The following is a 144,179-nucleotide window of genomic DNA, read 5'->3' as shown; positions in this document are numbered from 1 at the left end:
GCAAACACGTCACCCAAACTCAAGCAAATAAGAAAAATCTAGCAGTGCCATCTTGGATGACCAAATATTACATGCATTTGTCTGCTGTTATGCTAGAGACAATTGTGTGTGGATCAATACTACCACATTGCTACTAGCGACTAAATGGTTAGCGCTCAACATTGAGACAATATCAAGAAACAATTCAAAAGCTTAAATTTACGGAGCATTTAGAACAAAAACTAGCCATCTCCATAAAAGTGAATCGATAAAGGAATATAGATGTCAGTCATCATAACTGTGATACATGCCAAGACAAGTTGCATCCAGCATTATTGTAGCAAAGCTCTGTCCCGTCCGTCCAGTCTATGTATGTAATCAGTGAATAATGTAAAGAATGTTCATAACATATGAGATGAACTACCCGTGTCCCAAAACTAACCTATAATGCATGGCTTCATGAAGGTAATAAAATGTTGGCTTTTCGTTACAGCCCTAGTGAACGTAAAGGTATTTATGGACTTCTGGTTATTTATATCTTTTTGACAGGAAAAGGCTCCATGATACAGATGTCTTTTATGCGGTAAGAAAACAGGTTCAATGAATTGCGTATGGGATTTACTGTTCTAATACATTTCATAGTGGTAATGGTTGGCTTTGTCCTTCACGTTGGCAGGCAATGTAAGGAAGGATTTTCATCAAGAAGGTATGTGCAGTTTCATTTGCAATATGTGTACCCATAGCACTAATAAGAATTGGATGGCTAGATGTTTGTTCCTGTCTTTTATTTCAGTAATCGTCACATTACTGGTTCGTCTGGATTAAGGAAAGCATGTTGATTTAATCAGTTTCGTGTCATGTGAGTACCACATAGGATAATATAGGCTTGAGACTTGGTCACCAAATTTATAAACAAGAGACACGGTGGACTGGTTTACTGTTTTTTTAATGACTTGTCACCTAAAGACACTTCTCTAAGAGAGGGTCACTCTCACAGGGAAGATTGTGTTACTGTTTCATTGGGCAAGAATTGAATTGAAGATGTTATGTGGGCTATCGATCTATGATTGGACATGTAAATATGATTCTTTTGTTTTTACAGATGTGCCCCTGACGAAGGGACGCCAGTCCCGGAAATGCATTGGGCTGATGTTATTTTTGTATGACATGAAAACTCAGTTGTTTGTTAAATAAAGTTAGGCTGATACATTTATAGTATTATGAAACAATGTAAAGCAAAGTGAAGCAACAATTCTGTGATTGAAATCAAGGAGGATTGTATTAAAATCATCTGAGAAATGCAAATTCATGTTATTGTTAAGTTGTGTTAAATGTTCGTATATCAATAAAGTAGTGTGCACCTTTGTCCAGGAAGCCAGTTGGCTTCTGGCCCCTATTTTTCTTGTATCACTGTGGAATAGGTAAACACAAAGAAAGGCGCAGCACACAGATCAAAAAACTGTATTGAACACTGGTTCCAGGATTATTAACTAGGTGTGCACGGTCTACATCAATTTCTAGCTTCTAGTTTGTTCATTTACCTAACCTAGACCGTAGCACCCAATGTAAAAATGTCCTTTGAGTCTATATCAACAATCACGGATAATCATGCCACAACCAAAGCATACACTTCAGAACAGGCCACTGAAATCTATGGGCTAATACAAGAGGCCAAATAATTTAATGTACACAGTGGGTCGATAACCCAGCAACTAAAACAGCTGGAGTTTATCACAGAGACTACAAGCATCGACTACAAGCAGAGACTACAAGCATCGACCTTGATCAAATACCACAAGGTCAAAAGGATCCCCCGTGGGTTGAGGTTAGCCATTAAACCTATGCTATATCATTTACAACATAACACCCAATTCATGGAAAAATGGTATACAATATTTAATAAATGTTCACTGGATTTGATCTTACTTCTGGTTAAAGAACTTGCCAAAACCGTACATGAACTTAAAGAGGAGATCGCGAGTATACGCATGGATCTATGCAGTAAAATGCCAGAAGACGAATGGAAACAATGTTTGGAAGATCTGAACAGGAAACTTCATTCATATGGCAAAGAACTGCAGGAGACTAAACTTAGGAAATGTAAGCGAGATACAATAGACTACAAGCTCAATGAGGCATACATCTGGGGAGAGGTTTATGCCCAACACATATTCACTTGTAGGACAACTACATCATCGGAGGAAAGCGGTGTGACAGACAAAGATACGGACACAGCAAGAGTCCTAGTGAAGCTAACACAACTCAACTTGGAAGGGACAGTTGATACCTCAAGAGATCAAGGGGGATTATCATCTGCGCAGTCGGTCTCTTTTTTGTCTCAGGCTCCGGACATGGGACAACCACCAGACTTGAGCATGGACAAAGGAAGCGGAACAACAAAAAAATCAGGCAAAGACAAAGAAAAAGAAAAAAGGAAGAAAGGATTGAGGAGCCAGAGCAGGACTTATTGATAAAGATATCATCGAAGGCACTTACCGCTCAGGAAGTAGTAGTACTCAACAAAGGCATTTCCTTTGTTCCAACGTATACAGGTTTGCAGCTTTGGAAAATGACACTGCTTTGTACAAATTCATGAGAGTACTAAGATTGAGGAACTTTTTTGAGAACATAAATCCTTCATAAGAACCTAAAGAGACTACCATGCATGAATTCAGACCCAAACGTACTTTCGAAGTCCCAATAGCTCATAAAACACTGGATATCTTCAAATCACTAGTCACGAAGGATTTCAACAAATTAGAGTATAAAAAAAAGAGGAATTCCAGACAAAATTTCAATAGCACTGAAACGAGTATTCTTTGGCAACTTGCTAAAAATCCGGGAATTAAATTTCAAAAGACTGACAAGGGCTGCACCCTAGTCATGATGGATACTCTATTCTATGAAAATAAAGTCGGGGAACATGTCAGAGATACTTCAGTATATATGCTACTGGACACAGATCCTGCGGTGGAAATACTAATTTGCTGCAAAAAATCCTTGACAAAGCTTGCAACATGGACTGGATTCATGAGAATACTAAAGGATATCTTATGACGCAATTTCCGCGCAGACCCAGACTATATATGCTTCCTAAAATCCATAAGTTCAAATGCAATTCACCATTCCGACCGATTGTGTTGGGGTGTGGATCAGTGTTTGAACCTGCCAGCAGATTCATTGATGCATTTTCGCAACCGTTTGTCCAATCGTGGCCCACGTACATCCAAGACACCATGGACTTTTTAACGAAGGTTGAAAAACTGGCTGAGAAGGAGACGAAAGATTGGGTACAGTGCACCATCAATGTTGTTTCATTGTACACCTCAATAGTCAATTCGAAGTGTCTGGAGGCTATAGAGTGGTCATTACTTCAACAAGATTCTATTGGTACCAGCAAGATCTTTCTCCTTGAATTACTACACTTTTGCCTCCATCATAGTTACTTTGAGTGGAATAAAGAATTCTATTTGTAGTTGAGTGGAACTTCCATGGGGTTTGCGGGAGCCCCAACGTACACAAACATCTTCATGGCCAAATTTGAAGAGGAACATATTTTTGAGCTCAACAAAAGGCGTACTCTTTTTTTGCCGTTATATTGACAATTTTTTTTTTATTTGAGCTGGTTCGAAAGCAGCTCTAGAGGATAATATCCAACATCTTAATTCCAAATACCCAAGGATACAATTTACTCATGCCATTAGTAAAAGAGTGGTTTCTTTCCTGGATGTATGAATTGAGATCACTAACAATGGCTTACAAACAAGTCTGTATAAAAATCCTACAGACAGGAACAGTGCACTATCATTTCAGAGTTTTCATCCATCAACTCTGATAAGGGATCTACCTTAATCACAGTTTCTGAGAGTCAGGAGACTTATTTCTGACACTAAAGTATGTGAAGCAACCATTCTGGATTTCAAAGAGAACTACATACGTAGACCTACTTGAGTCATTAGCACAAAGGGCACTATTCCATGACAGCAGCAAATTACTTCAAAAGAAACCTAAAAAAGAGACACAGAGAATGGTATTTGTATCTAAATTTTCCACATCTAAAACAATCCACAGCATCATCGTAAAAAGATGGGAACTCCTCCAACAGGAACCTGATATTAAAAACCTATTTCTTTCCAGACCGTTATTCGCATACACAAGATCTAGAAACATCAAAGAACTGTTGTCTGCAAAATTTACACACAAAAAAAGATCAAATCCAGGGATGCAGAAATGTCAAAATTGCATCCATTGCAATAATGTGATCACAGGATGCATACTAACACATCCACATACAGGACAAAATATCAAATTGCTCTACAACGGTGATTGTAATTCGAGTAACTTAAGTTATTCCATCAAATGCCCATAGGCATGCTTTATGTTGGCAAAACAGAAAGGAAGCTTAAAGTCAGAATATCCGAACATTAGAGCAGAATACGAAATAAGAGCACCACTTCATGCTTGGCAACACACTGGGAGGAATGCCGACACACTATAGCTCAAATTAAATTCCAGATCATTGAGCTAATGACTCATAGCCCAGGAGCAGACATCAACAAACATTTGTTGCAAAGGGAAACGTATTGGATTAAATGCCTTGACATTTGTGAGAAGTTGGCCTGGCATATGCTGTTCCTAGTTATAGAGACACCTTGCACCAGTCCAATTCGACTCCTATTGATGATAGGTTTAAGACAACCTTTAAAGAAAGCTATCCTAGTGGTAGCTGTGGAGAGCAGCCTTCAGGCTAAGTCTTGAAGGAGTGTTAAGCTTATTGTTTTACCATAATAACCTCTTGAATAACCAAATGAAAGAGTAGCCCACACAGGTATATATATAAAATATATGTATTTATTCTAGACAGAATCCCACAGTCACTTTATGTGGCTAGTGGCAAAGTTACAATTCAAACAAGCATTTCTAAACACAATAAATAGCACAGAAATCAATGGGCCCCAGTGGGGGACCAAACCATATACTAAAATAGTGGTATAAGAACCACGACAATTCTACAGGCAATGCCTAGGGCATTCAGGATCGCTTGCCCCTTCAGAATCCACCCACAGTTAAGAGGAAGGGGACCCACGGGAGACGCGTGCAGTGCAAAGAGCTGCTATCGGGATCGCAATGTTAGCCTATGGAGAATGTCGCGGTTGAATATTTAAAGTTTAAGGACACTTCTAGCAACAGTACAAAGTTAAGGCTTGAGACTTAAGGCTTTGGAGAGCCCACCACCACTGGAGTACCGAAGTACCACTGTTACCTGCCCCAGGGAAGCCAGGTGCATAGGTCGATTCTGGTGTCGGGTCGCGGGCTGATTTTCTATGGAAAAGTAGTCCAAACTGCTGCTAGCTGAAAGCGTCGTTGAAGTCGTGAAGATTAAAGTTGAAGAGAAGATAAAGATGAACCGGAAAGCAGAGGGGACAGAGTCTGGGTCACAGCAAAGTGACCAGGGAGCTCACAGCAAGGAGCTCGTGGAAGTCGGGTGCTTCAGGTGTAGAAGGTACAGCTGGGCTCTGTAGTCACGGGCTCTGGGAGGCTTCAAGGAAGGCCAGCTTCTGGAGGGCGACTGTCCCACGTCGGCTGAGGGTCGCTGCGGTGTTAGTGTCCTGATTGGATCCACTAAGCATTGGCAACCGCAACCCACACAAGATGAACAAAGCAGCTGCTGGTGCAGACCCACGAGGTCTGAGGGTGCTCACCTTTGCAGGGAGCGCAGAGCAGGCCTGGAGCAACCAGGGGAACTCTTGGAAAGATAGGTTTTCCTCTGTCAAGGCCCACAAGTCGAGAGACAAGGGACCGCGGAAGGCAGCAAAATGGAGTGCGTAAAAGGGCTCCCACGGGCCACCGGAGCGGACTACGGAGCTGAGCTTTGGCACGGATGCTGCTTGAAGGTTGGCTCAGAAATGGGCCAAAGCACAACTTCCCCACTGGTCGGAGTCGTGTGCTATGCAAGAGGTGACCGGGGTCTCGGGGTATGCAGGGATCTCGGCACCCACGTGGTCCACGGTGCTCAGACTTGCTGGGCACGCTCACAGGACTCTCGGATGCACTGGAGACCCACCTCAAGGTTGATGGAAGGCGTTGAAGTTCGTGAGAGCAGCGAAGTTCCAACCGGGTATCTTGCAGTCTTTTAGGTGCCTGCCAAGCAGGGGGATAACTCCTTTATCCCAAGGGAGATTTCTTCAGTCAGCTGGGCAGCAGCTCGTCGAAGGTCAGTTCTGTGAAGTTCTGTACGAATCTAAGGCTCTAGGGCAAAGTTATTCCCATATATCCCCAAGATTAGGGGATGGTCCAAAATAGAGCCTACCAATCAGAGTAGAGGCGGGAAAGGGTGGCTACACCCACTCCCCTTTGTGTGTTTCCCGCCTGGGCGAGGGGCAGGATGCCCCTGAACCGGTTCCAGGCGGTGTTTGCAGAATTGGGGCTCTGCAGCTGCCTACGTGCAACTCTGAAAGGACATTTGGTGCACCCACCCTGTTCCAATCCACATATCCTGTCTGGGAAGGTGCTGGCACCTCCCTGCCACAGGAGCCCTATTGTCCAGATGGCGAGGCTGGGGTTTTCCCCAGCAACAGCCAGCCAGAGTCGTGTAGGTGGCGGACAGTAGCCATTTTGTGGTACATGTGCACTTTTAAATTGGTGTCTAAATTCTACTGCTTTTCCCATATCACCCTCCTAGCAAGGGGGAATCGTGCCCCCATGCCCATGGCTGGACTGGGGGTATGATTCCTTCATGTTTGACACCAAACACGATATGGTTCTGTGTCGCCATTCTCAAGTTATCGCGATGACGCGATTCACTTATAATGCGGTTAAGAGTATATGGTATGGCTACACTACAAACAACCCAGTAACGGTTTTACGAAGGTTGCAGAGAGGTCCTACTCACGTAGGTGTCCCCCCTCACACATACCTCAGCACCCAGCCCTGTAGGATTACCAGGGCCTGCCATAGGGGTGACCTATGAGAGTATATGTGTTGTAATGGTATGGGACATAGGGTACCTACATCCCTGTAAGGGGTGCTAGCACCACCTTACCCAGACTACAGTAGTGGTCTGGTGGTGTCAGTTTGGGTGGCTGTCCCAGGGTGGCACAATAAGTGCTGCAGCCCGGGTAGGCCTACTGGGGGACCCATGCCCTGGGTACCTAGGGTACCATCTACAAGGGACTGGTAGGGCATGCCCAGCATCCAATTATGTTTGTACCTAGAGTACTCACAACAGTTTTAGGGAGAAAGCAGATAGGCTGGGGTCCTGGATAGCAGGATCCCAGCCAGACTAGTCAAAAACCACTCAAATACCAGGCAAAAAGTTGGGGGCAACCATTAGTCAGATTCCACTCTCCTACATAACCCCCCCCCCCCCAAACGAAAGGAGATAAGGCTAACCTTGTCCAGATAAGCCTTTATTTCCTGAGTGGCCATATAAGGAAGAACCTGTACTAACATGGTTGCTCCCTGTGTCATGGTCCACTTGGGAAATCCTACCCCAAGGGGTTCTAGAGTTTCTCCAAAGTCTAGGGAAATTACCTGTATTGGTTTTTGGGTCAGAGGTGGGCTGGTGGGGTGTCTGAGTCTGGAAGTGAGGCCCTACTTGGGTTGGTCTCAACCTCCTCAGATCACTGGCCACTATGGAAGCCTTTCTGCCCATGACGGTGTCATATCTGGCCCTAAGGGTCAACCTCTGGCTGCCTACAGCTGGGGGTCGAATCCCTTTGGCTGGAATAGTGGAGGGCACTGGGAGGTTTGGAGCAGCTAGGCCCCAGGTTTCCCTGTGCTCAACAACATCCATTTGAGGGGTGCCTATACCTAGGGGTAAGGGGGATCCCTCAGTTTGTAGAGGAATATTCACCTGGCTGAAACTACTCTGCTGGGTGTCCCTAATCTGCTGATGAGGGGGTTCCTCTGGACAGGGGCCCATTAAGGGTCCACTGACCCCCTTGACCTCTGCAGCCCTGGGCTGACTGAGGCAGGGTAGAGAGGGGCAGGATACCTGCTCCAGACTGGGTACCACCTTGGAAGGGTCTCCTGCCATCAGAGAGGTGGGCAGGCCAGGCCTGTCCACTTCTGGGGCAGTTACTTCACAAGGGGCAGGATCAGTTCCCTGAGACACTTGACCCTGACCTGTAGTCTGTTGGGGGGAGGACTGTTCCTCTTCCCCTATGCTCTCTGTTTGGGTAGAGTGATCCATAGTTTCAGGCTTCACTCTTTCTATTTCCTCCTGGGGTGGAGGTGAGGCCCTCAGGGTCTCATCCACTCTCTCAGGGATTCCTACCATTTTCAAATGGGCCTTGTGGTCAACCTCAGCCCAGGCTGAGATTTCCAGATCATTCCCCAGTAGACAATCTACAGGCAAGTTTGGGGACACTGCCACTCTCTTGGGGCCAGTGACCCCTCCCCAGCTGAGATTTATCACTGCCATGGGATGATCTGTCCTGATTCCATCTATATTGGTCACCTGGTAGCTAAACCCAGGTAAAAGCTGATCTAGGGGCACTAGCCTCTTGGTCACCATGGTGACACTGGCCCCTGTGTCCTTATAGTCCACAGCCTTCTGACCATTGATCATGGGCTCTTGTCTGTACCTGCCCAGGATACTGGGGCTCATGGTAAAGTTGGCAAACCCCATGCCACCATCACAGACTAGAGTTGCTAATGCAGGGGACCTGGCTAGGCCAGAGTCCACTGGTGTTCCCAAAGAGAACCCAACTAAGTTTTTGGGTGCACTCCCACCACCTGGGGGATTACTACCGGTAGTAACAGGAGGTGTTGAAGCTGGTTTTGGAGGAACATTTTCTTTATTGCCATTCTTTGGACAGCTGGAGTCAGTTTTCCAGTGGCCAGGTTGCTTACACACATGGCAATATGGTTTCTTGTTATTAGAGGAAGTATTTTGGGACCCACCCCCAGCACTGGGTTTTTGGGGCCCTTCAGAAGACTTTTCTTGTTTATCATCCCCACCTTTCTCTTTGGGCTTAGTGGAATCCTTCTTCTGGTCACCAACTTGGTTCTTAGGCCTAATCCTGGTTCTGACCCATTTGTCTGCCTTCTTTCCCAATTCTTGGGGAGAGGTCAGATCAGAGTCCACCAGGTGCTGGTGTAAAAGTTGGTTTTGACAATTATTAAGAATCTGCTCCCTCCTTATGAGATTATACAATCCTTGATAATCATTAACTTTACTGCCATTTAACCAACCTTCCAGTGCCTTGGTTGCACAATCCACAAAGTCTACCCAATCTTGATTCTGTGCTTTCTGGGTGTCTCTGAACTTAAGTCTGTACTGATCAGTGGTTAAGCCAAACCCATCTATTAAAGCCGCTTTCAAGATATAATAATCATCAGCATCTTCTTCTCTTACAGAGAGGAGCTTGTCTCTACCTTTATCTGAAAAGGAGAGCCACAGGATTGCTGCCCACTGCTCTACTGGGACCCTTTGTACTCTACAGGCCCTCTCAAGAGCAGATATCCATTTGTGGATATCATCCCCATTCTGATAGGGGGGCACAATCTTGTGGAGGTTCCTATTGTCAGGGACTTTCTCTCTAACTCTAGGGGTTTCATCACTGCCACCAGGGATCTCTAGACCCCACTTTCTTGAAGCTTTCTGAAGCTCCAGGGCTTCCCTGTCCAATGCTAACTGTTCTCTTTTAAGCTGAAGCTTAGCCTGCTCAAATTTGATCAGTCTGCATTTCCTCTCATGAGAGGATTCTCTTCTCTGAGAAGAGGCAGAGGACCCTTTGGATCTCCCAGAATGGTTGGATCCCACTGAGGGGGATCTGTTCCTTCTTGGATCCACCACTCTCCTTTTAAGGGTAGAGGGAGTGCCTCTTGAGCCATCACCTCCATGTTGTGAGTGGTTTGTTTCTTCCAGGTCAGGACTTTCATCCTCTTCCTGGTCCTCATCAGAGTCCACTCTGGGAGTGTCCTCTTCTGAAGGATGCCCACCCACTCTGTCTACCCCACTGGACCCTATGGACTCCATAAAGTCTGCTATGAGCAGGATTTCCCTGAGACGTTGTGTGTTGGCACCTTTGTTTGTCTTCAGTTTTCTAAGGGTGCACATCTCCCTGAGCTCAGCAAAAGAGAGATGATCATACTTATCGACTGGGACCCTTTGGGGTCCTTCCAGAGCCTTAGTGGCACCTGCACCTGAAGACATGATTAGTGTAGTGATAGTGGTGTATCTACCTACACTAAGTGTGGCCTACTGAACCCTCTCTTGAGTTGTAGTCAAGGTGTGCTAAACCCTCTACACACAACTCTAAGTTCAGTAGAACTTATTGTATTCTAGCTTGAATTTATATGTACCTTTGGTACCAAGTGGCTTTCACTTTAGAAATTCAATTTGTTATCTGGTAAAACAATGGCAAGCTTGAATCCAACCGCTGCACACCAATGTGAAAAGTTGGCTTGGCATATGCTGTTCCTAGTTATAGGGACACCTTGCACCAGTCCAATTCGACTCCTATTGATGATAGGTTTAAGACAACCTTTAAAGAAAGCTATCCTAGTGGTAGCTGTGGAGAGCAGCCTTCAGGCTAAGTCTTGCAGGAGTGTTAAGCTTATTGTTTTACCATAATAACCTCTTGAATAACCAAATGAAAGAGTAGCCCACACAGGTATATATATAAAATATATGTATTTATTCTAGACAGAATCCCACAGTCACTTTATGTGGCTAGTGGCAAAGTTACAATTCCAACAAGCATTTATAAACACAATAAATAGCACAGAAATCAATGGGCCCCAGGGGGGGACCAAACCATATACTAAAATAGTGGTATAAGAACCACGACAATTCTACAGGCAATGCCTAGGGCATTCAGGATCGCTTGCCCCTTCAGAATCCACCCACAGTTAAGAGGAAGGGGACCCACGGGAGACGCGTGCAGTGCAAAGAGCTGCTATCGGGATCGCAATGTTAGCCTATGGAGAATGTCGCGGTTGAATATTTAAAGTTTAAGGACACTTCTAGCAACAGTACAAAGTTAAGGCTTGAGACTTAAGGCTTTGGAGAGCCCACCACCACTGGAGTACCGAAGTACCACTGTTACCTGCCCCAGGGAAGCCGGGTGCATAGGTCGATTCTGGTGTCGGGTCGCGGGCTGATTTTCTATGGAAAAGTAGCCCAAACTGCTGCTAGCTGAAAGCGTCGTTGAAGTCGTGAAGATTAAAGTTGAAGAGAAGATAAAGATGAACCTGAAAGCAGAGGGGACAGAGTCTGGGTCACAGCAAAGTGACCAGGGAGCTCACAGCAAGGAGCTCGTGGAAGTCGGGTGCTTCAGGTGTAGAAGGTACAGCTGGGCTCTGCAGTCACGGGCTCTGGGAGGCTTCAAGGAAGGCCAGCTTCTGGAGGGCGACTGTCCCACGTCGGCTGAGGGTCGCTGCGGTGTTAGTGTCCTGATTGGATCCACTAAGCATTGGCAACCGCAACCCATGCAAGATGAACAAAGCAGCTGCTGGTGCAGACCCACGAGGTCTGAGGGTGCTCACCTTTGCAGGGAGCGCAGAGCAGGCCTGGAGCAACCAGAAGAACTCTTGGAAAGATAGGTTTTCCTCCGTCAAGGCCCACAAGTCGAGAGACAAGGGACTGCGGAAGGCAACAAAATGGAGTGCGTAAAAGGGCTCCCACGGGCCACCGGAGCGGACTAGGGAGCTGAGCTTTGGCACGGATGCTGCTTGAAAGTTGGCTCAGAAATGGGCCAAAGCACAACTTCCCCACTGGTCAGAGTCATGTGCTATGCAAGAGGTGGCTGGGGTCTCGGGGTATGCAGGGATCTCGGCACCCACGTGGTCCACGGTGCTCAGACTTGCTGGGCACGCTCACAGGACTCTCGGATGCACTGGAGACCCACCTCAAGGTTGATGGAAGGCGTCGAAGTTCGTGAGAGCAGCGAAGTTCCAACCGGGTATCTTGCAGTCTTTTAGGTGCCTGCCAAGCAGGGGGATAACTCCTTTGTCCCAAGGGAGATTTCTTCAGTCAGCTGGGCAGCAGCTCGTCGAAGGTCAGTTCTGTGAAGTTCTGGACGAATCTAAGGCTCTAGGGCAAAGTTATTCCCATATATCCCCAAGATTAGGGGATGGTCCAAAATAGAGCCTACCAATCAGAGTAGAGGCGGGAAAGGGTGGCTACACCCACTCCCCTTTGTGTGTTTCCCGCCTGGGCGAGGGGCAGGATGCCCCTGAACCGGTTCCAGGCGGTGTATGCAGAATTGGGGCTCTGCAGCTGCCTACGTGCAACTCTGAAAGGACATTTGGTGCACCCACCCTGTTCCAATCCACATATCCTGTCTGGGAAGGTGCTGGCACCTCCCTGCCACAGGAGCCCTATTGTCCAGATGGCGAGGCTGGGGTTTTCCCCAGCAACAGCCAGCCAGAGTCGTGTAGGTGGCGGACAGTAGCCATTTTGTGGTACATGTGCACTTTTAAATTGGTGTCTAAATTCTACCGCTTTTCCCATATCACCCTCCTAGCAAGGGGGAATCGTGCCCCCATGCCCATGGCTGGACTGGGGGTATGATTCCTTCATGTTTGACACCAAACACGATATGGTTCTGTGTAGCCATTCTCAAGTTATCGCGATGACGCGATTCACTTATAATGCGGTTAAGAGTATATGGTATGGCTACACTACAAACAACCCAGTAACGGTTTTACGAAGGTTGCAGAGAGGTCCTACTCACGTAGGTGTCCCCCCTCACACATACCTCAGCACCCAGCCCTGTAGGATTACCAGGGCCTGCCACAGGGGTGACCTATGAGAGTATATGTGTTGTAATGGTATGGGACATAGGGTACCTACATCCCTGTAAGGGGTGCTAGCACCACCTTACCCAGACTACAGTAGTGGTCTGGTGGTGTCAGTTTGGGTGGCTGTCCCAGGGTGGCACAATAAGTGCTGCAGCCCGGGTAGGCCTACTGGGGGACCCATGCCCTGGGTACCTAGGGTACCATCTACAAGGGACTGGTAGGGCATGCCCAGCATCCAATTATGTTTGTACCTAGAGTACTCACAACAGTTTTAGGGAGAAAGCAGATAGGCTGGGGTCCTGGATAGCAGGATCCCAGCCAGACTAGTCAAAAACCACTCAAATACCAGGCAAAAAGTTGGGGGCAACCATTAGTCAGATTCCACTCTCCTACAACATTTTAAAACCCAGGGAACTCAACGATAAATTAGAAATGAGCTGTTTTCTATACACCACCCAGCATTTTCTTTCTCGGTAGGAACATTCAGATAAGCGCAATGATGGTCGCATCTTTCCATGAGCATTTCGTCTCTTCTGTATCACCTGGGAGTCCGGCTTGCACATTACAACATTTTATTACCTTCATGAGGTCATGCATTATAGGTTAGTTTTGGGACACTGGTAGTTCATCTCATAGGTTATGAACATTCTTTACGTTATTCACTGATTACATACAAACACTGGATGGGCGGGACAGAGCTTTGCCACAGTAATTCTGGATGCAACTTGTCTTGACATGTATCACAGTTGTGATGACTGGCATCTATATTCCTTTATCAATTCACTTTTATGGAGATGGCTAGTTTTTTGTTCTAAATGCTCCGTAAATTTAAGCTTTTTAATTATTTCTTGATATTGACTCAATGTTGAGCGCTAACCATTTGGTAGCTAGTAGTAATGTGGTAGTATCGATTCACACACAATTGTCTCTAGCATAACAGCGGACAAATGCATGTAACATTGGGTCATCCAAGATGGCACAACTGGATTTTTCTTATTTGCTTGAGTTTGGGTGACATGTTTGCCATTAGTCTTACTATGCTAATTAGTACAGACACACTTGTGGGTCACACTTTCTTCAATAGGGTATCACACGCATTTGCTTTATATGGGGCAATAGAGTTTTCGTAAAGAACGCTATCACACTTAATCCAAGGTGGACGTAGTGAATTGGTTGGTAACACTGCGCCGCACAATGGATTTTATTCATTTGTTTAATCGGGCATTGAGCAGTTTGATTCAGTTTTAACATGGAGTGAAATATTTCTTAGTAATCACGGGACCTGTTTGATACTCTCTCACAGCCGCATACGTTTTTCTATTTTGAGAAACATTTTAAGATGCCGCTGATTTTTGCGATCGGGTTTGTTGGTGTAAACCTGATCATGTCAGTAGGTCACATGACGGGGGTAATGGGATTTGAATCGCGATGGCGTCTGCATGGAATCGAGCATGTCCTTTTTGGGGGAGACAAGTGTTATGCTTTACCACAGTAAGAGAGTTTGTTTGTGTTTGGCTTTTCGTTACAGCCCTAGTGAACGTAGAGGTATTTATGGACTTCTGTTATTTATATCTTTTTGACAGGAGAAGGCTTCACGAGACTGACGTCTTTTATGCGGTAAGAACACAGGTTCAATTAATTGCATATGGGATTCACTGTTCTAATACATTACTTAGTGGTAATGGTTGGCTTTGTCTTTAATGTTGCCAGGCATACTTGGTCCATGTATCTTTCCTGTTCTCAATGGGATGATTCAGATCTGTAGTGTTACCATCAATTAGCAACTGCAGTTCCATTTGGCTCACTTTGACTGCACACTATAGCTGTGCACAATTTTTGCTACAGCTAAGTAGCTCCCATAAAATCAAACACATTTTGAGTTCGGGTACTACCCGAAATCTACCTATTTTTGCAAGCTATACGTGTGTGGAAAAAACGTACCATTTTGCAATATAGGATGTCATTAAGCGAGGCGTCCTGGAGAAGGAATTGAAAAGGAGAAACTTATGCAGTTGGAGCCTCTCACTATCACAATACATGTTGGGGTGGACAGCCATGACATTGGTGGCCAGTAGTGGAGAGACTTAGGTGGGAAGAACCAGTGCCAAGCACAACGGTTAGCTGGCATTGGGTGTGGACCGCAGAGAGTGATGGGCTGGAGCTGGCCATCAATTATTGTTCTCGGGTACATTTGGCAGGTTTTGGGGAAGGAGTCTGCTACTGACTATTCTGTTTGGCATTCTCAGAGCTGTCAAATTGGCTGAGGCGGTCAGCTGCTACGGGACACCTGTACCCCTAACTAACCCTTGCCCTGAGCAGCTTTCAAATATTATGTTTTACATTATGGAAGATATTCTCTTTGTTTAGCTTCAATGCTTTAGCAAACATGGGAAATTATGAGATTTTTAGGCTAAGCAACTTTGACATCCCTTAGTGCACCCCTATCAACCCAGCAATTTCTGGGTCACCCTTCAAAGGAAACACATACTACCACCACCCTGCTTCTGAAATTTGTTGAAGGGCCTCTAAAATGGCTGCGGATAGAAGCAAGAGGGCCTGAACCTCATCCGGGAGGTTACCAGGGAAGAGGGTCATCCAGAAATATCCTTAGATTTATGGGTGCTAAGATACCCAGCTGGCAAAGAATGAGTACCTGGCCATCCCAAAGGATATCAGTAGGTAGTGCACTGCAGTGGGGGTGTTGCAAGCAGTAGGCAGACCTCTGCCGCTATGCCCTGGTCAAGGACCACCATATCTTTTTGATGGTCCACCTAGATGGGCACAAGAGAATAACATTACAGAAGGGGCAGTCTCCAGCAATGGTGAGAGGACCCAGAGAGGGCCCTGCAACCCTCTTGTTCACCCTATTCCTACCCACACTGCCTGTCCCTGAATGTTTATCAGCACTGCCCATTCAACTCACCCAAGGTGTCCCGGTACTTATAATGTATTAGGTCTTGGCCCCACCAACCACCATCCCCTCACCATTAGAGGTGGTAGAGGTGACCCTCACTTCTGACATAGGTGAGGGTCATGAGCTCCAGCCCTTCACTCAGTACTCAGACAATAAGGCTTGATCTAAGTTGGAGAATTGAGTTTATCTTTGATTTGAACACATGTATACTTGTGTGTTGCACTGATTTTGATTTGGGACATTTTAACGTAGTTTGAGACTTTTCATTTGGACTTTTGACTTTTACTTCTAAAATGTTTCCATTTGGACTGTATATAGACTTTTTGGGATGCTTGTCTCACTTTTCCCACCCCATACCCTTGAAGTTCATTTACAGATTAAGGAACTGTTTTAGTTAGTTATTCCCTTCTCATGGACAGCTTTCATCCTAACCATACCACCAGTCATCAGACACCATGGCCCAACATTTCACATTTAAAAAAAAATGTATATGAAAAATATATTTTATAGAACTAACTTGAGTCAGCTTTAAATGTATGCAAACTATGTGAGAATGTCTGTTGCTGGATGTTTTTGATGATCAGATTGAATTTAGCAACTTACTAGGTTTGGTCCGCACATTGCATTTGTAATATGCTCCCATCTATAGATGCAGGAACTCATGTGATAAAATGCAGAAGATAGGTAGCTGCAAAACGTGTTTAATTTTCAATTATCTACACAAATTTACAATGGTGAGAAGCATTGGTACATTTATAGGATGCTGACTGTTGAAGATGGGTGGGTGAATGGTGATTTCAGTGCATATGGAGGTGTTGGCTGCTGTCTACACCCAAAGGAGGGCTGTCCACATCCCCAGCAATGCAAAGGTTGGTCACATTTGGTTGAGAATCAAGTTGGCACTGCAAGCAGATACATTGGTGGAGGTGGTGACCCTGCAGGTATTTGGTGACCACCAGTTGTCAGAGGCATCTGACTTGGCCCTGCTGCTTGAGTGGGGCCATGAGAGTGATGGTCTGTGAACTACATGACCTTGGGATGAGATCTTGAATCCTCCTCCTGCAACACCTGGAGATGTACCCAGTGCTACTTATTGAGATCCTGGAGGCGAATATAGCACGTTACAACGCATGCTTTTACAAAGCAGTAGTTTACAACGTGGCCGGTACAATGACCGCGTTGTTACCACGCGTGTCATTACATCGCAAGTCGTTTCAACGACTTGCTCTATGGGGCGCACTGGACTTAGGAATAGTATTAATTCCTATTCCTACTCCAGTTTAAAACCCAACACATTCCCTGGTGTTGCACGCCCCCTAGAGCAAGTCGTTGAAACAACTTACGTTCTAATGACACGTGTTGTAAAGTACCGCGTTGTGTCAGTTGCATGGTAAACGTAGTTTCCTCCTGGAGGCTTTTTGTGTAGGTTCTGCAAGACCTCTATCAGTATTGGGTAGTCTTGCAGGTTGGTTGCTGGCAATGTTACATAGGGGGTTGTAAATATTGTGGACAGGCCTGTCCCTTTTGATGGTTCTCACACCACACAAAGTCCTTTTGTTCAAAGAAATCATTATCCCAGAGTGCATCTCCACCCATGCAAAGGCACCTGAGCCAACCACCTTGTTATCCTCCACGTTGAGGGTTGACACATGTGAGTATGTGTGTGGAGGTTGTTCAGTGGGTGAGAACTCTGCCTCACTGGGGTGTTTTCTCCGTGATGAGAAGAACAGAGGAACAGATTTGCACCTGGGTGAAAGGGTAGAAAATGACAACTGAGATAACTGCAGGCCAGGGGCGTAGGTGGAGGTAAGGCCTTGTATAGCATGTACTAGTATCAGTGGCCATTTTCTTGCACTTCGGGACTAGAAAACCTGTAGTCTATTTGTTGAGGAAGACTACCATTGACATCGGAAAGGAGATCGCTCATAAAGTATTAACCTACATCAGGCTAACAATTTCCTCTTCCTCATTAGTGTTGGAGAGTGTTAAAATGGCAGCCTACAAGCATGGGGTTTTCTACCAGGATTGCATACCATGTGTCGCTCTAGAAAGGAATGGCATCATTGTCAGGCTGATGGTCCCCAGGTACTCTAATGTAAGAGAGATAAAGGTTTCAAATGGGTGAAGAGGTAAACTGTCTAAAACAGCAAAACATATTGCACTTTAACTTAAAGGGCAGAAGGCACTTCAGCATAGACAGGTGAGACATAATACTGGTATGTGGACAAGTGTCCATTAATGCAGCAGCTGCAGGAAAGAACAATGAGAAAGCTTTCTGACAGTGTAACAGAGGACAAGAATGATAGATGTGACAACTTCAGTAAATGGACAGACAATTGTTTGAGAAGAGATTTGGGGGAAAAAAGTGATGCAAAGGGATGTACATAGTAATATGAATGAACTAGGCCCACGGACTTACCTAATACAGGAATTCCAGAGGGCTGATTTACTGCCTAAAGGACGTATGGATGTACCCATGATGTGGGCTAATGGGTGTGTACCGTAGGGGGCATTGTATCACTGCAACTGTGGAAAGAGACACCTACCAAGTATACAAGTATCGCAGAAAAACAGTATGTGGATGTGAGAACATGTTAGTGTTAGGCAGTAATTAAAAATCCACAGAGACATTTCCTGGGCGACACCAACTGTGATAATGGAGTGAGTTAGAAGCAGACAATGATAGGACTTGAGACATTGGTAGGTACTGTGACAAAGGACTTGTCACTCTATGATTGCCTGTAATGAGGCCATGGGTGGATTGAGTGGATGACAGGAGACATATACATATAATTACAAATTAAGTAGAAAACTTTCAGGGTTTATGTTGTGCACTAAGAATGCAGACATCAGGTTTGATACTTCAACCATTACTACTGTTGGTGAGATATGCTGAGCCTAGGGTCCTTAGTATGTCACTGATTCATAGTTGCACTTTCCTCGCATGTAAAAGCAGAGATGCATACACTATTATGGACTGACATGGCTGCTGAATTACTAGGATTGTCATTTATCTGTTGTTATAGTGTCCACATGACCGCACAGGCAGTGCATCAGCTATGAAGGGAGTGGCAAGTGGTCAAGTGGCTGACAATACAGGACACACAAGGGTGAAAATGACATGAAGAGGATGACCATATTTTAGGGTGGATACCTGATTTCAGGTCATCACGGACACTATTTCCAGTCCAGAACATTTAATGCACACATTATTGATTTCAGATTTGTTGGTCTCATTTGTTCAATGGATGTAGAACAAGACTAGAACACATAGAATGCATTAGCATACATCTGTGTTATAATCTTAATTCAGTGTTGCAACTTTCACTCAATGGAATTTCTTTTTTGGAATAATTCCAAGAAAAAGTGTCAGCAAGTTCCATCTCTGTTTACTTTGGAACTCTTGGAAACAGTTAAGCTGCGGTGTATGTCCTGTGAGGGTGTCAAAGGGTTGTTGCCAAACACTACATGAAAATAGCAGGAAAATGTGTGAATGCTTCAGTACTACACACACAAAAGTCCAGGACTTGGAACAGTATCCTATATGGTTTGTAGTCTGATGGTCTCCCTAACCATGTTTGAGGATTAATCACAGGCATTTTTCCTATGTGGTGAGAACACCATCTCAGAAGATGGCAGTGTTGAGCTATGACAATCTCATCTGTACACTTTTCTGGAGTGTGGTGTAAAGGTTATAGCAGTGAGACATACCTGGCTCGATGCATTGTAATGCCAGTGCTAGTTGTAGTCCTGCCACAGGACGAAATGGTGCTGATGCAGCTGTTCCATACGATGCGCCACATGTTAGTCTTTTAGGTTACAAAAGGAGTAGGTTTATTACGTTTTGATCAGGTTACAGGTAAATCATGTAAAGCCCCACCAGGAGCAGCATCCTGCTGCTCAGTCCTTCTCAATCCAACTGTCCACTCATCCAAGCACAAACACTTTCAACATTCCAACCATCCAATGACCTCTCACTGGCTGAGCAGCAGGGAACATTAAGACTGTGGGGAGAATGCATAAGATAGCAAGAGGCCACAACACATCTCCCCCATGAAACATCAGGAAATTCAACAGGACGAAGGATGGCAAAAAACTCTCCCACAAAACTATAAATACCAATCCACCGAAACAAACAGAAAAGGTCAAGCAACACTTTCTGCAATAACTTCAATGCTCCAATGGGATGTAAGATGGTAAAATACACTGTTAATCACTACGTCCCACAAATTCACAATGCAAGAGTGCAAATAACCCAAAAACTGAACACAACTACCCATTCCCCTCACAACAAATACACTCTAACAAGATCAGCCTGTTACCCTCCATAACACAACACTGAAATGAGACCAGAGATTCTTCCACACTCTACTGCATTAGTGTGTAACCACTTACACTAATCACCATACACCTAAACAGGACCAGGGTTTCACCTACCCTCTACTGCACAGGGGTGTAACAACGTACCCCCTTAACATTGGGCTAAAAACTGCCCCATCATCCTAACCTATAGGAAGGATGGTAACTACCCACTGGGCTTAACATATTGCTCCTACATCCTAAACTCCTCAGGAGGGACGGTCAAAATCACACTTCATAAAAATGTCACTCAACCCACTCTCCACCTTTTGCATAGTAAATAGGACAGAGACAAATTTCACCCGTACAACCTTGGGCTAAACACATGCATCTACACCCTTAACCCCTTAGGAAGGGTGAGACCTTGGGCTCAACACATGCCCCTACACACTTAACTCCTTAGGAAGGTTGATACCTTGGGTTTACGCACTGCCCCTACACCTTTAACCCCTTAGGAAAGGTGAAACTAGTCTAAAGACCCTAACATGCTACTCAGCACATGTGACTATCACATTGAACCCCATAAAATCATTTTCAACACATTACACACAAACTTAGCATTCAAAATTATTCACTTGCAGGGAGTTTTAAAACCACCTCTCCGGTGAGCGACTCCTCATCCGAATCCAAAATATACGTCAATGGTGAGTCTGTTCCCAGACTCAGTGCACTTTACTGTATAGTTCACTAGGTATTTTACCATGAAAGTGCTGTTGCCCCAATAATTATTTCAACCCAGTGTGCTCAGTGCTGACGTTCTAGTCTTCTCAAGGCATGTCGCACAACATTCACATCCATTACCAATTTGCGCACAGTTCCAGGCGCCTTGACACAGCTGTTTGCGAACCTGCTGTGCCGTGTGGATGAAGTCAACATGCCCAGGTTTCATGATAAAGAGACTGCAGATCAAATGTATTTAAAGCTCTAGGTTCCTCCGAGTGCATTGTATCTTCCCCCATATACCCTGAAACTTGTCCCACAATGCTTGTTTACGGTCAGGTGAGGACCTGACCTGGCAGTTCGGGCTGGATTATTCCCATGTGGAGCAGGGTCAAGACTGATTTGCAAATGGCTGGGTCCAAAGTGGGGTGGCGTGGTGAGCAAAACAACAATAGATTAAACTCAGATCTTATACTGGGGATGAATGGTTGATTTGTTCTGTAAGTATTACGTCCATTATCTGTTCTTTTTGCTCTTGTCGCCTAAATGGGATGGGTATGCCCGACGTGTGTCCCCTGCTCATTGTGCTACTGAATTCAAGCTAGCCTGGCTGATGAGAGGTGATAACCCGAAAGCGGTCCCAGGATGCTTTTTTCCGGTCCAGGAGGACCCTGCCTGGCAGTTCAGGCTGGACTTTTCCCATGGGGAGCAGGGTCAAGACTGATTTGCATATGGTTGGGTCCAAACTGGGGTGGCATGGTGATAAAAAAAAACCAATGTATTAAACCCAGAGCTGTGACTGGGGGTGAATGGTTGATTTGTTCTGCATTCCGACCATCATCTGTTCTTTTTGCTCTTAAAATTAAATCATAGGCACCACTGTTCCAAGGCTGACATCACAATGGCCAGGATGCTCACCATATGTCATTCATTGGCAATATTATGCTGGGGCAGTCACCATTATGGCAGAAGTAATTAAAATTAGGTCAGTCGTGACCATAATACGTTAGTGAGGGCTGCCAGAGCACATAACTTGACCAAGAATGACAAATATATGTCAAGAATGCCAACTGTTATGCAAGGGCCATTAGTATGAAATGAACAGACATAACTGTGTGAGACATGATCCTGGTATGATGGGAAGCAACATATACCATTGGTGGTTCTTCATACTAGGCATAGTTTCCAGGGAACAATACTGTTTATCTGACGCACGATGACAGAGGCAGACACAAATAAATGTGCACAAATGCACTTGCACAGGGAGGCTTGGAAGTGGATCTTAGCTCTACATCCAGCTCGTGTTCTCCTGGGCTGATAATACAACCAATTGACACACTTTCTGTCTGGCGCCTGCCTGACCTTGCTTGGACGAACTACACTAGCTCCAGCTCTGAGCCTTGCTGAAATCTTCTTTCCAGGCCCATTGTTCACATAGATAGTGTGAGTGATATAGAGGGGTCTACAACAAAATCTTCTTGGGACTTTTCTACATCGAGAGTGGATACCTATGGCCATGTTGCAGATCTTGCAGGCCATCACAGGGTGTGTTTGTGTCTTAGCATAAGACCCTTCTGTTGGTTTGTCTGGCTGTCATTCTAAGGGTCTTGAGATTAGCAGTGCTGTCTTCTTTAATGTGTATGAACCCTCTGAATGATATACTGAGCCGAGCTTCAGTTTGGAAAGCTACTTCAAGGGTGTTGGTGAGCTACAAGAAGCTGCTGAGTTACTTGTAAGAGAGTGAGACCCATGATCTAGAGAGAGAGAGACTAATGCAGACATCTTTGTAGGTGGGAATCTCCAGTCCTAGATTCACTTTATGAATCAGGTCCGCAGGGCTGAGACTTCTGACTAGACGCACAGATCGTGGATGCCCAGAGAGCTGCCACTGAGGAGGACTCTCATTTAGGGTAAAGTCTCAAATAGTTTACAGTCATGTGACGGGGCCGGATTTTAGAACTCTTTTAAAGTAGATGAATTAAACTACTTTTGTTTGTGTCTCTTTTATGCCTTATCTCTTTCTTAACTTCAAGGATCACTCGCTCCACATTTCCCTCCCATTCATTAACTACTCCCACAGTCGCTGGGAGTCTAACAGGACTCTCACTGGACCTCTAACAGGACTCTCATTGGACCGCAAACAGGACTCTCATTGGACCTCTAACATGATTCTCATTGGACCTAGCGGACCGTGCACATTTCTCTGATTTTTTAAAAAATTGTGACCTGAGTATTCAATAGCTTTTTTTTTTGTTTTTGCAGCTCTCACCCCTCACAGATTGCCTCCCTTGCATTAAAAAACTTTCCCTTTTCTGTCTGTCTCAACCCTTGCTCATAAACCATGGCTCCTCTGACAGGACTTTCATAGGACCAGGACCACCACATAACCTACGGTTGTATTACAGAGTTTGAGGCCCAAATGTATTAACTGCCATGCAGCAAAGCACTCCATGAGAATCAGCACTGCTGTGTTGCCTAATATTAAAAAAATGCACAATGGAATAATGATTATGAGTTGCTCGCTGATTATGATATCAGACACAGTACAACCGATCAAAGGTAAGCAATACAGAGTGCCCGATTCACAAAGGTAAACTGAGACGAAAGTCTAACTTTACAACTTTGGGTATTCACAAAGGGCAATTACGAGTAGTAAAGTTAGACTTTTGTCTCAGTTTAACCCTTTGGGTGCCAGGCCTTTTCCCCCTCCTGTGCCGGGCGTTTCGTTAGTGGGTGGGTGTCATGACGAGATAGTCTCGTCATGGGCACAGCGCGACTGTGCTCCATGACGAGACCATCTCGTCATGGGCACAGAAGAGGTTAACTTACGTTTTGGTCTCAGTTAGACTTAAGACCAAAACGAAACAAACGTCCAACTTTACTACTCGTAAATGCCCTCTGTGAATACCGAAAGTCGTAAAGTTATACTTTCGTCTCAGTTTACCTTTGTGAATCGGGCCCAACATGTATAAATTCATAATAATTACACATCTTACAATTAGGACTGTCAAATACATATTCCCCTCCCTTGTTTCATTTGGAGCTAAGATTCCACAAAAGTCAGGTCACGCCATTTTAATAGATTTGCCCTTGTGTGATGATCCACATAGCTGCATGCTGTTCCTGTCTATATCCCCTTTGCATAACAAAGAATGAGATTGCTGCCCCTGAACTAGAGCCTGTTTGAAGGTTTCAGAAGTATTAGCTGAACACGAAACAACATACCCAGCCTCAGGCACCTCAGAAGTGCAACTGCCTTATTCGGAATTCTTTAGGACTTACATCCAAACATTCTAAGCTGTGTTTCAGATCCAACCACAACAACATTCTAACTAAAATGTATTGTCTCTGTTTTTTCTTTCCAGTTTTTCTTTTGTTCTCTGGTTCGGCTTGTTTCTTCATTTGCTATGAGCAGCCAACAATGTTTGATGCAACTGCACTGTTCGATCTGTGCATCATTCTGTTATCTAAAGTTTAAAAACCTAATAAAGAACAAAAACATTCCAACTAAAAGGGAGAGTACAGTACCTAACACATCCCTTTTTCCATAACCATAGGCAAGTTACAATCAAAATATACAAATCAAATGAAAATAAAACCAACCAGAAAACGAAAAAACAAAATGTGCAGCACATAATTATGTTTTCATGAAATAGCCAGAGTTGCACATCACAAATTCCCAAAGTTTCTAGGACTTTTACTATGTCTTTCACTTTGCACCTTAAACACTCCCTCCTTCATACTTTCTTCACCAAGTCCATCCTCCACATGCACAGCAGTCACAATGTTTCATTCCCTCTCAAGCTCATTCCTACATATCCTTGAGAAATGCCCCACCTTCTTACACCCATAGCTTCTTCCTTTAATCATTGGACAACTACTTGAGGGTGCCATATGTTTTATGCTTTGGCATCCGTAACTGTGTGCGATTTCATTCATTCCCCATGTTTTGTCCATCCCCAGTGTTTCCTTTTCGCCCTTCTCAGCATATTTCACTTTATCCACAGCATATGCTCTATCTGCCTCTAATCTTTTTTCACCCTTCAATTCTCAGTATTATGGGCCTGGTTTACATCTCGACAGATGAGTTACGCCGTCACACCTGTGACGGATATCCCATCCGCCGAAATATAAATCCCACGGGATATAATCGGATTTAGATACCCGTGAACGCGATATCTGTCGCTGTTGTCATGGAGTAACCGGTCTGCCGAGATCTAAACCAGACCCTCAAGTTCCTTAGAAATCTTGATGTGCTTTCTGGTCATTTCACCATATTCATCGCCTTTTTTCGCTGAGCGGTCCTTCTCACATAATAATTTGTCTGGTATTTTCAAATCATTTATTCTATTTATTTATTGGTCTCTTCCAATCTCTTCATGCAGATCCTTGAATTTGCCTGACTTGACAAGGTCACCTAATGCTCAGCACTTTCACCCAGCAGTTTCTTTCAACAATGTGATGCACTTTCTGCCATAATTATCTTTCAGTGCTTTCATTGCCCCTCATTAAGCATGATCGGATCCTTCCTGTGCATCTACATCCCCTTCCACATTGTTTCTATCTCTCTTTGATATGAGACTCTATAATGTCCTTCTTCCTTCCACCCCAAAATGATCTTTAACTAAGAAAGTTTGTTTTTAGATGCCACTACATCTTCTCCCACATCCCCCAAATATGTTTCAAAGGCTTTTCAGCACTCCACACCATTATAGGCTCACCAGGAATCTGTAACAAGCATTTTCAATGGAATAGGTCTTGCAATTTTTATTTGCATGGTAATGGGAATGCCTTTTATAATATTAAAAGGCATTGTCATTTATTTACAATACCAATAGGTCAAGCTTCAGCAAAAGCGAGACGTATTGTATTGCAGAACGCGGTGTCCCTGAAGCGAGCGCCCAGCTCACCATTAAAGTTTTGGTTTTTTAATGAAACAGAGCGCTGTGTCCCTAAAGCGGGCGCGGCACTCAGCATGCAAGTTTATTTTAAAAAATAGGAGCTGAAAGAAAGCAAAGTGTCCCTGAAGCGGACGCCGCGTTCTTCTTAAAACTAATAAAACAAATATTTTAAAAATCATCGTTATTGAACTGTGAGTGCTGTGGGGGTAGGGGGCAGCACTTTTAAAGTTAGAGCGGCATAGCGCTCCATACGCAAAACGGCCACCATTGTCCTGTGTGGGTGAGCTGATAATACAAAAAGCAGCCGCCATTGTCTCCATTAGTCAATAAACAAAATAGTACTCACCGACTTATAACGCAGACCGTGTAACAAGCCAAGTAAAAGGTCCAGTCATTATAGGAGGTAACAAATGCAGACAAGGGGGTACCAAGGGGGAACTAACAAGCCTATTTACGAATCAGAAGCCAGCATTTTTACAAAAGACAATGACACAAGCCAATTAAAAATATGGGCGGAGAGTGGGCGGGGCTTCAAAGCCATACTCCACTACTGCATGCCTCGCAGCAGCACATGCGCTGCCCAGTCTCGACCTAAAAACAATGGTGGTGCTTCTATTTGTGGCGTGTCACAATGCAATAATCAAAACAGAAATAGTCACTGTTGTATAATCAATTTGCACCTTTTATAACAGAGTAAATCAATAAAATAGCAAGGCACTGGTGAAATTTCCATCACGCCGGCGTAATCTCACATAATTTTGACAATTTCACATTATGTCTGTTATATGAAATTCCTGAAATAATGCTATACCATATAAACATGCCATTCTTGACAAAAAAAATCACGGAAGCTTGCAGGAACAATGCAAACAATCAGAACCTGAGTGGATGCTTCTTAAAGCACTAGTGTTTTGTGCAAAATGAGTGCTTCCGTACTAAGTGAATGAAAGGATGCATTTCGTATTTAAATATAGCATCAAATGAGCATTTGACATTTTCCTTAATTACGTGTAGCTTTGTGTCATTTTAGTGAAATTTTGTGTAATTATGAAAAGCAAATTACACAAATTTTGCACACTTCTAAATATAGCCAGTGTCAGTTTATGTAACTGTCCCTGGCAAGAATGTCAGATTAATACACATCTTTCTCTCAATATTGCCACAGTCAATTCTTTAAAGGAAGTTGTTCATCCAAAAACTCTGCCACTGTCAAATACTATATGGGCATATTCAGAATTTCCCTGGCCCTCGAGCATGAACATGCTAACTGTTCTTGTAGAGTAGACCTTCACCGATGGGTCAAGCCTACCAGAAAGCATCAACTGTCTGGTTGCAAAAGACCTGTAGGGAGATTAACCAATACATTACAGTGGGTTTACAGCATGTCCATCATTGGTTGGTTCTATTGTCACTCTTAAATGGTTGCTTCTTATTTGATGGCTTTTCTTAACCAATCTTGTCCAGTCTGTGTTTGTCCATAATGTAGAGCAGAGGTCTTCAAATGGGGGGGGGGGGGGGGGGGGGGGGACGGGCCTCATCACTAACATCTTTTGTCATTTGTATTCTGACTGAGATTATGGGTAAAAGGGGTAACAGAACTTAACTGCAATGTTTAAATATGTTTAGACATATTTAAATATTGCCAATTTAGCAGAATGTAATTGTGAAAAAATTGCAGGCCCGAAGATTCTTTTTTTCGGGGGGGGGAGGGGGGGGGCACGGCATTAAGAAGTTCGAAGACCACTGATGTAGAGCATAGTCTCATTACCATCCTCTTGCATGGCTGACTTCTATCCTTCCACTGCTTACTTTTAAGGAGCTCCTTTTTTCACTTCGGTTAAGCATCTCGATGAGAATGCATGTGTTTGCAGCTCTCTCCCTCATGTGCTTTTCCCTGCCATATCCCTGCCCCTGCACTCCATGTTGCTTTCTCATTTATGTGTGTCCCCACCCTCCCCTCGCTCCATATTGTTATTGCTTACACGTGCAAAACACACCAGCACTAAATGTTGCTCTCTTCCTCACGTGCTTTCTCTGCCTCCAAACACTCTCCGTCCTCTCCATATTGCTCTCTTCATTGTGTGTTTCTCCACCTAACAAACACCATGCCCTGAACTGATGTTCCTCTCTCCCTCAGGTGCTTCTACCACACCCTGCTTCATATTGCTTCCTTTACACCCCCAGCTCCCTGGGCTCTGTGTTCTTTCTGTGTGCAAACCCCACCTGTGCTCCATATTGCTCTGTTCCTTGTGTGCTCCTCCCTTGAAAAGACCTCCCCCCCTTTGTTCCATGTTGCTCTCTGTCATGTTCTTTACATTCTGAAAAACACCCGTCCCACTCTCTTTGTTGGTCGCTCCCTCATGTTCTTCCTTCACCAGCAGAACATGCCCTGCCCACTTGTGCTCCATGTTGCTCTCTTCCTCATGTGCTTTCCGTTGCAAACAGCCCCCCACCCCCGGTGCTCTGAGTTGATCTCTCTCATATATGCTTCTTCCTCCTGCAAGCCACCCCTACCCCAATGTTCCATGTTGCTCTCCCCTTGCATGCTTCTCCCCCTGGAAAACAACCACAGTCCTCTGTTGCTCTCTTCCTCGTGTGCTTTTCCCGATTGAAAAATGCTCAGTGTTTCTCCCTCCCTTGTGTGATTCTGCCCTGAAAACACCCATGCTTCGTGTTGCTTTCCTCCATGTGTGCTTCCCTAGTCCCCCCCATATGCTATGCTAGTCTCTTCCTCATATGCTACCACCCTGCAATACTCTCCACCCCATTGTGGTCCATGTTGATGCCTTCATGTGTATCATGTTCTGACCACACACGTTAGGCCAACCTTTTCTCTTATAGACCCCCTACCCCTGTAGCCTCTTTTGCTCACTTCCTGCTGTACCTCTTTCCCCTGCTGTCATAATTATCATATATTTTATTTTATAGGTATTCCCCTTCTTGAATTATATATGTGCTTGCTTCGGGATGAGTGTCATAAATACATTTTCATTTATTCATATTGTTGTTCATTGCCGCTTGATATTTAAGTCTTCTTGCATATATTCATGTTTTTCTGTATGGATCAAATGCTTCTTCGCGGTTTCAAATAATGATCAAGTTTTAATAGAAGCTGATAACTTCTTGTTGGGTGTGAACCATCTCTGAAACTCATAGCAGACCTCTTTTGGTGCTACATTTAGCTTAGTTACCTCAAAGTAAAGTACGATAATAAATTTCAATAATAAAAAGACTTATAATGTAACCATAATGTTACAGTATTTTTATTGGGCACCCTACTGATAAGTATTCTTGCCATTATTGCACTGTTTTTATAATAGTTACTATTCACATTGTATCCACTAGGATAGGGTTTTGATTTTAAATAAATATTAAAAATATATTCCTGATTTCGTAGTCCTCGAGTGTGAGCCTTTCCATGATGAAGGAGGGTTTAGGTTACGCTAACCCCACTTTACCATCCTACAACTAAACATCCACATTGTGAGACATCCGTACATGACACTGTACCTGACAATATATGTATATAGAGCGCACACACACACACAACATTCAAAACATAATTGGGCACCAAACATATTCCTCACATCTACATACTTGCAAAGGGCGAGGGGTATATCTATACTATGATTTTGCGCAATGTTTCCATTAGAAAATTGACGTAGTTCTATGCAAAAATCTATTTTTTCAACTTACTTCCCAGCGCAGCACGTGTTTTGCGCTGAAGATGTACCCTGAAAGTAATGCAAAGCAGAGCCTAGTGCTGCTTTGCATTACTTAGCTTCAAAGAGGCATTGCATATGCGTTCCCATGCAACCACCCATGGTTTAAGATGCTAAACTCTAAGACTAAAGAGTGCAGACAGGGTTTTGCTTGATAAAATACTGCCCTTTTGAAACAGGCGCTATCAAGGAGAAATGCTTTTATTTCTCCTCACCTTTCTCACTTCCCATGTGTGCAGCACACATCCGAAGTGGGAAAACTTTTCAAGTTAGCCTGAGCTAGTATTTCACAGCATTGATCGTTACTGAAATGCGTCCCACTCAAGGACTGCTCGGTGTGGTGTGCAGTGTGGTTCAAGTCCATCTAGCATTCTGTCTTCAGTTGGCACACTTAACAAACTCCTTAGTGCCAGGGGGTCTTATAGGCCATCTTCTGAACAGAAGTCCATAAAACGTATCTATTCACTCCTGCACTTCATGTTACTCTCTCCCTTCTGTGCTTCTCGCCCAGCAACGCCCTCTCCTGTGCTCCTTGTTGCTCTTTGTCATTCACTTCTTTCTCTTGAAACCACCCCACTCCCACTCTCCTGGTTGCCTGGCTTTGCCAATGCTTCTTCATTAAATAGTGGGCTATAAAGCCATGATGGGCTCACTCTTGTACTTTTTACACAGGACAGTTGAACATTGCTTCTCTCCTGGTTCAGGAAACACTTTGAAGCTACTGCTTGTTCTATCTCTCTGGTTCCACTGATACAAAACCATAGACGGCCATTCTACCCATAAAGGCGGCCCGCAGCTACTATTTAATTCTAAATGCACCAGAGAGCAGATAATCCCTTCTGCAGTCTATTACTGCAATTGAAAAATATAAAGCAAAACCAAAGGGGATGATGGACGGAGTGTTAAACATTGCAAGCACTCACCCCCAGTCAACTGATCTGGGTTTGATCCATCATCATTCTTTAGCTCACTCCATGGCCATGTCTGAATTGGGGTGGTGGAGTGAGCTAAAGAATGATGATGGATTAAACCCAGATCAGTTGACTGGGGGTGAGTGTTTGATTTGCTCTAACGCTCCATCCATCATCCCCTTTGGTATCGCTTTGTTCGCCCTAAGTTGGCAGGGTATGCCCAGACGTGGGTCCCTTGCCCACTTTGCCACTGGATTCAAGATAGCCTGGCTTACGAGGGTTATGAACCCAAAACCGGTCCCAGGATGCTTGTTTTCGGTCCAGGGAAGACATGGCTTGGCAGTTCGGGCTGGACTGTTCCCATGAGGCACAGGGTCAGACTGATTTGCATATGGCCATGTCTGAACTGGGGTGGTGGAGTGAGCTAAAGAATGATGATGGATTAAACCCAGATCAGTTGACTGGGGGTGAGTGCTTGCAATGTTCAACACTCCGTCCATCATCCCCTTTGGTTTTGCATTGAAAAATATAAGGCACTGGGGCCTGTCCAATTTGCAGGTCTGCTTTGTACTAAAAAACTCATATTTAGCGAGAAATAGGCCTACATTCTAAAGGCCATCTCATGCACTTCCATTGACAAGACAGGATCATGTTAGCAGATGGGGAGGCCTGCCACAGTATGAAACCATTTAAAACGCCATGCTGCACATGTCCGTTTGGCATGGATGACACGGTGATCATTATTGTGAATTCAGATTTGTCTCACTAGTCTAGCTACAATTGCCACAGTACATTTAATTTCTGTGGTGTACTTCCCACGAAAGTTGTATCACCTTTTTTTTTCTTAAAGAGCCGGCTACCGGAAATGTTAACCATTTTACATGTGCTAACTTAACTGTCCCAGTCCTTAGTCTGAAAATGTTTGGCCTTCTCGACTAACCTTACAATACCTGCTATCTTGTCCCTTTGCCAAATTCATCCTGCTGTGTCTGTGACATGAAGTCTATTCCCCTCGTGTCACTCATGCCACTTAACTGCCCTTTTCAACACAAGTCCACGTGGTTTTCCGAGTTTGTTGCAATCCGAGTCTACGACACTTCCATCATTCGCTCCTCCCACCCTCATCTTTTGGCCCCTGTTTTAGGGCAGTGCCATTGCACCATAGATGGTGCCCTTGCCGACTCTGCCTCCTCCACCCCAACGATATAAAGGGTTAATGGAAAATAATGACGTTTCACTCGAGGTATGTGTGCTTAGGATGCATGTGCACTCAATGGAATTTGGGGAATTAATTCCCTGTTTAGCTTATTTGAGATTTTTGCATACGTTTCTGTCCCATAGTTTCAAACATGACATGTCAGAGTCAAGGTTTTGAATATTTTGCTAAAGCTCCACATTGTTTGGCTTCTGTTAATTGCTTTTCTGATATGATATCACCACAACAATAGCGTGTAACACTATACCAAACAACGATACATACAACACAGTTCACACCAGGCCACAATGTAGAACACAGTACTATCATTTGTACCATGGTCAAACTCCGCACCGACACCGAGGGTCTCAATGACGAGATACCCTGGGGTCTGTTCTATTGAATTTTCCGCCAGTATCAACATAGTCACCACTGGGTTAGGTCTGGTATCAAGACAAGTTGAAGAATGCAACACCTCTCGTGGGGTATATGCCCCTACACCAATACACCATAGAGGTGTTCCCCATTGATTTCTAAAAACATGAGACACAGCAAGATCCCCATCAAAACACACATGCAATGTGCCTGAAGTAGGGTCACATAATGAGCAAAACTATCCTTTTTGGCAAAATAGGATGCAGGGTTCACCCGTTAATAACAGATGCCTTTATTTCCTACATCACAAGAGGATCGGTTTTAAGTAACTACGTAGAGAAGAAGACACACTGCGCTTATGCTGCGCAAATACATACCAAACTAGAGGCTTCCACAGTAAAAAAACGAGTCCTTACAATACAAGTTTCCATGGCCATACATTATCACCTTTAAATAATTAAGTTAATTTATTATTAAATCATGCTGTAAGACCAAAGTTTAACACCAACATGCTACTATGAAAGTATTGAAGACGGGGATACTGCAGAGCCCACCCGCATATCCTACAAGCATGGCCGCCACCCTTTCCCAACAGCGACGGACATTTTTAATGCCCCGCGCGGTCTAGTCTCTCAAGACCATTACGCGGCAAACACGGAAGCCTTATAACCAGCTCCTTGCCGGAGACACGCTAAGATGCGGTCCGGCGGGGAGAGGTCTAGGTGCCCAGACGCGGCGTCCCCAACATTGAAGTAAGTGAAATTTGCCTCCACAGGTATCGCTAGGAAGGTTGTGAGTTCGACGTATCTTTAACACAACGAGAGCTCATTGTACTTCCGTTAACTGCATACGCTAACCTCTCCTACCTTCTCATTCTGGCAGGATTGTTTCATAGGGAGATACCCCCCCCCCGAGACCATGGAGCGCAACCTCGCACATAACAAAGTAAAGATTTGAAAATACGCAAAAACCTGTTTGTGTGGAGTGTGTGTTGTTTGTGTGTCACCACTTGAGTTGTGTATAACTATCTATACACATATGTAAATAATCCACGCTGTGCGTTTGACCGCCATATTTTAACCTATTTAGGCACAACCACGCTCGCCTTGGAAGCCTGCACGCACCATTATGGAGCAAATCACCCATATGGAGCACTGCAGCATGGAAGAATATAATGTGTTACCCCCACTCGAGTGAGGGGGTTTTGCTTTCTAATGCATTCTCTCCATTTTTACCATTACAGATATACAACGTCACTTAGGGAACATATGTATTAGTTACGCATGCTTTATTAGTAGCAGCGTTCACTTTATTTTCTTTATTTTTTCACTATCTCTATTTTTTCCTATTAGGGTTTATTAGGAGTGGCAAACACAGGGCTGGTCCCTGTGTGGTCCTTATGAAGAGCTAGGGGAAGCTCGAAACATGTTGATCATACACTGAATTCCTACTCATCACAGTCAGGTTTCCCAGTGCAACCCCCCTTTTAGACATACCAACCTAGGAGCAAGAATAAAAGTTGTTTAGGCCCACTAGCAAGGTATTTTTAATCACTTTCTAACCACTCCACCACACACTGCACCACACATAGTCTTCCACTAAAAGTGCTCCTACGTAATTCCGCAAGTCGTAGCACACCCCAGTTCGTAGAGAACTGGGATGGCCCCAATGATGAAGCATGTCACTGTGGGGAAACCCTTGTGAGTGAGGGGACTCTAGAAAGAAACATTTTTTTCTCTCTTTCTGGTTTCATACCACTTAACTGCCCTTTTCAACACAAGTCCACGTGGTTTTCCGAGTTTGTTGCAATCCGAGTCTACGACACTTCCATCATTCGCTCCTCCCACCCTCATCTTTTGGCCCCTGTTTTAGGGCAGTGCCATTGCACCATAGATGGCGCCCTTGCCGACTCTGCCTCCTCCACCCCAACGATATAAAGGGTTAATGGAAAATAATGACGTTTCACTCGAGGTATGTGTGCTTATGATGCATGTGCACTCAATGGAATTTGTGGAATTAATTCTCTGTTTAGTTTATTTGAGATTTTTGCATACGTTTCTGTCCCATAGTTTCAAAAATGACATGTCAGAGTCAAGGTTTTGACGATTTTGCTAAAGCTCCACATTGTTTGGCTTCTGTTAATTGCTTTTCTGATATGATATCACCACAACAATAGCGTGTAACACTATACCAAACAACGATACACACAACACAGTTCACACCAGGCCACAATGTAGAACACAGTACTATCATTTGTACCATTAACCTTATTTCCCTATATCCCTCCACTATCCTTCTCAATTCAAATAACAGACTAACATGTCCACCACCCAAATTACTTTCATACTTCTCTATACTAATTCACCACTAATCCTTTATGGGTTCAGGAGTAGCATTCTACTCGCAGAAAAGGCGCTTCGACTCCTCGTCAGGGGTAGCAAGCGCTATATAAATGCAATTACAATACACTACAATTTCCTAACACAAATCTAGTAGATCAAACCATATCACATATATTTATGCCACCCCACATCACAACACCATTGCTCACCATATCACTCCATACCTCGTAAAACCTCTCTGTGCTAACTCACACTGCACCTTACACTACCCCTCTACCATCCTATAATCAAAAATCTGCATTCTGACTCTCCAAACACATCTCTACATGATACTGCACCTTACAAAATGTTCCCTCAAAATAATGCCACATCACCTATCATATACCTCACTGCATCAGAGTCCAAAGAGCACCACACCACATCTACCTTATCACCCGACCCAAACCACATTGCACAATTTCACAACACACCACAGCAAATAACAACTGTCGATATCCGTTCCACCCAAAATAAGATGATGAAGCCACAGACACCTAATGCCAACACTAGACATCTGTGAGAATATGATCTGATGAATAGAGGAACACACACTACATTCATAAAACAATCCAATTGGGCACCAAATATATTCCTCACATCTGCATACTTGCAAATAGTGAGATGTATATCTACTTAGACTTTGTGCTATGTTCCCATTACAAAAGTGACGCATATCTAGGCAAAAATCCTTTTAGTTTCATCTTACTTCGCATTGCAAAAAGGTTTTGCGCTGGAAATTTACTTGGAAATAACGCAAAGCAGCGCCTAGCGCTGCTTTCCGTTGCTTAGCTCCAAGGGGGCATTCCATGGGTAGTGCACGGGCATTCTGAAGTACCCAGCCATGGGTTTGATGCAAAACACTATTTACTATAAAGTGTAGACAGGGTTGTGCATTAACCCCTTGAGTGCCCCGCCCTTTCCACGCCCTGTGCCGGGCGTTTCATTAGCGGGCGGGGCTCATGACGAGATAGTGTCGTCATGGGCACAGCGCAACCGCGGCCCATGACGAGACCATCTCGTCATGGGCACTCAAGAGGTTAAAAAAACACCTTTTTGCATATGTGCAGCACATATCCGAAGAGGGAAAACATTTAAAGTTAGGCTAAGCTAGTATTTTCTACTGGGAAGGCCCCCTTTCAGCACAAAAGCTATGCTAGTCTCTCACAGACACTCTTGCACTATGGCACAAAGGTGTGTCCATGGCGCTTTGCAGCCTCATTGTGTACCGGTGCTAGGGAAAGAGGAGGAGATTTCTCTGTAGATATGGTGCTGTCCTGCTCTCCTTCCCATGCAATGCAGCACAGGAATTTTGGCTACCCCGCTACATTGCATAAGAATGGGAGAGGATGTAGCCTTACGGCTAGAGCGGTCGACCTCAAAGCTGGGGAACCGGGTTCGAGTCACAGCAGGGACGCTCAACATCCTTTGATTTTACCTAAAAAACATGAATGTGTCCATCTGTAACTAAACTGGTGCTCATGTAAAGCACTCCGATACCCGAAAATAGACCCCGGATTGTTAAGATGCCATTGGCGAGTTCTGTGGGACAGATCATATCAAGTAGAAAAGAGCCAAGGAAACACATAGGAATAAGATCAAAATAAGACCAACTACAAACCTCGATCTTCTAATATTCATGAGGCCTAATCCACCCAGAGTCAACCTTTTATGCAATATTCAATATTGTTTGGCATCATGAAGCTTGAATTAGCAGAAACTGGGTAATAAAATGCAAAACTGTTCCGGACAGGGAGCCCCAAAGTATGGCTTGCCTGAGGCCCCGCAAAATCCTTAAAATGACACAGGGTAAAAAAGAACAGAAAGGCAGGACGCATAGAGCAAGGTGTATATGACGTTTATTACAAGAAGAATGTTACAAAACAAGTGGTGTCTTTTCTATGCAATATCGGCGGTTGGGTATCACAAAACAGATCTTTTTCCCCTTTTTTTATTATAAAAAATATTAACAAATAAATACTCCAAGACGTACAAACTACAGGGAGAAAACAGAAAGGAAAGATCTATTGGGAAGTAGGAATGCAAGAACTACATGACAAGCTTGACAGCTTTTCTAAACAAATGTGAAAAAATATTGTATATAAAATATGCAATGCTACTGCCAGTCATGCCAGGTTTGGTGTGTTTTTCTTTCTCTTTTTTTCTCCAGTCAGGGAATCTGGTGAATCGCAGGGGAATGGGAGTGGAGTTTTAATACTTTAGAATGGCCATCTATTTTAAGCAAGCAGTTACAGCAAAGCAAGTATGGTTTGAGTTCCCTCCTGAGTGGAGTCCATTGTGTCAGAATGGGAGAGCCTTCTGCCTTCGTGGCCTGTGCGTCCTGAACATCTGGTAGCTTCGGAAATTTGTACATGTCTACACAACATCTGGTAGAGGTTACGAAATGTAGGCTAAGGCTGCATGCAAAGTTACAAATTAATTTTGCTTTAAACATATGTTTAAAAGGACCATTGCTCAATTTTCATCTAAATATGAAGAGTTTCACACTTGACCATACAGAACAAGAACCCAAGCCACAGTTTCCAATGGGAATCTCATTGTGGGCTCCGGTCTGTACATTGAAGCGCTGCATCGCCAGCTTTGAGAGCTCCCTGACATGGGGGCTCCCTTGCACCCTGGACAGGGAGACAAAGCTTCCAATTTACAGTTCTGTGGAACAGCAATGCTCAGATTTAGGAGGAAGTGCTATCTATATGAGGAATCCAGCAGTGGAAGAACCTTCCATCATATACTCACGATCCAGGAAATTCTGTCAAAGAATTCTCCTCTGTATTTTGCGTTTTTAAAGACTTTCCGCTACCACCACACTGAACTAGACCCTCAAGTCAGATTTCATAACTGTATAATTACCATGGTAACGCAGGGAGAGAGGAAACCAAAACACTGACACTTGCCTGTTTTCCAGCACACAGTTGCGCATGCTTGTTGTGTCATTGTGGTCTGGTGGCGTAGTCGATGAATGCGTCCATGTCAGGGATCTGGGTTTGCCCTCATGATCACAGGTTCTATTTCTGATGGCTTAAGTGAGCTTCGCATCCTTTTGAGGGCAATATGCTTTTATATAGCGCTTTTGGGTAACAATAAACACCAATTGTCAGTCAATAGTGCCAAGGCACCTCAGGGGCAAAGTACAGCTCTAGAAGTAGACTGTTTTTATGTAGGCCCCTCCTTAAATTAAGAGTCCAAAACAAAGAAATAACATCTGAAGCAGCTACCGGGTGTGCTGTGCACATATTACACATAGGCGCACGCTGGGGAATAATGCACAGACTCTACTCTTTCCTGTTTTGACTGAATTCTTTTTTAATTTTCCTTTGTTTTGAGGTTGCTAGTGGTAATGGACTGATGAACACCCTGGGTCCAAACCAGGAGCAGGCACAATGTACACAAGGCTTATAATTGATGATAGTGCAAATATTGGTGAAAATAGTGTCTGCACCACCTCATAAGTGTCAAAATAAGTGTTAACCAAACACAGTCCACGAGGGTTGGGTCTATGCCAAATTTTTAGAATATCCATAAGAAAAAAGTATAAACCATCAATCTAAATTGTAATTATGTACACATTTAGTGGTTATCCCGAAAATGTTGCATTACTTAGCCATCATGGATTAGCACTGGCCACCCCAGAATGCAGTTGAAACAATCACTTTTTGCCATTACAAATTTCTAGAATAGAGGGCGTTGCTACCAATTTTCATTGTTCGAACTGCGTCTGCATCAGTAGTTTTCTAAAGACGTGTGCAGTATTGCTGCACAGAAGCAACTTTCAATGATCTTTCCTGATGCCAATGTTGTGTGTGGCGCTATGTCTGGATTTATGAGCCAGTAGGAATTTGGTGGGCACCCACAACAAAAACAGAAAAACACGGATTGTGTCACAATATTATGCGATCCAAGGTGTGCGGCAAGTTAAAAATTATCTTGGATAAAGCCTGTCCGTGATTGGAATCAAAAGATGACATTTGTGGTTTAAATGAGGCAATGAAGGCTGCTATCCTTCTTCCAAGGTGTACTTAAACAGCACAGCAATATAATTATTGCAATTATACGCTACAGGCTGAACGTCATTGTTCATACAGCATCTGCAATAACACAGGGACCTGATGGAACAAGGAAGTCCAGCAACGACTTCCCTTTCAGTGGGAACGACCCAAAGCCCATTGTTTCAAGCACAGGTTCATCCAGAGAGTTAACAGATCTGTATTCTTGTCTACGGGTGCTCATTGTATCAACCTTGAGATGGTAAAAAGGGTGAGTGGGTGCACCAGGGTCCAAGACACATCACTGCAGTGGATGCATCAGTCCACTGAACCACCAACCCTCCTCCTTCTATTCAGTGAAATGAGATGGATACCGCTTTCAAAAACTGTAGAATTAACTTTTGAATTAGCAGATTAAGATTGACTCGATAATCTGACAAAATTTACTAAGTGAATAGAAGTGGTCAGTCTAAGGCAGTGGGGGAAATAACTTCCTGCTCAATGACTGAGTAACTGTTAATCACTCAGTGATAGGAAACTGCTCTCTAATTTCAAGGTTTAAGCATTCTGAGCATCAGCAATGAAAGTGATAAGCATGAATGGGCGTACACAATTTCAGTCTGTTATTTAGGAGGAACCCTGAAAAAAGGAGGTTTTGAGAAAATTTCCATTATTGGTGGGTTTTTTTTTTTAATGCAAATTATTTTGCCCTATGTAAATGTACATCAGTAGGCAGACCACTTACAGAAACGTGTCAGTGACTGAAATTTTTTGTTTTATGAATTCATGGATTTGCCTCCTTAGACTTAACAACATTATTGTTGCCCTTCTGATCCTCTATTATAAAAAAGGCATGTGACCATGATGGTGGACCTTTGAATACAATTGACAACTTGCGAGTGAGAATGTCACTTTGTCACACAAGACAGCTTTTCCAATAAAGGAGGACATCTGTGAAAAGCCCAGAAACAACAATGTAAGTTTTGAATCAAACATGGGCGTCAAATGGTTTCTTCTTTACTTATGCAGTTTTATTAGAAGATGGACTAAAGTGTTATGAACTGTCACAGCACAGCTGTTTTAACAAAACTGACCCCGAAACATGTAGAAAGCGCAGTGCTGAAGCCTTGGCGTATACGACAGGCCTGAGTGCCGCTTTATGTTTTAGAGATCCCTGGGCTTGCTTTGTAGTACTCCTAACTAATTGCACACAGTGGTATAAATACTTATTTTGTTCGCACCTGTTGAACGCACAATGTCTTTGTTCACGGAGTGCAGTGAGGAGTACAGTCAATAGGCGGGGGGGTACCATGAAATAATCTTAGTGCAGTGTAAGCTTAATGAAGGTTACTGGATTGCCAATATTGGAAAGCAATATCCCCTCTCCATTAATTAACACACTGAAGTCCCCACACACCTTATTGGCCAGTAAATGCAGACACTATGCTACGAAGGATGCATATGTTTTCCCACACACATCACCTCTTGGACTGAGTGACAAGGGTACATCTTGCAGCCAGGTTAGAACTTTACACTGTGTGGATGAAAGTGCATTGAGAAATGTATGGAAATGATTCCATTGTCCAAAGAGGTGGTGTTTTGATCATGATACCAACCAGCATTTAGCAAATCAGGTCTATTCTCTTAAAATCAATGAGGGAGTCCCGAATAATACTGAGTCAGACTCAGCCTTGCGTTATGTTATGTTATATTGATTTGTATAGCGCACTAATCACCCAAGAGGATATCCAGGTGCCTTCTTAAGGTAGGTTTAACAGCAAAAGGACTAATTGGCCACTGACATGTGTGGCTGGTTGGGGTTTGTGATGGATAAAAAGTTCTACCAGAAGAATTCTCAGATGTTTAGATCTCACATGCACACATTTGGACTGGCTTAATGTGAAAGCTGGAGATTTCCGACAAGCCAGGTCATGAGGACTATGGGAGCATCAGTCACGTTAGGCAAAGCCACGCACAAATATCCTATTATTTCCTATATGCTGGATGGCCTCTTCAAAGGCCCGAAGATAAGATCATTGAGGCGGAGGTGAAGTGGGCAAGTAAGCAGTATTACATATATCCACTGCGGTGACCCCTAGTGGCACCGTGAGTGGGCACATCTCCGGAAAAGGATGTTCAGAGTTCCACGGGTCAAGCTGGGTCGAGCGGACATATCTTGCAAGCGATAGGCGGGATTCTGTCTGCTTTTTTGGCGATAGTGGTGTCTTGATGTTTGTGGGCGCACTACGACTGGCAGGACTGAGGTGAGAGCTGGAGGGTATGCTGGCTTTCTGTGAGTTTTCTTGCATCATCACTCTCGCACATAGATCCTTGTGCAAACAACATTGTCCGCTGTCATCGTCTGGAAAGAGAAGAAAATTACAGAAGTAATACCAATAATCATATTACCTTGATTTTAATATAGTATTCACTACTGGTTTTGTAGCTTGCAGGGTCTGTATGTTACAGTTGTAACTTGAAGGGTTCAGGAAGTGGAACAAGGGATGGGGGGGTCACGTAAAGGGGGCAGAGGATGGGGACAAAGTAGGGAGAAGGGCAGGAGTGGACAAGGATCACAGGATGGGGAATACGAGGGGACAAACGTGTGGGGAAAGAATGTAGGACAGGGAAGAAAATAGACCAAGGAAAAAGAGGGGACAAGTGGAACAGGTTAGGAGAGGGCAGGGCACACGGAAGTAGGAGAAAGAGAACAAAGAAGAAGAGCAAGTAGGGAAGTACCAGTGACCAGGGGGAGAGAGTGGAGAACATGGAAAGGGGATGAGAGGCAGGGAAATGAGCGGGGCTTGGAGCTTAAGTTTGAAGAGTAGAAGCAGAGGAGAGAGTGACAGAGGAGTGCCCGAGGATGGTGTTGGCTGGGGGGGGCAAGGAGGATGCGTCACTAGGGGATATGGGAGACCTCTAGAATAAGGGTGTAAAAAGAGGCGGAGACCTCATGCAGGGTCAACTGCTAGATGATTTGGATTCTAATATGGTTCATTGTTTGTTCGTGGTCGGTAGAGGACAGGGAGATGCTAAGAGAAAAAGAAATGGGGAGACAGCCCATCACACATCTCTCTCGCGTCTGTCTTTCACGGTGATCAATAATGACCCCTCCGTCCAGAACAAGTCATGTACCACTCCTTTTGTACTGGTTGGGGGAGTGGGGGAGACTCGGTTTCCTGATTTAACATTCTTTTTAGAGAGCTCCTACAAGGTGGGTACATATTAAAACATATTTGACTAATAAAAGCAGTGGAACGTTGTAAATGTACCCAATACGAGCCAACACCGATTGAAGGGATTTAGGATTATAGTGACAACATGTAAAGAAATGATAACAACCGAATGCAGGCTCTAAAGAAATGGAGGAAATTTATGACATGGTGGTGCCTCTGAAGTCCGGGAGGAGGAATGGCGTCACTCACATGCCAGGCACTACAGCGCCTTCTGGAAAATTGATCATTTTCCCTTTGAGCGATTGGCAGGGCTGCCGCAGTGTCAGCCAATCACGTTAGGCTAACCTGACAGTCAGTACCATGTCTGGCGTGCCTGTCACGTGACTGGCTCTGCCTCTTGCGTACTATAGAGCCCATTTTGAGGGATCGGACTGTCACAGAAGATGGCGTTTCGGTGCAGCCCGAAGTAGGCCCATGTGCCCCGAGATTATAATAACAATAACCAATGGGACGAGGGGGCAGTCAAGAGTTCACACATTGTGTCGCGCTCTCTCCTACCAGGATCAGCTCTCCGTCGTTGGTCATCTCCCTGGACCAGGAGGTTTTGGGGCCCTCCCCCTTCAGCAGCCGCTGTTCACACACCATCTTGTTCTCGCTCTCCCATTTGGCCAAACTCTGAAAAAAACAGAACAAAACGTGAGCGAGGGAATAACAATGAACCGCAACATAAAAGGAGAGGCATTTAAATAACAAACGCCCCCTCCCCGGCAGGATATCCAACACCTCGCAAGAGGGACCATCCATCATGGCGTCATGGCGGGAGGCAGACGCCTCCTGAGGGGGGCCTTCCCTGGGGAACGATGCGCCGCCAATTTGTTCCAACTTCTAAACACTTGAGCTGTCACTTCCCAGCCTCATCTGTTACACGATAGGGCAGAGGAAGGGAGGGAGGGGGCGGGGGGCGTGGAGAGAGCGTGGAAAGGGCCGGTATCCTGGCCTAAGTAGAAAGGACATAACGCTTTTATTTCCGCAATATTATTACAAACATTGTCTGCAGCGAAGCACAACTGCGTGCAGTCCCCCATACCTTATAGAGCACCGACATAGTTTCAAAACTGGCCCTATTTGTAGGATCTTGGACACTTTTTAGATATCCGATTCGTTAATAAGGGGCACTATTATTTTGGCGTCTGGGCCTATTTTCTGCCGCATTTCGACCCTGGCAACACACAAGAAACACCCAGCAGGGCTAACAGGGAAGTCCGAAAAACCAGTAGATAAATGCAGTACTGATAAATTCATTTCAGTTGTACACTGACTTCTTCCTGTCCTGATCAAAGCATGGAAACGAACACAAGGGAAATACTATTGTTCCAAGCCTATTCTGTATTGACAGGTGCAGGCTTTCTGAACTTACATTCCATTCTTTGTTCTTCTGTTTCTTCCTGTTTAATTTAGAATATTCTACCCTCGGTAGATGGAATATTCTAATAGAATTATGACCGTTCTGTCTCGGACTGGCAATCATAAAGTCTTGATCACTGGTTATAGGACCTCATTTGTGACAGCCTGTAATTCGGGGAAAGGGCCTTTAATCAGGGTACTAGCCTCAGCAGGTGTCTCTAATGCTATATCAGAACCTTAGAATGCTCAAAACTCCTTACGACATACTGAAGTGACTCAGAATCAATAAGGACTAATACAGACCTTCAGCTCCAACTTTCCAATATCTCTCTTTAATTTTCTCCCTCTTTAATTGACAATATTCAACCCTCAGTGGGTTGAATGTTCTAATAGCCTTATAGGTCTTCTGCATCAAGGTTGCTAAAGGCGATCTCCTCCATTATAGGGTCTCACCCGTGACTCGGGCCTATAACCCGGGGTCAGGGCTTTTAACAACCAGTATAGCCTTCAGCAGTAACCTATAATGCTATACAGTCACCCATGATCCTTTCCATTTACGTCATGTACTCTAGTTCTAGGTTACTCTTCTGAAGAAATGTTCTTGTTATTTGGGGCTATCTAGGTATTTGAATGTTTCTTTATAAAAATGATCAGACCCCTTGCCTTCTGACCCTATTATCTGTGGTTCAAACCACGAACCACCATCTTAGAGGGGGACCAAAACAACAAGATTGATGCCTGTTTTCTTTCCTCGTAGGTGCAAAGGGTGCCTGTTTTTCGGAGTTGTCTGGCTCCGTCACTCCTGGTGCCATCTTTAAAAGGGCTTGTCCCGTTTTTTAAAGATTGTAATCAGTTTGTAAGTTTGTTCGCCCCTTTTTTGTTGCCTTATTTTTAATTTTGCCAGTAGTCAGTAGACACATGGGGAGCCTGGGTCTATTGATAGAGGTTGCTGGACCTCAGTTATAACTTTTACTTTCCCCCTCACATATTTTCTGCTTGATCGCTTGCGCTGCCAGTGCGGGTCTTGCCCCCCCCCCCCGCCCCCCCATGAAACGCCTCTTTCATGACGGGCTTCTTAATGCAGCAAGCAGCGCATCCATGCCTGGGCTGCACCCAGCGCCAATACCCCTGGATGTTTTAACCCAGAGCAGTGCCGGTTTCTCAGCTATTGAATAGGCATTGCTAGCTCTCAGGCTTATCAGTAAGTCTGACGACTTCTCTCTATTGAGTTCCATATCCATTATAATCTTTGACTTCTTGCCAGACCTGTAGCAGCAGAATCATCAATCTTAGCCCTCTAACTAAGAAAAAGTCAGGAGAACCCATTCTGTGATAAGAGTAGCGAATTAGCATATGATAATTTAGGAATCAAGTGTGCGCTTATGAACGCCAGGTCCCCGTTTAAGCACCGTTTTGAATTTGCTGAGTTTCTGATGGGACACCAAACGGATTTGGTATTCGTCACAGAAACTTGGGCTGATGATAACTCGGGCCCTGAACGTATTGTGGCGGTCTCCAGTGGATACGCCATCTTTCTTTAGACAGACCTAATACAGGGGGTGGAGGGGTGGCACTAATCACGCATTGGGGAGGGTATTTGCTGGAAGGGATATTTACTAACAATCCCAACATTGTAAACCCTCACTCCCTCCAATTGACCTGGTAGGTTCACCATGTGGTGAACTGGTAGATACAACTACAAGAGAGGCTTCCCGCAGTGTTATGTAATAAGAAATCTCTAGGTCGAGCTTGGCACAAAATACAAGCTACTGAATTAAATTCCCTACTTATAAATCCCCTGCCCAAATTAGAAGATAACTTAGATCATGTGGCAGAGGACTATTCCGATTGAATTAGCTCCGCACTCAACAACACTGCCCCCACCAAACTAAGAACTAATAATATAAAAAAGGTATCTCAACGTGGTTTGATGAAACACTCAGGGCCGCTAAACTGGGATGTAGGAGACAAGAGCACACATGGCATAGGGGATATAAGGAGGAAGAGTGAGAAAAATATGAACTCTGCTTGGCAGAATATAAAAAGCTTTCAAATCAGGATATTACACAGAGCAAAGAAAACTGGCAAGTGATTCTAATAAAACTCAATTTCAAACAATAAAGAAGCTTACCCTCCCTACAGCAAGCTACTCAGCAGTACATAATCAAGATTTCAGTGACTCTTTAGCTAATTTATTTCAGGAGAAAGTAATGACCATCTTTAACAAAATTACTGCTAGCTGCCCCAGCATTCATTACAATAACCAACCCTTAGAAATGGGCTCCAAAAATACCAGTTGCAGGCAATTTGAGGACCCTTCAGTAGAGAGATTTGCAAAGGTCATTCCCAGTATTAAATCTGGATATCCTCAGGATCCCTGTCCCCCCTAAGACAGGGGTCTTCAAACTGGGGAGGGGGGCCCTAGGGGGGCCTTAACTGCTCCCAGGGGGTCGCATGCTCTGGTGAAAAGAAGCATCATGCTGATAGCAGAGCTTTGTTTCAAGCTGAAAACAAATGATCAGCAGTCAGAAACTTTGTAATGGGCCATTTTTAAAAGGTTTAACATAACTCTAATGTTTAAATAAGTCTAGACATACTTTAAACATTGCAAATTGAATAGAATAATTGTGAAAAATTCTGAGGAGGGGCCCTATTATTTATTTTTCATGCTGGTGGGGCGCTGCATTAAAAAGTTTGACGCCCTCTGCTCTTTCATAGTGCATTTAGCACCCGAGGCAGTAGCATCATATCTGATTAAAATGTATACCGCTATGTTCGAGATAGGAGAGTTTTTCCTACCCCCTGGAAGCTAGCATCAGTTCTCCCATTACTAACAAAAATCCAATCTTAACGTTATGGATTTAATTACCATCTTATATCATGGGTTCCGTATCCAGCCAAACTGGCAGAGAAGGTAATGAACATGCGACTTGCCCCCTACATAGGTACAAATCATCTCCTTGATGATGCTCAGTTGGCTTAAAGCAGGGCAACAGCACGGAATTTACGCTTATAGTGGCCACTGAGGAAATTCGAGTGACCCTGGATGGGTGTGTAAATGCAGCCCTCATATTGCTGCATCTGTCAGTGGCCTTTGATACGGTCAACCATGAGCTTTTGGTTGACCGTACGAGAGAACTCAGGATAGAGGGCCCTGCGCTGGCCCTATTGCAGTCAGTTCTTTCTGGGTGGTGATAAGCGGTGTCCCCGGAGGAGTGCACCTCAGAATCTTAATCTCTGCCTTGTGGTGTCCCGCAGGAATCATCCTGAGCCCCACAATGTTCAATCTATACGTGTTCAATCTATACGTAACACCTCTGGCCACGTTCATAAAACCATTCGGTCTGTCATTAGCATCATATGCTGATGAGACCCAAATAGTAGTTTACCTTCCCAAAAATGATGTTCCTTCCAGCGGTGTATTTAGAACTGCATGAGTGCGGTAAGCAATGGATGGACTCTAATCTCTTAAAGTTAAATTAATCAAAGACAGAGGTTATTCTGTGTCGAAACAGCCTTTCTTTTTGGTCCCCAACCCGGTGGTCGCCTGAGTTAGGATCACTCCCTACACCTGTCAACAAGTTAAAAATCTGGTGGTGTTACTTGACAGTGAATTAAAATATAAAGATCAAGTAAGTAAGGTCACCTCATCCTCCTTTCGTGCTCTCAGAGTGATTAAGAAGATTGAAAAATTCTTACTGTTTGATCTCCTAATACAGTAGTGACTGCACTTGTGCTAGCAAGACTTGAGTACTGTAGTAGTCTTTACCTAGACCTGTCCAAGCGTTCATTAAAAAAATTGTGAACCCTCCTGAATGCTGCCGCTCGCTTCCTCTTGAAAATTCCAAAATTCAAATCAGCGAAAGAAGCCATCAGCACACTTCACTGGCTCCCAGTCAGGGAGTGCATTATTTTCAAGGCCTTGTGTATGGCCTATGGGACCCTTAATGGGCAGGGCCCCCCCATGTAAAGAGGTGGTACACCTCCGGTAGGACCTTGCGCTCCAGCTCTGCAAGGCTCTTGGTGGTGCCAGCTTTCACACGCTCTTCCAGGGGCGGCCGAAGTTTTTTTTGACCCACGGCCCTACATTGTAACCGTCTTCTCTATGGATTGAAAGTAACAGTATCAATCTCTGTCTTTAGGAAAACTCTTCAAACGTGGCTTTTTATCCAGTTAATAAAAATATAACTGAGTTCCACCGTCCGTTTGTTTCGCATAGTGTCAAGATGCCTACGGGCAATCCTTGCGCTCAATAAGACCACTCATTCACTCATTACTTAAGAGAGTCCCACAAAACAAAGGCTATTTGGAGGTTTCATCCTTCCAGTTCACACCTGAAGGTCCATCCAAACTGTACCTCACTCTCCTAACCATGTCAAAGGTTCCCTCAAGGTACTCTGTTGTTATTGGTTGCCTAACCCTGTTTGTTACATGGGACATTTGTATTATTTGTGGCCAATTAAGACAATGCAAAAAGCAATTACACCCTTCACTTTCTGCCCTGTGTGGAAATGCCAACTCTTGCCCAAGTTTGCACAAACTGCGCTCTGTGCTATGAGATAATATATGACGCTCATTGAAGTGTGTTGCCGCTATATTGTACACATGTCTGCACCCGAATATACACTACTGTACACAGCTGTCTCAAAATATTACTCAGGACCGTGTATGGCGATACCCTGATGGTGCATGAAATCGGTGTTGGTAAGACGCTGCAGCTGGCATTGTTCGGACGCCCATGAGACCTTGCCCACTCCTTACAAATCCATGCGCATCAATAAATAAATAAGCAAACAAATATAAATAAATTAACATAATTAAATGAATAAATAAATAAGCAGCCTGTCTTTACACTCTCCCGGATCTGGATCCCGGGGACTCCCTGATGCGTGTTTTGTCCTGGTCCAGGGAGTTTGAGAGTTCACTCTGATGCTACAACAGTGGGCTCTTTTGTTAAAGCTCTGAGGGTGACGTACCGTGCCGTGCAGCCATGGCACTCAGTATTAATAAGTGATGATGTGTGTGTTTCACCCGCTGTGTCCCTGGTTCCCAGTTCCACCCTCCTCACTGCAGCGGACGTTCATTGGCCCAGGGCTCCATTAGCCTCCACGGGTCATTTCTATTTTCACCACACGTGAACAGAGTGATTACTAGAGGGAAATGGATGAACCAGTAATGAAACCAGGAGACCTCTCTATTGGCCAGAGCCTCATAAAATCCCCTGGCGCTGGGAAAGGGCCTTTGCCTGACACCTCAGACTGACGAAAGTTTCGAGAACAAACCTGTCGTTGGTGCTACCAGTCCTCACAGGTGACTGAGGGGCATATCAGCAACGAGATAGAAAATTATCGCCGCTTTTGCGGCCGTTCGCGGCCGAAAAGCGGCGATAATTTTATTGCCTAATTAGCAAAGTCACGCTAACGCGTGAAACCTTGCTTTAGCGGGCGAAATCGTAACGCCCAGCTTTGCAACTCTAATGAGATGCAAAGTGGGCATTCCTGACCTAACATGACAGGAGAATTTCTCCTCTCATCAAGCCCCACGCTATGAAGCATAGCGGCAAGAAAAGTAGCGATAACCCCTGTTATCGCTACTTTCCTTACGCCTGCTTCAGGACTGACTGAGCCATGATATCCTATGGAGGGTGGATATCATGGCTAAGTTTGTGAGGCCCTATCAACAAGCTAACGCCACATTTCGTGAGATTATCACTGGGTTTCCAGCGATAATCTCACGTTAGGCAGTTAGCGCTAGGATTTTTATTGCTTTTGAGATAAGCGTTGCTAATAGCACGCTATCTCAGCGATAAAAATCCATGCAAGCCGGCGATAATTATCCTAGCGCTAAGTGCGCTTAGCAATAATTATCGCCAGTTGTTGTTGATATGCCCCTGAGTGACTCCTTGGGAAGAGTGAGTGGCTCGCTGCTTGACATGCCCCCGAATCTGAAGCTTACATGGTCAGCCTTCAGTGGGTCAGCACCTGATCACACGTGATTGACTGATCGGGAAGAGTCAGTCCAAATCAAACCCTGCTCGTCAGGCAGCTGGCCCGGACTGATTTTACCCCGGCGGTAATGGCCTGCCCTGGCATGTGACTGACTGCCCAACCCCGTCATCCACTAATTTGAAACACACCAACCTGTTGGTCGAAAGCTGCAAACGAGAGAGAGAGATACCTATGCTGGATCCAAAACTGCCCCTAAGCCCTTTTAAGAATGCTTCTGTTCTGAGGCACCAGATCTGGAATTCTTATTTTACACACAACATAATACATAGAAGTCTTTTGTTTCCTGGTTGTTATTTTTCAATTTGTTTTCAGCTTCTTTTGGATTTAAAAATATAACTAAAGCACTAACAGGTTTACTGATAGAAAGCGAATACTGATCTCGAGTGGGTTCAGTCCTAAAATCTTCTTTTAAATCTTTAACTAAGGGCAGATATTACAGGCAGTTTTGGAAAAAAAAAAGTAATTATGTATTCAAAGTAATGTACAGTTCTAAGAGGTATTATTTTTCCTTAGTGGCAAATATGTAAATTTCAACAAGGAAAGTGCCACTTCCTTGGAGTATCTTTCTGAACGACCCTGGAAGGATGTCCTTTTTCCTTGTTTACAACACCTGTTCTTCTGCATCCCATGTCCAGTGCAGCCATTCAGGCCCCTGCTCTGAACAGAGGTCAGTTTCAGGCCTCAGCATTGTTTAATCTTGGCAGAGGGGCTCTGACTCTACTACCCCTTTGGGGCAGTTTATGATGCAATGCCACCCCATAAACGCCACCAGGGCGAAGCAGCTGTTTCATTGCCAGGAGAGAAGATAAAGGCTACCTCATGGTAGCTTCAGTCAGATGACCCAGTATGTATTAATGTTGCTGTGCAAGTAAAATATTGTAAAATGTGTTATTTGATCTGCCCTTCAACTTTTCCGAAATCTAGGTAATTGAGGATAGAAATGAGCATTTACCCTACTTAGTTTTAAAATAAAAAGTGGTAGAGGCTACAGCGATAGCCAGATGAGGATTTCGAATATCTGAAGACAACAGCACTGGTATCATTATAGCACACACATTATCAAGAGATAGAGAAACTAACCCTTGTACAACATGTTTCTACCTGGAAAGCACAATGAGGAGAATGACACGGGAACTTTAGTGTGTTTAAAATTGATGTTCACATGGAGCGCAAAAAGATACATCTGATTGTCATCAGGTTGTGTCACAGTCCTTGGGGTTGATAAAGTCTGTAGTAGTGCCCGAAAACAACATGTGTGTGTACCCCATTTCACACAATCGGTTACACACAAGCTTCCCTCCACATTACAAAGTACGTCACTTACAGTGAAGTACCACCAAAAACTGTAAAAGACACACACATTATAAATATATATTGTTTTTTAATATATATATATATATATATATATATATATATATATATATATATAGATAGATAGATATATAGATAGATATGGATCTTCACCAATCCGAGTAATGGTATGGTCTATCTTGGCTATTTAACTCATTTTAGATCATTTGGAGGGCATGTTCAACATTACAGATTGATATAAGCTTCTGTAACTGTGAACTTTGGTGACTTTCTCTGGACCTCCTTCTGCCTTTTTTTATTTAAGGACAGGAGGCATGTTCAGTGGTCATCCATAAGGTCTGGATCCATACCAGATTTTCAGGGTAACCCCTGTCAATGTATACTAGCCCCCTTTAGATTGATACATTTATTTAGGAGTTTTATATAGTGCTGTGTGTCACCTCATGGATACTTCAGAGCACTGTACAGTTTGATTTAAATTTCAGGCTTACTTTTATATAAATGTATGCCTGTAGATAGCCTATTGATCTAACATGATTCCTGCCCTGTAGACCATTGTCTGAAACCACTAATGCAGTGCTTAATTTGAGCTGGTGGTTTCCGGTGCTTGGCACCAGCACTTAATTGTCAACACCAGCATTTATTACAGTCTGACACATGATGGCATTGTTTAGTTAATTCAGAGATGAGCAGAACAACAGTTGTTTATTTATTCAATATACATTTAAACAACTAAAACCTGCCGCCCAAGCCATACTTGTAGCTTTGTGGGCCTGAAATAGTCTGAATTGTCACACTTGTAGGAGTGTGAAAGTTGTGTTTTTAAAGGTACTGTAATTGGCAGCGCTGACAGGGCCAAGGGTGGTGCAACCTGCAGTAGCCTCCTGATGAGGGCCCTAGCACTTCTTATTTTACAAATGAAGCACAGCACTAATGTCAGGTACAGGAAGCACAGTTCAGAGGCACCCATCCGATGCTGGCTCTAGAGATCAATATGGCAGATCGTGCCGTCTTGGGTGGCATGATATCAGAATATCATTGTAACAATTTCACCTGATATAAACAATGTCCTAAAAATCGTTTACAAAAATGTAATCTCATTGAAATCAATAATAGAAAGTCTACACTCGCGGACAAAAGTTTAGATTTGATATTTATGACACATTATTTAAATCAGGACAATATTTCTCTATGCCATGTTCTGAAATATAACCACCTGGGCTAACCAATACACCAGAGGAAGAGGCTGGATGGAAGAGGTTCTAAGAACAGTACAAGTGGGTGCACATGCTGTCAGGTTTAAATGTAAGAATCCCCTTTACAGGACCCAGTAGTAAAAACAAAGAAAGGGTCCTGAGAGGTCAGGTGAAGAATCTGCATTTCTTAAGTTTTCTGTGGGACATCACTTTTAAGAACTATTATCACTAAGCTACTGACTCCCTTCCCTGATACAGTGTTTAATGTTGAGGCTTCTTAGCATGTGATGCTTTGTGAATTATATCTTCTCAATAAATTCATATTTTACATCACAAGAGACCATGTGACAAATGACTACTTTTCTAATGTAATCTATAGACTTTACTGGTATTTGCCCTAAACCACATATACTGCACAAATCATTGGTCAGTGAGAAAGAGGCCAAAGTAGGGCTGTGGCGGGGAGGTTGAGGCAGAGATTGATTATGAGTGGTTCACCTTGCAAGGTCGACCATCAACAGTTTGTTCTTCAAACTCCTCTCCAATTTTGAAGTTGATCTCTGTGGTACGGACTGTGGTGGAGGTTTTGATGTAGAAGGTTTCGCAATCCTGCTTGATCTCCACAGCTGGTTTAGATGCCGCAGCCACAGCAATCTTCCGCAGCATAACGTTGACGCCTGGAATTGATTAAATACATTAGGATTAGAATTAGGAATGGAGACATGAATGATAGAATTAGGAACAATTTTCATTTTAGGATTTCAATACTGTGTCTTCTGGTGGGTGGAGGGAGGGGAGAGAAATGCTGATGTTGAAGACCAAGCATACAATTAGCGGAACCCCACTTAGCCATGGAACTGCGTGTGACCACTCTCCAATTCCACTCTGTGGCTCTTCCATCTCAGTCACCTCTACCAGTCTTGGTCAACATGTTTCTTTTCAATTACAATCACTCCTCCTTGTTTCTGTCTGCCTGCACGTTGGAATACATATGTACATCCACACACATTAGCATACCGAGCTCAAATCATAAATATATATATATATTTTAAAAAACATAGGGACTGATTTAGAGTTTGGAGGACGGTTGAGTGCCTGTCTGAGCAGTGGGGTAAATCGCTCTGTTGCCCTGACATCAAGTCCCCCAAATCTAGAGATATCCCCCGGCCCTTGGACATTTCTTAACACTGGCAGGAACTGGTATCACTGGTGGCTCCTATCAGTGTTGTAAAGTTTAACAGACAGCTCTGTAAAACAGGACGGCCATCCATCAACCAACACATAGTTTTACTTTTTTCAAAATCAAACTCCTGGAGTGGGGAGTCATTTGTTAGGTCGAGCCTAATGCAGCGCGCATGAGCTACTCTAGGAAAACGACCTCTTGGAATCACTCTGGACTTGTCACACGCTTGTGTGTGTGGTTTTTTTCGGCTTTATTTCTATTGAGCTTTGCGTGCGTCTTTTCAAAAAGACAGGAAAAGACAGCACGCAATTGGGCAAAGGCGGGTGCATGTCCCACCTTTCCCAGTAAATGTATCCGCCCACGGCCTACGGCTTGCGGTTACGAGCAGGGTCGCCATCTGTTCAGGCTCAGGTTTCTAATTAACGCGTTTGCGGTCGTCGCGCGGCCGCCCTGGTTTGTTTGTCTATTGACGTGAGCTGTTGTATGTTTGTTTATACCTGCTCACATCCTCTTTCTTTGGTCTTAAAACTGTGTACGCTAAAAACATGTGTGCCTTCTTTCAGCTCAGCAGACATTATGCGTTCTCTTAGCTGCGTCTTGCTCTTTCCTCCATTTATTTAACTAACGGCAGACCGACGTAATGGTTTCAAAGTGCGTGGCTCGTATATATGTGACACTGATAGTCTGTGCTGCCTGCTGCTATGGGTTTATCGCTACATTGCCACTAACGCCAAGCCTACTTGGCTCCAGACATTCCTTCACCTTCCTTTCGGCTGAGTTAGAATTTTTTTTATTGATTTTAAAAGCAAAATCAAGAAGCATGTCGTATCTATGTCTAGTTATGAGAGGGCATGGCCTCCTAGTCCGATTCTAAGTACCCTGTGACCTTTAACCCAGACAGCAGATAGCAAGGACGCCAATCGCCCGTACGCAAGAAAAAGGCTGCTCTCCCGCCAGTTGGATAGTAAAGGATAGAAAGAATCAGGGTGCACTGCCACCTCACGCTCTGGGGGCAAAGCGCCACTGCAAACAGCAGCTGCACTGCTGACAGTAGCCTAGCGCCTTTACATCACGTGGTACGTCTGGATTGCCCTCAAATCAGAACCCTCTTTCTGCTTGCAATTTGATGTTAGTGTTACAGACTGTTGTATTCATCCTGGGCAACAGTAAACACAAATTTCAGCAGCATTTCAGCCCAACAAGTTATATCCTAGGTGATGGGGTGTCATGTCTTGTTCCCAACATTTGTACAGCAAACTGCTATCATTCTTACTCTCAGGGGATGTGTGCCAACATGAATGTGGGGCAGGCGCCGAGAGGAGTCAAGTTGCCCACTCATTGGCAATGTGTGGCTTAATGGCTAGAGCGGCCGATTTTTAAGCTGGGGGACCAGATTCGAGTCTGGCTGGAGACTCAAAACATCCAGTGATTCTGGACAAATAACTTAATCTCCCCGCGCCTAAAAATGAATGCATCCATCTGTAATGCAACTGGTACTCATATAAAGTGCTCTGATACCTTTGTGTCAAGTTCGGGCTTTATAAAACTGCTAAAAAAATGTCTGCAGTGCGCTGCACAGTCATAGTTGGCGCTGCATAGCTGCTGGTTGGAATATATTAGTTTAGCGCATTATCTGTAGTAATGTAGCGCAAAATCACTTGCTGTTTATTGCATTCTGCTCTGTTGCCCGGCCTAATGAGGCTGCCTCGTTGAGCTGCATTATTACCAATTACGCGGCTGCATGCGGTGTTGTGTGGGTGGCGACGCGGCATGTTTAATCGCCTTGCTCTAAATGGTTTGTGGGGGGCTGTGGATGTGCTGTTCAGGGTAAAAAGACAGAGGGCAATTGATGTTTAAACGTGAATAAATCTTTGCCATGCCGCCTGCGAGGGGGCCATGAGAATTGAATTGTTTATTAAAGTGCAGCCTTTTACTCCCAACACAGTGTGTATTGGTTTTGTTAAAGGTATGATCAGGGTCTGGGTGTTAAACTGGTACTAAGTAGGTGCAACATATGTCCAGACAGCGTTAACAAGTGTAAAAAAAAGACAGAAAAATGAACTAATCCTATCAGAAAATGTGCCTGATGATACCACATAATTTGCCATTTCTTGCCACTTAATTTAGTCAACCCTGCTGCATAATTTGACCGTACCCTGCTGCACAGTTCCAGGGGCCCTGAATATGATGGTTTGGCACACACCTAAATCAGGGGCTGAGCCGGGTGTGTTCCACTAGTGACTTGCCAGCTCAATAAGCAATGGAGGAAGCTCTTGACAGGTCCCTGGTGGGAGATTCTTCTAGAATACTTCACATGTTCCGGCTGGTGTACTTACAGTATGATGTGTTGCCACCATTTGCACATGCCTGCATTTTACCAGATGAGTGGAAGATATGTTTTTTTTACAGACATCTCCACTGGTCGAAGTACATAGACTGATAGTCTGCACTGACTTTGGCAGCCCAGTGTTACCACGGTACATTACAAAGCATGTTTCTGTCCATGACACACAGGGATCGCGTCCTTAAACATCATAGGGCGTAAAATTGTGTGGCCGGATTATTAACAGGATAATGTGCTGCATGGCTAAACACTTATAAGGTCCCGAAGGTGAAACCTATTGGCTATGCCAATGCTTGTTTATTTCTACTGTCCCTAACCCGCAGGTTTTCTCTGCGGTGAGCGACAGCAAATAAAAAAGCCATCCACTGCCCTCTCTAAACTGAGCGGTGGTCGAATGGCTGACCTCCGACGGCTCAATGGAGTACGGCTGTCGGGCTCAATGGAGTACGGCCGTCGGGCTCAATGGAGTACGGCAGTCGGAGAGGTATGTCAGCAATGGAGACAGAGTATTATATTTAGATTTCTCAGTCTTGTGCCCTTTCGGGATCCCTTCTGATGGGGCCACACAATGAATCGGTTTATTCTGCCACAGAATCACAAGTCATATCTTGTTTCCAGTGCCTTTTTAGCTGTGCCAACGCCTTTTCTAAGAAGGCACCAGCCAGGCGGGCCTGCCACCGTGTGCCGACTCTTCAGGGACTGCAGGTGAGAGCTGCTATGAACCTCAGCCTAGAATGGCCTCGTATGGATTACATTGTCATTTCAATATCTCGTTCCTCAGCTGATGGTACCTGATAAGGTAGCTTAGTGTGTTAAAGCACCTTCTGCTCACCTCACTCAGAACCACCTTTCCCAGCCCCCTAAAATCTCTTGCAGTCCTTGTATACCCTTATTCGTATTCCTTGCTACCCTTTTCTTACTATCCTCGTCCCTTTATCCTTGCCCTAGCTCAAGCCGTACACCCCCTTGGCCTGCTAATTCTTCCTTGTCAACACTCCTTTCCAACACCCTCCCCCACACACACACTCACCTGGAAAATACCTCCCACTTCGCTGCCTCATCATCCACATTCTATTAGATCCCTCCACATTGATAGAGACTTTTCCCCACTTTCCACTTAATATTGTGCTTAATTTGCACAAGAAAAAAAACCTAAGAAATAAAAAAGTAAGTGCGCTGGGGGACACTACCAGCGATGTCAAATGTCGAGGTTATTAAATACCAAGGCTGCCTTTACTTGATTCCGGCTCGTGACTCTTCCTTCCACCACTCGACACTTCTAGCCTTTTAATTCTACTCTTGCGGGTTATTTTTGACTCATGCTTTCTGCTTTTGTTGCGGCGGTTTTCGTTTCCTTGTTTTACGCCTTATTTTCCCTTTTGTTGCTTTTCTCGCTCTTGCTCTGGGTCAAAGTCCGATAATGAAAAATAACTTCCGGCCTCCAAAAATGTGAGACGGTGTGCACCGGAAGCCACCTGCACAAATTAAGCACTGCTTTTAACGCTGAAATGCTTTCTGTCAGAACATCCTAAGTCAGATGAGAGGCTGGTGCCTGGTTTCAGGACATTCCTGTACTGCCTATTGGGAAATCCGGCCCTGAGCCACCAGTCACCCCCACCCACCCCTGACTGCCAACAAGGCCTTGCTCCTCCCAATGATGGAAAAAGTGAGCCCTATAAACTATGGATAAGGGTTGGAAAACACGCATGCAGATACCGAAACAGGAAAATGCTTGTAAACACACATTTGTTCTTATCATTATTCAGTCACTCAGCAACCTTACATTATACATACCCAATGATAGTTGTAGCCATAACACTACCCGACAAGCATGAGGGTTACCATTAACATCATATGCAGCAGCAAAGAGTGTCTGCAAGCCACAGTCAATGAGTTATCGAGTGATTGGCTAGTAATCTACTTTTAAGCACCAGTGACTTTGGCTCGTTCCAATGGACATTACCAGTAAATGCAAGCATTAACAAAGGCAATCTGACATTGACAAAATGGTGCAATGGTTGTTTTTTGTATTATTATTGCAAGTATTTTAAGAAAAGTGAAAAATTAGAAAACATAAACGTCTGGGTCATGCTCTTCATCGGTCATGCTCCTTGTTGGGTCATGCTCCTTTTCGGATCATGCTCCTCCTTGTCGGATCATGCTCCTTTTCGGATCATGCTCCTCCTTGTCGGATCATGTTCCTCGTCGGACCATGCTCCTCCTTGTCGGATCATGCTCCTCCTTGGCGGATCATGCTCCTCCTTGGTGGATCATGCTCCTCCTCGTCGGATCATGCTCCTCATGGGTCATGCTCCTCCTCGTCGGGTCATGTTCCTTGTTGGGTCATGCTTCTCATGGGTCATGCTCCTCCTCGTCGGATCATGCTCCTCCTCGTCGGATAATGCTCCTCCTCATCGGGTCATGCTCCTCATCGGGTCATGCTCCTCGTCAGATCATACTACTCCTCGTCGGGTCATGCTCCTCCTCGTTGGGTGATGCTCCTCATGGGTCATGCTCCTTGTTGGGTCATGTTTCTCCTCGACGGGTCATACTCCTCATGGGTCATGCTCCTCGTCGGGTCATGCTCCTCAAGAGTCGTGCTCCTCGTCGGGTCATGATCCACATGGGTCATGCTCCTCATTGGCCATGCTCCTCGGTGGACCGGTGAGTGACCTGCTCGACCCAATGGGCCCCCATTAATGGAGATCTTGGAGGAGATCTTTTTGATTTAGTCCCCCTTAGATGGTTGGATAAGTAACTACAATTGCAGGATCCTCCTGAATGCACACTACGAATTCCCACAGATAAATGTCCCCTGTGCTGAGGCTAAAAACATCGCAGGACTTTCCAGGCCGCCATTATCCTTTGAAGTCTCTACACCCTGATCAACAGGTTTGTGCATAACCTTTGCCCTCAAATGGTTAATGACATTCGCCATAACCTATTAAGGAGATATAGCGGGCTCTAATTCTATACCTACCGTTGACTAAAACTAACTTTATGTATACATGGAGACTGTTCAAGAAGGGATCAAAATTGAATGTTTTTGTTTGAGACTGTTCTGGTCTGCCAATGGTCCAAATACAGGCCTGCCAGGTTTCCCAGGTCCAGTCTTGTCCAGTGCAGGTTTCATCTTTGAACTCGGGGACTTGCAGTCTTGTTTCTTCGTTTATAACACCAAAATTACAAGCCCCAGAGTCCAAAGAAAGAAATCTGTACCGGAGTAGCCAATCACCCCTGCACCTGAGAAACTAGGCAACTAGGCTAATAGGACGCGGAGCCCTGGCAACCTTCTATGTAATGAGAGCATCATTCAGGAAAACGCCAGGGCATTAGACCTAAATCGCACGGTTCTTGCTAGTGTATATATTTGTATGTACACATGGTTTTTTTAATCTATTTTATTACATGAGGTTATCCATATGGCTCTAATGACCCCTCCAAGCCAGGCCTAAAACACTATGCAGGCCATTGTGACTGAGTTTCCTTGTGAAAGAATTGTTTGGGGATGGATTATGGCTGTGAGCCAATAAGAAAGACTGACTTCTGTGTGACTCTCTGTGACAGGAGGAGCCTGGTGAAGATGCAGGCTGTTCATAGGGGGAGGTACCACAAACAGCCAATAGCATGAGGTGAGAGAGCAATACTCCTGTGAGCGGCTTCAATGCCCACTGGAGGTGTATTTTAAAAAACCTGCTACCAATAGCTCTTGCATTCAGCTGCACTGTCAAATTGAACTCACAATGGCATTTAGGTTTTTAGACAAAAAGATGGGTTTGGCGCCAGGCTAATAATCCATATCCTTGTTCGAAGGATGAAAGAGGCAGTTAGCCATTCTGCATAAAAATCACAATGGCGGGTTTATTGCCTCTACAGCAAACACGCCTGTTTAAGGAGTGCGCCCATTCACCTGGTTGTCAGTTATTGAATTATTATTGCATTCTAATTTATCCTGTCAAGAGGTAATGGAAAGGTTGTGTTTACCCTGAGGGCAGGACTGGCCACAGGAAAACATGGTCTTTTGTTAACGCTTTTGTGCCCTCTCTGGTGCGCACAAAAATGTTCTTTAATGCCAGGGCCGGACGCGGATTGGCCAGTGGCTAACGTCAGGAACCAGCCGGTAGGTGTGGCGAGCACTAGCCACAGGTGCTGACTCATGCAAGAGGCAGGCGTGGCGAGGGCTAACCACAAGCGCTCAAGGAGGAGATGTGACCTAACGGCCTGAGCTGCCAACTTTGACAGGGGTTCGAGTCCTGCCGTTGGCTGAATATCCTGGGATTCGGACCAAATCACTGGATCCCCTCTGCTCGACCCCCTCCCCCCCCCCCCGCCAAAAAAAGTTATCAAACCTTGTGTAATGTAGTCTAGTGCTCATGTAAAATGCCCTTGGGCTGTGTTCACGCTATATAAACACTACAGCAACAAACTGAACAGCTTAGGTATTTTGGGCTTATTTGTTATTAACCTTGGATCTTTTTGGACCATCGTTATTGGTCACTTCTCCACCTTTCTCTCAAGGATTCCTTCTAATAGTTTGATATACAGAAGCGTATAAAAGATCCGTTTGGAGGCAGTTTGTGTTTTTGTTTGTAGGGAGCACTACCCTCAAGCATATCAAATTGTAGGCTGCAGGTGTATTTGAGAACTAACCTCATGCAAATCCCGGCGCAAGGTAAGGCACTCTGAATGCTGATCTGCTGCACGTCACTGGCAGCCAATGGGGGCAGAGAGCTCTATCCTGAGGACCTAACCAGACAAGCGATTCTCATGCACATCTTCGCATACGTTCATTACAATTCAACTCACCAGGTAGTGTCATGGCGCCCAAGCTCCTAAATACCCTCACAGAATCCCCACCCTACATTGACAGGCACCAAACAATTCTCCAACCTTAGAAAACTTGCCGCCTACTCGGGCAGAAGCTCCAAGCATCGAGGCGCCTCTACAGGCAAATCCATCTGTGGTGTGTAACATTGTGCAAATCTGGTTTCATCTGGAGAGTGTGTTGTCCCACTTACTCTTTTAACACTCTCTTTCCAATATTCATTTCTGATTGGACATTCCACTATTATGATTCTATACACACCAGCCACGGAGTTATGCAGAACAAATATACCACGCACCTGGCAGTGGCTCTGTCCATTTGTTCCCACAACATGCACTGGAAATGTCTCATATGTAGTCAACCTCACCCGAGCTCTCTTCCAATGATGTAGGCTCCAAATCACTTATTCAGACCACAGCACCCTTGCCACAGGCACCACCAAGCCCGCCTCCCCAACTTCCAATACTAGCTTCACAAAAGACAATGGTACCCCTTTCAAGGTCAGGCCTGCTGCGCCAGACCACAGTCGAGGTTCATGTCTCACCAAAGCCAAATCTAGGCAGAAACTCATCTGACCCGTCAAAATCTGCTGGTCCAAAGCACGGAGAACACCCCATTGCCCTTTTTTTCCCCACCAGCAATCAGCAGTGTGATTAATACACAGCAACTCATTTCCATACGATAGGACCCCTTTTAGTCCTAGCACTAGGACGTTTTTTAACTCAGTCCACCATAAGCACCAGCAGGCCAGCGTGGTGTTAAATGGTGGATTGAGGTTGTATGCTGTGTGATAGTGGTGGCACTGAGTTTCAGTTCTGCAACATCACCCAAGTGAATGAACAGAGGGGCCATCTCTGTAACCCAAACCACGCCACGTCCAACAGTAGTTGTGATGGTAGGTATTGGTAGAACACTCTGACATGTCCCGATCAAGGTCGAAAAAGTAGAAGGTGAAATGGCAACGATGGACCTGGAGAGGACAGAAGGAACATGCCTAACTAAGCAGGTACTCAATGAGCTCCGGAAGAGCCCAACATATTAATTCAATGTAGCTCTGGAATTAGCCTACCAATGCTTTAACTCATTTCACTTTCATGTGGAAAGCAGCTGCACACGTGCGGCAGAGAGTACGATATCCTGAAGAACAACATCATTCTGTTTACAATATGGGTCAAAACCTTAAGGGCCTTATTATGAATACGGCGGCGGTCGCCACCACTGCGGGTACGCCAGCATTATTTGGAGTGTGGCGGTCGGACCGCCACAGAATCGCCACGTCCGCTGGGGATCTAGGATCCCGCAACGGTTGCACAATGGAAGGGGCAGTGCGGCTGCAGCACCGTTGTGCATATTACAAGTTGCCTGACAACCTCACCTTTCATGGCAGTGAGCCCGCCATGAAAAGGGTGGTGGAGAGTCAACTGCTGCTCCTGGGGTTGTATGTGGGGGGGTGCACAAAATTGCACCCAAGTTCCTGCACGGTGTGTCATGCATGCCGGACTGTGCAGGAACGTGCTGCAGCACTGTCATGGTGGCGTCTGCAGTGAAGGTGCACCTATGAGCCTTATTCACCCATTGCTTGGAGACCGCGCAGCACCACCCGCCCGTCCTGTATTACAGTTGTAATTCAGCAGGCGGGCACTCGAAGACGTCAGCATGATGGCCCTCCTGTGAGCGTAGCGGTGGCGGGCCGACAGGAAGACTGCCAAACTCGTACTAAGGCCCTGACCTTGAAACACAGCCTCTAGGATCGATTAATGGCACTTCCAATAACACACCTGGGGAAATAGTAATCAATAGATAACTAGTCATTATTGTTAAAATGGTATTATGCCCTTTGGTTTTACATTTTAATTTAATGAACACAGCCAAAATATGCTCCCACAAGCGCACCCCGTGCTGTTCCACCAATTGTTCACTTCCTGGCTATTCAATCTGAAAGAAACGCGATCTGTAGAAGCATTGTGTAGGTTACTGCTTCAAAATGTATGCACTATGAATGATCTGTTCTTTCTTAACAAATATGTCACAGATATTTGAACGGCATTTGAAAAATCTCAGCCTCCGGCTCTTCATTATCATAATGAGTCATTTGAAAACATCTTCTTCAGCTAAATTATATATTTTGTATTATTCCAGAAGTCCGAAGCAAGCCGCAGGCCCTTGGGCAACAGGAGTCATACACAATGCTCACTTTTTGTGTGTTATGTGGGGGAGCCATCTTTGGGATAGACTGCTGAGATTTTCGCCAGTTTCGTTGTGAGAAAGGACTGGTTACCAGGCCAAGCCCGGCATAGAGGAACTTTCAGAGTTTGATTCGACACTTCTTGTTACAAGGTGTCTATCAATGAAACAGTCTCTGACATTTCCCTTCAGAAGTTGTAATGTGTCCAAGTACCGTCGAAAGTGTAATAATAAACAGTTATTTTGTGGCCGATTGCAGGTTCCATAAATACTGCACACATCCGCTGATCACCACAAACCCAGGCAGGTACTGACCAGGGCTCGTCTATACTCATCAACGAACCGGATCTACCTCACACGTTTCTGCCTTCTGCTTCCGGGTCGACTGTAGCATCCTGCATGTGTTTAGATTTGTGTTCGTTTAAAGCTGAGTCATTCGGGCAAACGGCCCATAGGACGTAAAAACTGTTCTATTTTCTATTGCCACAAGACTGTACTTTTACAATAACCAGAATGAAGTTCCTAGAGGCGGTTTAATTTGCATGGTAAGCGCTTCATAAATAAAGTCACCTCTGAAAGTGGAGATAGGATTGTGCACCTCAAGAGCAGGAGCCGAGCCAGGGAATGCTTGGGGTGAGTGACAGCCCTGCTGACTCCTGGGACAGTGATCCTGTCTCTCGGAAAAGAAAAGGCAGGAAGGCAGCTGGCAGTGCCCTTCAGATGGCTTGCCAGCACCCTGGTGATGACACCGCCTTTCATTGGGTGCCCATTATCAGGTCTAGAATGGAATTGTTCAGCGCGAGCTAAGGTGCCCAGCTGTTGAACATGATGCCAGTCTGTGCTGCTGGCGCAGCTTTACAGGAGGCGAGCTTCTGCCCCCCCCTCACTCACTACTCTCTCCACCCCACCAGTAAACTATCCCTACCCTCTTACCTCTCCTCCTTACCACACACCTTCCTGCAGCGGAAGACGCTCTTCAGCCTTCGGGTGACAGAGGCAAGTCTAACTATAGAGTAACAGCGCGAGGCTGAAGGACCGGGAGGGCCGGGGCAGAATCAGCCATAGAGTTTGACAAGGTCTACCGTCTCAAGACTGTCAGGAAGGTTCACAGTTTCCGTATAGCCAAAACAACTACTCCCAAAAACACTCAGAGATGACCCCAGCGTGGTTCTGTCTGACGGTTTTGTTAGCTCTGTTTACTTTGGGTCTGTAGACATCTTTGGGGGCATATCAACAAGGGCTTTATCTCTGCTTTTTTGGCTTTAAAAGCCAAAAAAGCAGAGATAAAACTAGCACCCTATCAACAACAGGGTGCTAACACGCAAATTTGCATGTTAGCACCCTTTTACTCTACGCTTCCCCTTACATCTCTAATGAGATGCAAAGGGGCGTTCCAGAGTAAAATAATAGGAGAAATGTCGCTAAGCGACATTTCTCCTATTATCAAGAATGTCGCTAACCCTGTTAGAGACAAAAAAAGCAGCGCTAACCGCGGTTAACGCTGCTTTTTTACGTCTGCTAATTTTCAGACTTAGCCATGATATCCTATGGGAGGAGGATATCATGGCTAAGTTTGTCTGTCCCTATCAACAAGGTAACGTGTGATTATCGCTGGGTTTCCAGCGATAATCTCACGTTAGCCTGTTAGCGTGAGGATTTTTATCGCTATTGAGATAAGCGTTGCTAATAGCACGCTATCTCAGCGATAAAAATTCACGCTAGCCGGCGATAATTATCCTCACGCTAAGAGCGCTGAGCGATAATTATCGCCGGTTGTTGTTGATATGCCCCTTAGTTTCATCCATTTGTTCTGTTCAACTATCAGTCCCATAGCGCTCTGTCAACCACACCATTAATAGTACCTTTTCTATGTACCGCAGCCATCTTTGATGCGAATTAAAACTAAAAAGGTTTTCTATACCTGATTTAAGTACACTAAGCTGCTAGAGAGTACCAGTTTTCCATTCTATTTAAATATGTGTGATGGTTAACTTCTTTCAAATGTAACATTTTTATTTCAAGTACATGTGCTTAGACACAGCATATTTCCTTTTTTTCTCTTTGTGGCCTGTGTTTGCAATATAAAATATATATATATATATTCACTGAAAAAACCATAGGTTTCACACACGTTATAGTTAGGAATTAGCATTTAAAAAACCTTGCAAATTCACTGAAAAAACCATAGGTTTCACACATGTTATAGTTAGCGGAAATTTTACTGATAAAAAACCAATGAAATTCCCCCGTTATAGTTAGTGCAGGCAACTATAACTCACGCGACCGCAATCCTCTGCTGATGCTAATACTGTATTTAGACACTTATTTGCCCATGTCTTCTTCCATACATTTTTAGCTATACATATATTACAAATATTTTTTTTTCATAAAGACACATATGTCATCAGCAGAAGATTGCGGTCATATATATATGAGCAAGCCTGCAGTGCCAGTCGAAACGCGTTACTGAAAATAAACCAACTGGTGGTGGAAAAACCTCTTTGTGATTGCTTAATTGAACTTTGTGGAAGAAAAGTGAAAGACGGCGCACTCCGCCGGCAATCAGCGATCTGCCTGCCTGGGGCGGGGCGAGACAACTTGTTTTGGGATATATATATCAATTCCACAAGTTTGCCGGGACCAGAGCTATTAGCTTTGCCAATGCTTTTTATCTGGATTTTCACCATCCAATATCAGTTTCAAGAGCACGTATAAAAAAACTAGTACAGAATAGTACAGAAATTAAATATAAATATGTGACTCTTTTCTGAAAGTATTTTCGTACTTGTCGCTCAGAGCTTAAAATCTTTCACAGAACAGATGGCTCATGAAGATAACGAGATAAAAAGCGAGGATAAAAGGCATTGGAAAAGTCAGTCGGTCTGCCTATTGGGTTTGTCAATGTAGACCTATTGGTTTTGCCAATGCTTTTTTTTGGCTGATGTTGTTCAGCATTGGCAAAAGTCTCAACAACAAAAAAATCTATATGGTGACCCCAGCGTGAAGTCGTACACACATGTGTGCTTTAACATGCATGAATGCTCTTACATCATAATGCAGGAGCCATTTGGGGTTTTGTTTAAAAGTATAAGTCCGTCGAATCCCATCCATGTATTCTTTCAAAAAGGAAGTGAAAAAAATCATAATTATCAAGTTCTTGCCGTAAAGGCCTTGGCTCTGCTGCTTCATTTCTGCCCTCTTTTCTAATGCTCTGATTATCTATTATATGGTTGTACACCTGGGAATAGGTGTTAGCAGGCCATTACACATATTTGTATCACATATATGGTTTGTTATTCTCCCATTACCTGATCAGGAAGTACTTTGAATCCCATCCACCACCTCCTTCAATAAGGAATTAAAAAAAAGTTTCTGCCACATAGACCTTGACTTTTGTTGCCTCATTCTCCCTCTTTTTTTTTACAGTTTCATATAGCACGAACTAGACCCGAAGATTTCGGGCATCAGAGCACTTTACATAGCACCAGTTTCGTTACATGAGGACACATTCATCTTTGTGAGGCAAGGGGGGATTAAGTGATTTGCCCAGAATCACAGGATGTTGAGTAGGGGTGGGCGGAATTTGCGAAATTAACTTTCGCAAATTATCGCGAAAATATTTAAAATTATCGCAAACAAGCGGAAATATCACGAAGATGCGGAAGTTTTTTTCCGGCATGTTCGCGAGTTTTTCTGCATGGTTGCGGGTCGCCAACTTACCCATGTGGTTGCTTGCGGGCGCGGCCATCTTGTTTTGAGTTGTCTCGCGGTGCATGATCGCGAGAAGAAAGACGTGATCGCGCGACGCATGACGTCACTGCGGGCGCGAACTGTCGCGAGACAGCGCAAATGGCTAAAAACAATACAACATCTCATGGAGAACGCGACCGGATCAAGAAAACTTGTCGGCGAACGCAGGGATTCAGGTAAGGCGATTGCGCGCACGAGAATGAATTATTTTACAGCGCGAGCAAGAAACAAATTATCGCCAAGCTGCGGAAACCGGAATTTTTTACATTTTCGCGCTCTCCGCGGAACGCGAAAATGTCAAATTATCGCAATTTCCGCGAACGGAACGAAATTTTCGCCCAGACCTAATGTTGAGCGTCGTTGCTGAGATTTAAACCCAGTTCCCCAGCTTTGACGTCAACCGCTCTAGCCGTAAGGCTACATCCTATCCCCTTTTCTGATGCCTTGATCATCTATTACTTGCGTGTACCCTGGTGAATAACAGTGTTGGCAGGCTATGCACATATTGGTACTGTATATATTGATTGATCTTCTCCCATTACTGGATCCGTCCGACCTCAAATGTTAAGTCCTCTGAATAGTGCCGGGGTCATGTTCACGCCTCCCTCTTATTTTTAATTAATGTTCTTTTTCCACTATTGTATCATACCTACCCTAATTGTTAAGTGCTCTGATACCTGCCTGGGTCATGTTTGCGCTATACAAAACTTAATAAATAAATAAATAAAAAATAGGTATATTTAGTTCGAAGATAGGGCAGACGCACTTGGTGCAGCAAATTAAATGAATACTGCATGCCTCACAAAGCGAGCAACGCATGCACTGCAACGCTAGGCTCGACCTAAAAAATATAAAAGCAGTAGTTCGAAAGCAAATTGAAGATGAACAGCCCTCTAAAACGTTTATACAAATTAAATTTAAAAATGTGGTGGCAGAAACAGTGAATAGCATGTCAGCAACGGATGGGGTAAGGGGTGTTTAAAATCAGAGATGGGCAGCAAGGGATGAGGGAAGCAATGGGACATGGAATGAGAAACCAACACGGAGAGCACAGAGGGTCAGGGCGAGTGGAAAGAGCACACAGTGGAGAGGTGGAGAGAGCTAGAAAACACATGCACTCCCATGGAGTGTTAAAATAAAAAAGTAGTTCCCTGAATGTAAGTGGTGGAAGGACATAAGTAATCAGATCACAACATGATAGAAAAGAAATGCTCCAGAGACAGGACAAACAAAAATAGCCGAGGACAGCCATTGAAAAACAAGCAATAAGAATTAGACAAGAGAGTCATCTAATTAAGAACATGGGGCTGGCACACAGCCCTCTGCATATGTATATGTTAATGTATTGGAAACAAATGGTCTTTAAAAACATATAGCTAAAGCTGTCTGTAGGCAAGACCTAACAAGCATTTGCAATGCGATAGGTCTCGCATTTGCGAGAATTTGAGTCATTGGCATTTACAATGCAATAGTTTAAACTCTTGCAAATGAGAGACCTGTTGCATCGCAAATATTTTTTGTGTCAAAGCGCCCCATGCTGTACTTTCACATTAATGGAGGCTGCGCCCCTTTCTTTAGACACGGGGCGTGCCCGACATTAAAGTGAAACCGCGGCATGGGGGCTTTGCCCAAAAAAAAGCATCTGTTTGTCAAGTTGATGCTTTTTTGTGAAGGCGCCCCATGCCACACTTTCACTTTAATAGCGGCCGTGCACCTTTCTTTAGACGAGGCTTGTCTAAAGAAAGGGAAAAGGGGCGTGGCCTCCATAACTGTGAAAGTGCCGCATGGGCACTGGTCAATAAAAAGAAATAAATAAGTGCGGCTGCTATACTTAAAGTGGACCACGCTGCTAAAATAAATAAATAAAGATTTGCGGCCGCTATAGTTAAAGTGGACCGCTGTTAGTAATTAAAATAAAACCGGGTGGCATGCTGCGACATAGTGGGTGGAATAGGGGAAAATATTCGAACAAAATAGTGCTCACAGCCAAGATAAAGCAGACAAGTAAAAGGTCCAGTCGTTACGAGAGGTTACAAATGCAGACAAGGCGGTAACAAGCCTATTCAGGAATGAAAAGCAACGATTTTGCAAGGATGGTAACAGCAGCCATTTGAAAAGATGGGTGGAACATGGGCGGAGCTTCAAGCCCCTACCTCACTACAGCATGCCTCGCAGAGCAGCGCATGTGCGGCTCAGACTCGACCTACAAAGGGGTAGAGTTTGGGAAAAATTGAGGGTGAAAGACATAGGCAGAGAGCAGGTGGGTAGAGAGATGGGCAGGGGGGAGAGAATATGGCTTAAGGACCAGAGCTGTGTGCAGGAGGCAGAGTACGTGGGATTTGAAGATCGGAGTGCACATAGGGAATCAAGCAAGAGTACAATATGGGGTCAAAGGAGGAAAGGGGGAGACAGAAGGGTGGTGTACTTGGGACTAGAAGACACCTGGAGAGGAAGGCAGAAGGATAAGAGAGCTCATGAGAAAGGTGGTGGGGGTGAGTGCATGAGCACCAGAGGCCACATGGGGTGGACAGGAGCGTAGGGTACAAGGAGAAGAGACACAGAAATAAGGGAACCTAGGCTCCCAGTAGCCAAGGGCACTTGGGGATGAAACAGGTCTATAGGGACATAGCTACCTCATTCTTGATTCCCCTATGGAAATAGAAAGTCCATACCAGAACACAAAGCACATACCAGATGTGCAATATTTCTCTATCATCTGTCTGAGTGCATGACCTGACTCTTCCGCATGCTAGCGGAAGACATGCTTCTTTTCCTTTTCATGACTGCACAATGTATCCTCCCATGAACCTTTGTACAGATACTCCCAAGATTCCTCTGATTGGAGACTCGGGTCCGGGGCCTAAAGGGTGCTCCAGACAGGAGACTTCAGTTACTAATATGTTGCATTCTGGGAATTGTAGTCCTGGTTCACTTCTACTGAAGCAAGTGGTATCAACAAAATGGTTTCTAGAAGGAAGGCACAGGACATGATGTGTCTCAAGTCATCAGGTTATCTGGTAAACATATACAGAAAGGCCTTGCATGTTTTGAGCTCAGGTGGAGTTAGAGGAGCACAGACCTCACGTAAATGTGAGTGGCACCTCATACATTTGGATGTCAGTTTGAGCTCTCACTCAGGAAGGCTAGATGTCATTTTGCTGGGAAGTACTCGAGCATGAGCTCTGCGTGCATCTTTATTCAGAGCTCTGCTGTGTGCCGAGTGAATCCCTGGAGCTCCAGAAGTTTCTGGAAGGAACGCCACCTCTGGGGGCGCCCTTCTGAAGCCCTCCGTCAAACGGGGAGAGCTGCTTTGATACACCAGCAGGCTGCTCCACAAACACTGCCAGCCCTGCCTACCTTGGTATTCTAATAACTCGACATTGAAATGTTATCTTTCCTAAATGATGTCAACTCCTCGCCATTGGGGTTAAAGGTTGTGTGACATCACTTCCTGTGTTGTAAAATGCTAATTCGTTTTCACCCCTAAGAACTTGGAAAACGTAAGAACAAAGGGGTGCCTGGGAGAGAGAATATGAAGAGGGGGGTGAAACACAGCAGCAAGCCTGGACTGAGAAAGAGAAGGGAGGGAATGCAGGCAGGAAAGAGGACAGGGAAACAATGAAGGAGGGAGGGAATGCAGGCAGGAAAGAGGACAGGGAAACAATGAAGGAGGAGTGGGAGCCCCGGATTCAAGGCTGGGTCTGGAGGGCACGAACCTACTGGAGGCCATAACGCAGGGGTCAGGGTTGGGTTTGGGGGCCCTTTCAGGAGGTGTGAGAGCTCGGAGTGCTTCATGGCTAATGCGACAGGAGCTCTGATGGGTGCATGATACGCACATAATACAATGTATTTCTTCTGAAAACACCCTTCATTCTGGGAGGAATTCCGGGAGGAGACGCTGCGGGTAGTATGAAGCCGACCTAACGCAGAATAATGTAAATTTTAATGTAATTTTTTTAGTGGCGTCTGATAGTAACACGACATGTTGGTACACTTGGATCTACGGGAGTTCGTGTGTAGATTGGGGAGAAGGACTATATGTAAAATATGAATCTTATGCAGGCTGATAATTATATGAGCCGATATTTTTGTGGAATGCATAATGGAGTGGAGCGAAACATCGTCAAGACAAATCGATCTCTCATAAAACATTCGATTTTTTTTTTTTTTTTAAACACAATTTAGGTCTCATGGTTGAAACCCGTCATGACGACACAGTGAGTATTCAGTGGCTGGGTGGTGGTGGGGTCTGAGCTCGCGAAGGTGCAAACTAACAGTAAGTGCTATAGGTAGACTTAGCAGCACGATATGCGCGAGGGGCGGAGGTCACAGGGGTAGTGGAGGGGACAGCAGAACTAACTGTTCACCCCGGTGAGGCTGAGGCCGAGGCCTAAACCGCCACCATTTTAAGACTTAGGGCCAGATTCACAAGCCCCTTGCGCTACTTTTGCGTCACTTTCCCCATGTTAAATGTGACGCAAAAGTGGCGCAAGGGGCTTGTAAATCTGCCCCTTGGTGCGCGTGCCTCTTCATTGTCTTCTGTGAGACTGGAGCTCAGACATATATGTGCTGCATTTCAGAATTCTCACGGCCACCCAACTGGGAAAAGGACTGAGAATTATTGCATCCACTTGCGGCGGTGATGGGTTCCAAGAACAGAGGGGCAGATTTACAAGCCCCTTGCGCCACTTTTGCGTCACTTTTCCCATGTTAAAAGTGACGCAAAAGTGGCGTAAGGGACTTGTAAATCTGCCCCTTAGTTTTTATTTCCATGTCGGTTCCTCCATGGGCTTTTAAGCTCCCGTGTAGTTTTTCACCCCCGGCCTCCCGTTCAGCACCGTTTCCCCCGTGAGGATTGGCCACTTTGAAGGGTAACCGAGCTTGAAAGAATAACACACACAGCCAGCGTGAGTGCACGCGGGCTCACCGTCAGATGGGTGAGGTCAGCACGTGCCGTGTGCAGGGTCGGACAGCAATGACGTGCGCGGAGTTAGCATTTTGGAGGAAAAAATGAAAGTGCGATGCCAGCAATCTCCGATGACCTCATCTGCTGTGCTGACGGTGCATTCTCCATGTATTCCACTCATTCCTTTCAGGAACGTCACCCCCTCCAAATGTCGTCATTTTCTCATGATTTTTCAAATTTTATTGGGTAGCCTGCCCCCTAGATTACTTTTTGAGACGTGTACATTGGTTGCTCCTTAAGTATTTTGAGAAATATATTCCTCATATCTTATAAGGATGTTTACCCGCCTGAATGTCTATATAATTAATGTAAAGGACCAGTGCTTTCAAAAAGGTGGTGGGCCCTAAAATGGGCGGGGCTTGCGAAGCCTTCACACGAGGCAGTAGTGCTGGAGCAATTTTCAGGGTGGTGGTGCTGCCATTAATGTTATTTCAATGGAGTCAGAGGGATTGTGAAAAACCCAACACCATAACAAAGAACAGTGTAGCAAATGGCTGGGGAGAACTGGTGAAGTAGCACACTGTCTTTTACAGACGGTATATTTTCCTTTGAAATGGCCATTACATTTGCATAGACGTGCAGTTTTAATGGTAAAAAGATAATAGTGCAAAAATGATAATTGATGGAAATCTGTTTTAAGTGAATATTTATAATTTGTGCATCACCAAGTAAAGTGTTGTGATTCGGAATGATCCTATTAGAATCTTTGGTCCCATCACACTTCAGGATTTCAAAAAATAACTTCATTTCTGCTTCATAATTGCTGGTATAATTTGAAGTATGGGAATCGTTCATTTTCCAACATCTAAATGTTGTGTGTTAGAAGAAAAAACAGACATTAGACAGCTTTTCTACTCGTTTTCTGTACCCCAGCATGATTGTCACATACATCTCTTTTATAAAGTCCTCTTACTGTGCAGTCAGAGAAATAAAAGTAAACACCAATTTCGAACAAGCAGTACTTTGTCAGAAGGCACAGCCTGACATTTGACATTTGACCTTTGAATGCCCAGCAAGTGTGACAAGATAACCACAACATTTAAAAACTCCAGCATATCTCTGGGGGTGCTGCTGCAACCCCAGCACCCCTACTTCCAGCGCCTAAAACAAAAGGCGTTGCCTGTGCAATGAAGGTATTTGAGACAGTATCCTGTGTTTGACAGGTTCATGCATCGAATCTCACTGGGAACAAACAGCACAATGAAAATCAGCAGGATATTTTATTGGACAGTTTATACAGCACCTTTATTGAAGGGTGAGTTTCAAAGCAGGAGGCACTACATTATTTATGCAGCTGCAATGGAGTGATGTTTTATGCCCTGGAACATCAAGGCAAACAACAGTAGCCACCTGTCACTCTGGTGACACTGCCAGAGCGTATCTAGCATGTGACGGCAGGAAGTTAGGTTTTTTTCCTTCAACCAGCGAAAGGCAGAAACATAAGAGCCCTGTAGGGCCCTGGTTCACTGCCCAGGCTTTTTTGCTGCTTTGCCAGGTCCTGGCCCACTCAGAGCACTGTGCCTCACATCTACTCATGGTATAAAGCACTTCACCCCTCTATCTAATGCAAAAGGTCTCCCCTTAACGGGCATGCAGAGATCCTGTGAACCCCAAAGAAACAGAAGCTCTGAACAGTGTGAAGAAGGTCATTGCCAAAGCCTGCTGCTTGTTTTTATGTGTGTACTCGCACGAAGATTGATTCTCTTTTTCGCACCTTTTAGCTCGGTAGCAGCTGGTGTTGGGGAAGAGTGGAGGGGCAGGGGGGGGGGGGAGATGGAGGAGTCATTGGACGACACAATAAATAAATAAAACGTACCCTCAGCCGAATGTGTTGCGCTATTCTTCTCCTCTCCCCACAGGCACAGGCTCTCAGATCCCGCTGCAGCCAATCCTGGCCCTGCTCTAATGTCATGAGAGCAGCGTCAGGATTGGCCTGAGCGCCCTGAACTTGCAATCCTAGTGAGACAGAGAGCCTGTACCTGCTGTCTCCAATCCGGTAATGCAGCTCGGGTTGGAGACAGCTTCAGTGCGCATGACAGTTTGGCCGGCCTGAGACGGCCGGCCAAACCATCATGCGCAGTGACAACAGCGCCCATCACTCCTCCTGCAGCATGTCATCCCCCAAGGCGCGCCCCCAAAGACTCTGCAGGAATGGGGGAAAAACGATAATAAAATCATGTTTATTGTGGTTTTATTTGTCCGTTCCTCACTTTTGAGACAGCTGGTGTGTTGGGGGGGGGGGAGGGGTGATGCTCCTTCCCATAGCAGAGGAGCCACTGCTGCTTTAGCTCCAGAAATGTGCTAAATAAAAAGGAAAACAAGCCATGTCACAGCTTCTTTCTCATTTAGCGCTTGTGAGCTTTCAGGGAAAGCTTGCATGAAAGGAATCTGGAAAGAGAATCCTGCTTAGTGTCCATCAAATGTTTTTAAACATGGTTGACGTTTTCATCAGAGATGTCTTATACATTCTAAGGCCCCACAGAGTTAGCCCTGGACCCTTATTGGTTCAGGCTGGAAGTCCTTGTTCTGGAGCCAATGAAAGTGTACACAGACTTGGTCATTACTCTACAAGGCAGGTTTTCTCTCGCTTCAGTTAAGCTCGGTTGTATCTGGTAAACATCCTGTGGAAATCCATCAGGGTTTCTCCAGCATTCTGACTTTCGAACCTTTTCAGTGTGGAAAATCACAGTATTGTCTTGTTGGTCCCAGTCTGAGATGAGAGCTTGGAATGACGAGTTAGTACCACACTCCAGTGCTTCTGCATTTATCGGGTGTAGTAATACCACAGCAAAATACCGGCCCAGGAAAAATGAGGACGTAACCAATTCTGGCAGAATGATCTCTGAACTCAAGAATAACAAGCATTGGCATAGCCAATAGGTCTCGCCTTTGGGACCTTATAAGTGTTTAGCCATGCAACAGTTGCATAACTAAATACTTATAAGGTCCCAAAAGCGAGACCTATTTGCTATGCCAAGCGGCCGTGCGGCCGCGAAAGTGATCCCGATCAAACATCAAAGCGGCCGTGGGGCCGCAAAAGTGAAAGTAAGCTCGGTCAAGCACGGCGCGCGTGCTCGCGCACATGCACTGTAGCTCTAGGCTGGCCTGGTAGCACTTTTTGGAGCCCTCACAAAATGTCTCGCCAGACCAGCGCATGCGCTGGGTCAGGCGAGACCTAAAAAGCAGTCTATCCCTTCCACGACTGGAACGAATGCCTCACATAAGGTCTTCCCTTAATATGATTGGCCCGGTAAAGTGGTTGGATTTTACCCAATCCTAGAGCTTTCTGTCCCTGGGGTATCAATAACTCGGGGTGAGTTCCATTTCAAATTGAACCCTGAGGGTCCACTAAAAGTTGAGGAATTAGGAGAGAATTAGTAATCCCTGGTCTATTTTACCTGGTTATTTCTCAATGTCCCCCTATTTTCCATTCTTTTCATCTACAGGTGAAGTAGAGAGATCTGTGGTGTTCCTGCGGATCTCATCAGCATTAAGTGACACCTCGAAAGACTTCAAAAGTTGTCTTCAAGGTCTTCTGTTCCAAAGGAACTCTAACTGGTCTCATCGTCTAGTTACATTTTAGGTGACTAAGAGGCTTATTTAGTCTTAGGCAGATGGGATGCTCCATGAAAACGTGGAAAATCTCCCATCCGCATTATGTGTGCCACTGGCTATAATGCATGTGGTACACCATTTGTGACAGAGTATCCCGTCCGTCAAACTCTAAATAAGGCCCGACGTTGTTTATAAGAATGCTCTGAACTCACCTCTCTGCCAGCTCTCTTTAGAGCCCATGATTTTAAGCTGCCCCAGCATAGTGCGCTGCCCTTTGTTATTATGCGCTTTATGAACATAAGGCTTTGGTGGAAAGTGCACCTCTTGCTTCACTTGCTAGAACCATTTTACTGTAAAGCGCTCTGCCCCCCTACTAGGTTTAGTCGTCTACGCTACATAAAAACATTAAAAGAAACACCTCATAATAGTCTGCCTGCAGCGTCTGAAGCAGACTGGGAAACATTATAACGAGAGAATTTGAACTATGTAACACACTCTACACTAGAAAGCCCATAACATAATGCACATCTTTCTATGCTATTCCGATGGAGACAGACGCATAAACAGCCTGCTGCCCACACACCAGCCTTCATGTCCTCTGCTATGCTACCATACCCCGTACAGTTATTCAGTTAGTGAATATCTGTGAAGTGACTCAAACCTTTGCAAAGTACAAATGTTGAAGGGCACAGCGCCTACAATGATTCCAGTGCATGTGTTTCTGCTGTGGACACTGTGAAGCCCTTGTTCTAATGCATGCTTTTCGCCCACAGGCTGAAGTGCCAGGAGAGAGAGGCAGGCCAGGGTATTATTCATTATTACACAGTGTGTGAGCAGCCATTGTCATGTCTGTGCCAGGCATGACCTCCTTGCTCTGTTGTGCTGGCAGCTGTGGTCTAGGCATGTCTGTGGGTGTGGGCAGGCAGTGCCCTGCCATGTGTAGGAGTCGGTACAAAAGGGGGTGGTGATGGACTGAGCATCAGAACCAATCAAACACTCACACCCAGTCAACAGATCTGGGTTTGATCCATCACCGTTCTTTAGCCCACTCTGCCACCCCAGTTCAGACATGGCCATATGCAAATCAGTCTGACCCTGTGCCTCATGGGAACAGTCCAGCCCGAACTGCCGAGCCATGCCTTCCCTGGACCGGAAACAAGCTTCCTAGGACCGGTTTCTGGCATTTCAGCCGTCTTCAGCCAGGCTTGCTTGAATCCAGTGGCAAAGTGAGCAAGGGACTCACGTCTGAGCATACCCTGCCAACTTATGGCGAACAAAGCGGTACAAAAGGGGGTGGTGATGGACTGAGCATCAGAACCAATCAAACACTCACACCCAGTCAACAGATCTGGGTTTGATCCATCACCTTTCTTTAGCCCACTCTGCCACCCCAGTTCAGACATGGCCATATGCAAATCAGTCTGATCCTGTGCCTCATGGGAACAGTCCAGCCCGAACTGCCAAGCCATGCCTTCCCTGGACCGGAAACAAGCTTCCTAGGACCGGTTTCTAGCATTTCAGCCGTCTTCAGCCAGGCTTGCTTGAATCCAGTGGCAAAGTGAGCAAGGGACTCACGTCTGAGCATACCCTGCCAACTTATGGCGAACAAAGCGGTACAAAAGGGGGTGGTGATGGACGGAGCATCAGAACCAATCAAACACTCACACCCCGTCAACAGATCTGGGTTTGATCCATCACCGTTCTTTAGCCCACTCTGCCACCCCAGTTCAGACATGGCCATATGCAAATCAGTCTGACCCTGTGCCTCATGGGAACAGTCCAGCCCGAACTGCCAAGCCATGCCTTCCCTGGACCGGACACAAGCTTCCTAGGACCGGTTTCTGGCATTTCAGCCGTCTTCAGCCAGGCTTGCTTGAATCCAGTGGCAAAGTGAGCAAGGGACTCACGTCTGAGCATACCCTGCCAATTTATGGCGAACAAAGCCCCCTTTTGTACCACTTTGTTCAGGACAATGTGTAGGAGTCGGCACGCCTCCTTACTTCTTCATGCGCTGTTTTTTTTCTAGAACCAGAGGAGCATATTTTACACTCTTGTTTTGCATTCTCCCCCGAGGGTGCGGATGTGTTTGTATGCTGCTGAAGCGGTGACTCGGGGATTAGAACTCGGCTCTAATGACAGCTAACGATGGAGTCCAGTCCATTCTGGGATCCTCTAATTTCCCTGCAGCGGCTGGGGCTCAGTGATAAACTGGCAGTAGTTGGGGCTCTTTATTGCTCACCAGCAGCAGGAGTGGAATCACCAGGTATAGGCTACATGTTTCCTCAGAAGCTATATCCATCTCCCAGCAGCAGGCTGCTTCTCTGCAGTAGCAGGCTGTGGATCTTTGAGGCTCCCCAGCAGCTGGTTGAGGCCACCAGCAGCAAGTTACTTCTCCTCAGTAGCAGGTTCATCTCCACAGCAGCATGCTGTTTCTCTGCTGTAGCAGGCTAAGGATCTTTGAGGCTCCCGAGCAGCAGGTTGAGGCCACCAGCAGCAGGTTACATCTCCTCACTAGCAGGCTCGTCTACTCAGCAGCACCTGACTTTTCTGCAGTAGCAGGCTAAGGATCTTTGAGGGTCCTCAGCAGCAGGTTCTGGCCACCAGCAGCAGGTTACATCTCCTCAGTAACAGGTTCATCACCCCAGCAGCACGCTGCTTCTCTGTAGTAGGAGGCTGAGGATCTTTGAGGTTCCCCAGCAGCAGGTTGAGGCCACCAGCAGCAGGTTACATCTCCTCAGTAGCAGGTTAATCTCCACAGCAGCACACTGCTTCTCTGCATTAGAAAGCTGAGGATCTTTGAGGTTCCCTAGCAGCAGGTAGAGGCCACCAGCAGTAGGTTACGTCTCCTCAGCAGCAGGTTCCTCACCCCAGCAGCACACTGCTTCTCTGCAGTAGCAGGCTCCACCTCTGCATTAGCAGCATGCGGTTAACCACAACTTCCACCCTACATTGCTAAGTGCACCTGGGGCATCGACAGGGCGGCTTATTTAAAAGCTCCCTGTCAGAGGGTGTCAATGTGCTGCACTGTGAGTGGCGCTCGAATCGGTTTGATTGTTTCCTCCTCAGTTGTCCACATCCCCTGGTGCCCGAGGGGCCCTGGAGTGGTTTCATTCAGTTGCTGTTCCACGTTCCTGTGGGTTTGGTGGCAGGGCCGTGACTCACCAAAAGCCCCGGCACAGATACACCCCTGGGTGTGCGCACAAAGCGCCCACTGGGATGAGATGACAGCAAGGGTTTTTTCATTCCTCCTTAACAGGCAGGTTACGTTACGTGAAAGGCAAGGTATGCCCTGCAACAAAGAGCCATTATTTGTTACCAGCAAAATGAGGCGCGGTTGCTTAAAGTGTGGGAGGCGTGTGAGAGCTACGTCAGTGGCAGGCCCAGGTTCTCGCAAGCAACCTGTGTTGGGGTCAGGGCTTGATCTTAAATTGTTGACCCTCCCCCTTCCCTGGTCTAATTGTTTATTGTGTCAAGGGTCCATATTGGCTTTGCACTGTAGCACACAGATGTCACAGTGCTATATCGAAAGGCATCTTGCTATCCACCCCTCGCCTCCCAACTTAGGATGCCAAGCTATTACCAACATTAATGCTAGACACAGGGTGTAAGTTGTAGTGGCAATTATATAGGGCGTGCTCCTCAGCTGCTGGTGGTATTAAAGTTAGGATGGCTTGCGGGGGCTGCTTTCAGTCCAGTGAGTGAGGTATAAACAACGTCTTCTGTACTTCAGTGATGAACCCTTTACTATATATCACCGAGTTGTAGTCAAGTTCAAGAAGTTTAGTTTTCAGATCAATGATAGTTTCTTTCTACTCTCAGGCTTGGGTGAAGGGCACTTCAGAGTCAAGGGTCACGACCATCTGCCTGTAGTAAGAAGTTTGCTCCTTATCAAAGGATGTGATAGAACTGGGATCTCTTCAGGGCAAAACTGCTTTAACATTGACTTAGAGGTGGAACGAACCGCTAGTGTGCAGTCCTACACGGGAAGCTGAACATTTATAACACCTGTTGCGTGTATGTTCTAACAGTGACTAAGAGATGGATCCAGCCACTGGTTCTGCACAGCTGCACGGGAAGCTGAACGTTCATAACACCTGTTGTATGTATGTTCTAACAGTGACTAAGAGGTGGATCCAGCCACTGGTTCTGCACAGCTGCACGGGAAGGGAATATTTATAACACCTGTTGTATGTATGTTCTCACAGTGACTAAGAGGTGGATCGTGCACCTGGCTCTGTGCACCTACATGTGAAGGTGAATATTTATTACACCTGTTGTATGTATGTTCTAACAGTGACTGAGAGGTGGATTCAGCCGCTGGTTCTGCGCTCCTACATGTGAAGGTGAATATTTATTACACCTGTTGTATGTATATTCTAACAGTGACAAAGAGGTGGATCGTGCACCTGGTTCTGCGCTCCTACATGTGAAGGTGAATATTCATAACACCTGTTGTATGTATGTTCTAACAGTGACTGACGTGTATCATGCAGCTGGTTCTGCGCACCTACACAGGAAGGTGAATATTCATAACACCTGTTGTATGTATGTTCTAACAGTGTCTAAGAGGTGGAAGAGGTGGATCCAGCCACTGGTTCTGCACAACTGCACGGGAAGGTGAATATTGATAACACCTGTTGTGTGTATGTTCTAAAATTGACTGAGAGGTGGATCCAGCCACTGGTTTTGCTCAGCTACACGGGAAGGCGAATATTGCTAACACCTGTTGCGTGTATGTTCTGACAGTGACTGAGAGATGGATCGTGTCGCTGGTTCTGCGCACCTACATGTGAAGGTGAATATTTATTACACCTGTTGTATGTATGTTCTAGCAGTGACTGAGAGGTAGAACTTGCCGCTACTTGTGCGCATCTACATGGGAAGGTGAAAATTAATAACACCTGTTAAGTGTATGTTCTAACAGTGACTGAGAGGTGGATCGTGCAGCTGGGTCTGCGTTCCTACATGTGAAGGTGAATATTTATTACACCTGTTGTATGTATATTCTAACAGTGACAAAGAGGTGGATCGTGCACCTGGTTCTGCGCTCCTACACGTGAAGGTGAATATTCATAACACCTGTTGTATGTATGTTCTAACAGTGACTGACATGTATCATGCAGCTGGTTCTGCGCACCTACACAGGAAGGTGAATATTCATAACACCTATTGTATGTATGTTCTAACAGTGACTTAGAGGTGGATCGTGCACCTGGTTCTGCGCACCTACATGGGACGGTGAATATTTATTACACCTGTTGTATGTATGTTTTAACAGTGACTAAGAGGTGGATCCAGCCACTGGTTCTGCACAACTGCACGGGAAGGTGGATATTGATAACACCTGTTGTGTGTATGTTCTAAAATTGACTGAGAGGTGGATCCAGCCACTGGTTTTGCTCAGCTACACGGGAAGGCGAATATTGCTAACACCTGTTGCGTGTATGTTCTAACAGTGACTAAAAGGTGGATCCAGTTGCTGGTTCTGCGCTCCTACACAGGAAGGTGAATATTCATAACACCTGTTGCATGTATGTTCTAACATTGACTGAGAGGTGGATCATGCCACTGGTTCTACGCACCTACACCGGAAGGTGAATATTCATAACACATGTTGCATGTATGTTCTAACATTGACTGAGAGGTGTATCGTGCAGCTGGTTCTGCGCACCTACATGGGAAGTTGAATATTCATAACACCTGTTGCGTGTATGTTCTAACTTTGACTGAGAGGTGGATCATGCCGCTGGTTCTGTGCACCTAAACGGGAAGGTGAATATTGAAAACACCTGTTGCGTGTATGTTCTAACAGTGACTGAGAGGTGGATCTTTCCTCTAGTTGTGCGCACCTTCACGGGATGGTGAATATTTTTAACATCTGTTACGTGTATGTTCTAAAAGTGACTAAAAGGTGGATCCAGCCGCTGGTTATGCACTCCTACATGGGAAGGTGAATATTGATAATACCTGTTGCGTGTATGTTCTAACATTGACTGAGAGGTGGATCGCGCCGCTGGTTCTGCGCACCTACATGGGAAGGTGGATATTCATAACACCTGTTGCATGTATGTTGTACAGTGACTGAGAGGTGGATTGTGCTGCTTGTTCTGTGCACCTACACAGGAAGGTGAATATTTAGAACTCCTGTTGCGTGCATCTTTTAACAGTGACTGAGAGGTGGATCCAGCTGCTGGTTCTGCGCACCTGCATGGGATGGTATATATTGATATACACCTGTTGCGTGTATATTCTAGCAGTGACTGAGAGGTGTATCCAGCAGCTGGTTCGGCGCACCTACACGGGAACATGAATATTTATAGCGCCTGTTGCGTGTATGTTCTAACATTGACTGAGAGGTGGATCCAGGCGCTGGTTCTGAGCACCTACACAGGAAGGTGAAAATGTATTACACCTGTTTCGTGTATGTTCCAACAGTGATTGAGCGGTGGATCGTGCCACTGGTTCTGAACACCTACACAGGAAGGTGTATATTTATAGCACCTGTTGCATGTATGTTCTAACACTGACTGAAAGGTGGATTTAGCTGCCATTTGTGTGCACCTACATGAGAAGGCAAATATTTATAACACCTGGGCCATATTACACCTACGGGGCATTTTCCTGACTGCACCAGGCACGCCTTTAAAAAAGGTGCATCAGTCACAGTCAAGGAACATGCGCAGTATTAGGGTGAATGCGTAGCCCCCAGGGCAGCCGGGAACTCATGCTGCCCTGGGGGCAGCGCATTCATGTGAAAAATGGAGCAACTGCTTTGAAACCGCTCTGTTTTTTCACAGTGCAGGCGATAACGTGCCTGCACTTTGAAGGGGGATTAGAGATCCCCTTTCAGGCAGGGGCATTGAGTAACTGCACCCGCATGCAAAGGGATGTCAGGGGGGTACCTGGGACCCCATTTCCCACTGCAAGAGGGCTACAATCAGGGACCAGCGCTATCGGTATTGCAGAAGGGCTGCACAAGCATCTGCGGCTCCTTCTGTCATACCAAAGTGCTCCGGGGGCGTGCAAAACAGGGGCAAAAGCCCGTTGTGCAGCCAGGTCACTTGTATAATATGGCCCCTGTTTTATGTATGTTCTAACTTTGACTGAGAGGTGGAACCAGCTGCTGGTTGTGTGCAACTACACGAGAAGGTGAATATTTATAAAAACTATTGTGTGTATGTTCTAACAGTGACTTAGAGGCGGATCCAGCCGTTGGTTGTGTGCCCCTACATAGGACGGTGATTACTTATAACACCTGTTGCATGTATGTTCTTTTTATGTTCAAAATATTGTTTTGAATTTTATAATAAAACAAAGACAATACAAAAATAGCACTGAACGAGGTGCTCATAGAAGAAAATTTTGCACGAGTATTAATATAAAAACTGTACCTATACAATAACTATTATAGAAATATATGATATGCAACAGATAAAAAAATAAAAAGGGAGAATAAAAAAAATCATATTATCATCAACATAAATATAAAAAAGTCAGAGCTTCTTACAGTAATCTTAATTTCTTTATAGATCAAAGAATAAGAGCTCATAAATATACTCATTTCTACAAATAAAGCTATATAATGATCAATTGGATTCCAAAATAAATTACAATTAGAAGTGTTATGATCCACACCTAAAAAAAAAAGATTAGCACCTCTTCTAGTAAAAATGATCTATGACCATCATGTATGAAATGATAATAAATAAGCATCTTTCCAACTCGCTGTAATATATTTTAAGGCTGCGATAATGAAAAAAATGAGAGTTTACATTTCAAATCCGACATATTTATGGAAAGAGCAACAGATTAACAAGTCAACAAGCTAAACTAAAGAGTATCAGAGAAACTGAATATTTTTTTAAGACATCCCAAACCTCCCTCCAACACTTAGATATGAAATTACAATAATAAAGTTTATGCGTTCACGAACATGGATTTAATTTACAATGCCAACAATTAGAAGAAGATAAAAGTTTAGCATGAAATAACTTCAAGGTAGTTCATAGGCAATTAAATAGAATGAACAAATTTGATCCAAGGATAACGGTAACCATCCGGAAATATTGTTTAAATATATTTTCTTCTATATATCATAAGATAATGATAGGGATAATTAATTATTGCAAAAGGTAGATATCATATAAATATTGCTCCCTTGAAACAAATGTTTTTAATATAAATTAATGATAAAGCATGAGATGAAGTAGCTACCATTTGAATATAGATTCTGAATCAGAGTAACAGTTTAAGGAAAATTATTAGGAAAAGAATTTAAGATACAATTACATAAAAGTTCATATTTGGAAACATAAGGAGATTTTAAAAATGTAAGTTGCAGATCATCAAATGAAAAAAACGTGTTATTATGATATATATCTTTAAAATACAAAATACAAGCTTTAATTAGGGTTGCCAACATTTTGCATTTCTGAAAAGTTTTAACAGAGGATTATGCAATAACAATATATTTAAGGAATGTGATATAGTAGACTGAAAAAAACTAATGTAAATCATGTAATAATAACTTTGTAGATTTCAAAATAATAGATAAGTTAAGTAACGTTGAAGCATTAGACATAGTTAATAAAAACAGGAAAAGGACAAGGCGCTATCAACCCTTTTTCTATGAGAAGCCATGTAGAAGAATTATTAAGGTGAGTATGATTACACAAAGGGAACTTTGCTTTAATATAAATGCCTTATGATAATTTTTAAAAAATCTGGTAAACCAAAACCTCCATTGCATTTAGCAATTTTTTATTATTTATAACTTATACGAAGAGTTGTATTATTCCAGATAAACTTAGAAAAGAGTTTATCAACATTTTTATAAAACTGACCAGGGAATTGAATAGGAATCATAGCAAGGAGGTAAAATATTTGTTATGCTAATACAATTTTTATTGAATTCATTTCCCCCTACCATGGGAGATGCAGTGCAGACCATTTGCAAATTGTGTCATTAATATAATTTATAATAATATCACAATTTAATATGATTGTTTTTTTATGATATGGAAAAATAATATACCAAGATACTTAAGTGTATCCTTTTGCTAAATTATTTCCTACATGGGTAACATATCAAGAGTGCAATGAACATCTAGATGAAAAAAAACTGTTTTGCTAGTATTTAACGTATAACCTGAAATCTGTGAATATGAGGACATTCGATCAAATAAAGGAGGAAGGGAAGATTCAGGATTACTAATAAACAAAAGCACTTCATCAGCATAGGCTAAAGGTTTTATAATAAAATTGTTAATACTAATACCACCAATTTCTATACAGTTTCTTATAGCAGTGAGTAAAGGTTGAATAAAAAGAAGAAAAAATAAAGTAGTACCCCTAAAAAGGAAAAATTGATTAGAGATTTGACCATTAATGAAAAGTCGAGCAATAGGCAATAGGCTAGAATAAAGTGCTGATATCATACTTATGAATGAATCTCCAAAGTTAAATGCAAATAAGGCCCAAAATAGATATTGAGAATGATCTTTGTCAAAAGCTTTTTCAGCATCTAATGCCACCACTCCAGAAGGTGAGTATAAGGAATACCCTTTTTCAATAGCATGTAATAACACTCTAGTATTGTTTACAGAGTGTCTCTGTTTCATGAAACCAGATTGATCAGTATGTACAAGGGAATCCAAAACAGAGGTCAAACTGGTTGCGAGAATTTTAGCATAGAGTCTTGATTTATTAAGGAAATAGTGTGATAATTCAAACCAATAGTAGGATCTTTGTTAGGTTTTGGAAGAACTATAATCAGTGCCTCAGTAAAGACCCAGAAGTGGTTCCTGAGAAACTAAAATAGGAAAAAAAACTTGAATGAGGTATGAAATGTGAAGAAAATTCCTTGTAAACTTCAGCTGGAATGCCATCTGGGCCAGGAGATTTATGCAATTTAAGGGACTTGATATCCAAGTCATTCTCATCTACCGTAATAGGCGAATCTACAACATCTGTTTGGGATATTTTTGGTAAACCGCAATTGTGCAAGAAACAATCAATAAGGGACGCATCTCCAGGAGCAGGATTATTATCTGAGGTTGAATAAAAAAAAAATCAAAATTCATTATCTATATCTTTTAGGGATAATACAATATTTCCATTCAAACCATGAATTGCATTAATTTGACCTTTATCGTTTTTAATACGCAGATAATTTGCCCAAAATGTTCCAGATCTAGTGTTAAAACTGAATTTGGCTTTATTATTAGAAAGTTATATAACAGCCTTCTGCTTAGTATTGAATTTAATTCATAATGAAGTTTTTGTAATTGTATGTTATATTTGAGATTGTTGGATGTTATAAAGAGTATCTCAAATGTTGCCATTTGTTTGTCCAAATCTTCAAGTTTAGAGTTAAAAGATTAGTTTTCATGTGCCATAAGAGAAATGATTACCCCTCTGATATATGCCTTAAATGCTTCCCGTTGAGGTAAAATTGATGTGGAGCCTTCTGGATTAAAAGTAATATAATTATGAAATCTTGACAAAAGTTTTGGTTTAATATTTTCATTAAGGTCAATATTCGTATTCATACGCTATCCGGATTGAGCAAATTGAGTAGAGCTAAGTTGTAGAAGAACTCAAATGAGTGCATGATCTGAAATATCTATGTTATGTATAATCAGAGAAAAAACAGAACGATAATCGGAGAAGAAACAGAATGAATTCATTGATGGGAACTTAATAAATAATTGAATAAGAATTATGAGGATTTGAAGCGAATGTAAAATATTTCTCTTCTTTGTGATGTGACCTACCTACCCACAACAGACCCATAACTAGACACAAAAGATCTATAGCCTGATGGCTGAGATCTGTAGGCTGATAGAACACCTATATTGTGACAACACCATTAAACCCACCAATCAAAAAGAGGCTTACACACAACTCATTCACCAGGACACCAGACCTACTCTCTGGGATAAAAGAGATAAAGCATGAAACATTAGGTGTAATGAGTGAGATTACATATTTGGTTTGTTAGCAGATCTTCACAACAATCTGAAATGACATGAAGGTATAACCTAAAGCAAGAGCCTTCTAGTGTATTCAAGATACCTCCTAATGCCACTGCAGACCTCCAGCATACAATAACAGTTAGGTTCTAGACAATCAAAGTAATGGAGTAAAGTAAAGAATGGAGTGTAAAACATCTGTTATTGTCTGATGTATCAAAAAGATTTTTTACCTTTTATGTCCGCAATTTAGGACTTTTTTCCCCTAGATTTATTCTCACCGTGCTTTGCACATTTCTTTTTTTATTGAAATGTTTGTACCTTGCCCAATTGTAGAACAACTGGTACCTTTGTTGGCATGATCATGCAACCGGTTGTTCATTTGTTTTTAGGTCTCGCCTGACCCAGCGCATGCGCTGGTCTGGCGAGACTTATTGACAGGGCTCCAAAAAGTGCTACCAGGCCAGCCTAGAGCTACAGTGCATGTGCGCGGGCGCGCGCGCCGCGCTTTACCGCGATTACTTTCACTTTTGCGGCTGCACGGCCGCTTTGATGTTTGATCGCGATCACTTTCACTTTTGCGTTTGATCGCGATCGATATCACTTTCACTTTTGCGGCCGCTTGGCATAGCCAATAGGTCTTTTGGGACCTTATAAGTGTTTAGTTTTGCAACTGTTGCATGGCTAAACACTTATAAGGTTCCAAAGGCGAGACCTATTGGCTATGCCAATGCTTGTTTGGAGCTTCTGACAGGCGTTTCGCTTATGTGTGTGTATAACTGTTGCAGACTTTTTCAGAGACCTTCACTTTTTTGTGTTCCTCGAAAATGTATGTTCATCACAGTTTTCACATTTGCCTGTTTAGTTCCATTGGAATATTATTACTAAACATGGTTTGTTTCCGCCAGATGAATCTGCTGCGTCCCTTAAATCCCCATATGCACTGTTTTTTTCTGATATTTTTGGAAATTACATTCCCTTGTTGTCATTGACCAAAAACACTAGCCTGGTCCCTTTGTAAAGATTTTTTCCCCTTATATAGGAGTCAATTAAAATGTAAAAACACTATAAAGATTGCAAGAATTAACTCATGTACGAGCAAAGCTCATGCTATCAGTTACAAAACACGAATCTACAAAGGGATTATACAACAGTGCCATCAGATAGATACATGTTCTCAAGAGGGAATCAAGTATTTCATTTTCCAACCTATGATGGAATAAGCACGCTGATGAATGAAGGGTTATGGGCCACTGTAAGTCTCTCAGTGTGTTTTATATAGTACGCAATGGTTAACCCTTTACTAAGAAATGTAACTAACAGGACGTGCTACTATGGAGAAGTGTGGCTCAATGATTAGAGCGGCAGACCCTGATGCAGAGGTCTAGCCCGGGACCAGGGTTCAATTCCCCGCCTCGGCGGGTCTTGGGCTCAAAAAATTCCACGGACCTGATAATTCTTGCCTCAGTGCCTATTCCAATCATGGAGTCCCACTCTGCAACTCTGGGCAATAGCTTGCTTAATTTCCACAATGGCCCCCACAACGCTAAGGATGCCTGGCCTCCACCTTGGGGGTGCCCAGGAGTGGATGCCTCACAGGGAAAGCCAGGATGGGTTCCACAGCGGTATTCGTACAAGCGCCTTGAGACCCTTGCGGGTGAGTAGTGCGCTATACAAGTATCAATTTACATTACATTTACTATCTAATTTAATGGTACACAGTAGTAACGCTCTGCCTCTATGCGAGTTATTTTCTTGGGATATGGGATTCAAATTTGGGGTGAGCCCGCAAAGGTTCAGCACCAGATGATGTGTATTCCTGGTCCTCATTGGCTAATCAGACGGGCAGCCAGCTCAGATCATAGAGTCGCTGCCCTTGGATCGTAAACCATTACCTTATCAAGGAAACCTGCAACATATCCTTCTCCAAATAAAACTGGTGTGGTGTCAGTTATTCACCTGCAGACTTTTCCTTTGCATGCGTTTATTGTCTGTGCGCGCGCCTGGCTATGGAACATCTGCGCTATGTGGCTGCCTGCGTCATACGCAGGGCACCAATTGGGCAGGTAGCATCTTAGTGCAGCATTCCCCTGCCAGGCTGTACACCCTTCCATCCTCTTTACCCTTATCGTTGGGTGGTCGGGCTGCTGGGGGCACTTCTTAAGATTGGGAGAAAAAGGCCAAAACCCCTTTAGTGATGTCACTTCTGGGATTGGGGTTCCCCTTTCTATGCAGCTCAGCCGCTGGGGTCGTCCTACTCGGTACAACAAAGCCCACTCTACTATTTACCCTTATTGACATGTTTGAGATGACTTATGTAATGCAAGTGTTGTGGTTTTATTTTCTCTTGTTCTGCATTGCAGGCGGAGTCACAAGGCGATCTAAAGGCCTCGTCCACATTGTGCCAGTTATTATCTTGGCATGGGTACCATTAGAATCCAGCTCCCGGGTTAATGTGCCTGCAGCCCCCAATCAACCAGTCTCCCACAGTGCCTTCAGCAGAACTTGCTTGGGTAGCAGGAACCTCCTTGGTGTGTCACTTACACACCACACGTACCCCAGTCTAGATCGATGGGCTCCACCCTAGAGAATGATTCAGCGCAGTCTCTGACCAAAACGTGACCCCCCCCCCCCCCTCATTTCGTGTTGCAAAGCAGTTCAGGTGCCTGCTCTATGTCCGCACTAAACAATCCTCTCCCACACATAAGTACAGGCTGCAAAGAACTGGAGATCTAGTCACTGACGAGGGAACACAAAGGAGCACGCTGGGTGGGCGTGGCCCCGGCTGCGTTCAGTCTTCAGTCAGTGGGGGTGGCATGTGGTGGTGGGTTACGGTCTGATGGCCACTTTAATGACTGTGGAGCATTAAAACGTGGTTTCAAATCCCATCTTCTTCCCCTGACCACATTGTGTGATCCGGGCCAATCGTGGTTCGGTTTGGAAGCGTTTAGAAACAGGATAAATGACGCCCAGCGCTACAAATTCCTGCCACTTACAGTTGAAGCTGGAGGGGCGTGGCGACTTTCTCCTCCGCTGAAAGCGCTGGAGCAACATCGCTTTGTGGATTCGTGTGTGTTTCTTATTTTGCCCTCATAAACCCCTCACCTGTGGAAAGTGTTTTAAACAGGACCCGCCCGTTTCTACCTTTGAATGTGCCGAAGGGCATTGCGTAAAAGGCTTTTATTTCCGGGGCATGTTAAATGGAATGACTTCAACACCCCCACACAATAGCAAAGCGCACGTGAGCGGACCTCTTTCCTCAGACCCCAGGAGGCAGCACCCCCCAAATATTATTCCTTACTCCCAGCACCGCCACCTAAGCGTCAGAGTCGGTAAATGTGCACCGCGCAGGTAACTTGACGCCTCTGTTTGACTAGAAATGCTCGATTTATCACTGAATAGAATTTCCTGCTCTGTCAGCTCGCTGTATTTGTCTTTCAGTTTTACATACTGAGTACATAGGCAGGGGAAACGAGTGCATAAGGTCGCCCAAAAAGAGTGGAACCCATTTTTGAGAAATCCTTTTTTTTTTTTTTTTAACTTTGCGCTAGATTCTAAGCGCTACTTATTTTTCCACAACATGTAGAGGGGCGGTGAGACAGATTCTGTGCATTTCACAGCGCTTGGTTTAACACATTTTTCCTTCGTTCATAGTGCCACTTAAAAGGTGAGTCAGCTATTCATCTGCCCGACCGAACCCGTGACCTACAAGTTACACGTTACACACACACCTCGGCAGCGGGCGCTTAACTCAGTAAACCAAGTTAAAGTTTGAGCACAACCCGTCACCAAGATCCCAAGGCTGATTTGTGGAATGAGATTAGAAATCTGCGGGTTTCAAGGCAGTTTGTTGTTTCTGGGCTCTGGGTGCAAACGGAAGGTCGATGATCTCTGCAGAACCGACTCGGATGTTCATGGCAGCGAGGTCGATGACATAATGGTTTCGCTATAACACCTCAGGTCAGCTCCGCGCTCTGCATAATCTGTTGCGTGTCTCTGCTTTTCTGGTATTGTAGGATGACTCCCTCTGCAAACAGCACGTGTTCTACCAAAATAGGACCTTTTCAAACTCCATTGAACATACACATCTATGAGTAAAGCCTTCCACACAGTTTTAATGTGATTGACAGACGTCTAAATCAATATATATGTTACTGTACAGCTCGCATAAACATATTCTGGGCGCTATAGGGGAATCGGGAGATATCCTCCTGGCAGCTGGTGCCCGTGAACCCCGGAGAGGGCCGGGTAGAGGTAAGTTAGTTTCACGTGACGTTGTTAGAAGCACGGGTCCAGTCACCCCCTGGCACAGTTGGACCACTTTTTGACAGCCATTGGGCTGGTGCGCGCGTTTAATTGTAATGTCGAATATTTGGAAGGCGCTTTGGAGAATATAAGGCTACTTCGGAGCGCCGGGAGAGGCAGGAGGGATGGGAAAGATAAAGGCGGGGACTCGAAAGCGAGGATGGGGGTTTGATGAGGCCAGCTACCCCAAAACCGCTCTGGACTGAATGACAGCACTTAGCGGAGCGCCTGAAGGGTTCTTACGGGAAGGGAGGGAGTGGGAAAGGTAGAGAGGAGGTGAAAGCATTAAATGTTTCCCATTGAGGTAAAATTGATGTAGAGCCTTCTGGATTAAGAGTAATATAATCATGAAATCGTGACAAAAGTTTTGGTTTAATATTTTCATTAAGGTCAATATTCGTATTCATAAGCTATCCGGATTGAGCAAATTGAGTAGAGCTAAGTTGTAGAAGAACTCAAATGAGTGCATGATCTGATATACGGCATGGGGAGACGGGAGGGCCCTGTCAGGTAATGGTGCGAGCGAGCACTGTCTGGGGAATCCAGACAGGACTGGGTGAAACATCACAGTACGCCGGTTCAAAGATACCCGGGAATTCTGGTTTTAATGGGGCAACCTCCTGTGGGTCCCAGGCTTACAAGACGCAGCACCTGAGTGAATGAAAGGTAAGGTGACAGGGCCCCTTAGACCCAGTCTAGTGCTGACTACATGCCAGAACGAGTGTGTGAGTGAATGAATAAATGCAATAAAGCAGTGCGCCCAGATGGCATCACAGCCTTTGGGCTAAGTATATACAGACTATTTGCCCAGACAGTTGTTAGTAGGGTGGTGCAGCCACCCACCCATGGGCGGCGTCTCTGAGGGCCACTTGGCCCGGGGCAGAGTCACTGTCATGTTGAGTTCCGCCTGACTCGGCCCCGGCGCCCTTTCAAAGACAGCCCTGGCATGCATTCTCCCCTCTCCCCATCAGCTCTGTCGGCACTACGGGCATGTTTAGCTATTTATATGGTAAATTAAAATAGACGCACACAAACAGATACTGTCAGCAATTGAGAAACGCGCAGCAGAGCGCACGGACATGAGGACACGTATAGGAAAATCAATGAGTAAGGAAGGTATTTCCCCTGGTGGAGCCCGTCCGCGCTGAAGAAGACACAGAGGACGAGGCATGTCTAGACAGGGTACGTCAGAGCAGCTCGGTGGGTTGAGAGCCGGAAGCAGAGCTCTGCCAAACCCGCTGACTCCTAGTGGCCAGCCCTTGGTCTCTCCAGGGTCGATTACATCGGCTAAACATTTTTCTTTTGTTTAAAGCGCAAAGATGCACTTATGTGGATGTGGGTGAGCTGTTCCTGCCGGTCAGATCCCGTTCGCCCCAGTGTCGCCATTACTACGGAGGCGTGCGGTGCATTCACGTTACGGAAAGCGGGAAAGGGTCAGTCCCATTTCCAGAGAGGCAGTTTACCTGTGGCACCCACACTGCCACACAACCCCAGTGGGACTCCCCTGTAGCTTCAAGCTTAAGGGACTGAGCCACCCGTGCCCAGTGAACTCACCCAGAGCACCAGGAGACCCCACCACCCCCTCCCACGGGGCTCAGCACAGCAATTAAAGAACTCACTCGCGCTCTCCCATATGACTCATCCACAGCCTCGGGAAAACTCATCCGCCCCAGCACAGCATCAACAGAACTCATCCACCCACCCACTCCCACGGAACCCACCCACAGCCTCGGAAAAAGCCACCCACCCACTCCCACGGGACTCGCCCAAAGCACCAGGGGACCTCACCCACCCACTCCCACGGAACTCACTCACAGCTTAGGGAAGACTCGTCCACCCACTCCCACTCAGCATCGGGACTCACCCACACAGTCCCATGGGACTCACCCAAAGCACCAGGGGACCTCGCCCACCCACTCCCACGGAACTCACTCACAACTTAGGGAAGACTCGTCCACCCACTCCCACTCAGCATCGGGACTCACCCACACAGTCCCATGGGACTCACCCAAAGCACCAGGGGACCTCACCCACCCACTCCCACGGAACTCACTCACAGCTTAGGGAAGACTCGTCCACCCACTCCCACTCAGCATCGGTACTCACCCAAACAGTCCCATGGGACTCACCCAAAGCACCAGGGTACCTCACCCACCCACTCCCACTCAGCATCGGGACTCACCCACACAGTCCTATGGGACTCACCCACAGCAACAGGAGACTCCATCCACCCTCTCCATTGGACTCACCCACGCACCAGAACGTATCCTCCTGCTCGTAAGGGACTGGGACTCACCCAAAAGTACCACTAGAACTCATCCTCCCACTCCCAAGGTACTCACCCACAGCTCCGATAGAACTCGACCACCCATTCCTATTGGTCTCACCACAGCACCAGTACATATCTACCCCCTCCCACGGGACTCACCCATAGCATCTGGAGAACTCACCCACCCATTTCCATGACTCACCAACTGCACCGCCGACTCACATGGGAGTCACCTGGAGAACTCACTCGCCCACAGTAACAGGGCGCTTCGTCGTCGCCCACATACGGGCTCATAGGATAATTCACCCACTGCCATTGCACCCACTACTGTTCACACAGGACTGGCGCCCCCGAAGGCTCACCCAACACCCCTCCTCCACCCAGGGGGATCGCCCCGCTCCCGAGTGCACTCACCTAGCGCCTTGAGTAGCTCATCGAAGTTCTCAGAGTGCTTCATCTTCCATTTCCCGTTGAAGTTCGGCATGTTTTCAGGATGGGGCAGGAGCTGTGGGAGACCGAGTGCTGGTGGCAGGTGCGCCTGGGGAGGGACCGTCTAAGGCTGGCTTCTTGTGCCCTGTGGCGGGGTCTGTGTGCTCAGCACCCCGAAATCCCTCTGTGAGCCCCCTTTTAATCAACCGAGCTCCAGCCCCCGTCAGCGGTAGGGCGAGGTCCGGGACCCGTGCCTCTGCGGTGTGGGAGCCGCTCCCCTCTTCTGATCCCCGCGCTGCGGCTCTACACTCGCCCGGTCTGTGTGCTGCCTGCAGCCGTCCCCTCCCGTGCCCGCTGGCTGCTTCCTGGGAGAAGGCGACTCAGCGTGAATGTTATACCCTTTACCGCACACCAAGCGCCATGTGTCTTTTTATTCCTCGCCGAGCCCCGGCCTCCCTCCTCGAGTCCCTGCCCCCTCTGGGAGGAGCCCGCCAACAAAACCTTTCTCCATCCCACCTGTGGAGTTTGATTCTCCCCCACCCCCCTTGTTGTCCCCCTCTGCACCCTCTCCCCACCGAAAAGAAAATCTATCTATTTTAAGGTGACACTTAAGACTGCGGGTGGCTGCTGTGTCGGCAGATCGCCCTGCTTCCTGCGGCGCCTGGTAAATAAATGTCTTTTCTTCCTGGTGAATGCCTCGCCTCCCCGGATTCCTTCTCCCCCCGTCTCCTGATGCTGATGGGGTTTATTCACTGCTGTCATTTCTGCAGTTAATCTGCCCTCAAGACTTGGCCAGACCTGCCCCTGGGTGGCCAGATGGGGTCGGTCTGACTGGGGGCTAATGGCCGGTAGGAACGCAGCTTGACGACCGACTCCTTCCCAACCCAACAGACTTGCTGAGGTTATGGTGACCCACTGGCAGGAGACTGGCTCTGGTCTAGCCCTGCAAGCACTTTTTTCAGCATTAACTCGTAGTCACTACATTCTCCTACAGCACTGTCAGTTTTCGGGGGTTAGCTCTGTTAGCGCCTAAAAGCAGCACTATTCAGCATTCGGCGCTAAAGACGTCGCAAATCAATAGGTACATCCATAAATAGGAAAGCACCATTGTCGAGGCACGTGGCTTTTCGCTCGACTGAATAAAATATTTATTCAATTAGCACACGAATGAATGAGTGAATGGAACCTTTATGTTGAAGGCAGTGAAGCGATTCACCTGTAGTCGTCCCTGCTAAAGAAGATAAGCCTTGGTGGTAAGAGGTGGGGCGGGCACAGAAGAAGTGTGGAGTTAACCCTCTTTAGTCTCAGCAAAGAGGCCAAATACCGTATGTCTGACAATCTGCGCTGCTCCTAATGCTTCCTGGCTTAGTTTGGTGCAGTGAGCTTGTGAAGCGGAGGCCGAGGGCCTAGAGGTGACTCGGTTAACAGCATGACCCCCACACCGCGGCTAGAGGCGGAAGGCTCGACACCTAAACACGGAAGTGAATCGGCTAACACCAGTTCAACCCTGTGACTCGTGATACCTCAGTTTCCACTAGTGCCCAAAAGGCTGCTTACATGTCATTCCTTTGGCATTCATGCCCAGATAAGAGGAATTTGACCGAATTCTGTTCCCACTGCTGTATGGAAAGGGGCGGGGGTACCAGTTGCGCCGCGCTAAAGGGATTCAATAACAAGGCGCGTAGCGCTTCTGATCGGGCAGTGTGTGCTGCCCAAACACCGGGCTGTGTATCGTGTAGATAACTTGTCTCTGCCCATCTCGTTCCTCTTTTCACTTTTCTGATATCGTTTTTATCACTTTTGCTGTAATACCCAACCACACACTCTCTGTTCTGCCAGACTTTATTTCACGGATTTCTGCACGTTCCCACGCCTCTATTTTCTTCCCTTGTGCCGTCCTTTCGCTGTCTCCATTCTCGCCTACTTCTTTCTATAATTCCAGTTCAAATTCCCCAACTTTTACTAGTTTCTCCTTGTGACTTTTATCTCTCCCACCGCCCACAGCTCCTCCTCTTCCCTACCCCTTTCTCTTTCATCTCCCTTTTCGGCTTTACATCTCATCCTTTCTTCTCTCTTCTGTCATAGCTCCCCTCTCTTTCACCCTACTTCTTCATTTCTCTACACTTCCTTTTCATTTGTTTAACTCCTGTCTCACATTTTATTCTCTCTTCTTGTTTCTTTCCTCTTTCCGTGTCCTCCCACCTCGCTTCTCACCCACCCCTACTTCATTCCCCCTTTCCTTTCTCTTCCGTTTTCTCTTCTTACCTCACCTCATCACTCCTCTTAGTCTCTTTCATGTATTACCTATTCCCTTAAATCCCTTTATCTTTCCTGTATCCCCGTTCCATTTTATTCACATCATCTCTTTTCCCTCCCCTTGCCTCTCTCTGTTTTAGTTCCACGATTTGTCACTAGTAGCCCCTCATGTCGCATCATTTCCTTCCAAATTGTTCTCTTCTTTCCATCCACACTTTCCTTAACCTAACTCCCAATCTAATTTCTTTCCTGTAGGCGTTATCCTGTCTTCTCTCCTTTCATCTTGCAGAACTTTTTCTGTCAACTCTTTTTTCATTTTTTCTCCATCCCTGGCACCCTTCTACCCAACTCTTGCCTCCCGAACTCCCACAACCTCGTGTAATTTCCTTGTGCACAGAAGTGATCTGGTCTCGCCCGTGTTAGAGGGGTTTTCGCGTAGAAATCGACTGAAAGCCCAGTGTCATTCACAATCACGTGTCAGACTTCAGTGCCTGGAGGCGTTTCATATGTAGGCGCTATAGCAATGTGTTCAGACGCTGCTTTATTTCTGCAGTGTTTGTTTATAAAGTGTTAAATGTAGAGTCCGACTCATTTTCTCAGGAGCTGGGGAATTCCCAGTCCGACTGAACTGCTTCCTTCCCAGTGGCTATAATATACTCACTATCCGATTTGACCGCCAGCTCTTTTGGACAGTTAGGTGCTGTATGTACAAGCTGTCACAAGGGCCTCTGGAAGGAATTATGCGGCAATGAACGACCAAAATAAGCCTTACAGCTAAGTCAATCAATTAGCAGACTCCTGCAGCACATCATGTGACAATATACACTTGCTATTTTGTCATTGAATTAAAGATGCAGATTACACAGTAGATTATAGACAATGAGGCAATGCAGTAAATTCACAACTATACGGTAAACACCGCAGATTCAAAATCGCATAATTCCAGTGGCCCTGACTATAGCACGACTTGCAGGAATTGGTAGCTGATAGCAGGAGGATAATGGATGTCTGCACTCGTAAGAAAGTACGTCTTGTTTTTTATTAAATAAAATAACACATTTATGAGAGACATAACATGCTCAAAACCTTTTCTTATTGGATATAATTTCTCCCGCCCCCTTTCTTTTTATCTTCAATCATCTCTCGCTTTCCCTTGCTTTCGCTCCCTATGCCCCTCTCCCCCCCCCCCTCTCTGTTTCTCCTCCCCTCTTTCTTACTGCTATAGATCCGGTTGTCAGCCCTCTTGCACCCAGTTCTTTCTTTCTGCCTCTCTTCCCTCTGTGCGCTATCACGCCATTTTCCAAGCGCCTGGGTGCCCGTGTCACACAGGCTTTTTGGTTCTTGATTGTGAAAGCAGAGGCGGACACCGAGAAGCCCCTAAACCGGAGCACCCAGAGAGGCCTGGAGAATGAGGTGCCAGGGCGAGCATGGGTGCAGGAGGTAGGATCCACAGCTGCTGGGCTCGGCTCTCTTTAGGCTCGAGGCACTAAGGGGAGCTCAGGCCGAGTCAGTGGTGGACATCTGACTGGAACCATGCTCAAGCCGTCATTGGCTCGCGCACCACTACCCCCAGAGAGGGGAAGGCCTTGGTTGAGTGTTGGAATCTGACAAGTGCAGAGTACACCCGGGTCAGCTTCGGATCAGCCAGCCAGGCTAGGTAGTGTTTAAATCTGGGTGACAATTTACGAACGTGTTTTGTCCATAAAGATAAGATACATTATTCAGAAAAGGATACTTACCTGGTGTAATCTATTTACACCTACACAATTGTATGCTAAGCGTCTGTCCAATTACACAGGAGTAACTTTACGCTAGGGGCTGGGCGTAGGCTTTTCAACGTGTGGTTAGCCTTCTGAGTTGGTGCACACCAAGGGGCAGATTTATGAGCTCATTGCGCCACTTTTGCGTCACTTTTAACATGGCAAAAGTGACGCAAAAGTGGCGCAAGGGGCTCATAAATCTGCTCCCAAGAATAGTAAGTTTGCAAAATTCACAAAGTCTCTCTGACCCGTCTCACCCTGGAAATGGTTAGAAATTTGCTCCTGCAAAGGACAGAAGTAAATCTCTTTTTGGGAGGGAAGGGGGCCAAACCCTCCTAAACTTGGTAGGCATGTAGGGAAAGGACCTTTTTCTTTGGGGAAAAAAAAGTTTCCCGGTGGAGAAGAAAAAATGTGCAATTGCACATATGGTGGTGGCTGCTATCAATGTGGGTTTGTATTTGTACACACAGTTCCAAAGTGTAGGAAACCCAACATTGGAAAAAGTAATATTAGATTCGGATTCCCAGAAATGTAACTGAAAAACTGTGACTGACACAGGTTACCAGACATCGGAGTGAGAATGTCTGCAAATCCAAAAAGTACGAAAGTACATTCAAATGAGAGAGGAAATCTCAAAACTTACCTTTGACCTCTTACTTCTGAATTGGGCCCAGGAGACCCTATTAAAAAAAGCAATTTCAGATGCATTGCCAGAAGTGATTATTTTGGGAGAGGGGGCACTCTAAAAGCTACAGATAAAATCGGTGGGACCACCTGGAATTAATAGTTTTGAAGACTGTGTGTGCGTGTATGTAAATATATATCAATATATTTATATATATTACAGAGTGGTGATGCACCCGTTTGACAAATCTCTGCAAAACTTTCCAGACCTATTGCCTCTGTTACATTGATGAGGGTTGGAAAATGTTGTTTGGTCAATGGGGTGCGAAGAAGAAAAGGGGGGGGGGGGGGGAAACAGGTTTGACTCCAATGCATTTTACATAGACTTTTTGTGTTTGCCGTAGCAGCAAAACGGCTGAACTGATTGCAATGACATTTCACAGCAATGCATGTAGATCATCCTTTTTGCTACTGCAAATCATGTTCAGGGCTGGAATGGGAACGCAAACCCGCCCTGGTAATTGAGTTGGACCGGCTCGGAAAGGGCGGGGGGGGGATTTCGGGGGTGTGCGTGGAAAAAAACTGCAGCTGCTTTTGTTACTGGGGGCCGATATTGTAGCTGTGCTGCAAAACCCCGGCCCGGTAACAAAAACGGCCCCCAGGAGTCAAAAACTGGCCCCACCCTGGCACCCCACTGGGGTAACACTCGGTGCCCGCTATGGCCAGACCGGCCCTGGTCTTGTTATGAAGTGGTAATGAAGTTGCAAGGGCCACAAACTTAGTGATATCTGTGTAATACAATACTACTAAAAGTAGCAAGGAAGCCCAAAAAAATAAACTAGACTGCATATGTATAGTAACCCTGGGCGTAGTTTGCATAGTAGCGCTACGCGTAGCTACGCAAAGTGCACTTCGCACTACGCGAGATACGCGTAGCGCTACGTGAACTGCGTAGTACGCTGTTCGCGATGATTGCACAGTGCCGGATGCTTGTCCGCACTGTGCAATCATTGCAAACGGCATCTAGCACAGTGCAAGCGGTCGTTTTCTACCGATCGAGTATCCCTTTGTTTCCCACGCTAGGCGGAACACTGTCCCCTGGGTTTGTTGTGGTCCGGGTCAATTTATTCCCGATGAAGTGAAAACACTGTTCTCTGATCATTTTTGTTTAAATGGGCCCCATAGGTTCGGGGGTGAGACAGTGTGGCCGTCCTCATCCACTTCAATCTGGTCCCTTCCGTCCTGGAAAGCTGCCAACCCAATGGGGGTGCAGGTGGGCTGCAACATGTAGACCATTTTTTACATTCTTATGCCGATCCCAGGTAATCTATGGTTGCTACTCCACTATACAGTATTCCACTCTACGATATTCCACTCTATGCTATCCCACTCTTACCCATTCCCCTCTACAACACTCCACTCTATGCTATTCCACTTTATGCCACTCCACTGTGTGCTACTTCACTCTACACCACTCCAGTGTATGGTACTCTACTCTATGCCATTTGATTCTATGCTATTCCATTGGATACCACTCCAATGTGCGCCACTCCACTGTATGATATTATACTCTACCCCACTCCACTGTATGCCACTACAGTCTACACCACTCCACTCTACGCCAGTCCACTGTACACTACTCCACTTTATGCTATTACACTGTAAGGCACTCCACTCTACGGTATTACACTGTACACAACTACACTCTATGGCAGTCCACTCTGCTACTACACTATATGCAACTCGACTCTACAACATATCAGTGAACTTCCCTTCACTGTATGCCACTCCACTAAATGCTGCGCCACTGTATGCTATTAATTCTATGCCACTTCACTGTATGCTACTCCACTTTGCGCTATTCCACCTTATGCCACTGCACTATACTCTATGCCACTCGATGCTACTCCTGTATACTCTATGCCACTCGATGCTCCTCCCATGTACTCCTCTCTACTCCAATTCATTCTATACTAGTCCATTCAACGCCACTCCACACTATGCCACTTTACTGTATGCTATTCCTCTCTACCCCCCTCCACTGTATGCCACTCCAGTCTACGCCACTCCCCTCCACTGTTCAGCAATCTATTGTACGCTATTCCACTCTGCGCTATTCCACTCTACGATATTCTACTCTACGCTGCTCCACTGAACTTCACTCTATGCTATTCCAGTGTAAGCCTCTCCACTCTAGGCAAATTCAGTCTGCACAACTCTACTGTATGGTGTTCGACTGTACCCCACTCCACTGTATGCCACTCCATTCTATGCTATTCCATTGAATGTCACTCCACTGTATGCCATTGCACTGTATGGTATTACACTATACACTATTGCACTCAATGCCACTCCACTGTGCAACACTCCACTCTACAGCACTCTACTGTATGCAACTCCAGTCTACTCTGCTCCACTGTACACCACTCCACTGTATGCTACTCCACTATATGCTATTCCACTATATGCCACTGCACTGTACACTACTCCACTCTACATCACTCCACTGTACTCTCCTCCACTTTGTATAACTCCTATATACAGAACTCTACTACACCCTTTGCCACTTTATTCAACTCTACTCCACTCTATCCCCATACACTCCACTGTCTGAATTTGTACTTGACTCCATGCCCATACGCTCTATTGTCCAACACTCTACTCCAGCTTCCAACACTGTACAACACAGCACTCTACTCTACAGTTTCCTCGACTCTACGCTATGCCACTTCAATATACGCCCTTCCACTCTACGTTAATCCACTATAACATATTGCAATGGTTCCCAAACTGTGGTCTGGAGACCCCTGGGGGTCTGCAAAGCGTCTTCAGGGGTCCGCGACTACTAAGAAAACTAAATAATATTAACAGATTAATAAAGTGTATATAAATAAAGAAGCAAAATGTACAATTGAACATTTTTAAATGTACTGTAAATGTGAAAGAATCTGAAATTGGAGACTAAAAATTAAATTAGTATCCTCAGATTGATTAGTGGGAGCAGTGCAAGTGCATCAAACAGAATATAGTATGGATGAGGAGTGGCCTCAGTTGAATATAGAAAAGCTGCAGCCTTTATATTAAAATTACAATTTGGATAAAAAAAAATATTTATATGTGTTCGTGACTTAAATAAAACGTGTCATTATTTGTGTATTTGTTTGAATATTTTTTCTGTAGTTTTTGTATATTGTTTTGCAGTTTTAATAATCAACAATGCTTAGGCTGGCACCACTGGTTAGTAGTCATGACTCAGTGAGGGATCCCCGGATTCCAATAACGCTGGTGGGCGGGGTTGTTCCCAGGGTTACAGTAATGAATAATTGGGGGTCCCCAGAAGAAAAAATGTAAATAACCGGTGCCCTACTCCACTCTGCTCCACACCACTGTACACCATTCCGCTCTGCACTATTCCACTCCACTCTTCTACACTCAACTATATGGTATTCCCCTGTACTCTATACTACTCTATGCTATTCCACTTAATGGTAATCCACTCTGTGCCCAGGGCTTTAAGTGGGCCGGGTCTCACCGGGCCTGAGCGTGGGCAGTTTTTTTAACGGGGCCTCGAAACGGGTCTCTATGGGGCTTTGTTTTGTGCCCTGGCACAGGCGGTCCGTTTTTTTCTCTGGACTGCAGTGACAGCAGGCACATCGATGTGTGCGTGGTGAGCCTTGTAGAGAAAGGGAAATCCTTTAAAGAGAGTCATTTTCTCTCTGGATTTCCCTTCCCTTATTGAAACTCAGGAGCAGCAACATTGACGTGGTGTCACCTGGGCTTTAAGTAGAAGTTTTTTCAATATTATATACAAGCCATAGTTGCTACTTTTTTTATCTTATGAAACTAACAATCATTGACAAAGCCAATAGTCCTGACTTGTAGGTATGATGTGACTTGCTGTATCATATATCTGGATGCAATGACAGGAACAGCAAAATACAAGTCGGGCGGCACACTGTGCTAAACACAGATTTTTAGCTTACGTGCTTTTAAGCAACACCCTTAATTACATTGCCCACACCCCTTTTAGAGACCCTCCAGTTTATTCATCCCACTTAAAGCCCTGTCTATGCCACTACAGTGTACACCACTCCACTCTATACCGCTCCCATGTATATCCCTCTACTCCAATCTACATCACTCCACTCTTTAAAAGTCTACTTATTACACTTAACGGCACTCTGTGACACTCTACTCTACTCTATCCCTGTACACTTCACTGTCCAATTCAATAGTCAACTCTTTACCCATACATTCAATTGCACAACACTTTACTTCAATTTTACAACACTTTCCTATACTCTATAACACAGCACTCCACTCTATTTTACAAGACCCAACTCCAGTTTATAATAGCTTACTACCTATTCTGCGCCACTCTACTCCATGCCACTCTAGACGTCAACACGCCAATATACTCTATTATATTTACTCCACACTGTTACACCACTCCACTCCACTCTACAACACTGTATAAGACTTTACCTCACTCTACTCTACTGTGCAATAATCCACTCTACACCACTCCACTATTTGACACTCTACGGTACTCTATGCAACTACACTCTACAACACTCTACTGCACTGTATGCCACACTTCAACACTTTAAAAGACTGTACTATAGTGTATGCCGCTGTACAGCACTCTACTTCACTCTATACCACTCTACGATAATCTAGTCCACTATACATTACTGTACGCAGCTCTGCAAACAACTGCACCCCTCTTCACTCCACTCCACTCTACGACAGAGTACTCCATTCTAGGATACTCTAGTCCACTATACAACAATGTACGCAACTCTTTGTATGCCACCACACCCCGCTTTACTCCACTCTACTCTATGACATAGTAGTCCCCTTTACATTACTACACACCACTCCACTTTATGCCATTGTACTTTATAACACTGTTTGCAAATCCAACTCTACCACACTGTACAACACTGTACTGTACTGTACACCACTCTGCTCTTCAGAACTGAACTAGACTGTATGCCACTCTACTCTACTGTAGTCTACAATGCTTTCCAATACTGTACAACATTGCCACTACACTCTACTGTACAACATGGTATTCCAGTTTATGACAGTTTACTCGACTGTAGCCTGTGCCACTCCACTCTACTGCACTCTACACCACACCACCATAGCCTACAAAATGCTATTCCATTCCATGACACTTTGCTCCACTCTACACAACCCCACTCCAGTGTACTCCATTCCACTATACTCCACTCAATTACATTTTATACAACTCTACAATACTGTACCATAATCCGCTGTACCCCGCTACACTGTCCGACACTCTACTCCACTCTATGCATCTCCACTCTACAACACTGTACTGCACTTTATGCCACTCTACTACACTCTGTGGCCATCCACTCTACACCACTGTACTACACTGATGACACTCCAATTCTCTCAATGATACACCACTCTGCTATATGACATGGCGCTCTACTCTATTATACTCTCCTCCACTGTACTCTACGGCACTCCACTCGACAACACTGTGTGAAACTTTACTTCACTCTACGCTACTGGGCAATAATCCACTCTACACCGCTTCACTATTTGACACGCTACTGTACTCTATGAAACTCCACTCTACAACACTCTACTACACTATATGCCACACTGAACTCTAAGGCACTCTGCTCGACGATACTCCACTCTACAACACCCTACTTCACCCTACTCCTCTCTAAAACTTTGCCCCCTGACAGTCTACAACACCCCACTCTGTTACACAACACGCCAGGACACTGTACAATTTGCCATTTTAGCCTACGATACTTGACTCCACTATAAGAAAGACCATGCCATTATACTATATAACACTTAATTATACTGTATGAAATGCCACTCCTCTCTACTTCACTTCACTCTATTTCACTCTACAACACTCTACTCCACTGTATGTACACCACTCCACATAATAAAACTCCACTCAACCACACTGGACTCTAAGATTTGAAACACATTTTTATTAAAAATTAAAAAAAACGTTGAAATTCAATATAAAAACCAAAGGTTACAGGGACATTATAGTTAGGCTCAGATTTCACTCATACACAACCAGTGAAATTCAGTAGTTATAGTCCCCATCCACAGAACCACTCACACATCCACTCAAACCCTCATACAATCTCTTGTATGACCACTCCCACTCCCATACAACCCATCACATGCCCATTAACAGACCCATACCAGTACTCACACACCCACTCACTCCTCCATAGAGGCACTCACTCACCCACTTAATCACTCGCACAGCCACTCACACAACCATTCATTTACCCATACAACCATTCATACAACCAGTCACTCACCTGTACAGCAACTCACATAGCCACACACTCAGCCTTCCAGCTACTAACACACCCACTTATTTACCACCAATAGTCACTCACACACCCAATCACTCACCCATACAGCTTCTCAACACAGCCACTCACTTACCAATACAAGCACTCACACTTTCACTCACACACCCACTGATCCAGCGGGTTACCAGCCTCAGGTACTCAAACACCATATACTCACCTGGGCCCATAAACACACATTCACATTGGCTAGTAAATACCGCTGGGGCTCAATTTTTATAAATGCCTTTTTATGAGATTAGTTACCTGTCAGTTTTTAACTAATCTTTCACTGATCAAAATGTTCTTTCCTCTGGTCAATGGACCTATTAGTTGGAACTAGTTGATGGTGAAATGAAATAGAATTTATATTTCTTATTATTTTTTAAATAACCACAGACTCGGGAGAAGTTTAAATGTTTATCTACTTAATTCATGTGAGCCAAAACAAGAATACAGTACAAACTCCGTTTCTCCAAGGAGGAAAAGTCAAATAATATACTCATCAGTCACCTATATTAGGATGACGTATCACAATGACAGTGCTTCAGAAAGGAGAGGATAGAGAGAGCAGTATATTGACATACTACACAGAAGTATATTTACCTAGGATGGTATGGAAACCAACCCCTTGGCCAAGGAGTTGGAAGGGTCCCCTGGTAAAGAGCAGTTGACAAAGACTTCAGGACGGGTTTCAGGACAGGATTCAGGACAGGATAGATGACCTCTTCTAGATAGGACGCCTGCGTCGCACACCTCTCTGACACTATCTTCCTCCTTGATTCTTCCGTGATCTTCTTCTAATTGCCTTAGTTCCCTCCTCGATTCTTCCGCGATCTTCTTCTAATTAATTGGCTTAAATTCTAAGTCTGCAAGTCAACTCTTCTTCAGCATTCGTTCAGCTCTCGGGCAGCATCCCGGTCTCTCAGCATCTCAGCATCGCTTCATGTGTTCTAACTCACTAAACGACCTCAATTATACCTTTCATTACTCATGTTCCACCCATTAATGTTTCAACTTTATGAAACTCCTAATTCTGATTGGACAGGCAAGGGGGCATGATCATCACACCATGCTAAGTTTTAATAATTTTCTTTGGTTCTTTGTTTAATGTTCCCGCCCATTAATTCTTATTCCCAAGCTTTATTTCCCACCCGTATTCACATCTTTATCAGACAAATGTATACATTCCATATTTGTTTCCATTCAGCTTTCAGGATGCCCATCAGGTTCCCAGGCCATGTAGCAATGATGGCCTTGGACGGGTTTCAACTACTACATCACGGCTTCTCGGCTTGTTATTACTGCGCCTGCATAAAAGTTATGTGTAGCACAGGCTCCTCTCTCTCTCAGAAGTCCAAATACGAATTAGTAGAGAGGTCAAAAAGGAACATATTAATTACAAAATAAAATGATTTCACTGTATACCACCTATCTCTACTCTAATCCCATTTACTAATAAAAGCTCTCCCCGCATTAGCATTTAATAAACAGCTTGTTTTAGTTTCAGCAAAGCAGATGCTTAGCATATGAGCTTTCAAGCTGCCATCTTTAGAGCAACTGCGCAGGTGCAGAAATTTCCCTCCAAGCGAAAGAATGCCATTCTGCGTAGATGCAGTTGACGCATGCGCAGTACAGTTTCCGGCGTTAGCAGCCATTTTAAGTTTCACTCGGGTTACTTGTTAGTAAAACACGTAAGCAAGCTTCATCTTGCTAAAATGTGTAATGTGGTGCATATTAATTTACAAATTACATATTTAGTACAGAGTTACGAGTTACATGAGAGGATTGCATCCAAGCAAGTCTCTTTTATACGAGTCCTTGCTCCATCAACACCCACACAACCACTTACATACCCATTCACACATCCATACAAGCAGTCACACATCTGCTCACTCACCCACACAGCCATTCACACAGACACTTACTTTCAAATACTGTCACTCACACACCAACTTACTTAACCAAACACCCACCCAAACAGCCACTCACTCACCCATGCAGTCACTACATACCCACTTATCCACTCATACAGCCACTCACACCACCACTCATACACCCATACAGTTACTGACACACCCACTCACTAACCAATACCGCCACTCACACAGCATTTCACTAACCTACACAGCTAATCACACACCCACGTATACACCCATATAGCCACTTATACACCCATACACACAAGGATACATACAGTCACACAGTGACTCACTTAATATATGTTAGAAGTAGTATCACCCATTAGTAGTGCACCTAGTACGCTAATTTAACTTTTGTAGAAGGTTAGTGTATGTTTCACACCCATAAACTCTTAAAAACCCTTGCACTCACTTGATGATGTCATCAGTGATGTCATTTGGGATGCCATCAGTGACGTCACTGACCATGTCATGAGTGATATAATATGTGAGGTCATAAGCAGTGCATTGCAGGGTGTAAGCTATAGTTAGGTCAAGTAACTATTACTGCTGAATTTCGCTGTTTTAGTAGGGTGAAATCTGAGCCTAACTATAACTGTAACTGTAACCTTTGTTTTTTCCAGTGAATTGCTAAGGTTTTTTAAAAATTCTACTTCCCTATTTCCTAACTATAACATCCCTGTAAGCTTTGTTTGTTAAGGGAATACATATAGGAGCACTTTAAACAGACCGGTTTACTATAATAGGTGCAATACTAACAAGTTGTATCACAGTTTTCAAAATGTGGTAACAATGCCCACTAGGGCAGGACACATGAAGCCTCGGTTCTACACCAGAGGCAAGGTATAATTAAATGAGCATAACAGCATTCACAATGCACAGTATATTAGACATGTATGTTATTGGGTTGTGACATAGCTTCCGTATATTAGGATGAGATAGCCCACTGGCTGAAACACCAATGAATGAATAGACATGTGCAATATATGGACCAGGGTTCAAGCCCGATAGTTTTACTCTTATCAATTTTAACCAAGAGTGAAAATTTAAAGAACAGTTGGCAATTGAAGAATTTTAATTATTTTTAATGCTATGAACTGTTTTACTCTGTTTCATATTGTGAATGTTTGCAAATGTTTTCTAACAACTTGCACTGACATTGTCTTATTGAACTACGAGTCTGTTTACACTTTTTATTGAATGGTAATTTGCACGTGACACGTAACTTCACGATGTTAAAAATGGTGGCAAAACTTTATGCAAACTGTTAGTGAGCAAGCCTGCAGGGCAGGCGAAACGCGTCTAGCAATTTCAGCTGACAAATAAAAGAACTTTTTGCGCAAAGACACGGAGTCTGCATTCCTGTTGGGAAGGGAAATGTTTTTGAATATTATCGGACCGTGCTTGGGAGGCCCGTTCGCCGACGCGCCCTCTGCTTTGGAGGTGGCGGGCAATCCTAAGCAAACGGAGGAATAATATATATATATATATATATATATATATATATATATATATATATATATATATATATATATATATATATATATATGTATATATATATATTATATATATAATATATATATCTTTTTTTTCACAAACTTCAAAGTAGCACGTGTTTCGTTGTTGTTTGGAGCTAACGCTAAAGGAGTGCCCTCCGGCTGTGACAATGGACATGAACGAAGTTTTGATGGAAGGGCCACGTTGAGAGGCCCGCCTCAACTTGGAGAATGAACTCTTTAACAGCCAGGATTTGCAGGAGGAATTTTCCTATGCACTTCGTGCTTGATGTATTCAGCTTGAAAGGCGAATTATGAGCTGGAAAAAAAAAACTCGGTTGGACGGCTGGAATCGAAACTCATAATCCGGTTCAAAACCAAACTACCGCTTGGATTTAATGGGGACGAGGAAATGTATGTGCATCTGTAATGGAAATCATAATTGCACTAACCCTGAAGAATAACATTGGAACATTATCCCCAATCAAGAAAGTTGCGCTCCTGTATTAAAAATGGCTAATAATGTGGGAAAATAAGAAGAATGGCCGAATAATAGTTGTTCAGATGATTAACTGTAGTCAGTTTCTTTTCCTTTTTCTTTTTTCCCTTTTTGATGTTTTGGAGCAGATCTCTGTGGAATACCGAAGGGGAGGTCTGGTATAAGAAGAACCCGTTATGACACTAGGGCACTTAGCCTACACAGTACTAGTGGACACTTAGTCCTACAAAGAACACATTTCAAACCCGCAATTAATATAATGTTCGTCTGTGTGTGCAGAGGCCTCGAGGATGACGGTATTGCCTCTACAGTAGAGTGACAATATCACAATGGGTGAGGGCTTTACTAAGCCTATTTCACAAACATCATGGGTTGGTGTGGACAATTACACTAGCCACCAATGGCAACGGTGTCACAGCATATAACAGGGATCCACATGAGATCGCCCAAGGCTTCAAAAGAATTAAAAGAAAAAATGTTAGAACAATTGTAAATAAAAATTAGAATATAAACAAACATGTAGAAATATAAACTACCAGTCCCACAATGCCTCACTGCGGGCGGATATGGTGATCTCGTATAAATAGCAGAAAGTGAAAATGGACTCTGTTAACTACCATGATCAAGAACTTGATGTTCGAAACGCGTAGGAGGAGGAGAGTGATGGCCAATTAAAGAGTTATATTAGCCAAGAAGAGTGCTGCGTACTTTTTCAAGTTTGTGAAAATATTATTGCGAGAATTGGCCCTGTTCTCACTGCAAGCACCAGCTGTTCAGTGTTCCCCCGCTAAGGACTGTTTTGTGGATCTATATATATATATATATATATATATATATATTCATTGAAAAAAACATAGGTTTCAGAGACGTTATAGTTAGAAATTAGCATTTAAAAAACCTTAGAAATTCACAGAAAAAACCATAGGTTTCAGGGGTGTTATAGTTAGCTGGCCATTTCACTCGTACAAAACCATAGAAATTCCTCCGTTATAGTTAGTTCTGCTAACTATAACTTGCGCGCCTGCAATGCACTGCTGATGATGTCACATATTGCATCATTCATGACATGATCAGTGACATCACTGATGACATCACTGGTGACATCTCAAATTACATCACTGATGACATCACTGATGACATCATCCAGTGAATGTGGTTTAGTTTGAAATTTAAATATGTATTATATATATATATATACCAATCTGTATTGAAGATTGAGTGGATATATAACTGTCTGGATGGAGGATTTAGTAGCTGTCTGACTGTCTGTTTAAGTGAGTAATTAAAATTGTCTCACTTAATACAAAGGGTTAGTATAAACTATGTGAATGTGTGCATTGCTGTCTCTATTGTTGTATAACATGCTGCATCAGTTGGTCACTAACTACATGAGTGTGTATATTAGTTATTGATTAGTTGTGTGAGTATTTGTATGGGTCACTGAGTGTGTGTGTGGTTGGATGGGGTGTGTATAACTCTATGCATAGATGTGTGAATGGTTGATTGACTAGGTGTATAGGTTTAAGAGTGCATGTGCAAACAGTTGTTTGGGTGACTGAGTGTATTTATTTGTGTGTTGGTGAGCGAATATATGTTTTAGTTGTACATCTTCAACAAAGTAAAAAAATAAAAGGCATTGTATGTGAGAGTTGGTGTATATAAATAAGTATGTGTAAGAGTCAGTGATTGTGAGAGTAACTATATGAATGAGTGTATAATTGTGATTTTTTAACTTATTAACTATGAGTTACTATGTGTTTGAATAAATGAGGTGTTGTTGGATAATTGTGTAAGTGAGTAAATGTAAGTGTGATTAATTTTTTTTATGAGTGAGTAGGATGACTGCATAACCGACTAAGATGACTGCTGATGTGTCAATGTCTATATATGTATATAAGTGCATTTGATAGTGTTCTATTAATTAGTGACTGCATGTATAAATGATTCTGTTGTTGAATGGGTAGTTGTGTGTGTAGACTTAGGAATCAGTGAGTGGGTATGTAGTAACTGGTATTGGTGTGTCAATGGTTTCAAATAAGGTACTCTGTATTTTACAGTGAGTGATGAAAGGTTATACTAGTGTATGATGAGGTGTATCAGATTGTCACGTGGATGATGTCATCAGTGATGTCATCAGTGATGTAATTTGAGATGTCATAAGTGATGTCACTGACCATGTCATGAATGATGCAATATGTGACATCATCAGCAGTGCATTGCGGGCGCGCAAGTTATAGTTAGCAGAACTAACTATAACGGAGGAATTTCTATAGTTTTGTACGAGTGAAATGGCCAGCTAACTATAACACCCCTGAAACCTATGGTTTTTTTCTGTGAATTTCCAAGGTTTTTAAATGCTAATTTGTAACTATAACGTCTCTGAAAGCTATGGTTTTTTCAGTGAATTTCAAAGTTTTTCAAAATGCTAATTTCTAACTATAACGTCTCTGAAACCTATGTTTTTTTTCAGTGAATTTCAAAGGTTTTTTAAATGCTAATTTTTAACTTTGATAGTAGTTATACCTATTTTTTGTACTGATTTTCTACAGTTTTTTAACTGTTTATAAATATTTTATTCATTAAAAACATTATATATTTTTCTGAAAATTGCAAAAAATAAAAATAAAAAATTCAAACTCAAATATTGATTAGTTTTTTGTTTTAATTTTTAATTTTAATATATTTATATTATTTTCTTTTTTTTTTTAAATCCAACTTTTTTTCGGAGTCGCGCCCTCAAATTGTACATATCACGGTGGGTGCGCGGTTTCTAGCCGCCATTTTTAAAAAGTCGTGAAGGATCCGCGTCGGTGTGCGACGGCTGCGTGTTTTTCAGTTACATCATATACATTTAATATTACGTGATGTGCGCGATTGGTATGCGATCAGTCCGCGACTCCTGCTCCCGCGCATTCGCGACACATGCGCATTACGGTACGAGTTGCTTGCGCGGTGGCGGGTCCCGCGTGACGTCATATACGTGCTGGGGCGCACTGGGTGCGCGACTCCTACAAAAAAATGTATGTTCCAAAATGATATGTATGTGTCTTTAATATACATATTAAGGCAAGAGATTATCTAAGATATTCAGAAAAATAATATGTTTGTATTTATAATAAACTTATAATATTTTTATATATATTTTCGCGAAGTCGGGTGCGTGCATTGTGAGTGCAGAGAACCAGATCAGCAGAGCTGCTGTAGAGCCAGAGAAACCAGGTCAGCAGAGCCATTGTAGCGCCAGAGAACCAGGTCAGCAGAGCTGCTCTAGAGCCTAAGAAGCAGGTCAGCAGAGCTGCTCTAGAACCAGAGACCCAGGTCATCAGAGCTGCTCTAGAGCCAGAGACCCAGGTCAGCAGAGCTGCTCTAGATGCCGAGAACCAGGTCAGCAGAGCTGCTGTAGAGCCAGAGAAACGAGGTCAGCAGAGCTGCTTTAGAGGGAGAGAACCAGGTCAGCAGAACTGCTTTAGAGCCAGAGAACCAGGTCAGCAGAGCTGCTCTAGAGCCTGAGAACCAGGTCAGCAGAGCTGCTTTAGAGCCATAGCACCAGGTCAGCAGAACTGCTCTAGAGGCAGAGAACCAGATCAGCAGAACTGCTTTAGTGCTAGAGAACCAGGTCAGCAGAGCTCTTAAGAGGGAGAGAACCAATTCAGCAGAGCTGCTTTAGAGCCAGAGAACGGGGTCAGCAGAGCTGCTCTAGAGCCAGAGAACCAGGTCAGCAGAGCTGCTTTAGAACCATAGAACCAGGTCAGCAAAGCTGCTTTAGAGCCAGAGAACCAGGTCAGCAGAGCTGCTCTAGAGCCAGAGAAACCAGGTCAGCAGAGCTGCTTTAGAGCCAAGGGACCAGGCCAGCAGAGCTGCTCTAGAGCCAGAGAACCAGGTTAGCAGAACTGCTTTAGAGCCATAGAACCGGGTCAGCAGAGCTGTTGTAGAGCCAGAGAACCAGGTCAGCATAGCTGCTCTAAAGCCTAAGAACTGGGCCAGCAGAGCTGCTCTAGAGCCAGAGAACCAGGTCAGCAGAGCTGCTTTAGAGCCAGAGAACCAGGTCAGCAGAGCTGCTCTAGAAGCAGAGAACCAGGTCAGCAGAGCTGCTCTAAAGCCTAAGAACTAGGTCAGCAGAGCTGCTCTAGAGCCAGAGAACCAGGTAAGCAGAGCTGCTTTAGAGCCATAGAACCAGGTCAGCCGAGCTGCTTTAGAGCCAGAGAACCAGGTCAGCAGAGCTGCTCTAGAGCCTAAGAACCAGGTCAGCAGAGCTGCTTTAGAGCGAGAGAACCAGGTCAGCAGAGCTGCTTTAGTGGGAGAGAACCAGGTCAGCAGAACTGCTCTAGAGCCAAGGGACCAGGCCAGCAGAGCTGCTCTAGAGCCAGAGAACCAGGTCAGCAGAGCTGCTTTAGAGCCAGAGAACCAGGTCAGCAGAGCTGTTGTAGAGCCAGAGAACCAGGTCAGCAGTGCTGATCTAGAGCCTAAGCACTAGGTCAGCACAGCTGCTCTAGAGCCAGAGAACCAGGTCAGCAGAGCTGTTGTAGAGCCAGAGAAACCAGGTCAGAAGAGTTGCTTTAGAGTGAGAGAACCAGGTCAGCAGAGCTACTTTAGAGCCAGAGAACCAGGCCACCAGAGCTGCTCTAGAGCCAGAGAACCAGGTCAGCAGAGCTGCTTTAGAGCCTGTAGAGCCAGAGAACCAAGTCAGCAGAGCTGCTTTAGAGCTATAGAACCAGGTCAGCAGAGCTGCTTTAGAGTCAGAGAACCAGGTCAGCAGAGTTGCTCTAGAGCCAGAGACCCAGGTCAGCAGTGCTGCTCTAGAGGCCGAGAACCAGGTCAGCAGAGCTGCTGTAGAGCCAGAGAACCAGGTCAGCAGAGCTGCTGTAGAGCCAGAGAAACCAGTTCAGTAGAGCTGCTTTAGAGGGAGAGAACCAGGTCAGCAGAGCTGCTCTAGAGCCTGAGAACCAGGTCAGCAGAGCTGCTTTAGAGCCATAGAACCAGGTCAGCAGAGCTGCTCTAGAGGCAGAGAACCAGATCAGCAGAACTGCTTTAGTGCCAGAGAACCAGGTCAGCAGAGCTCTTAAGAGGGAGAGAACCAATTCAGCAGAGTTGCTTTAGAGCCAGAGAACGAGGTCAGCAGAGCTGCTCTAGAGCCAGAGAACCAGGTCAGCAGAGCTGCTTTAGAACCATAGAACCAGGTCAGCAGAGCTGCTTTAGAGCCAGAGAACCAGGTCAGCAGAGCTGCTCTAGAGGCAGAGAACCAGGTCAGCAGAGCTGCTTCAGAGGGAGAGAACCAGGTCAGCAAAGCTGCTTTAGAGCCATAGAACCAGGTCAGCAGAGCTGCTGTAGAGCCAGAGAAACCAGGTCAGTAGAGCTGCTTTAGAGCGAGAGGACCAGGTCAGCAGAGCTCCTATAGTGGGAGAGAACCAGGTCAGCAGAACTGCTCTAGAGCCAAGGGACCAGGCCAGCAGAGCTGCTCTAGAGCCAGAGGAACCAGGTCAGCAGAGCTGCTTTAGAGCCAAGGGACCAGGCCAGCAGAGCTGCTCTAGAGCCAGAGAACCAGGTTAGCAGAACTGCTTTAGAGCCATAGAACCGGGTCAGCAGAGCTGCTTTAGAGCCAGAGAACCAGGTCAGCAGAGCTGCTCTAGAGCCAGAGAAACCAGGTCAGCAGAGCTCCTTTAGAGCCAAGGGACCAGGCCAGCAGAGCTGCTCTAGAGCCAGAGAACCAGGTTAGCAGAACTGCTTTAGAGCCATAGAACCGGGTCAGCAGAGCTGCATTAGAGCCAGAGAACCAGGTCAGCAGAGCTGTTGTAGAGCCAGAGAACCAGGTCAGCAGAGCTGCTCTAAAGCCTAAGAAGTAGGTCAGCAGAGCTGCTCTAGAGCCAGAGAACCAGGTCAGCAGAGCTGCTTTAGAGCCAGAGAACCAGGTCAGCAGAGCTGCTCTAGAGCCAGAGAACCAGGTAAGCAGAGCTGCTTTAGAGCCATAGAACCAGGTCAGCCGAGCTGCTTTAGAGCCAGAGAACCAGGTCAGCAGAGCTGCTCTAGAGCCTAAGAACCAGGTCAGCAGAGCTGCTTTAGAGCGAGAGAACCAGGTCAGCAGAGCTGCTTTAGTGGGAGAGAACCAGGTCAGCAGAACTGCTCTAGAGCCAAGGGACCAGGCCAGCAGAGCTGCTCTAGAGCCAGAGAACCAGGTCAGCAGAGCTAGTTTAGAGCCAGAGAACCAGGTCAGCAGAGCTGTTGTAGAGCCAGAGAACCAGGTCAGCAGAGCTGCTCTAGAGCCTAAGAACTAGGTCAGCTCAGCTGCTCTAGAGCCAGAGAACCAGGTCAGCAGAGCTGTTGTAGAGCCAGAGAAACCAGGTCAGAAGAGTTGCTTTAGAGGGAGAGAACCAGGTCAGCAGAGCTGCTTTAGAGCCAGAGAACCAGGCCACCAGAGCTGCTTTAGAGCCAGAGAACCAGGTCAGCAGAGCTGCTTTAGAGCCTGTAGAGCCAGAGAACCAAGTCAGCAGAGCTGCGTTAGAGCCATAGAACCAGGTCAGCAGAGCTGCTTTAGAGTCAGAGAACCAGGTCAGCAGGGTTGCTCTAGAGCCAGAGTCCCAGGTCAGCAGAGCTGCTCTAGAGGCCGAGAACCAGGTCAGCAGAGCTGCTGTAGAGCCAGAGAACCAGGTCAGCAGAGCTGCTGTAGAGCCAGAGAAACCAGGCCAGTAGAGCTGCTTTTGAGGGAGAGAACCAGGTCAGCAGAGCTGCTCTAGAGCCTGAGAACCAGGTCAGCAGAGCTGCTTTAGAGCCATAGAACCAGGTCAGCAGAGCTGCTCTAGAGGCAGAGAACCAGATCAGCAGAACTGCTTTAGTGCCAGAGAACCAGGTCAGCAGAGCTCTTAAGAGGGAGAGAACCAATTCAGCAGAGCTGCTTTAGAGCCAGAGAACGAAGTCAGCAGAGCTGCTCTAGAGCCAGAGAACCAGGTCAGCAGAGCTGCTTTAGAACCATAGAACCAGGTCAGCAGAGCTGCTTTAGAGCCAGAGAACCAGGTCAGCAGAGCTGCTCTAGAGGCAGAGAACCAGGTCAGCAGAGCTGCTTTAGAGGGAGAGAACCAGGTCAGCAAAGCTGCTTTAGAGCCAGAGAACCAGGTCAGCAGAGCTGCTCTAGAGCCTAAGAACCAGGTCAGCAGAGCTGCTTTAGAGCGAGAGAACCAGGTCAGCAGAGCTGCTTTAGTGGGAGAGAACCAGGTCAGCAGAACTGCTCTAGAGCCAAGGGACCAGGCCAGCAGAGCTGCTCTAGAGCCAGAGAACCCGGTCAGCAGAGCTAGTTTAGAGCCAGAGAACCAGGTCAGCAGAGCTGTTGTAGAGCCAGAGAACCAGGTCAGCAGAGCTGCTCTAGAGCCTAAGAACTAGGTCAGCTCAGCTGCTCTAGAGCCAGAGAACCAGGTCAGCAGAGCTGTTGTAGAGCCAGAGAAACCAGGTCAGAAGAGTTGCTTTAGAGGGAGAGAACCAGGTCAGCAGAGCTGCTTTAGAGCCAGAGAACCAGGCCACCAGAGCTGCTTTAGAGCCAGAGAACCAGGTCAGCAGAGCTGCTTTAGAGCCTGTAGAGCCAGAGAACCAAGTCAGCAGAGCTGCGTTAGAGCCATAGAACCAGGTCAGCAGAGCTGCTTTAGAGTCAGAGAACCAGGTCAGCAGAGTTGCTCTAGAGCCAGAGTCCCAGGTCAGCAGAGCTGCTCTAGAGGCCGAGAACCAGGTCAGCAGAGCTGCTGTAGAGCCAGAGAACCAGGTCAGCAGAGCTGCTGTAGAGCCAGAGAAACCAGGCCAGTAGAGCTGCTTTTGAGGGAGAGAACCAGGTCAGCAGAGCTGCTCTAGAGCCTGAGAACCAGGTCAGCAGAGCTGCTTTAGAGCCATAGAACCAGGTCAGCAGAGCTGCTCTAGAGGCAGAGAACCAGATCAGCAGAACTGCTTTAGTGCCAGAGAACCAGGTCAGCAGAGCTCTTAAGAGGGAGAGAACCAATTCAGCAGAGCTGCTTTAGAGCCAGAGAACGAAGTCAGCAGAGCTGCTCTAGAGCCAGAGAACCAGGTCAGCAGAGCTGCTTTAGAACCATAGAACCAGGTCAGCAGAGCTGCTTTAGAGCCAGAGAACCAGGTCAGCAGAGCTGCTCTAGAGGCAGAGAACCAGGTCAGCAGAGCTGCTTTAGAGGGAGAGAACCAGGTCAGCAAAGCTGCTTTAGAGCCAGAGAACCAGGTCAGCAGAGCTGCTCTAGAGCCAGAGAAACCAGGTCAGCAGAGCTGCTTTAGAGCCAAGGGACCAGGCCAGCAGAGCTGCTCTAGAGCCAGAGAACCAGGTTAGCAGAACTGCTTTAGAGCCATAGAACCGGGTCAGCAGAGCTGCTTTAGAGCCAGAGAACCAGGTCAGCAGAGCTGTTGTAGAGACAGAGAACCAGGTCAGCAGAGCTGCTCTAAAGCCTAAGAACTAGGTCAGCAGAGCTGCTCCAGAGCCAGAGAACCAGGTCAGCAGAGCTGCTTTAGAGCCAGAGAACCAGGTCAGCAGAGCTGCTCTAGAGCCAGAGAACCAGGTAAGCAGAGCTGCTTTAGAGCCATAGAACCAGGTCAGCCGAGCTGCTTTAGATTCAGAGAACCAGGTCAGCAGAGCTGCTCTAGAGCCTAAGAACCAGGTCATCAGAGCTGCTTTAGAGCCATAGAACCAGGTCAGCAGAGCTGCTGTAGAGCCAGAGAAACCAGGTAAGCAGAGCTGCTGTAGAGCCAGAGAACCAGGTAAGCAGAGCTGCTTTAGAGCCATAGAACCAGGTCAGCCGAGCTGCTTTAGATTCAGAGAACCAGGTCAGCAGAGCTGCTCTAGAGCCTAAGAACCAGGTCATCAGAGCTGCTTTAGAGCGAGAGGACCAGGTCAGCAGAGCTGCTTTAGTGGGAGAGAACCAGGTCAGCAGAACTGCTCTAGAGCCAAGGGACCAGGCCAGCAGAGCTGCTCTAGAGCCAGAGAACCAGGTCAGCAGAACTGCTTTAGAGTCACAGAACTGGGTCTGCAGAGCTGCTTTAGAGCCAGAGAACCAGGTCAGCAGAGCTGTTGTAGAGCCAGAGAACCAGGTCAGCAGAGCTGCTCTAGAGCCTAAGAACTAGGTCAGCACAGCTGCTAAAGAGCCAGAGAACCAGGTCAGCAGAGCTGCTTTAGAGCCTGTAGAGCCAGAGAACCAAGTCAGCAGAGCTGCTTTAGAGCCATAGAACCAGGTCAGCAGAGCTGCTTTAGAGTCAGAGAACCAGGTCAGCAGAGCTGCTCTAGAGCCAGAGACCCAGGTCAGCAGAGCTGCTCTAGAGGCCGAGAACCAGGTCAGCAGAGCTGCTGTAGAGCCAGAGAACCAGGTCAGCAGAGCTGCTGTAGAGCCAGAGAAACCAGGTCAGCAGAGCTGCTCTAGAGCCTGAGAACCAGGTCAGCAGAGCTGCTTTAGAGCCATAGAACCAGGTCAGCAGAGCTGCTCTAGAGGCAGAGAACCAGATCAGCAGAACTGCTTTAGTGCCAGAGAACCAGGTCAGCAGAGCTCTTAAGAGGGAGAGAACCAATTCAGCAGAGCTGCTTTAGAGCCAGAGAACGAGGTCAGCAGAGCTGCTCTAGAGGCAGAGAACCAGGTCAGCAGAGCTGCTTTAGAGGGAGAGAACCAGGTCAGCAAAGCTGCTTTAGAGCCAGAGAACCAGGCCAGCAGAGCTGCTCTAGAGCCAGAGAAACCAGGTCAGCAGAGCTGCTTTAGAGCCAAGGGACCAGACCAGCAGAGCTGCTCTAGAGCCAGAGAACCAGGTTAGCAGAACTGCTTTAGAGCCATAGAACCGGGTCAGCAGAGCTGCTTTAGAGCCAGAGAACCAGGTCAGCAGAGCTGTTGTAGAGACAGAGAACCAGGTCAGCAGAGCTGCTCTAAAGCCTAAGAACTAGGTCAGCAGAGCTGCTCCAGAGCCAGAGAACCAGGTCAGCAGAGCTGCTTTAGAGCCAGAGAACCAGGTCAGCAGAGCTGCTCTAGAGCCAGAGAACCAGGTAAGCAGAGCTGCTTTAGAGCCATAGAACCAGGTCAGCCGAGCTGCTTTAGATTCAGAGAACCAGGTCAGCAGAGCTGCTCTAGAGCCTAAGAACCAGGTCAGCAGAGCTGCTTTAGAGCCATAGAACCAGGTCAGCAGAGCTGCTGTAGAGCCAGAGAAACCAGGTCAGTAGAGCTGCTTTAGAGCGAGAGGACCAGGTCAGCAGAGCTGCTTTAGTGGGAGAGAACCAGGTCAGCAGAACTGCTCTAGAGCCAAGGGACCAGGCCAGCAGAGCTGCTCTAGAGCCAGAGAACCAGGTCAGCAGAACTGCTTTAGAGTCACAGAACTGGGTCTGCAGAGCTGCTTTAGAGCCAGAGAACCAGGTCAGCAGAGCTGTTGTAGAGCCAGAGAACCAGGTCAGCAGAGCTGCTCTAGAGCCAGAGAACCAGGTCAGCAGAGCTGCTTTAGAGCCTGTAGAGCCAGAGAACCAAGTCAGCAGAGCTGCTTTAGAGCCATAGAACCAGGTCAGCAGAGCTGCTTTAGAGTCAGAGAACCAGGTCAGCAGAGCTGCTCTAGAGCCAGAGACCCAGGTCAGCAGAGCTGCTCTAGAGGCCGAGAACCAGGTCAGCAGAGCTGCTGTAGAGCCAGAGAACCAGGTCAGCAGAGCTGCTGTAGAGCCAGAGAAACCAGGTCAGTAGAGCTGCTTTAGAGGGAGAGAACCAGGTCAGCAGAGCTGCTCTAGAGGGAGAGAACCAGGTCAGCAGAGCTGCTCTAGAGCCAGAGAACCATGTCAGCAGAACTGCTCTGTAGCCTAATAACTAGGTCAGCAGCGCTGCTCTAGAGCCAGAGAACCAGGTCAGCAGGCCTGCTGTAGAGCCTGAGAAACCAGATCAGCAGAGCTGCTTTAGAGGGAGAGAACCAGGTCAGCAGAGCTGCTTTAGAGCCAGAGAACCAGGTCAGCAGAGCTGCTCTAGCTGACACTGACTGACTGACACTGACTGATTGACACTGACTGACACTGATTGACTGACACTGACACTGACTGACACTGAAAATGACAGACACTGATTGACTGACAATGACTGACACTGATTGACTGACACTGACTGACTGACACTGACTGACACTGATTGACTGACACTGATTGACTGACACTGACTGACTGACTAACACTGACTGACAGACACTGACACTGACTGACTGACACTGACTGACTGACACTGACTGACACCGACTGACACTGACTGACTTCTCTCTACTACCCTACTACTCACTCTCTACTACTCTACTACTCTCTCTCTACTACACAACTACTCTCTACTACTCACTCTCTACTACTCACTCTCTACTACTCTCTACTACTCACTCTCTACTACTCACTCTCCACCTCACTCTCTACTACTCACTCTCTACTACTCTCACTACTCTCTCTCTACTACTCACTCTCTACTCCTCTCTACTATTCACTCTCTACTACTCGCTCTCTACTACACTATACTACTCTCTCTACTACTCATTCTCTACTACTCGCTCGCTACTACTCTCTACTACTCACTCTCTACTACTCACTCTCTACTACTCACTCTCTACTACTCTCTACTACTACTCTCTACTACTCACTCTCTACTACTTACTGTACTATTCTCTACTACTCACTCTACTACTCTCTACTACTCTCTACCACTCACTCTCTACTTCTCTACTACTTACTCCCTACTACTCTCTCTCTACTACTCACTGCTACTCACTCTCTACTACTCTCTCTCTACTACTCACGCTCTACTATTCACTCTCTACTACTCACTCTCTACTACTCTACTACTCTCTACTACTCTCTCTACTACTCACTCTCTACTACTCACTCTCCACTACTCTCTACCACTCACTCTCGACTACTCTACTACTCACTCTCTACTACTCTCTCTCTACTACTCACTCTCTACTACTCACTCTACTACTCTCTACTACTCACTCTCTACTACTCACTCTCTACTGCTCACTCTCCACTACTCACTCTCTACTGCTCGCTCTCAACTACTGTTTACTACTCACTCTACTATTCACTCTCTACTACTCTACAACTCTCTCTACTTCTCACTCTCTACTACTCTCTCTACTAATCACTCTCTACTACTCACTCTCTACTACACACTCTCTACTACTTGCTCTATACTACTCGCTCTCTACTACTCTCTACTACTCACTCTCTACTACTCTCTACTACTCACTCTCTACTATGGCTCTACTCTCTACTACTCACTCTCTACTACTCACTCTGTACTACTCTACTACTCTCTGCTACTCTCTCTCTACTACTCACTCTCTACTACTCACTCTCTACTACTCTCTACTACTCACTCTCTACTACTCTCTACTACTCACTCTCTACTACTCGCTCTCAACTACTCTTTACTCCTCACTCTACTACTCACTCTCTACTACTCTACTACTCTCTACTACTACTCACTACTACTCACTTTCTACTACACAATCTCTACTACTTGCTCTATACTACTCGATCTCTACTAGTCTCTACTACTCACTCTACTACTCACTCTCTACTAGTCTCTGCTACTCACTCGACTACTCACTCTCTACTACTTTCTACTACTCACTCTCTACTACTCCACTACTCTCTACTACTCACTCTCTACTACTCTCTCTCTACTACACACTCTCTACTACTCACTCTCTACTACTCACTCTCTACTACTCACTCTACTACTCACTGTACTTCTCACTCTCTACTACTCACTCTCTACTACTCTCTACTTCTCACTCTCTACTACTCTCTCTACTACTCTCTACTACTCACTCTACTACTCACTCTCTACTACTCTCTACTACTCTCTCTCTGCTACTCACTCTCTACTACTCACTCTCTACTACTCTCTACAACTCACTCTACTACTCACTCTCTACTACTCACTCTCTACTACTCTCTACTACTCACTCTACTACTCACTCTCATTAATCTCCACCTCACTAAATTCCTCGAGGAGAATCTTCTACTGGACTCCACCCAAACAGGATTCCGTCCTAAACATGGCACATAAACGGCTCTTCTAGCCGTGACGGAAGAATCCAGGAGGATCTTGGACCGAGGGGGGTCAGTGGCAGTGGTCCTCCTCGATCTAAGCGCCGCGTTCGATACGGTGTGCCATAAAACCCTGCTATCTCGACTAGCCGATCTGGGAGTCTCAGGTGACGCTCTTGACTGGTTGGGTTCCTTTTTGAGCGGAAGGACCTTTCAAGTCTTTGACGGCGACTCCTGCTCTACTAGCAGACCTCTAAATTGCGGGGTACCCCAAGGTTCCTCCTTGAGCCCCACGCTGTTCAACGTGTACATGAGGCCGCTGGCTGAGGTCGTCCGACAATACGGCATCAAGATCATCTCGTATGCGGACGACACTCAGCTGGTGGTCTCTCTGGCACGGAAGAACAGCGGGCTCCCCCAATCCAATCTGGCAGCCTGCATGGAGGATGTTAGAAGATGGATGACAGCATCCTCATTAAAACTCAACGCCGAAAAGACCGAGATTATGCTCCTCGGCCCCCCTACTCCCACTTCCATTGACCAGCTATGGCCCGCCAGTCTGGGCTCACCTCCATCTCCGAAGGAGGACATTAAAAGTCTGGGAGTCTGGCTGGACAAAACCCTCACCTTTAATACTCAGGCAACTAAAACAGCAGCAACCTGCTTCGGGATCATCCGCATGCTGAGAAAGATCCTGCCGATTCTGCCCTTGGAAGCTAGGCAGGTTGTTCTTCAGGGCCTCATCCAGTCCTGGCTCGACTCTGGCAACGCTCTCTACTTGGGAGCCCCTGAGTACGTGCTGCAGAAACTTCAGCGTACGCAGAACTGTGCAGCTCGCACGCTGCTTCAGATCCCTCGCAGAGAATCGGCTAAGTCAGGGATCAGGTCACTCCACTGGCTCCCTGTCAGGGAAAGAATAAAATTCAAAACCCTGTGCATATCGCATCAAGCCTTCCACAGAGCTGGTCCTGAGATTAATCACACACTTCTCACCCCCTATTGCCCCGGTAAACCACTTCGATCTACGAACGCATTTCTTGCTGCAGTTCCCAGAGTTAAAAGGTCCAGAGCAGGAGGCAGGTCCTTCACGCTTAACGCTGCTAAATTATGGAACTCCCTTCCCTTCTCACTAAGGTCCAACCCTACTCTCTCATCCTTCCGTAAAGAGTTAAAAACTTTCCTCTTCAGAAATTAGGTCCCCTCCTGGATCTCTCCCCCTGTCCCTCAGAGCTCTATTCCCTCTACTCAGCGCTTGGACGCCCTTGGACAGCAGCCGCGCTATACAAAACCCCTTCACTTCACATCACTTCACTTCACTCTACTTCTCACCCTCTACTACTCACTCTACTACTCACTCGCTACTACTCACTCTCTACTACTCTCTCCTACTCACTCTACTACTCACTCTACTTCTCACTCTCTACTACTCACTCTCTACTACACTCTACTTCTCAATCTACTACTCACTCTCTACTACTCTCTACTACTCGCTCTACTACTCACTCTCTACTACTCACTCTCTACTATGCCTCTACTCTCTACTACTCACTCTCTACTACTCACTCTGTACTACTCTACTACTCTCTGCTACTCTCTCTCTACTACTCACTCTCTACTACTCACTCTCTACTACTCTCTACTACTCACTTTCTACTACTCTCTACTACTCACTCTCTACTACTCGCTCTCAACTACTCTTTACTCCTCACTCTACTACTCACTCTCTACTACTCTACTACTCTCTACTACTCTCTCTACTTCTCACTCTCTACTACTACTCACTACTACTCACTCTCTACTACTCTCTACTACTCACTCTCTACTACACACTCTCTACTACTTGCTCTCTACTACTCGCTCTATACTACTCTCTACCTCTCACTCTACTACTCACTCTTTACTAGTCTCTACTACTCACTCGACTACTCACTCTCTACTACTCTCTACTACTCACTCTTTACTACTCCACTACTCTCTACTACTCACTCTCTCCTACTCTCTCCTACTCTCTCTCTACTACTCACTCTCTACTACTCACTCTCTACTACTCACTCTCTACTACGCTCTACTACTCACTCTACTACTCACTCTACTTCTCACTCTCTACTACTCACTCTCTACTACTCTCTACTTCTCACTCTCTACTGCTCTCTCTACTACTCTACTACTCACTCTCTACTATTCTCTCTCTGCTACTCACTCTCTACTACTCACTCTCTACTACTCTCTACAACTCACTCTACTACTCACTCTCTACTACTCACTCTCTACTACTCTCTACTACTCACTCTCTACTACCCACTCTCTACTACTCTCTACTACTCACTCTCTACTACTCTCTCTACTACTCCCTACTACTCACTCTCTATTACTCACTCTACTACTCACTCTACTACTCACTCTCTACTACTCTCTACTACTCACTCTACTACTCACTCTACTTCTCACATTCTACTACACACTCTCTACTACTCTCTACTTCTCACTCTCTACTACTCTCTCTCTACTACTCTCTACTACTCACTGTACTACTCACTCTACTTCTCACTCTCTACTACTCACTCTCTACTTCTCACTCTCTACTACTCTCACTCTACTACTCACTCTACTACTCTCTACTACTCTCTCTCTGCTACCCACTCTCTACTACTCACTCTCTACTACTCTCTACTACTCACTCTCTACTACTCTCTCTCTACTGCTCTCTACTACTCTCTCTACTATTCTCTCTCTGCTACTCACTCTCTACTACTCACTCTCTACTGCTCTCTACTACTACTCTCTACTACTCACTCTCTACTACTCACTCTACTATTCTCTACTACTCACTCTACTACTCTCTACCACTCACTCTCTACTTCTCTACAACTTACTCTCTACTACTCTCTCTCTACTACTCACTGCTACTCACTCTCTACTACTCTCTCTCTACTACTCATGCTCTACTATTCACTCTCTACTACTCACTCTCTACTGCTCTACTACTCTCTACTACTCTCTCTACTACTCACTCTCTACTACTCTCTACTACTCACTCTACTATTCTCTACTACTCTCTACCACTCACTCTCTACTACTCTACTACTCACTCTCTACTACTCTCTCTCTACTACTCACACTCTCTACTACTCACTCTACTACTCTCTACTACTCTCTCTCTACTACTCACTCTCTACTACTCAATCTCTACTACTGTTTACTACTCACTCTACTACTCACTCTCTACTACTCTACTACTCTCTACTACTCTCTCTACTTCTCACTCTCTACTACTACTCACTACTACTCACTCTACTACTCTCTACTACTCACTTTCTACTACACACTTTCTACTACTTGCTCTATACTACTCACTCTCTACTACTCTCTACTACTCACTCTACTACTCACTCTCTACTACTCTCTACTACTCGCTCTACTACTCACTCTCTACTACTCTCTACTACTCACTCTCTACTATGCCTCTACTCTCTACTACTCACTCTCTACTATTCACTCTGTACTACTCTACTACTCTCTGCTACTCTCTCTCTACTACCCACTCTCTACTACTCACTCTCTACTGCTCTCTACTACTCACTCTCTACTACTCTCTACTACTCACTCTCTACTACTCGCTCTCAACTACTCTTTACTCCTCACTCTACTACTCACTCTCTACTACTCTACTACTCTCTACTACTCTCTCTACTTCTCACTCTCTACTACTACTCACTACTACTCACTCTCTACTACTCACTCTCTACTACACACTTTCTACTACTTGCTCTCTACTACTCGCTCTATACTACTCTCTACTACTCACTCTACTACTCACTCTCTACTAGTCTCTACTACTCACTCGACTACTCACTCTCTACTACTCTCTACTACTCACTCTTTACTACTCCACAACTCTCTACTACTCACTCTCTACTACTCTCTCTCTACTACTCACTCTCTACTACTCACTCTCTACTACTCACTCTCTACTACGCTCTACTACTCACTCTACTACTCACTCTACTTCTCACTCTCTACTACTCACTCTCTACTACTCTCTACTTCTCACTCTCTACTACTCTCTCTACTACTCTACTACTCACTCTCTACTACTCTCTCTGCTACTCACTCTCTACTACTCACTCTCTACTACTCTCTACAACTAACTCTACTACTCACTCTCTACTACTCACTCTCTACTACTCTCTACTACTCACTCTCTACTACCCACTCTCTACTACTCACTCTCTACTACTCTCTCTACTACTCCCTACTACTCACTCTCTATTACTCACTCTACTACTCACTCTACTACTCACTCTCTACTACTCTCTACTACTCACTCTACTACTCACTCTACTTCTCACTCTCTACTACTCACTCTCTACTACTCTCTACTTCTCACTCTCTACTACTCTCTCTCTACTACTCACTGTACTACTCACTCTACTTCTCACTCTCTACTACTCACTCTCTACTACTCTCTACTTCTCACTCTCTACTACTCTCTCTCTACTACGCTCTACTACGCACTCTCTACTACTCTCTCTACTGCTCTCTACTACTCTCTCTACTATTCTCTCTCTGCTACTCACTCTCTACTACTCACTCTACTATTCTCTACTACTCACTCTACTACTCTCTACCACTCACTCTCTACTTCTCTACTACTTACTCTCTACTACTCTCTCTCTACTACTCACTGCTACTCACTCTCTACTACTCTCTCTCTACTACTCACGCTCTACTATTCACTCTCTACTGCTCTACTACTCTCTCTACTACTCACTCTCTACTAATCTCTACTACTCACTCTACTACTCTCTACTACTCTCTACCACTCACTCTCTACTACTCTACTACTCACTCTCTACTACTCTCTCTCTACTACTCACACTCTCTACTACTCACTCTACTACTCTCTACTACTCTCTCTCTACTACTCACTCTCTACTACTCGCTCTCTACTACTCTTTACTGCTCACTCTCCTCTACTCACTCTCAACTACTGTTTACTACTCACTCTACTACTCACTCTCTACTACTCTACTACTCTCTACTACTCTCTCTACTTCTCACTCTCTACTACTACTCACTACTACTCACTCTACTACTCTCTACTACTCACTTTCTACTACACACTCTCTACTACTTGCTCTATACTACTCACTCTCTACTACTCTCTACTACTCACTCTACTACTCACTCTCTACTACTCTCTACTACTCGCTGTACTACTCACTCTCTACTACTCTCTACTACTCACTCTCTACTATGCCTCTACTCTCTACTACTCACTCTCTACTACTCACTTTGTACTACTCTACTACTCTCTGCTACTCTCTCTCTACTACCCACTCTCTACTACTCACTCTCTACTACTCTCTACTACTCACTCTCTACTACTCTCTACTACTCACTCTCTACTACTCGCTCTCAACTACTCTTTACTCCTCACTCTACTACTCACTCTCTACTAGTCTACTACTCTCTACTACTCTCTCTACTTCTCACTCTCTACTACTACTCACTACTACTCACTCTCTACTACTCTCTACTACTCACTCTCTACTACACACTCTCTACTACTTGCTCTCTACTACTCACTCTCTACTTCTCTCTACTACTCACTCTACTACTCACTCTCTACTAGTCTCTACTACTCACTCAACTACTCACTCTCTACTACTCTCTTCGACTCACTCTCTACTACTCCCCTACTCTCTACTACTCACTCTCTACTACTCTCTACTACTCACTTTCTACTACTCTCTCTCTACTTCTCACTCTCTACTACTCAGTCTCTACTACTCTCTACTTCTCACTCTCTACTACTCTCTACTACTCTCTACTACTCACTCTACTACTCGCTCTCTACTACTCTCTCTCTGCTACTCACTCTCTACTACTCACTCTCTACTGCCCTCTCTCTACTACTCACTCTCTACTACTCTCTCTACTACTCACTCTCTACTACTCTCTCTCTACTGCTCTCTACTACTCTCTCTACTATTCTCTGTCTGCTACTCACTCTCTACTACTCACTCTCTACTGCTCTCTACTACTACTCTCTACTACTCACTCTCTACTACTCACTCTACTATTCTCTACTACTCACTCTACTACTCTCTACCACTCACTCTCTACTTCTCTACAACTTACTCTCTACTACTCTCTCTCTACTACTCACTGCTACTCACTCTCTACTACTCTCTCTCTACTACTCACGCTCTACTATTCACTCTCTACTACTCACTCTCTACTGCTCTACTACTCTCTACTACTCTCTCTACTACTCACTCTCTACTACTCTCTACTACTCACTCTACTATTCTCTACTACTCTCTACCACTCACCCTCTACTACTCTACTACTCACTCTCTACTACTCTCTCTCTACTACTCACACTCTCTACTACTCACTCTACTACTCTCTACTACTCTCTCTCTACTACTCACTCTCTACTACCCAATCTCTACTACTGTTTACTACTCACTCTACTACTCACTCTCTACTACTCTACTACTCTCTACTACTCACTCTTTACTACTCCACTACTCTCTACTACTCACTCTCTACTACTCTCTACTACTCTCTCTCTACTACTCACTCTCTACTACTCACTCTCTACTACTCACTCTCTACTACGCTCTACTACTCACTCTACTACTCACTCTACTTCTCACTCTCTACTACTCACTCTCTACTACTCTCTACTTCTCACTCTCTACTGCTCTCTACTACTCTACTACTCACTCTCTACTATTCTCTCTCTGCTACTCACTCTCTACTACTCACTCTCTACTACTCTCTACAACTCACTCTACTACTCACTCTCTACTACTCACTCTCTACTACTCTCTACTACTCACTCTCTACTACCCACTCTCTACTACTCTCTACTACTCACTCTCTACTACTCTCTCTACTACTCCCTACTACTCACTCTCTATTACTCACTCTACTACTCACTCTACTACTCACTCTCTACTACTCTCTACTACTCACTCTACTACTCACTCTACTTCTCACATTCTACTACACACTCTCTACTACTCTCTACTTCTCACTCTCTACTACTCTCTCTCTACTACTCTCTACTACTCACTGTACTACTCACTCTACTTCTCACTCTCTACTACTCACTCTCTACTACTCTCTACTTCTCACTCTCTACTACTCTCACTCTACTACTCACTCTACTACTCTCTACTACTCTCTCTGCTACCCACTCTCTACTACTCACTCTCTACTACTCTCTACTACTCACTCTCTACTACTCTCTCTCTACTGCTCTCTACTACTCTCTCTACTATTCTCTCTCTGCTACTCACTCTCTACTACTCACTCTCTACTGCTCTCTACTACTACTCTCTACTACTCACTCTCTACTACTCACTCTACTATTCTCTACTACTCACTCTGCTACTCTCTACCACTCACTCTCTACTTCTCTACAACTTACTCTCTACTACTCTCTCTCTACTACTCACTGCTACTCACTCTCTACTACTCTCTCTCTACTACTCACGCTCTACTATTCACTCTCTACTACTCACTCTCTACTGCTCTACTACTCTCTACTACTCTCTCTACTACTCACTCTCTACTACTCTCTACTACTCACTCTACTATTCTCTACTACTCTCTACCACTCACTCTCTACTACTCTACTACTCACTCTCTACTACTCTCTCTCTACTACTCACACTCTCTACTACTCACTCTACTACTCTCTACTACTCTCTCTCTACTACTCACTCTCTACTACTCAATCTCTACTACTGTTTACTACTCACTCTACTACTCACTCTCTACTACTCTACTACTCTCTACTACTCTCTCTACTTCTCACTCTCTACTACTACTCACTACTACTCACTCTACTACTCTCTACTACTCACTTTCTACTACACACTTTCTACTACTTGCTCTATACTACTCACTCTCTACTACTCTCTACTACTCACTCTACTACTCACTCTCTACTACTCTCTACTACTCGCTCTACTACTCACTCTCTACTACTCTCTACTACTCACTCTCTACTATGCCTCTACTCTCTACTACTCACTCTCTACTATTCACTCTGTACTACTCTACTACTCTCTGCTACTCTCTCTCTACTACCCACTCTCTACTACTCACTCTCTACTGCTCTCTACTACTCACTCTCTACTACTCTCTACTACTCACTCTCTACTACTCGCTCTCAACTACTCTTTACTCCTCACTCTACTACTCACTCTCTACTACTCTACTACTCTCTACTACTCTCTCTACTTCTCACTCTCTACTACTACTCACTACTACTCACTCTCTACTACTCACTCTCTACTACACACTTTCTACTACTTGCTCTCTACTACTCGCTCTATACTACTCTCTACTACTCACTCTACTACTCACTCTCTACTAGTCTCTACTACTCACTCGACTACTCACTCTCTACTACTCTCTACTACTCACTCTTTACTACTCCACAACTCTCTACTACTCACTCTCTACTACTCTCTCTCTACTACTCACTCTCTACTACTCACTCTCTACTACTCACTCTCTACTACGCTCTACTACTCACTCTACTACTCACTCTACTTCTCACTCTCTACTACTCACTCTCTACTACTCTCTACTTCTCACTCTCTACTACTCTCTCTACTACTCTACTACTCACTCTCTACTACTCTCTCTGCTACTCACTCTCTACTACTCACTCTCTACTACTCTCTACAACTAACTCTACTACTCACTCTCTACTACTCACTCTCTACTACTCTCTACTACTCACTCTCTACTACCCACTCTCTACTACTCTCTACTACTCACTCTCTACTACTCTCTCTACTACTCCCTACTACTCACTCTCTATTACTCACTCTACTACTCACTCTACTACTCACTCTCTACTACTCTCTACTACTCACTCTACTACTCACTCTACTTCTCACTCTCTACTACTCACTCTCTACTACTCTCTACTTCTCACTCTCTACTACTCTCTCTCTACTACTCACTGTACTACTCACTCTACTTCTCACTCTCTACTACTCACTCTCTACTACTCTCTACTTCTCACTCTCTACTACTCTCTCTCTACTACGCTCTACTACGCACTCTCTACTACTCTCTCTACTGCTCTCTACTACTCTCTCTACTATTCTCTCTCTGCTACTCACTCTCTACTACTCACTCTCTACTACTCTCTACTACTACTCTCTACTACTCACTCTCTACTACTCACTCTACTATTCTCTACTACTCACTCTACTACTCTCTACCACTCACTCTCTACTTCTCTACTACTTACTCTCTACTACTCTCTCTCTACTACTCACTGCTACTCACTCTCTACTACTCTCTCTCTACTACTCACGCTCTACTATTCACTCTCTACTGCTCTACTACTCTCTCTACTACTCACTCTCTACTAATCTCTACTACTCACTCTACTACTCTCTACTACTCTCTACCACTCACTCTCTACTACTCTACTACTCACTCTCTACTACTCTCTCTCTACTACTCACACTCTCTACTACTCACTCTACTACTCTCTACTACTCTCTCTCTACTACTCACTCTCTACTACTCGCTCTCTACTACTCTCTACTGCTCACTCTCCTCTACTCACTCTCAACTACTGTTTACTACTCACTCTACTACTCACTCTCTACTACTCTACTACTCTCTACTACTCTCTCTACTTCTCACTCTCTACTACTACTCACTACTACACTACTACTCACTCTACTACTCTCTACTACTCACTTTCTACTACACACTCTCTACTACTTGCTCTATACTACTCACTCTCTACTACTCTCTACTACTCACTCTACTACTCACTCTCTACTATGCCTCTACTCTCTACTACTCACTCTCTACTACTCACTTTGTACTACTCTACTACTCTCTGCTACTCTCTCTCTACTACCCACTCTCTACTACTCACTCTCTACTACTCTCTACTACTCACTCTCTACTACTCTCTACTACTCACTCTCTACTACTCGCTCTCAACTACTCTTTACTCCTCACTCTACTACTCACTCTCTACTAGTCTACTACTCTCTACTACTCTCTCTACTTCTCACTCTCTACTACTACTCACTACTACTCACTCTCTACTACTCTCTACTACTCACTCTCTACTACACACTCTCTACTTCTCTCTACTACTCACTCTACTACTCACTCTCTACTAGTCTCTACTACTCACTCGACTACTCACTCTCTACTACTCTCTTCGACTCACTCTCTACTACTCCCCTACTCTCTACTACTCACTCTCTACTACTCTCTACTACTCACTTTCTACTACTCTCTCTCTACTTCTCACTCTCTACTACTCAGTCTCTACTACTCTCTACTTCTCACTCTCTACTACTCTCTACTACTCACTCTACTACTTGCTCTCTACTACTCTCTCTCTGCTACTCACTCTCTACTACTCACTCTCTACTGCCCTCTCTCTACTACTCACTCTCTACTACTCTCTCTACTACTCACTCTCTACTACTCTCTCTCTACTGCTCTCTACTACTCTCTCTACTATTCTCTCTCTGCTACTCACTCTTTACTACTCACTCTCTACTGCTCTCTACTACTACTCTCTACTACTCACTCTCTACTACTCACTCTACTATTCTCTACTACTCACTCTACTACTCTCTACCACTCACTCTCTACTTCTCTACAACTTACTCTCTACTACTCTCTCTCTACTACTCACTGCTACTCACTCTCTACTACTCTCTCTCTACTACTCACGCTCTACTATTCACTCTCTACTACTCACTCTCTACTACTCTACTACTCTCTACTACTCTCTCTACTACTCACTCTCTACTACTCTCTACTACTCACTCTACTATTCTCTACTACTCTCTACCACTCACTCTCTACTACTCTACTACTCACTCTCTACTACTCTCTCTCTACTACTCACACTCTCTACTACTCACTCTACTACTCTCTACTACTCTCTCTCTACTACTCACTCTCTACTACTCAATCTCTACTACTGTTTACTACTCACTCTACTACTCACTCTCTACTACTCTACTACTCTCTACTACTCTCTCTACTTCTCACTCTCTACTACTACTCACTACTACTCACTCTACTGCTCTCTACTACTCACTTTCTACTACACACTTTCTACTACTTGCTCTATACTACTCACTCTCTACTACTCTCTACTACTCACTCTACTACTCACTCTCTACTACTCTCTACTACTCGCTCTACTACTCACTCTCTACTACTCTCTACTACTCACTCTCTACTATGCCTCTACTCTCTACTACTCACTCTCTACTATTCACTCTGTACTACTCTACTACTCTCTGCTACTCTCTCTCTACTACCCACTCTCTACTACTCACTCTCTACTGCTCTCTACTACTCACTCTCTACTACTCTCTACTACTCACTCTCTACTACTCGCTCTCAACTACTCTTTACTCCTCACTCTACTACTCACTCTCTACTACTCTACTACTCTCTACTACTCTCTCTACTTCTCACTCTCTACTACTACTCACTACTACTCACCCTCTACTACTCACTCTCTACTACACACTTTCTACTACTTGCTCTCTACTACTCGCTCTATACTACTCTCTACTACTCATTCTACTACTCACTCTCTACTAGTCTCTACTACTCACTCGACTACTCACTCTCTACTACTCTCTACTACTCACTCTTTACTACTCCACAACTCTCTACTACTCACTCTCTACTACTCTCTCTCTACTACTCACTCTCTACTACTCACTCTCTACTACTCACTCTCTACTACGCTCTACTACTCACTCTACTACTCACTCTACTTCTCACTCTACTTCTCACTCTCTACTACTGACTCTCTACTACTCTCTACTTCTCACTCTCTACTACTCTCTCTACTACTCTACTACTCACTCTCTACTACTCTCTCTGCTACTCACTCTCTACTACTCACTCTCTACTACTCTCTACAACTAACTCTACTACTCACTCTCTACTACTCACTCTCTACTACTCTCTACTACTCACTCTCTACTACCCACTCTCTACTACTCTCTACTACTCACTCTCTACTACTCTCTCTACTACTCCCTACTACTCACTCTCTATTACTCACTCTACTACTCACTCTACTACTCACTCTCTACTACTCTCTACTACTCACTCTACTACTCACTCTACTTCTCACTCTCTACTACTCACTCTCTACTACTCTCTACTTCTCACTCTCTACTACTCTCTCTCTACTACTCACTGTACTACTCACTCTACTTCTCACTCTCTACTACTCACTCTCTACTACTCTCTACTTCTCACTCTCTACTACTCTCTCTCTACTACGCTCTACTACGCACTCTCTACTACTCTCTCTACTGCTCTCTACTACTCTCTCTACTATTCTCTCTCTGCTACTCACTCTCTACTACTCACTCTCTACTACTCTCTACTACTACTCTCTACTACTCACTCTCTACTACTCACTCTACTATTCTCTACTACTCACTCTACTACTCTCTACCACTCACTCTCTACTTCTCTACTACTTACTCTCTACTACTCTCTCTCTACTACTCACTGCTACTCACTCTCTACTACTCTCTCTCTACTACTCACGCTCTACTATTCACTCTCTACTGCTCTACTACTCTCTCTACTACTCACTCTCTACTAATCTCTACTACTCACTCTACTACTCTCTACTACTCTCTACCACTCACTCTCTACTACTCTACTACTCATTCTCTACTACTCTCTCTCTACTACTCACACTCTCTACTACTCACTCTACTACTCTCTACTACTCTCTCTCTACTACTCACTCTCTACTACTCGCTCTCTACTACTCTCTACTGCTCACTCTCCTCTACTCACTCTTAACTACTGTTTACTACTCACTCTACTACTCACTCTCTACTACTCTACTACTCTCTACTACTCTCTCTACTTCTCACTCTCTACTACTACTCACTACTACTCACTCTACTACTCTCTACTACTCACTTTCTACTACACACTCTCTACTACTTGCTCTATACTACTCACTCTCTACTACTCTCTACTACTCACTCTACTACTCACTCTCTACTACTCTCTACTACTCGCTGTACTACTCACTCTCTACTACTCTCTACTACTCACTCTCTACTATGCCTCTACTCTCTACTACTCACTCTCTACTACTCACTTTGTACTACTCTACTACTCTCTGCTACTCTCTCTCTACTACCCACTCTCTACTACTCACTCTCTACTACTCTCTACTACTCACTCTCTACTACTCTCTACTACTCACTCTCTACTACTCGCTCTCAACTACTCTTTACTCCTCACTCTACTACTCACTCTCTACTAGTCTACTACTCTCTACTACTCTCTCTACTTCTCACTCTCTACTACTACTCACTACTACTCACTCTCTACTACTCTCTACTACTCACTCTCTACTACACACTCTCTACTACTTGCTCTCTACTACTCACTCTCTACTTCTCTCTACTACTCACTCTACTACTCACTCTCTACTAGTCTCTACTACTCACTCGACTACTCACTCTCTACTACTCTCTTCGACTCACTCTCTACTACTCCCCTACTCTCTACTACTCACTCTCTACTACTCTCTACTACTCACTTTCTACTACTCTCTCTCTACTTCTCACTCTCTACTACTCAGTCTCTACTACTCTCTACTTCTCACTCTCTACTACTCTCTACTACTCTCTACTACTCACTCTACTACTCGCTCTCTACTACTCTCTCCCTGCTACTCACTCTCTACTACTCACTCTCTACTGCCCTCTCTCTACTACTCACTCTCTACTACTCTCTCTACTACTCTGTACTTCTCACTCTCTACTACTCACTCTACTACTCACTCTACTACTCACTCTCTACTACTCTCTCTACTACTCTCTACTACTCACTCTCTACTACTCACTCTACTACTCACTCTACTACTCACTCTCTACTACTCACTCTCTACTACTCTCTACTACTCACTCTACTACTCACTCTACTTCTCACTCTCTACTACTCACTCTCTACTTCTCTCTACTTCTCACTCTCTACTACTCTCTCTCTACTACTCTCTACTACTCACTCTACTACTCACTCTCTACTACTCTCTACTACTCTCTCTCTCTGCTACTCACTTTCTACTACTCACTCTCTACAACTCACTCTCTACTACTCACTCTCTACTACTCACTATCTACTACTCTCTACTACTCACTCTCTACTACCCACTCTCTACTACTCTCTACTACTCACTCTCTACTACTCTCTCTCTACTACTCTCTACTACTCACTCTACTACTCACTCTACTTCTCACTCTCTACTACTCACTCTCTACTACTCTCTACTTCTCACTTTCTACTACTCTTTTTCTACTACTCTCTACTACTCACTCTACTACTCACTCTATACTACTCTCTACTACTCTCTCTCTGCTACTTACTCTCTACTACTCACTCTCTACTACTCTCTACAACTCACTCTCTACTACTCACTCTCTACTACTCACTCTCTACCACTCTCTATTACTCACTCTCTACTACCCACTCTCTACTACTCTCTACGACTCACTCTCTACTACTCTCTCTCTACTACTCTCTACTACTCACTCTCTACTACTCACTCTACTTCTCACTCTACTACTCACTGTCTACTACTCACTCTCTACTACTCTCTACTACTCACTCTCTACTACTCTCTCTCTACTGCTCTCTACTACTCACTCTACTACTCACTCTCTACTACCCTCTACTACTCTCTCTCTGCTACTCACTCTCTACTACTCACTCTCTACTACTCTCTACTATTCACTCTACTACTCACTCTCTAAAACTCTCTACTACTCTCTCTCTACTACCCACTCTCTACTACTCTCTACTACTCACTCTCTACTACTCATTCTACTACTCTCGACTACTCACTCTGCTACTCTCTACTCTCTATTACTCATCCTCTACTCTCTACCTCTCTCTTTACTACTCTCTACCTCTCTTCCTCTATACCTCTATCTCTCTACCTCTACCTCTCTACCTCTACCTCTCTACCTCTACACCTCTACCTCTCTATCTCTCTCTACCTCTCTCTACACGCACACATTTGCACACATATATATGCATATTTATGCATATGCATTCATATATATGTATGTGTATATATATACATACATATATAAACATATATATAATCTGCATATCTATATAAATACAAATATAAATGCATGCATACATATACATATATGCATACATATGCATATTATGTACTGGAAAGTTTGAAAAACACTAATAAAAGCAAAGCTAAAAAGCCACCTAATTACAAACAGAATTGCTTTAACTTAAACGAGGGCGAGACCTATTGCATTTTCAATGCTTGTTTACTTTGGTTCCATCAAGAAGGCATTCAGATGTGTCACACATTTGCCATAAATTCAGAATGTTAGCACTCTAGTTGCTCATTAGATCACTGTAGTAAAGCTACTGCTCACCAGGGAAGTCTGCTGCTGGTATTAAAAGTGCATGTTTCAGTCTGCATGTCAGAATTGTTTTATGAAATAGAAGAGGATTTGAGAAGTCACTCAAAATGTGCCCTAATTTTTTTTTCTGCAGCACTAATCATACTTTCTATGGCAAAATAAACCCCCGGGGGCCAAGTCCCGGGGGCAATATGGATTTATAATGGGGGGCCCAGAGGGGCCCCCAGCCCTGGGGACCGCCACTCCCCGGGGCTTATGTTGATGTATGCGGGGGGGCTCATGGCCCCCCCGCAGCCCCGAGGACCACCACCCCCGGGGCTTTTTAAAAAAAAAACCCTGTGTGGGGGGGGCTCGAGCCCCCCCAGATACCCCGGGGACCGCCACCTCCCCGGGGCACTGAATATGTAAAATAGGGGGTCCGTTACAGACCCCCAAGCCCCGGGGACCACCACCCCCCGGGGCTTTAACTTAAGTGGGGGGGCCGCGAGGCCCCCCCCCCCTGGAGCCAATGATGGCCCTGGGGACCGCCACCCCCCCAGGGCCGGCTCCTGCAGTGTCCCGGGGTGCCCACCCCCGGGACACTGCAGTTTGCTATGGCAGGGTGGGAGCCTCGCGGCTCCCACCCTGCCATAGCAAACTGCTTTGGTATTTGGAAACCTGCTCTCTATCTTCCAAATACCAAAGACGATTGCTTTTCCACACGGGGAGCAGCATGTTAGCTGCTCCCCATGTGGAAAAGCAATGCTGGCTCCCGCAGGACGCGGGGAGCCGGCGGGGCCGTGGGGGGATTGGGGACCACCCCACGGCCCCCAAAGGAGGCCAGGCCCCGGGAGATGGGGTCCCCGGGGCCATAAGTGACCCGGGAAGGGGGCCACGCGGCCCCCCTCCCCAAAATAAAAAGATAAAATATAAAAAAAAATGGCCCTGGGGGATGGGGTCCCCGGGGCCATAGGTGGCACTGGAGGGGGGCTGTGCAGTCCCCCTCCATAAAAAAAATAATTTTTTTAAAAAAGGGCCATGCCCCGGGGATGGGGTCCCCGGGGCAAATTACGGCCTGGGGAGGGGAGCCACGTGGCCCCCTTCCCGTTAAAAAAAAAAAAAAATCTAAATTGGGGGCAGGCCCTGAGGGATGGGGTCCCCAGGGCCAAAAAAAAAAGAAAAAGAAGGGGGGCTACACAGCCCCCCTTCTTAGAAACAAACCCCCCCCCCAAAAACGGGATCGGGAGGAGGCCACGCCCCCTCCTTTCATCACTCTGCAAACGCACCCCCTGGCGCGTTTGTAGAGGGGGAACGAATTCCCCTTCAATATTGGGGGTCCCTGGGGGCCAACTAGCCCACCAGGAACCTCCAGTATGCGCCAGGGGGCTGCGTTGCAGAGAGGTGTAATGAGGCCACGCCCCTTTTTACACCTCTCTGCAACGCAGCTCCCTGGCACTTACTGGAGGTACCTGGTGGGCTAGTTGGCCGCCAGGGGACCTCAGGATTCAAGGGGACTTAATCTCCCAACTTAAAATGCGCCACGGGGTGCGTTTCCACAGTGGTGAAGGTAGGGGGCGGGGCCTGAGGTGATACTGTGCAAACTCGCCCTGTGGCGCGTTGTAAGTTGGGCTATTCATTCCTCTTCAATCCAGAGGTCCCCTAGGGGACAATTAGCCCATCAGGTACCTCCACTAAGCGCCATGGAGCTGAGTTGCAGAGTGTTGTAAAACGGGGTGTGGCCTCTGAACACCTCTCTGCAAGGCAGCTCCCTGGCGCATACTGGAGGTACCTGGTGGGCTAGTTGGCCGCCAGGGGACCTAAGGATTCAAGGGGACTTAATCTCCCAACTTAAAACGCGCCACGGGGCGCGTTCGCACAGTAGTGAAGGTAGGGGGCGGGGCACTGTGGCGCTTTTTAAGTTGGGGAATTAATTCCTCTTCAATCCTGAGGGACCCTGGGGACCAACTAGCCCACCAGGTACCTCCAGTAAGCGCCACGGAGCTGTGTTGCAGAGCGTTGTAAAAAGGGGCGTGGCCTCTGAATACCGCTCTGCAATGTAGCTCCCTGGCGCATACTGGAGGTACCTGGTGGGCTAGTTGGCCCCCAGGGGACCTCAGGATTGAAGAGGAATTAATTCCCCAACTTAAAACGCGCCACAGGGCGTGTTTGCACACGTCACCTCAGGCCCCTCCCCCTTCCTTCACCATTGTACAAATATTCCTCTAAAATCAGCCGAACTACGAATTCCGATTTATTCACCTGTTATCAGGAGAGAACCCAGGGCTGCATCTTTTAGCCCAGCACTGACCCTGAAAAGTAATTCTCAGCATACTTACCAGTAATTTGTATTTCCTTCCATAAGAATCCATTGTGTGGTTTTCACCAGCAAATTTTCAGTGTCCATTTTTGAAACGTACAAATATTCCTCTAAAATCAGCCGAACTATGAATTCCGATTTACTCACCTGTTATCAGGAGAGAACCCAGGGCTGCATCTTTTAGCCCAGCACTGACCCTGAAAAGTAATTCTAAGCGTACTTACCAGTAACTTGTATTTCCTTCCATAGGAATCCATTGTGTGGTTTTCACCAGAAAATTTTCTAAGTGTTATTCCTAAAAAATCGTCTGTATGACTTAAACACATTCTTTCAACTGTTTACAGGAGGTTGGCCAGTGCTGGATCCAGGATCCACCACTGAGTAAGAAAAAGTAACGATAACACTACTTACCTGCTAAGTGAATTTTCTGCCATAGGATAACATTGGTGATTCTATGGGAAAAAGTTTCTAAGTGTCAACTTTTAAAATACAGTAATATTCCTTAAAAATCACTACTGTAACCAAAGCGCTTTTACTCAACTGTTTACAGGAGATGTCCAAGGACTGAATCTAGGATCCAGTCTTGTGGTTAGAAAAGTAATCCATAAAGTAACTAATTGCATTTAACTAGAAATTCACATTGAGCTCAATGTTGCTTTGTGTTTGAAATTGTGTTGCCCATTGCAACAACTGTAACTACTGTACTTAAAAGTCTGTTGCCTATTTGCCAAGTATTTAAACTAAAGTAATTCATTCTGAGAAAGTATATTTTGTATTGTAGTGTATAATGTAATTATAATGTAATTAAAAAACCATATATCTAAAAATAAATAGTTTACAAAATGTAGTAAATCAGTATCAAAAAAATCAGTATAACAATTAATACATTCAAAATTGTCATTTAGAAAACCTTTGAAATTCACTGAAAAAACCACAGATTTCAGGCCTGAGATAGTTAGGAATTAGCATTTAAAAAACCTTTGAAATTCAATGAAAAAACCATAGGTTTCAGGGGCGTTATAGTTAGGAATTGGCATTTAAAAAACCTTAGAAATTCACTGAAAAAACCATAGGTTTCAGTGGCATTATAGTTAGCCGGACATTTCCCTCGTACAAATCCCTAGAAATTCCCCTATTATAGTTAGTTCAGCTAACTATAACTCACGCCCCCGCAATGCACTGCTGATGACGTCACATATTACATCACTTATGACATGGTCAGTGACATCACTGATGACATCACTGATGACATCTGAAATGACATCACTGATGACATCACTGATGACGTCATCCATATGATAAAGTAGTGCTTCTTCCCTTTGATATACTCAATCAAACTTTCAGACGTCCATTCTCAAAACCATAGATACTCCAATACCAATAACTACATACCCACTCATTGACTCTTAGATCTACACATACATCCACTCATTCACCTGTACAGTCACTCATACTTACAGTCACTCAGTACAGGACTATCATATGCATTTATACACCTACATAGACACTCACACACCACCAATCATCCATAGAGGTACTCTCACACCTAGTCAGTCATGCAAATAATTAATCACACTCCCATTTACTCACCTATGCAGTTATACACACACAAGTTTACTTACTCATAAAAATAGTACCACATTCTTACGCTCTTATACAATCACTGATACAAGCACACACTCATCCATACAGCCACTCTCACAATCACACACTCTCACATATACCCACTTATATACTCTTACACACATATATACTGCCTTTCACATATGTAGTTACTCACACATGTACCACTGAGATATACATTCAATCACTAACACACCCATACATACACTCACCCAACCATACAGTCCATCACAGATGCACTCTTAAAACCATGCACCCATAGAATCACCCACTCACACATGTATGCACAGAGTCACACACACCCCACCCACACAAACACTCAGGCACCCAGACAGATACTCAGACAACCAATCAATAACCCATAGAGACACTCATATAGCTATTCACAAAACCATGCAGCCGCTTATACACCAACAGACAGACAGATACAAACATTCACACAGTTTAGTCACTAGTCTGCAGTAAGATACGTTTAATGACTCACTTATACAGTCAGTCGCGCACCTACTAAATCATCCATTCACACACTTATACACCCACTCATTCTTCCATGGGTTTTTCCCTATATATATATTAAACATATTTAAAATTTACAGAAACACACACTCACTGGATGATGTCATCAGTGATGTCATTTCAGATGTCATCAGTAATGTCATCAGTGATGTCACTGACCATGTCATGAGTGATGTAATATGTGACGTCATCAGCAGTGCATTGCGGGGGCGCGAGTTATAGTTAGCTGAACTAACTATAATAGGGGAATTTCTAGGGTTTTGTACGAGGGAAATGTCCAGCTAACTATAACGCCCCTGAAACCTATGGTTTTTTCAGTGAATTTCTAAGGTTTTTTTAAATGCCAATTCCTAACTATAACGCCCCTGAAACCTATGGTTTTTTCAGTGAATATATATATATATATATATAAAACTTAAGAAACCACGGTACTCCAGTGCATGAGCACCGAAACGCATAGATGCTTCTTCTGTAAATAAAAGAATATGGAATATATCAGCACTGGAGTGCCGTGGTTTCTTAATTACTGTTGACAAGAAACCAGAGATTTCGATTTACTTCGCAGTGCATGGCGGAGAGCTGCAATCCGAGCACCGCCGGTGGTTTGGCAGCTCTGAGGCAGCGCGCCAAAGCAAGAGGTTATATATATATATATATATATATATATATATATATATATATATATATATATATATACTACATACTGACGGTCGACAGTATGTAGTAATAGTTAGGATGTAGTTTCCATATGAAGAGCTTTTTTTCATTTGCCAATAACTTTGGCGTCATTTGACGGATCTTCATGACATTTTCAAAACTAATTCGCCATTTACTTTAGCTGCTGTATTGAAAAATTTGTGGTGATACGTCAAGCCGGGGCAGAGCAAAAAGGGGATCCCAAAATGCTTTTTCTCCATGTTATTTCCATTGGAAACTTAAGCCACAGCTACAGCCCGAACGGCTGAACGTTATTACAACTTTGCCAGAAAGGTAGCTCTTGGTCCAGAAAACGACCTTTTTGTTAAATGGTGTAAATCTGTTCTATAGTTTCAGAGATATCTTAAGAAATTTCAAATTGTATATCTGGGGACACGGAGGATACGCGGCCCCTCCCGATCTCGTGCCTGAGATCTGATTGGCTGCCAACAGAGCATGTGTCTGTTTCCCTACCCGCAGTCAAGCATGCAGAGGAACAGACACATTGCTTTGGGATTCAGGGAGCTGCATGTTAGCCGAAAATGACCCGGGAAGGGGGCCACTTGGCCTCACTCTCTTTATATGATACATCATTTAAAAAAAGAAATGCTGGGCCCTGGGGCATGGGGTCCCTGAGGCCCAAATTGGCCTGGGAGGGGAGCTGCGCAGCCCCCTCCCTTTTTTCATAATGGGCAGGCTTCGGGTATGGGGTCCCCGGGGCCCAAAACAGTCCAGATAAAGAAAAAAGACGGCAGATCGCTGGAGGCCCCACCCCCTTTTTCCACCTCTCTGCAAACGCACCTCCTGATGCGCTGCTGGTTGAAGGATGAAGTCCCCGTGGCTGCTAAGGGTACTTAGGGGACAACAAGACCTCTTGTTACCTCCAGTAAGCCCCATACAGTGGTATTGCTGAAAAGAGAAAGTGCATTTTTGGCGCATGCACTCCTTCCCTTAATTAGTATATTCGTTTTTGCTTTTACTGCAAGATAAATGCATGCAAAACAACACTGTGAATCAACCCTCTACACAGCATATCAAAGATACTGAAAAAAGGGTACAACTGTAGTGCACCCAGCTACTGCACTGCGAGAGTAAGAAAAACGATCCTGTGAAGTGAACCTCATAATCCAAGTTAAACAAATTCATCCATAGTGTACCATTCAGTGTATCATCCTTTTGTAATCCATAACTTTACTGCTTATAGAATCACTCCGGAGACATCTATATTGGACCAAAATAATTTATTCTCATTTTCAAATGCCTCCTGCGGCCCATCCAAGCTTTAACATTGGCACGTGCGGTCAGTTGATTTCGTAACAGCCTCTTTAAAAATATGCATTTTAAACCCAACAGTTCCTCGTCAGGGGTCACTGTGAATAAATGAGAAAAAACTGCTAAACCAACCACTTGTGAACAAAAGTAAATGAAATCAAACACATTCGGTAACTGTCAGTGCTAATATCACCCCTTGGCCCTTCTCGATGTTTTCCTGCTAGAGCCAGACCCCAAAATCCCCTCGTGAATACATGTACAACTGAAAATGCACCAAGTTACTAGACAATGAATTCAGGGATCCCTTCAAAATATTTCTGCAGAAATCTAAAATAAGCCCTTTTTCATAATAAAAACATGACCTACACATGGCATATGCAACAAACAAAAATGTCCCCATACTATAATCAAACGTGACCAGTCTTTTAATCTTTGCTCGTCATCCTGTTAGTGCATGAATCTCCAGCCTCCCACCACCCCATGAATTCCCATCAAACAAAATACTACATTAACTCGTCCTTTAGTATTTTGCTACGTGATTGGCAAAATTGGATGTACAGGCGGATTTTGTTTGACTACAAAGCGCACGCACTGGTTACAGCAGGTCATGGGTTTTGTTTCATTTTGCCAATCACGTAGTGGCATTGGAGACACGTGTGGGAACGCTTTATAGGCACGAGTTCAGTGGGAGGCAGAAAAGTAATGTTGCTGGAAACGAGGGAAGGCACGACAATGTCAGACTGCCAGTAACGCTTTTTCGAGGTATATGGGTTTAATTTTGTTAATGAGGCAATACTAAAGGACGGGTTTATGTAGTATTTTGTTTGATGGGAATTCATGGGGTGGTGGGAGGCTGGAGATTCATGCACTAACAGGATGACAAGCAAAGATTAAAAGACTGGTCACGTTTTGATTATAGTACGGGGACATTTTTGTTTCTTGCATATGCCATGTGTAGGTCGTGTTTTTATTAGGAAAAAGGGCTTAATTTAGATTCCTGGAGAAAAATGTTGAAGGGATTGCTGAATTCATTGTCTAGTAACTTGATGCATTTTCAGTTGTACATGTATTCACGAGGGGATTTTGGGGTGTGGCTCTAGGAGGAAAACATCGAGAAGGGCCAAGGGGTGATATTAGCAATGACAGTTAGCGAATGTGTTTGATTTCATTTACTTTTGTTCACGAGTGGTTGGTTTAGCAGTTTTTTCTAATTTATTCACAGTGACCCCTGACGAAGAACTGTTGGGTTTGAAATGCATTGGGTTGTTAAAGAGGCTGTTACGAAATCGACTGACCGCACGTGCCAATGTTAAAGCTTGGATGGGCCACAGAAGGCATTTGAAAATGAGAATAAAGTATTTTGGTCCAATATAGATGTCTCCGGAGTGATTCTGTAAGCAGTGAAGTTATGAATTACAAAAGGATGATACACTGAATGGTACACTATGGATGAATTTGGTGAACTTGGATTATGAGGTTCACTTCACAGGATCATTTTCCTTACTCTCGCAGTGCAGCAGCTGGGTGCACTCCAGTTGCACCCTTTTAGCAGTATTGCTGAAAAGAGGTCAGAGTCCACGCCCCCTTTCTCCACCACTCTGCAAAGGCCCCTCTCCGTGCACTGCTGGTGTGGGGATGAGGTCCCCTTGCATTGTGAGGGCCTCAGGACTAAAGTGGACTTCTTCCTCAAACAGCAGTTCGCCAGGAGGCACGCTTGCAGAGTGGTGGACAAAGGGGACATGGCCTCTGATGACCCCTCAGCAGTCGAGCTGTATGAGTCTTAATGGGTGTAAAATAAGGGCTAGTTGGCACCCAAGGGCCCTCAAGAGCCAAGGGGACTTTATTCCCTAACTAGTAGTGCTCCAGGAGGTGTGTTTGCAGAGTGGTGGAGGAAAGGGGCATGGCCACCGAAAACCTCTCAGCAAACCCACTGTGTGGGACTTGCTAGAGGTAACAGGAGGGGTAGTTGGCCCCGGAGGACCCTTGGCAGCCAAGGGGACTTCATCCCCCTACTAGTAGTATGCCAGGAGGCATGTTTGCAGAGTGGTGGAGAAAGGGGTCTGGGCTCCTACCAGGTCTCAGCTAGCCTGCTGAGTGGGACTTACTGGAGGTAACAGGAGGGATAGTTGGCCCCCAACGACGTCCTTGAGGGCCAACTACCCCCTCTGTTAATCTCCAATAAGTCACACACAGCAGGAGTGCTAAGAGGTCTTTGGAGGCCCAGCCCCCTTTCACCACCACTCTGCAAATACGACTACCAGTTCAAAAACCATAGAAATTCACTGAAAAAAAAAAATGTTACATGGAGGTGATAGTTAGGAA

General features: G+C 44.9%; 1 protein-coding gene across 1 annotated transcript; it reads right to left on the bottom strand.

Moving 5' to 3' along the window:
• Nucleotides 1-35,989: 35,989 nt before the first annotated feature.
• On the bottom strand, nucleotides 35,990-92,446 carry CRABP2 (cellular retinoic acid binding protein 2). The gene is made up of 4 exons (XM_085639551.1): nucleotides 92,015-92,446; nucleotides 51,745-51,923; nucleotides 41,886-42,002; nucleotides 35,990-40,513 (listed from the first exon to the last, which is right to left on the bottom strand). The coding sequence occupies exons 1-4, from the start codon at nucleotides 92,082-92,084 to the stop codon at nucleotides 40,463-40,465; spliced, it is 417 nt and encodes a 138-aa protein (XP_085495677.1). The 5' UTR covers nucleotides 92,085-92,446; the 3' UTR covers nucleotides 35,990-40,462.
• Between the last annotated feature and the right edge of the window lie 51,733 nt (nucleotides 92,447-144,179).

Source organism: Triturus cristatus, chromosome 12 (genome assembly GCF_964204655.1).
Source record: "Triturus cristatus chromosome 12, aTriCri1.1, whole genome shotgun sequence".
NCBI lineage: Eukaryota > Metazoa > Chordata > Amphibia > Caudata > Salamandridae > Triturus > Triturus cristatus.
The sequence above is the reverse complement of the archived record's forward strand: the minus strand, read 5'-3'. Positions and strand labels throughout refer to the sequence as shown.

Excerpts from the sequence above, each read along its gene's own strand:
- CRABP2 (XM_085639551.1), bottom strand. The coding sequence starts at position 92,084 with ATGCCGAACTTCAACGGGAAATGGAAGATGAAGCACTCTGAGAACTTC. Across the intron at positions 51,924-92,014 it reads TGAGCTACTCAAGGCGCTAG|GCGTCAACGTTATGCTGCGG; the intron begins GTGAGTGCACTC and ends AATCAATTCCAG. Across the intron at positions 40,514-41,885 it reads ACGACGGAGAGCTGATCCTG|ACGATGACAGCGGACAATGT; the intron begins GTAGGAGAGAGC and ends TTCTCTTTCCAG.